Source organism: Lathyrus oleraceus, chromosome 5 (assembly GCF_024323335.1).
Source record: "Lathyrus oleraceus cultivar Zhongwan6 chromosome 5, CAAS_Psat_ZW6_1.0, whole genome shotgun sequence".
NCBI classification, from domain to species: domain Eukaryota; kingdom Viridiplantae; phylum Streptophyta; class Magnoliopsida; order Fabales; family Fabaceae; genus Lathyrus; species Lathyrus oleraceus.
The window spans coordinates 87,708,090-87,852,268 of NC_066583.1; positions in this window are offsets into that span (position 1 = coordinate 87,708,090).

The window sequence follows — 144,179 nt, forward strand, 5'->3', positions numbered from 1 at the left end:
AAAAGAATTTGTCTTCGTCAAAGGGTTGACGGAAAAGGTAAATTGTTTTCGTCAAAGGGTTGACGGAAAAGATGTTGTCTTATTCAAAGGGTTTATGGAAAAGGTAATTTATCTTCGTCAAAGGGTTGACGGGAAAGGTAATTTGTCTTCGTCAAAGGGTTGACGGGAAAAAAGTTTGTCATCGTCAAAGGGTTGAAGGAAAGGTAATTTGTCTTTGTCAAAGAGTTGACGGAAAGGTAATTTGTCTTTGTCAAAGGGTTGACGGAAAGGGTAATTTATCTTCGTCAAAGGGTTGACGGAAAAGAATTTGTCTTTGTCAAAGGGTTGACGGAAAAGGTAATTTGTCTTCGTCAAAGGGTTGACGGGAAAGGTAATTTGTCTTCGTCAAAGGGTTGACGGGAAAGAATTTGTCTTTGTCAAAGGGTTGACGGAAAAGGTAATTTGTCTTCGTCAAAGGCTTGATGGGAAAATATTTGTCTTCGTCAAAGGGTTGACGGAAAAGGTAATTTGTCTTTGTCAAAGGCTTGACGGGAAGATAATTTGTCTTCGTCAAAGGGTTGACGGAAAAGGTAATTTGTCTTGGTCAGAGGGTTGACGGAAAAATAATTTGTCTTCGTCAAAGGGTTGACGGAAATGTAATTTTTCTTCGTCAAAGGGTTGACGGAAAGGTAATTTATCTTCGTCAAAGGGTTGACAGAAAGGTAATTTGTCTTCGTCAAAGGGTTGACGGAAAAGGTAATTTGTCTTCGTCAAAGAGTTGACGAAAAAGAGTTTGTCTTCGTCAAAGGGTTGACGGAAAAGGTAATTTGTCTTCGTCAAAGGGTTGACGGAAAAGAATTTGTCTTCGTCAAAGGGTTGACGGAAAAGGTAATTTGTCTTCGTCAAAGGGTTGACGGAAAATAAATTTGTCTTCGTCAAAGAGTTGACGGAAAGGTAATTTGTCTTCGTCAAAGGGTTGAGGAAAAGGTAATTTGTCTTTGTCAAAGGGTTGACGGAAAAGAATTTGTCTTCGTCAAAGGGTTGACGGAAAAGGTAATTTGTCTTCGTCAAAGGGTTGACGGAAAAGGTAATTTGTCTTCGTCAAAGGGTTGACGTAAAAGAATTTGTCTTCGTCAAAGGGTTGACGAAAAAGGTAATTTGTCTTCGTCAAAGGGTTGACGGGAAAGGTAATTTGTCTTCGTCAAAGGGTTGACGGGAAAGAGTTTGTCATCGTCAAAGGGTTGACGGAAAAGTAATTTGTCTTCGTCAAAGGGTTGACGGAAGAGTAATTTGTCTTCGTCAAAGGATTGACGGAAAAGGTAATTTGTCTTCGTCAAAGGGTTGACGGAAAATAATTTGTCTTCGTTAGTGGGTTGACGGAAAAGGTAATTTGTCTTCGTCAAAGGATTGACGGAAAAGAAATTTCACTATGGAGTGACATCCACAAAGAGTTGACGGAAGGAAACTGTTGTAAAATGTCATCATCAGAGGGCTGATGGAAAAAAGTTTGTCATCATCAAAGGATTGACAGAAAGAACTAAGGCAGGTTATATCCCCATCAAAGGGTTGATGGGAAGGATTATGTTATGTATGCATGTGGTGCATGTTAATAAGAATTTCTCATTTTTGTGAGAGAGCTTTTTGATATGAAAGTTCCTTATTTTGAAAGAAGGTCATGTGTGTTTATTGTATGCAATGCATGTGGTAATGCAAGATGAATATTGTTTGTCTTTGGATTGATCTCCCTTTTGGGAGGTGAGACTTTCTGGGTACCAATGTTGATTGGATTTGAGTTTATGAAGATGCCAGCGAAATGGGCTTTTATTTCTAGGGATGGCTAATATGGAGTAGGCTTTCGGTTTTGGAGATGCCAATAGTGAATGGGCTTTATAGTTAATGATAGAGATTTGTTTTGGGAGGTGCCAATAACGATTGGGCTTTTGGATAGAGATTTGTTTTGGGAGGTGCCAATAACGTTTGGGCTTTTGGATTTTGGTTTGGACGGGATCAGGTTGGATCTGATGATGATTAGGTTTTTGGCTTTACCAAGTAGGCTTTGACTTTGGAAGGTATCAAGCGAGGGTTGGCTTCATTATTCTTGTTGGGGAAGGGCTTCATGTTATGTATGATGCATATATGTATGAGTGAAGCGACAAGGTTAGTGCATAGTGATTAATGCAATTGTTTTGGATAATTCAACAAACGTCCTTGAGGTGGGTCAGGAATGGTTGGAACTGGGAAATATTTTTGCTTGGCTTCAAGGCTCATTGTTGACAAGTTATGGGATGATGTGTTTAGCATGACTTCCCAACATTTTCTTTGAACTTAGATGACGTAGTGAGCTTGGTCTAGATCTTATTAGGCCTTGTGCTTGATCTGAGCAAGAAAAATAAAAAAATATAAGGAAATGCTTCCTCTCCATGGCTAGTCTTGCCCCAATCTGTTAGGTATCTACATGTACTGCCCCAGTTACAAGTCGTGAAGCAAACCATGGGTAGAGTAATCTTGATCTAATATGCCCCAGCGTCTTGGGTCTGCCTACCCCTATTCATCCATCTCTTAGAGTGTTTTGACTTTCTCATGCTTTTGAGGTGGTCTGCCTTGCTACGCACCTTGAAGGGATTCTTCCCCTGACTGGTTGATCTTTGAGGGAATGCCCCTGGCCAACTGCCTTTGCCTAATCTCAACGTGGTTGTCCCAGACTGACTGAATCTTGAAGTGGCTTACTCAACGGAGTTATTAGATGCCTTTCCCCCTTGGTGAGATCAATCTAAAGGGATGACCTTTGCTCATCGGAGTCCTCTGGAAATTTGCCTCTTTTTGGTGACCAAAACTTCTCGAGTCATGTTCATTGTGAAAACGCTCTTGATGTCAATGCTCGTTCACAAGTAAAACTATTTATGCTGATGTTATGTTTATGTCAGTTTTAGAAATCCAAGTATATCCACTGAAAAGATGACATAGAGTGAATGGATCACTAGTTACAAAAGTCATATTGATACTTAGCAAAACAAATAGGAGTCAGTTTCGACATAAGCTCCAATGCAATATGCTTTCAAAATAGACATTGCTTCAATTAGGTCTTTTGAGGGTTGTAATGTGGGATGGTTCACGGTTTAAGAAACAAAGGATTTATGGCTCAAAAGTTTATTTAGCCCGCCCATTCTCCTTGATACCCTTTAGTCCTATGTTCAACTAGTTTGACACAGACGTTCGTCTCTTAGAATGATGGGAGTGGTAGTAAGAGAACCCATAAGGTTTTGGGAATGACAGTCACTTGCCTCTCTATTTTTGTGTTTGCAGTCACACGACTTTGTTCTTGCTGAGGATTTTTGTTTTTGATTCCTCTTCTGCTTTTTTTTTGTTTTTCGACTTCCCTAATTTTGCCTGGACTGATTTTTTTGCTTACAGTCCATCGGGATACTGTCGCATCCGCGAAAAACAACCGGCGGGCTAAAACAAAACTACACAAAGCCGCCACCGTGCGTTATTTATCCCAAAGAGGGAAAGGAAACGCTCGAAGTAAACCTGGGAAAGACATGGTCTCGCGACCAAAGAGAATGGGATCGGGAGTCGGTTATGCGAAGGGAAGGTATTAGCACCCCTACGCATCCGTCGTACTCGACGGGATCCACGCTCAAAAGATAGGAAAAGGTTGCTAAAACAAACATCACACACACACAACACAGGTGGGAGAAGAGGGGAGAGGGCTCGCTAGGATATCGCATCCTATGCCTACGTATCTCGTCTGGAACGAGAATCAGAGCTACCGTAGTTCGGCTCACGCACGCCGAAACAAAACAAAACACAAAAAGGCAAACATGGAACCCGAATGCCAATCGCTGAACTTACATCAGCTTCCGAACCAACCAAACCCACACTGGAAACCAAATGCCACTTGATGGACTTATACCGGACTCCATGCACACAACAAGAAGAAACAAACAACAAGTTACTAAGGAGTCGGGAACTCGAGCCTAGCAACTGTCAAGCAAACACACACAAAAAGAAAAAGGGGTGCCCGGAGAGATCTCGTACGACCTCCTGCCTACGTACCTCATCTGGTATGAGGATCAGGGAAACGTAGTTCCCCTGAACAGGGGAGAAAGACTAGCCTAACCAGATACAGAGGGAGACACAACTAGGGAGACTATGACTCGAGCCTAGATGTTATCATGCATATCATCCCTAAGTTAAGGTTGCTATCTAACTTGCTCAGGCAGCAAGCTAATCCTAAACAGGCAAAGCAATCAAAGCAAACAATCACAAATAGCACACACTATATACAGACAAAGTGGGCTCACACAAGGGTTAGGCTGCAAAAGCAAGCCAACTGTATCAGGTGATGTTAGCTCTTAACCCTAACATTGAGAGTTAGGGTGAAGCAGATGAAGTAGGAAGTGAGGGGTGTGCCTCACAGCTCTTATCCCTGGCCAGGGAGAGCTTCAGACAAAGGAAGTGTGGGTTCAGAAAGTGGGAACCCTTCTACACTTATGACTGACTTAACAGAGATCTTGGGTTAATATCCTCAAGGCATCAACATGTAATGTGAGCCAAGGGATGACTCAACAGAATAGCAGGAGATGGATTGCACATCTCTTGTGTCTGCCAATTGCCTTAACAAAGGTCTTTTCCTGCTTGGGGACAAAGATAAACAATCACAAACATTGCCTCTTAAGGAGGACTTCAGACATGCGCCTGGCCAAGTAACAGGCCAGGTCTTCCAGACTACATGGAGTTAGTGAATTCTACCTCAATTGGTTTAAGCAACCAAGCAGCATCAAAGCAAGTTCAAAATGAACTATAGCAACTAAGGTACCTGAAATCAATCTAACATAATCAGTACACAGCTCAAACAGTCAAACAGACAAGCTAAAAGTCAACAGTCAACTGTACACAAGCAATGCATCAAGCAAAGCATAAGCCAATGCTCAACACTAATGACTTATAATCCACCTACAAAACAAACTTAATGTTAATCAACATCAATCAAATAAGCTACTCAAGCCAAGTGAATTAATTCCTCCATGCCATATGCTTTTTGTCCTGAAAACACAACTCAATCATGAGAAGCAAACCCCCTAGGACAAAGCCTAGGGTCAACAAGGGAGAAATATTTCAAAACAGAACATGAAAATTGGCAAACATCAAGTTCAATCAATTTAGAAACAAATAAAAGTGGTCTCACATTCATATCATTCATCAATTTCATTTCATGAAGCATCTAAGGCAAAACATGCAACTTCAAAGCTCATTGGACCAAACAGAAATATCCAATTCAAATCAACTCACAAACATTTCAATAAATCCCCAAAAAATGCATGGTTAAACAGCATTCGTAACATGACTATCACACCAAATTTCAAGTCATTTGGACAAGTGGAAGCAAGTCAATTAAATTCCCTAAGTCAAAACATGTTCAAACAAGCTCATACAAGGCACAAAATCATGCATCAACTTCAAGCAAGAACAAAACAAAGTAGGAACATGATAAATGCACCAAACCAAAGTCATGGTAAACTTCAAAATGTCTATAATCACTCCACAAAATTTCAAGTCCATCCAATACATATCATGAATTTCACAAAACATATGAGATCATGACTCACAAAAGGTTCACAATTGGTCAAACAGAGGAGAAATTCTCAAACAAATAGGAAATGCATTCAAAAATTCCAGGAAAATTCACAAGACATCCTAACATCCAGAGGTATCATCATGCAAAAATTCATATTAATTCAAGTTCATATGGCACGGTAAAGAAATTCCACAATTTGGACAAGAAATGGTGTGACACAAATTGTCACACCTAGATTCAACAGCTCATATCTCATCAACCAGGAAAGCAAAAATCACAAACTTAAAGCCAAAATGTTCATTGAGATGTCTATTTTACACATGCAAAATTTCAAGAATTTTGGATTAAGCATCATCATTTCATGATCAAAATATCAAGGAAGGTGCATGAAAGAACACATGTGAACAAACCCTAGGCCATTCAATAAATCACACGTGCACAATTTTTGCAAAAATAATAAAAAAAAAGTAGAGGTCTTAAGGATTATGGCACAAAAAATTCCAGTCAATTTAGATTAATGGTTTAGGAGATATGGATTTTCTAATGTAAAGAAAAAATAAAAAAAATCATGAACAATGGTACATGAACATAGAAAGAATAAAGAAATACAGGCAAGGCAACATGTGGAAATTGCTTCAGTGGAGGATCGAACACGCTCCAATTTCAAATCCCAGCGCGCGCCTAATGAAACGCGTCGTTTCATTTAAACGACGTGGCGCAGCGTGACTGGATGCATGAGCCAAAAACACAAGAAACATGCAGAACACGGCCTGGCTGGATCAAATGAGGATTTCTGGAAAATTTTCTAGGGTTTATACGCATTCTTCACACATTCATCACTCAAGAACAATTGTTCACCAAAATCAACAAAACGCATATCACCAGAATCCTCTCTCAATGTACATTAACAATCTCAAATTAATTTAACCTAATTCTTCCTGGATAAAGAGATTCGATGAAAAACATAATCATGCATCAAAGTTCTAATCCACATAACTTCCTTGTTTCTCAACCAAATTCAGTGGTTCAACTTGCAGATTACTCTACTAAGTAAGATCTACAACATGCATTAATTGATTTCATGAATTGTTAAGGTCGAAAACCAACCTTCAATGATGTGCAGAAGCGAAATAGATGTTTTCTGGCTTGGAAATGCTGAAACAGAAGCTCCACAACTCTTGTATTATGCTTTGGATGAATGCTTTGTTGTTAATCATGCACGATCTTGATGAAAATCCAAATTGCCATTGAAGGAGCTTGATGCAACAGTCCACGATTCTTCAAGATTTCTCCAAGATTTTGCTTCAATCCACTTCAAATATGCATGTAGATGATGAATTGATCGAAGGCAAGGCAAAAAGAATGAAGAAAATTGATGAAGAAAGTTGAGAGAAAAATGAAAAAGTTTTGGATCTAGATCTAGAATTCACAATTCTGTTATGGTTAATCAGAAAACAGTTATGATTATGGCTTTATATGTGATGTTAATGAAGTTGCTAATCATGATTAGCAAAAATGCAAATGTTTAAGTGAAAACCAATTTTATGCTAAATGGCCAATTGGTGAATTCACCCTCTCATGTGCAAACCAATGTAACAGTGCATTTTCTGTTGTAGCAAGTTTAAAAACCTGTTTTAAGGCCAAGGCAATTGGAATTAAGTGAATACCATGCTTATTTTTCAAAATCACCTTTTTCCCTCCAAATTCAAATTAAGTTCACTTGAAAAATGCACTTTTTGTGTGATGAGTTTTCATGAAATGTGATGCATGAATTGGATAGAGGACATCAAAAGAAATTTGCTCCAAAAAGTCTCACTCCATTTGGCCTTTTGAATCAAAAGTTATCCATCTTTGAAATTCAACTTTTCTTGACCAAGATTGATCCATAACTTGCCAACCACAAATGAGAAATTCATGTTCTTGGACTTTTTGGAAAGGTGAGAGCAATATCTACAACTTTCATGATGGACAAAGTTTCATTTGAAGCATTTTTGGACATGTAATTTTAAGGAGAAAACCCTTCCATTTTTGGCAAATTTGACTTACAAGTCACTTTCTATTTTTGGAAAGTCTTCATCTGACTTTATTTTCTTCATTGTTGATGTTTGAAATGCCAAATGAAACTTGTTTGGACATGAATGAAGTGTATCCAACCCTCTCCCACCTCCAAATCCATCAGTTGACCTTTGGTTGACTTTTGTTGACTGATAGATGAACTGGCCATGCATAGATGAAATTGAGCCTCAATCTCCTGATGACATGGCTCAATGATGAAACCCTAGCTTCCACAAGCTCATTAAAACCAATAAAATGATCTCTCATCTCAATGAAGACCCCATCTCCTCAACAAGCCCTGATTGGCACAATGCAGATGATTAAGGTTGACCAGTGGTCAAAACCCTAATCCCAAGGAACATGATCAAGCATAATGAATCTCTTGGTGATGACAAGACCATGATGATGATGATGTACCATTGCTACCAAGATAGAGCTCAACCTCCTTGAGGAACCATGAAACCCTAATTGAAACACCAACCCTCAGATGATCAGTGATCAGTTCAATGAAACCCTCAGCTTGAATCTCAACCTCTTTATCTTCTGACCAAGACTTGGAGGATGATTTGTTCAATGTTGCCACATGATCTGCAATATGCAATGACTAATGACCTAAGAAATGATATGCAATATGCTAGGCTAGTCCCAAGAGAGGAGGGCAAATTTTGAGGTGTTACAGCTCTCTTTCCTCTCACTTGGTTCCCAGCTCTCTGTGCTCTCTGTTGAGGTAGCTGATGTCGCTGTGGTGCAGGTGAATTACCAACATGAATGGTTACAGTGGCAGCATAAGGGTGGTAACGATCCTTACCGTGTTCTCTTTTTGCCTGCACACCACCTGATTCAACCTCCTTCTTGAGCTGACCATTGTCAGGGGGCTTCCTTACCACGGCGCCAGAGGGGTTGTTTACTTCGGATGACGGAACCTTTCCCTGAACTTTCTCCTTGATCATCCAGCCTTCAATCCTTTCCAATCTCTCCACCATGGCTTTATGTCCCAAGGCAAGCCCTTGCACAACACTGAACAACTCCCTCATCATCTCCTTTAGTTCGAGAATGTCGGCGTTGGGTGGATCCATCAGTTCGGATTTGCTGAGTCTGGGAGGGTATCTGGGCGGAAAAGCTGTGCGCACCGGTTAGATACTGATACCTACAAAACAGCAAACAGGTTAACATGCATGAATGCAACGTCTATCCATATGAGGAAGATTTCGTCCTTTGATTCTGGTTTCATCGAGACGGACAATATTTCATCAATAACATTCTGACATCAGGATGTCTCTCAACCAGAATCTTAATCAAGAATGTACCCTGAGTATGGATAGACATGAGTTAGATGCCGATGAATGCAAAATATGGATGATGCTGATGCGTGAATGCAATGCACTGGGCCATCCTCCGAGTCATCTGAACATTTGTTGCACTTAAGCCTGATCTCTGAATCAATCACAACCATCTGAAGGAATATGTAACCACAAATCCAACTCAAGGGTTCCGAAATAAACGGAACTGAAAGATACATCACCATCATCACCAGACAATCTCCGAGCAGACAACCATAATAACCTCTGAATCGGCCCGGGGAATCCTGAAATAAACGGATCCCCACTGATAAATATCACGGACAACACTCCGACGTCTCAGAAATAAATGCCCATAAATCCGACTTATAAATAGGATTCTGATCAGCGGAACCAAAAGTCACCATCAAAGTCACCATCTGAACATGCATCTGTACGGGTCACCCTCCCCTCACAGGTAAATTCTAATCAGGTCATCCTAAGGCGGATAATAGTCTTGACAATCGGGCAAAGATACTTAACGGGTTTGCCCTTTCGGGTGTGCCATTGTAGCTCCCTTAAGATTGTCTAAACCAAAGATCCGGGAATGATCGGTCACCGAAGTCAATAGTCCAAAAGAGGTGACTCAACCAAAGTGGATACTCCACAAAGGAAGAGCACTCTCCAATGAACCTCGTCCGGCTTGTGGTATGTCACGTTACAACAATATGCTGATAAAGCAAATGAGGAACGTGAGACCACACTAATCCTAGGTGTATACTCGGGCCTGGGTTTTAGCCCCACTCAGAACACCCACCCCAAAACAGAGGAACCACCTGCACAGAGGACGGCAACATGATAGTATGATGCATGCAAACATTTATGCAAATATAGACACAATCAGAATAATAAATGCAATAAATAGAGCACAAGCAACCTAAACTATCCTAGAACGCTAGGAGAGACTCGCTTAGGGAAGATGGACCAACAACAGGTCAACTTCTATAGTCCCCAGCAGAGTCGCCAGCTGTCGCATCCGCGAAAAACAACCGGCGGGCTGAAACAAAAACAACACAGAGCCGCCACCGTGCGTTATTTATCCCAAAAGAGGGAAAGGAAACGCTCGAAGTAAACCTGGAAAAGACATGGTCTCGCGACCAAAGAGAATGGGATCGGGAGTCGGTTATGCGAAGGGAAGGTATTAGGACCCCTACGCATCCGTCGTACTCGACGGGATCCACGCTCAGACAGATAGGAAAAGGTTGCTAAAACAAACATCACATACACACACTAAAGACAACACAGGTGGGAGAAGAGGGGAGAGGGCTCGCTAGGATATCGCATCCTATGCCTACGTATCTCGTCTGGAACGAGAATCAGAGCTACCGTAGTTCGGCTTACGCACGCCGAAACAAAACACACGCACAGACGCTGAGACGTCAAAACAAACACAAACAGGCAAACATGGAACCCGAACGCCAATCGCTGGACTTACATCAACTTCCGAACCAAACAAACCCACACTGGAAACCAGATGCCACTTGATGGACTTATACCGAACTCCAAGCACACAACAAGAGGATACGGAATGCCAATTGCTGGGCTTACATCCGTCTCCTAACACACACAAGAAGAAACAAACAACAAGTTACTAAGGAGTCTGGCACTCGAGCCTAGCAACTGTCAACCAACACACACAAAAAAGGAAAAGGGTGAACACACAGACTGACAGGGAGTCGGGAACTCGAGCCTGATAGCTGTCAAGCACAACACACTCAAAAAAAGAAAAGGGTGAACACACAGACTAACAGGGAGTCGGGAACTCGAGCCTGATAGCTGTCAAGCACAACACACTCAAAAAAAGAAAAGGGTGCCCGGAGAGATCTCGTGTGACCTCTTGCCTACGTACCTCATCTGGTATGAGGATCAGGGCAACGTAGTTCCCCTGGACAGGGGAGAAAGACTAGCCTAACCAGATACAGAGGGAGACACAACTAGGGAGACTATGACTCGAGCCTAGATGTTATCATGCATATCATCCCTAAGTTAAGGTTGCTATCTAACTTGCACAGGTAGCAAGCTAATCCTAAACAGGCAAAGCAAAGCATGCAAGCATAATCAAGACAAAGCAAACATTCACAATTAGCACACACTATATACAGACAAAGTGGGCTCAAACAAGGGTTAGGCTGCAAAAGCAAACCAACTGTATCAGGTGATGTTAGCTCTTAACCCTAACATTGAGAGTTAGGGTGAAGCAGATGAAATAGGAAGTGAGGGGTGTGCCTCACAGCTCTTATCCCTGGCCAGGGAGAGCTTCAGACAAAGGAAGTGTGGGTTCAGAAAGTGGGAACCCTTCTACACTTATGACTGACTCAACTGTACAACTGTACATGGATCTTGGGTTAATGTCCACAATGCATCAACACCAGTTGTGTGAGCAAAGGGACGACTCAACAGAAGAGCAGGAGATGGATTGCACATCTCTTGTATCTGCCAATTGCCTTATCAAAGGTCTTTTCCTGCTTGGGGACAAATATAAACAAGCACAAGCATTGCCTCTTAAGGAGGACTTCAGACAGGTGTCTGGCCAAGTAACAGGCCAGGTCTTCCAGACTACATGGAGAAAAGAAATTCTACCTCAATTGGTTAAGCAACCAAGCAACAGCACAAGCAAGTTCAAAATGAACTATAGCAACTAAGGTACCTGAAATCAATCCAACATAATCAGTATACCAGACAAACAAAAGTCAAACAGAAAATTACAAGTCCACAACACAAACAGATAACAAGCATCTATGCACAAAGGTGCAAGCCACAAGGCATAAGCATAAATCTCAATGCCTACAAAACAAACTCAAAGTTAGTCATAAACAATCAATAAACCAACTCCAATTGAGTGCACATCATCAAGTATAAGCAATTGTGCTCTTTGACCTGAAACAAAGCTCAAACATTAGGCACTAACCACTAGGACATGGCCTAGGGTCAAAATAAGAGCAATAAACCAAAACAGAACATGAAACTTATCAAAAATCAAGATCAATCAAATAAGAATCAAATCCAAGTGGTTTCACATTCATATCATCAACCATTATCATTTCATGAGGCAAAGAGTACAAAGCATGCAATTTAGAACCTCATAGGACCAAACAGAAAGATCCAATTCAAATCAACTCACAAACAATTCAATGAATTCCCAAAAAATTCATGGCTAAACAGCACTCATAACATGATCTATACACCAAATTTCATGCCATTTGGACAAAGGGAAGCAAGTCAATTAAATTCATCAAGCCAAAGCATACTCAAACAAGCTCATACAAGGCATTAAATCATGCCTCAACTTCAAGCAATCATAAAACAGAAACCAAACATGATAAATGAGTGAAACCAAAACCATGGCAAACTTCAAGATGTCTATAATACACATGCCAAATTTCAAGTCCATCCAATAAACCACCAGAATTTCACAAAACATATGAGATCATGACTCACAAAAGGTTCACAATTGGTCAAACAGGGGAGAAATTCTCAAACAAATAGGAAATGCATTCAAAAATTCCAGGAAAATTCATATTCAAACTTAACATCCAGGATATTCAACATGCAAAAATTCAGCTCATTTCAAGTTCATATGGCATGGCAAATAAAATCAGGAAGTTAGACAAGAAATGGCGTGACACAAATTGTCACACCTAGATTCAAATGATCATATCTCACAATCCAGCAATGATAAAATAGCAAACTCAAAGCCAAAATGTTCATTTAGATGTCTATTTTGCACATGTAAAATTTCAAGAATTTTGGATTAGGCATCATCATTTCACAATCAAAACATCAAGCAAAGTGCATGAAAGAACACATCTAAACAAACCCTAGCAAAAACAGAAATCCACACATGCACAATTTTTGCAAAAATCACCATAAAATAGTAGAGATTACAAGGATCATGGCACAAAAAATCTCAATCAATTTGGATTAGTATTCAAGAAGTTATGATTTATTGAATGAGTGAAAAAAAATAAAAAAAATGAAATGAAGGCATGTGAAATATGGTAACATATGGAAATAAGTTGCAAATGCCAAAAGTGGAGTTGTCCCAGCCAGGACTCGAAGCGAGGACTCATTTGAAAAAGTAGCGCGCGCTACAGTGACCAACACAATCAGCCAGGCAAAAACGCGAAATGAAGATCAAAAGCAGAATTCTGGAAAATTTCATCACATTCATCATGTGTTCTTCATACATTCATGCGTCAAGAACAAATGTCCACCAAAATCAACAAAACCTATATCACTGGAAAGGTCTCTCAACGTACATCAACAATATCACATCAATTAAGCCTAATTCCTCCTAATTTAAGAGAATCGACGCAAAACATAATCATGCATCAAAGTTCTAATCCACATAACTTCCTCGTTTCTCAACCAAATTCAGTGGTTCAAAGTGCAGATTACTCTACTCTCAAAGATCTACAAGAAGCATCAATTAATTTCAAGAATTAGGCCGGTCGAAATCTCACCTTAATTGAAGCACAGGGATGGATTTGTTGTTTTCTGGCCTTGTGAATGCAAAACAGATGATCTTCAAGGCTTGAGTTGATGAATGGAACAAGGTTTGGAGGTTGCTTGTACACGATCTTGCTGAAATCTCAAATTGCCATGGATGACCTTCACTTCAACAGTTCCAAATTGAGCTCGAATTCTGCTAGTTCTTGCTTCCAACAGCTTCAATAATGCACATGGATCATGGATTGATGAAGATCTTGGCAAGGTTTGTGAAGAAAATTGCAGAAAAAGTGAGAGAGAAAGATGAAGAGTTTTTGGATTTCTAGATCTAGAATGCAATTCTGTTATGGTTAATCAGAAAACAGTTATGATTTAACTTATATATGTGATGTTAATGATGCTAGTAATCATGATTAGTGTAATTACAAAGGATTAGTGAAAATGCAAGTTTCATGCTAAATGGCCAATTGACCAATCCACCCTCACATGTACAAACCAATGTAACAGTAAAATTTCTGGTTTGGAGCAAGTTTGAAATGATGTTTGTGAGCTAATGCAAGTGGAATCATGTGAAAACCATGCTTATTTTGCAAAAACACCTTTTTCCCTCCAAAATTCAAATTAAGTCCACTTGAAAAATGCACTTTTTGTGTGAGCAAAATTCATGAAATGTAATGCTTGTTTTGGATAGAGGACATCAAAAGAAATTTGCTCCAAAAAGTCTCACTCCATTTGGCCTTGTGGTGTGAAAGTAATGCACCTTTGAAATTCAACTTTTTTGGACAATGATTTGATCATAACTTGCCAACCACACATGAGAAATTCATGTTCTTGGACGTTTTGGAAAGGTGAGAGCAAGATCTTCAACTTTCATGTTGGACAAAATTTCATTTGAAGCATTTTTGGACATGTAATTTTGAGGAGAAAACCTTTCCATTTTTGGCAGTTTTGAATTACAAGTCACTTTCTATTTTTGGAAAGTTTTCATCTGACTTTATTTTCTTCAATGTTGATCTTTGAAATGTCAAATGAAACTTGTTTGAACATGAATGAAGTGTCTCTAACCCTCTCCCACCTCCAAATCCATCAGTTGACCTTTGGTTGACTTTTGCTGACTGATAGATGAATTGGCTATGCACTGATGATCTTGAGCCTCAAACTCCTGATGCAATGGCTCAATGATGAAACCCTAGCTTCCATAAGCTCAATAAAACCATATGATTATCTCTCATCTCAATGAAGACCTCATCTCCTTGACAAGCCTTGATTGGCACAATTCAGATGATTAGGGTTGACCAGAGGTCAAAACCCTAATCTCAAGGAATCTGATCAAGCATAATGAATCCCTTGGTGATGACAAGACCATGATGATGATGATGTACCATTTCAACCAATATAAAGCTCAACCTCCTTGAAGAATCAAGAAACCCTAATTTGAAGCACCAACCCTCAGATGATTAGTGATCAGTTCAATGAAACCCTTAGCTTGAATCTCAACCTCTTTATCTTCTGATCAAGACCTAGGAGGATGACTTGTCCAATGTTGCCACATGATATGCAAATATGTAATGCCTAATGACCTACAAAATGAAATGCAATATGCTAAACTAGTCCCAAGAGAGAAGGGCAAATTTTGAGGTGTTACAGCTGCCCCTATTCAATCCACTGTGAACCTGTCGATATGAATAGCCTCGGCTTTCAGATGATCAGGATGAAAAGTGATTGAATACCAAGAACAGACGAACAATTTGCACTCTGATGGGAAAATAATTAACAATGCCTGTCAGAATCGGTAAAGAAACAATCTTGAAGAAAAATCCGTCTGGTACGGAGAATGTCGGCCTGAACACCGAAACAGAAACGTCGACCCGGATACCGAAATAAATGGTAACACAGGGATAACCATGGCCTGAACACCACATCCACTGGGGATTATTATTATCTTTTCTTTTTTGCTTTTCTTGAACCCCGAAATTTTCTCTCGTGCAAATGATCCCGGATCACTGCATTTGAACCCCGACATCTTGTTTGCAAAAATAATGAACCCCATTCTCCATTTGAACCCCAGTCGCCTGACGATAACTTGTGATCGCCATTGTGAACCCCGTTCTCCAGAAAACACCTCGTGTCTCCTTTTCTCCATTTGAACCCCGCTCTCCAGAAAATGCCTCAACATTTCCCTTTCTCCATTTGAACCCCGTTCTCCACTCTCTCGTGATAATTCCGCTGGCAACGTCGGAAATAACACCAAAACACCACTCTGATGGCGACATATCAGAGGGTACACCTTCACAACAGGAAGGTAACATGTGCATCCCTTCCTCAGAAGACACCCATAACGACCTTCGTTGGCCTCAGCCAAAGTCTAAGGTGACACATGAACAGAAGACAATCCTGCGGACCTCATCCCGGATATAATCTTCAACTCCAATATCCATTTGGACCCCGCTCTCCAGAAAATGCCTCAACACTTCCTTTTCTCCAATTGAACCCCGATTATCGCGCTGATCGTGTAACGTCCTTTGATTTTATTTCCATCTCCGTCCGACGGAAAAATTTCCTCCAGTATCGCACTACTAGGGAACATTGCTGATCTGACGTCATGATGCTAAACTCCTCAGAGTAACACCTTCAACCAGACACTGACTAATGACTGAGAAGAAACTCGACGTTTACTGGACATCGAACAGTGATGTTTACTAACACCAAAGAAAACTCGACCAGACATATACTGATGATTGGGAGGGAACTCGACGTTTACTGGACATCGAACAATGATGTTTACTTGACACCAAAGAAAACTCGACCAGACACTTACTGATGACTGGGAGGGAACTCGACGTTTACTAGACATCGAACAATGATGTTTACTGACACCAAAGAAAACTCGACCAGACATTAACCAATGACTAGGAGGAACTCGACGTTTACCGGACATCGAACAATGATGTTTACTTGACACCAAAGAAGACTCGACCAGACATATACTGATGACTGGGAGGAACTCGACGTTTACTGGACATCGAACAATGATGTTTACTTGACACCAAAGAAAACTCGACCAGACACTTACTGAATGACTGGGAGGAACTCGACGTTTACTGGACATCGAACAATGATGTTTACTTGACACCAAAGAAAACTCGACCAGACATTAACCAACGACTAGGAGGAACTCGACGTTTACTGGACATCGAACAATGATGTTTACTGACACCAAAGAAAACTCGACCAGACGAGGATCGACACGACACTTACTGGTATCACAAGGATGACATCCACATATGTCAAAACCAGGCAGACGCTTGCCGGGGACTAACTGGGAAATACTGTTGCTTCAAAATCACGATGCTGAACTCCTCGGAGTGACACCTTCACCATCCAGCGAAACCAAATCTCAAGCGGTAACCACGGCTCGAGTCGCGCTGATGGCGATCTTCATTTCCATCTCTGTCCGACGGAAAAGTTTCCTCCAGTATCGTACTACCGGGGAACACTGCTGACCTGACGTCATGATGCTAAACTCCTCAGAGTATCCTCTTCACTGACCGGCAAAAACCCATTCTTGGATGGTAACCACGGCTTGGGGTTAACTTATGCTTGCAATGCTGATGTTAATCTTCCAACCAGCGAAGCCACCTCTCAAACGGTAACCACGGCTTGAGTAACACCTTCACCCACTGGCGAAAACAAATCTCAAACGGTAACCTCGGCTTGAGACTAGCTGATGCTCGCAATGATGCATGATTGATTTTTTCAGCGTAATGCTCCATAATTATGGAAATGCTACGCAATTTATTATGCAATATGCTATGATCTCCTAAATGATGCATGCATAAAAAAGCATCCCCCTCAAGGGACTCTTCTGCGGAGCTCGAGGCACTCTGCTGAGGAACTCGACAATACTCCGATTTCCACCCTTCTGGGGAGTAGTGCTGCTGCTGGGAATAGGCAACCCTTGCTGGAAAAAACCTCCTTTGCACCCGATCCGCTTGGGGGACCTCGCTGGGGATAAGAACCACCAACGCACTCTATGGGGAAACAAAGGTCTTTAACTTGCTAGGGAATCCACCGCTCACAGATACCTCCGCTGGGAAATAGCAACCTTCAGGCCTGGCGACTGGGGAAGCATCAATCTAAAACCTGTTGGGGATAACCATCCGGACCCTGCTAGGGAAGCCACAGACCTTGAATCTGCTGGGGAATTAGTCATTCCGACTCTGCTTGGGGAGGAGGACAGTCTGGTACTGAACACCCGTCGACTCGTCGAACCATGGTATTCATATCCAACTCCCATTATCAACTTTCCAATTTTGAGAACTCCCAGACTCGTCCGGACTTTTCTGATCCATCACCTTGTATTCCCAACTACTCCGCGCTCGACGGAGAGCGAACTCCTGGGATTTATACTGACTTTTCAATTTTCAGACTTTGAAGAGTCTTCTTGATTAATTTTCAAGGATCGTCGTACGTCTCGTCGTCTTTTCCACTGTTTCTTCTATTCACTCGTCCCTGATTGGACTCCATGGGGATTGTTTCGTCAAAAGCTTCCACATCACAACCTGCAAGTGAGTGAAAAATATCTAACAGCACCTGCAAAAGAGATCGTTAGATAAAACCGTGCCCCAGGCGTGTCAAGATTTCAACACTTGGGTCACTCCACCTTCCAAATAAAATTTCAAGTTTCCAATCTTGTAAGCATGCATTGGAAGGGATCTCCATGTCTTAAAATGCAAGATTCTTTATCACAAACAATTGGATGTTTTTGCAATTAAAGCGGTAATGAAAAACAAAAACAAAATTATTTGACTGAATATGCATTTTATTGATTGGAAAAGTGTGGCTCAAATTGAGCAATACAAAGGAAGCAATTCCTGAAAAGAGGTAATTGCGCACAAAAGGAAAAATCTATCCTAATGGCAATGTGAAACCCGTGATCTCATCGAGTTCCAACTCAGTTACACCCTATATGTCCTCAGACTCTCCGTGCTTTCTGCCTTCTGAACAAGACGCTTCTGATTGATCCCTACCGGGTATTATCCATGATGCTTTAACCAAAGCGCAAACGATCATGCCAGACGCAGTTATTCGTTTCAATCCCTCTTTTGCCTGGACCGCCCTTTCGGGTTTTCAGCCCACCGGGATACCCTTTTTTGCCCAAGTCGCCTTTTCAGGTTTTCGACTTGCCGGGTGTACAATTTTTCATTTTTATCCCTAATTTTTGCCCGAACCTTTCTTTCTGATTTTTGGTTCGTCGGGATGCCCATTTTTGCCTGGACTATTTTGTTCTTTTCGTCCAGCGGATCTTTTTACACGAAGTATTTTTTAACTGCGTCCGCATTCACAGGGGATGGAAAATCCTCGCCATCCATGGTCGTTAACAACAAGGCTCCGCCAGAGAAAACCTTCTTGACCACGAATGGACCTTCATAGTTGGGTGTCCATTTGCCCCTTCGATCGTTTTGAGGAGGAAGGATCCTTTTCAGCACCATATCACCTACGTGATACACACGAGGTCGTACCTTTCTGTCAAAAGCACGTTTCATCCACTGCTGGTACAACTGCCCATGACAGATGGCTGCCAGCCTCTTTTCCTCAATCAGGCTTAACTCTTCGTACCGGGTCCTTACCCATTCCGCCTCTTGTACTTCACGTCCATCAGGACTCTCAAAGAGGGAATCTGGACCTCAACAGGTAACACGGCTTCCATTCCATACACCAATGAGAAAGGCTTTTGCCCCAGTAGGCGCACCGAGGTTCGATACCCAGGATACAAGCTTCATTCTCAACCACACCATCGGTGCATTCTAATGCTAGTCAGGCAGCACAAGGAATGTGGGATCTTTTCAGCGCAACCAGAGCAGCACCAACTCATCCATATTAACCTTCCCCCATCAGACATCAGAACCCGTTCGGATTCAGGGTCAGGCCCCTCCTCCGGGATCGGTTACTCTCAATCTTTCGATTTGAGCACCTCGAGATGTCCTCATCAGGGAACTCAAACATCATCGGTTGATAATCCCCCACGGGTTGCTGGCTTCTCAGATATGTACTTGATCGGATCCATCTCGGAAATCCACAAAGTGGTATGAACCGGCATACACTGTCTCAGTAGGCGAGCAGCCTATGCCAAAGTACATCAAGTTTTCTCGAGCAGTGAATGTATTGTTTCACAGTCGGTAAACTTTTTGCTAAGGTAAATTGCATGCTCTTTTCGACCAGACTCGTCATGCTGCCCCAGTACACACCTCATAGACCCCTCGAGGACCGTCAAGTACAGGTTAACAGTCTCTCTCCATAGGGAGGCAAACAGAATCGGAGGCTCCTGCAACTTATTCTTTTATCTTTCAATGCCCCTTGGCAATCATTATTTCACCTGACCGTTTGATCTTTTCTTTACAGCTTGAATATAGGTTTGCACGTGGCTGTTAGAGGAGATGTGAACCATGACATGTAGTTCAATCTACCTAATAGACCACGAACCTCTTTTTCTTTTTTCTGTACTCGGTTCAGGCATTTCTCGTATTACTTTTTCTTTTTTTTTTAGCAGGATCAACCTCGATTCCCCTTTTCCGCTCACAACAAGCCCCGGCAACTTACCGGACCGCACTCTGATAGTGCACTTATCTGAATTCAACCTCAGTTTGAATTATCTCAACCGGTCAAACGACTTGCCCCGGTCTACCAGATGCCCCTCTTCTGTTTGGGACTTTGCTATCATGTCATCAACATAGCATTCAATTTCATGATGAATCATATCATGAAACAAAGTCACCATGGCTCTCTGATAAGTAGCACCAGCGTTCTGCTTCCATAGAGGACAGTCTTCTCTCCACGGTAGCTTGTGCACAATGACATCGGTATCCAACCCTGGCATATCCTGACACGACCAGGCGAAGGTATCCACATGCTCTTTCAACAGGGCTACCATTCTGCTCTCGACTCGCCTCTGAAGCAGCCCCAATTTTCATTTCCTTTCTGACCTCGGCAGTATACAGGTTAACAAGCTCAACTCGCCCTTCGTGCAGCTGAATCACCTTCTCCTCTTATCTCAACAGCCTGGCTAATTCCAGCAGATCACAATCTTCTTCGCCTTCTTCTTCGGCATGATAGATCGGATTGTCGAATTCATATAGAGGTGTAACCGAATTTTTATCAACGAGATCCGGAGAATTACTTTTCGAAGTCGGAACGAGACAAATCAAAAAGGGGAAAAATGAAAACAAACATTGCCATTTTTATTTGTTTTTAAACTGCAAAAATAAATGAAAAACAGGGAACACCGCTTTTAATTGAAAAACATCCATTTATTTATGATGCAAAATGTTGCAAAATGAAACATGAGGTGGCCCTTACAATGGACCACTATGTTTCGGGCAAAACGTATGGCTTTCATGCAAATAAAACTGAAAACAGAAAATATTACTCTTCCGGATGAGTGACAGTGATGATCCTTTCAGGCCGTCCAGTTCCCTGGTACGCACGATTTTATCCACGACTCCAGCTCGCGGTCACTGTCAATCTCTTCACCCACTGTATAGGCGTGATCTGGATCCAGCACTCCGGCACTGACAAATGCGAACGGTGGACGACGTCCTCTGTGCTCAGACGAGTCTTGATCTGGCTGATAGCCAACCTCGAACATATCCGCCTTCACCACAATGCTTATGATCTTTCCCCAGCCTGGGATCCCTCCATTTCTCACCACTTCCACGGCCTGTTTGTAAGAAGAAATGGATGGTTTTTTCTCTTTCTCAACACCAATGGCATTTTCCACCCTGATGGTTTCAGCTTCCAGACTGGATGCTTCAAATTTTTCACCACCCATTTCCACCTCCATCATTCTCTGAGCCGTTTCCCTCATCATTACACACCCGTTTGTGGGGACAGCCGCACAACAATTATCACAACCAGGGAAATCTCCATTCCTCATCAGAGGTCTCGGAACCACAGACATAGGAGCTTTTAACTGATCCCCATTCATTAGCCCAATCGTCCTCCTATCCTCAGCAATTGCACTCATCCCCATCTGACCATGCGAGGGCATGTGATTAGCATTAACATTTAGAGATTGTGCAAAATTAATGGCCTTGGAATCCACGAGGTCCTGGACAATATGCTTAAAAGCTTTACAACTCTCCACATTGTGTCCAGGGGCACCAGAGTGAAATTCACATTTGGCATTCTCATCATAACCGGCAGGCCTCTGATCAGGTTTCAACGGAGTCAACATCCTTGGCCGCACCACTCCAAGATCCTTCAACCTCTTCAACAGAAGAGCATACGTCATGGATGGCCTATCAAATTGACGATCAACCCCCTTTCCTCTCACTTGGTTCCCAGCTCTCTGTGCTCTCTGTTGAGGTAGCTGATGTCGCTGTGGTGCAGGTGAATTACCAACAGGAATGGTTACAGTGGCAGCATAAGGGTGGTAACGATCCTTACCGTGTTCTCTTTTTGCCTGCACACCACCTGATTCAACCTCCTTCTTGAGCTGACCATTGTCAGGGGGCTTCCTTACCACGGCGCCAGAGGGGTTGTTTACTTCGGATGACGGAACCTTTCCCTGAACTTTCTCCTTGATCATCCAGCCTTCAATCCTTTCCAATCTCTCCGCCATGGCTTTATGTCCCAAGGCAAGCCCTTGCACAACACTGAACAACTCCCTCATCATCTCCTTTAGTTCGAGAATGTCGGCGTTGGGTGGATCCATCAGTTCGGATTTGCTGAGTCTGGGAGGGTATCTGGGCGGAAAAGCTGTGCGCACCGGTTAGATACTGATACCTACAAAACAGCAAACAGGTTAACATGCATGAATGCAACGTCTATCCATATGAGGAAGATTTCGTCCTTTGATTCTGGTTTCATCGAGACGGACAATATTTCATCAATAACATTCTGACATCAGGATGTCTCTCAACCAGAATCTTAATCAAGAATGTACCCTGAGTATGGATAGACATGAGTTAGATGCCGATGAATGCAAAATATGGATGATGCTGATGCGTGAATGCAATGCACTGGGCCAACCTCCGAGTCATCTGAACATTTGTTGCACTTAAGCCTGATCTCTGAATCAATCACAACCATCTGAAGGAATATGTAACCACAAATCCAACTCAAGGGTTCCGAAATAAACGGAACTGAAAGATACATCACCATCATCACCAGACAATCTCCGAGCAGACAACCATAATAACCTCTGAATCGGCCCGGGGAATCCTGAAATAAACGGATCCCCACTGATAAATATCACGGACAACACTCCGACGTCTCAGAAATAAATGCCCATAAATCCGACTTATAAATAGGATTCTGATCAGCGGAACCAAAAGTCACCATCAAAGTCACCATCTGAACATGCATCTGTACGGGTCACCCTCCCCTCACAGGTAAATTCTAATCAGGTCATCCTAAGGCGGATAATAGTCTTGACAATCGGGCAAAGATACTCAACGGGTTTGCCCTTTCGGGTGTGCCATTGTAGCTCCCTTAAGATTGTCTAAACCAAAGATCCGGGAATGATCGGTCACCGAAGTCAATAGTCCAAAAGAGGTGACTCAACCAAAGTGGATACTCCACAAAGGAAGAGCACTCTCCAATGAACCTCGTCCGGCTTGTGGTATGTCACGTTACAACAATATGCTGATAAAGCAAATGAGGAACGTGAGACCACACTAATCCTAGGTGTATACTCGGGCCTGGGTTTTAGCCCCACTCAGAACACCCACCCCAAAACAGAGGAACCACCTGCACAGAGGACGGCAACATGATAGTATGATGCATGCAAACATTTATGCAAATATAGACACAATCAGAATAATAAATGCAATAAATAGAGCACAAGCAACCTAAACTATCCTAGAACGCTAGGAGAGACTCGCTTAGGGAAGATGGACCAGCAACAGGTCAACTTCTATAGTCCCCAGCAGAGTCGCCAGCTATCGCATCCGCGAAAAACAACCGGCGGGATGAAACAAAAACAACACAGAGCCGCCACCGTGCGTTATTTATCCCAAAAGAGGGAAAGGAAACGCTCGAAGTAAACCTGGAAAAGACATGGTCTCGCGACCAAAGAGAATGGGATCGGGAGTCAGTTATGCGAAGGGAAGGTATTAGCACCCCTACGCATCCGTCGTACTCGACGGGATCCACGCTCAGACAGATAGGAAAAGGTTGCTAAAACAAACATCACATATACACAATGAAGACAACACAGGTGGGAGAAGAGGGGAGAGGGCTCGCTAGGATATCGCATCCTATGCCTACGTATCTCGTCTGGAACGAGAATCAGAGCTACCGTAGTTCGGCTTACGCACGCCGAAACAAAACACACGCACAGACGCTGAGACGTCAAAACAAACACAAACAGGCAAACATGGAACCCGAACGCCAATCGCTGGACTTACATCAGCTTCCGAACCAAACAAACCCACACTGGAAACCAGATGCCACTTGATGGACTTATACCGGACTCCAAGCACACAACAAGAGGATACGGAATGCCAATTGCTGGGCTTACATCCGTCTCCTAACACACACAAGAAGAAACAAACAACAAGTTACTAAGGAGTCTGGCACTCGAGCCTAGCAACTGTCAAGCAAACACACACAAAAAAGGAAAAGGGTGAACACACAGACTGACAGGGAGTCGGGAACTCGAGCCTGATAGCTGTCAAGCACAACACACTCAAAAAAAGAAAAGGGTGAACACACAGACTAACAGGGAGTCGGGAACTCGAGCCTGATAGCTGTCAAGCACAACACACTCAAAAAAAGAAAAGGGTGCCCGGAGAGATCTCATGTGACCTCTTGCCTACGTACCTCATCTGGTATGAGGATCAGGGCAACGTAGTTCCCCTGGACAGGGGAGAAAGACTAGCCTAACCAGATACAGAGGGAGACACAACTAGGGAGACTATGACTCGAGCCTAGATGTTATCATGCATATCATCCCTAAGTTAAGGTTGCTATCTAACTTGCACAGGTAGCAAGCTAATCCTAAATAGGCAAAGCAAAGCATGCAAGCATAATCAAGACAAAGCAAACATTCACAATTAGCACACACTATATATAGACAAAGTGGGCTCAAATAAGGGTTAGGCTGCAAAAGCAAACCAACTGTATCAGGTGATGTTAGCTCTTAACCCTAACATTGAGAGTTAGGGTGAAGCAGATGAAATAGGAAGTGAGGGGTGTGCCTCACAGCTCTTATCCCTGGCCAGGGAGAGCTTCAGACAAAGGAAGTGTGGGTTCAGAAAGTGGGAACCCTTCTACACTTATGACTGACTCAACTGTACAACTGTACATGGATCTTGGGTTAATGTCCACAATGCATCAACACCAGTTGTGTGAGCAAAGGGACGACTCAACAGAAGAGCAGGAGATGGATTGCACATCTCTTGTATCTGCCAATTGCCTTATCAAAGGTCTTTTCCTGCTTGGGGACAAATATAAACAAGCACAAGCATTGCCTCTTAAGGAGGACTTCAGACAGGTGTCTGGCCAAGTAACAGGCCAGGTCTTCCAGACTACATGGAGAAAAGAAATTCTACCTCAATTGGTTAAGCAACCAAGCAACAGCACAAGCAAGTTCAAAATGAACTATAGCAACTAAGGTACCTGAAATCAATCCAACATAATCAGTATACCAGACAAACAAAAGTCAAACAGAAATTACAAGTCCACAACACAAACAGATAACAAGCATCTATGCACAAAGGTGCAAGCCACAAGGCATAAGCATAAATCTCAATGCCTACAAAACAAACTCAAAGTTAGTCATAAACAATCAATAAACCAACTCCAATTGAGTGCACATCATCAAGTATAAGCAATTGTGCTCTTTGACCTGAAACAAAGCTCAAACATTAGGCACTAACCACTAGGACATGGCCTAGGGTCAAAATAAGAGCAATAAACCAAAACAGAACATGAAACTTATCAAAAATTAAGATCAATCAAATAAGAATCAAATCCAAGTGGTTTCACATTCATATCATCAACCATTATCATTTCATGAGGCAAAGAGTACAAAGCATGCAATTTAGAACCTCATAGGACCAAACAGAAAGATCCAATTCAAATCAACTCACAAACAATTCAATGAATTCCCAAAAAATTCATGGCTAAACAGCACTCATAACATGATCTATACACCAAATTTCAGGCCATTTGGACAAAGGGAAGCAAGTCAATTAAATTCATCAAGCCAAAGCATACTCAAACAAGCTCATACAAGGCATTAAATCATGCCTCAACTTCAAGCAATCATAAAACAGAAACCAAACATGATAAATGAGTGAAACCAAAACCATGGCAAACTTCAAGATGTCTATAATACACATGCCAAATTTCAAGTCCATCCAATAAACCACCAGAATTTCACAAAACATATGAGATCATGACTCACAAAAGGTTCACAATTGGTCAAACAAGGGAGAAATTCTCAAACAAATAGGAAATGCATTCAAAAATTCCAGGAAGATGTCTATAATACACATGCCAAATTTCAAGTCCATCCAATAAACCACCAGAATTTCACAAAACATATGAGATCATGACTCACAAAAGGTTCACAATTGGTCAAACAGGGGAGAAATTCTCAAACAAATAGGAAATGCATTCAAAAATTCCAGGAAAATTCATATTCAAACTTAACATCCAGGAGATTCAACATGCAAAAATTCAGCTCATTTCAAGTTCATATGGCATGGCAAATAAAATCATGAAGTTAGACAAGAAATGGCGTGACACAAATTGTCACACCTAGATTCAAATGATCATATCTCACAATCCAGGAATGATAAAATAGCAAACTCAAAGCCAAAATGTTCATTTAGGTGTCTATTTTGCACATGTAAAATTTCAAGAATTTTGGATTAGGCATCATCATTTCACAATCAAAACATCAAGCAAAGTGCATGAAAGAACACATCTAAACAAACCCTATCCAAAACAGAAATCCACACATGCACAATTTTTGCAAAAATCACCATAAAATAGTAGAGATTACAAGGATCATGGCACAAAAAATCTCAATCAATTTGGATTAATATTCAAGAAGTTATGATTTATTGAATGAGTGAAAAAAAATAAAAAAAATGAAATGAAGGCATGTGAAATATGGTAACATATGGAAATAAGTTGCAAATGCCAAAAGTGGAGTTGTCCCAGCCAGGACTCGAAGGGAGGACTCATTTGAAAAATTAGCGCGCGCTACAGTGACCAACACAATCAGCCAGGCAAAAACGCGAAATGAAGATCAAAAGCAGAATTCTGGAAAATTTCATCACATTCATCATGTGTTCTTCATACATTCATGCGTCAAGAACAAATGTCCACCAAAATCAACAAAACCTATATCACTGGAAAGGTCTCTCAACGTACATCAACAATATCACATCAATTAAGCCTAATTCCTCCTAATTTAAGAGAATCGACGCAAAACATAATCATGCATCAAAGTTCTAATCCACATAACTTCCTCGTTTCTCAACCAAATTCAGTGGTTCAAAGTGCAGATTACTCTACTCTCAAAGATCTACAAGAAGCATCAATTAATTTCAAGAATTAGGCCGGTCGAAATCTCACCTTAATTGAAGCACAGGGATGGATTTGTTGTTTTCTGGCCTTGTGAATGCAAAACAGATGATCTTCAAGGCTTGAGTTGATGAATGGAACAAGGTTTGGAGGTTGCTTGTACACGATCTTGCTGAAATCTCAAATTGCCATGGATGACCTTCACTTCAACAGTTCCAAATTGAGCTCGAATTCTGCTAGTTCTTGCTTCCAACAGCTTCAATAATGCACATGGATCATGGATTGATGAAGATCTTGGCAAGGTTTGTGAAGAAAATTGCAGAAAAAGTGAGAGAGAAAGATGAAGAGTTTTTGGATTTCTAGATCTAGAATGCAATTCTGTTATGGTTAATCAGAAAACAGTTATGATTTAACTTATATATGTGATGTTAATGATGCTAGTAATCATGATTAGTGTAATTACAAAGGATTAGTGAAAATGCAAGTTTCATGCTAAATGGCCAATTGACCAATCCACCCTCACATGTACAAAACCAATGTAACAGTAAAATTTCTGGTTTGGAGCAAGTTTGAAATGATGTTTGTGAGCTAATGCAAGTGGAATCATGTGAAAACCATGCTTATTTTGCAAAAACACCTTTTTCCCTCCAAAATTCAAATTAAGTCCACTTGAAAAATGCACTTTTTGTGTGAGCAAAATTCATGAAATGTAATGCTTGTTTTGGATAGAGGACATCAAAAGAAATTTGCTCCAAAAAGTCTCACTCCATTTGGCCTTGTGGTGTGAAAGTAATGCACCTTTGAAATTCAACTTTTTTGGACAATGATTTGATCATAACTTGCCAACCACACATGAGAAATTCATGTTCTTGGATGTTTTGGAAAGGTGAGAGCAAGATCTTCAACTTTCATGTTGGACAAAATTTCATTTGAAGCATTTTTGGACATGTAATTTTGAGGAGAAAACCTTTCCATTTTTGGCAGTTTTGAATTATAAGTCACTTTCTATTTTTGGAAAGTTTTCATCTGACTTTATTTTCTTCAATGTTGATCTTTGAAATGTCAAATGAAACTTGTTTGAACATGAATGAAGTGTCTCTAACCCTCTCCCACCTCCAAATCCATCAGTTGACCTTTGGTTGACTTTTGCTGACTGATAGATGAATTGGCTATGCACTGATGATCTTGAGCATCAAACTCCTGATGCAATGGCTCAATGATGAAACCCTAGCTTCCATAAGCTCAATAAAACCATATGATGATCTCTCATCTCAATGAAGACCTCATCTCCTTGACAAGCCCTGATTGGCACAATTCAGATGATTAGGGTTGACCAGAGGTCAAAACCCTAATCTCAAGGAATCTGATCAAGCATAATGAATCCCTTGGTGATGACAAGACCATGATGATGATGATGTACCATTTCAACCAATATAAAGCTCAACCTCCTTGAAGAATCAAGAAACCCTAATTTGAAGCACCAACCCTCAGATGATTAGTGATCAGTTCAATGAAACCCTTAGCTTGAATCTCAACCTCTTTATCTTCTGATCAAGACCTAGGAGGATGACTTGTCCAATGTTGCCACATGATATGCAAATATGTAATGCCTAATGACCTACAAAATGAAATGCAATATGCTAAACTAGTCCCAAGAGAGGAGGGCAAATTTTGAGGTGTTACAATATCCAGGATCGTCGTACGTCTCTCGCCGTCGTCTTTTTCACCATTCTTCCATCCATTCGTCCCTGATTGGACTCCGTGGGGATTGTTTTGTCAAAAGATTCCATATCACAACTTGCAAGTGAGGGAAAAATATCTAACAGCACCTGCAAAAGAGATCGTTAGATAAAACCGTGCCCCAGGCGTGTCAAGATTTCAACACTTGGGTCACTCAACCTTCCGAATAAGATTTCAAGCTTTCAATCTTATAAACATGCATTGGAAGGGATCACCATGTCTTAAAATGCAAAGATTCTTTATCACAAACAACTGGATGTTTTTGCAATCAAAGCGGTAATGAAAAACAAAAACAAAATTATTTGACTGAATATGCACTTTATTGATTGAAAAAGTGTGGCTCAAAGGAGCAATACAAAGGAAGCAATTCCTGAAAAGAGGTAATTACGCACAAAAGGAAAAATCTATCCTAATGGCAATGTGAAACCCGTGATCTCATCGAGTTTCAACTCGGTTACACCCCATATGTCCTCAGACTCTCCGTGCTTTTGCCTTCTGAACAAGACGATTCCGATTGATCCCTACCGGGGATTATCCATGTTGCCTTAACCAAAGCAAACGATCATGCCAGACGCAGTTGTTCGTTTCAATCCCTCTTTTGCCTGGACCGCCCTTTCGGGTTTTCAGTCCACCGGGATACCCTTTTTTGCCCAAGCCGCCTTTTCAGGTTTTTGACTTGCCGGGTGTACAGTTTTTTCATTTTATCCCTAATTTTTGCCCGAACCTTTCTTTCTGTTTTTTTTGGTTCGCCGGGATGCCCATTTTTTCCTGGACTATTTTCTTCTTTTCGTCCAGCGGGTCTCTTTATACGAAGTATTTTTTAACTGCGTCTGCATTCATAGGGGATGGAAAATCCTCACCATCCATGGTTGTCAACAACAAGGCTCCGCCAGAGAAAACCTTCTTGACCACGAATGGACCTTCATAATTGGGTGTCCATTTGCCCCTACGATCGTTTTGAGGAGGAAGGATCCTTTTCAGCACCATATCACCTACGTGATACACACGAGGTCGTACCTTTCTGTCAAAAGCACGTTTCATCCGTTGCTGGTATAACTGCCCATGACAAATGGCCGCCAGCCTCTTTTCTTCAATCAGGCTTAACTCCTCATACCGGGTCCTTACCCATTCAGCCTCTTGCAATTTCACGTCCATCAGGACTCTCAAAGAGGGAATTTGGACCTCAACCAGTGACACGGCTTCCATTCCATATACCAACGAAAAAATGTTGCCCCAGTAGAAGTGCGTACCGATGTTCGATACCCAGGATACTAGCTTCATGCTCAATCACACCATCGGTGCATTAAAATGTCATCCGGGCAACAAAAAGAATACGGGATCTTTTTGGTGTAACCAACACGGTACTACCTCCTCCACATTAACCTTCCCCCATCAGACATCAGAATCCGTTCGGATTCGGGGTCAGGCCCCTCCTCCGGGATCGGTTACTCTCAATCTTTCGATTTGAGCACCTCGAGATGTCCTCATCAGGGAACTCAAACATCATCGGTTGATAATCCTCCGCGGGTTGTCAGGCGAGGTAATCAGACAATACACTCCCCTTGATCACTTTCTGAGAGCATCATAAATCAGTCAATATTCTTTTGCACTCTCGCAACCCGTCCGGTCACTGCTGGCTTCTCAAAAATGTACTTGATCAGATCCATCTTGAAATCCACAAAGTGGTATGAACCAGCATATACTGTCTCAGTCGGCGAGCAGCCTATGCTAAAGTACATCAAGTTTTCTCGTACAGTGAATGTATTGTTTCACAGTCGGTAAACTTTTTGCTAAGGTAAATTGCATGCTCTTTTCGACAAGACTCGTCATGCTGCCCCAGTACGCACCTCATAGATCCCTCGAGGGCTGTCAAGTATCAGATTAACAGTTGTTCCTTCCACAGGAGGCATCAGAATCAGAGGCTCCTGCAACTTATTCCTTTATTTTTCAATGCCCCTTGGCAATCATTATTTCACCTGACCGTTTGATTTGATTTTTCAACGTCTTGAATATGGGTTCACACGTGGCTGTTAGGTGAGATATGAACCATGACATGTAGTTCAATCTACCTAATAGACCACGAACCTCTTTTCTGTTCTTGGTTCAGGCACTTCTTGTTTTTTTTTTTTTTTTTTTTTTAAAAGCAGGATCAACCTCGATTCCTTTCTTATAATGAACCCCAACATCTTACCGGACCGCACTCTGATAGTGCACTTATATGAATTCAACCTCAGTTTGAATTGTCTCAACTGGTCCATTCAGCTTGGCCAGATCTACCAGATGCCCCTCTTCTGTTTGGGGACTTTGCTATCATGTCATCAACATAGCATTCAATTTTATGATGAATCATATCATGAAACAAAGTCACCATGGCTCTCTGATAAGTAGCACCGGCGTTCTGCTTCTCTAGAGGACAGTCTTCTCTCCATGGTAGCTTGTGCACAACGACATCGGTATCCGACCCTGGCATATCCTGACACGATCAGGCGAAGGTATCCACATGCTCTTTTAACAGGGCTACCATTCTGCTTTCGATTCGCCTCTGAAGCGACCCCAATTTTCATTTCCCTTCGGACCTCGGCAGTATATAGGTTACCAAGCTCAAACTCGCCCTTCGTGCAGCTGAATCACCTTCTCCTCTTGTTTCAACATCCTGGCTAGTTCCAGCAGATCACAATCTTCTTCGCCTTCTTCTTCGGCATGATAGATCGGATTGTCGAAGTCATATGAGGTGTAACCAAATTGTTATCAACGAGATCCGGAGAATTACTTTTCGAAGTCGGAACGAGACAAAACGCAAGGAAAGAAAGATGAAAACAAACATTGCCATTTTTATTTATTTTTAAACTGCAAAAATAAATGAAAAACAGGGAACACCGCTTTTAATTGAAAAAAATCCATTTATTTATGATGCAAAATGTTGCAAAATGAAACATGAGGTGGCCCTTACAATGAACCATTACGTGTCGGGCAACACGTATGGCTTTCATGCAAATAAAAACTGACAACAGAAATATTACTCTTCCAGTAGAATGACAGTGATGATCTGTTAGGCCTTCCAGTTCCCTGGTACGCACGATTTTATCCACGACTCCAGCTCACGGTCACTGTCAATCTCTTCACCCACTGTATATGCGTGACCTGGATCCAGCAATTGCACCCACCATTGCCTGACCATGCGCCGACATGGGATTAGCATTAACATTCGGAGATGGCGCAAAATTGATGGCCTTAGAATCTACCAGATCCTGGACAACATGCTTAAAAGCTCTACAGCCCTCAATGTTATGCCCTGGTGTACCAGAATGGAATTCACACTGGGCGTTCTCATCATAGTTAGGAGGCCTCTGATCTGATCTTAACGGAACCATCGTCCTTGGCTGAACCAACCCAAGATCCATCAACTTCTTGAACAGAACAACATATGTCACGGGCGGCTTATCGAATTGACGATCAATCCCTTTCCCCCTCACTTGGTACCCGGCTCTCGGTGCTCTCTGTTGAGGTGGCTGATGTTGCTGTCGTATTGACTGATTACCAACAGGGATGGTTACCGCAGCAGTGTGCTGGTAGTAACGATCCCTACCGTGTCCTCTCTGGGCATACACAGCACTTGATTCACCCTCATTCTTCCTTTGGCCATTTCCGAAGGGCTTCTTCGATCCTGATGACGAAGCATTACCACCCTGGATTTTCCCCATTCTCAGCCAACTTTCAATTCTCTCCCCAGCCACCACAATGTCAGCAAAGTTGGTAACTGGGCATCCCACCATCCTTTCAGCAAAGGTCCCCTGCAGGGTACCCATGAACAGATCAGACATTTCCCGATCCACCAGCGGAGGTTGAACTCTGGCAGCCAACTCCCTCCACCTTTGAGCATATTCTTTAAACCCTTCACTTGACTTCTGAGACATACCCTGCAGCTGGGTACGGCTAGGAGCCATGTCAGCATTGAACTGGTACTGTTTAAAGAATGCATCTCCGAGATCCTGCCAGCTCTTGATATCCGAAGACTTCAACTTGGTATACCATTCAAGAGACCCCTCAGACAGACTGTCTTGGAAGAAGTACATCCAGAGCTTCTGATCTGTTGTATAGGCAGAAATTTTTCGGACAAAGGCCTGGAGATGTGTCTCTGGGCAGGAGCTCCCATTATATTTATCAAATGTAGGCGCTTTGAACTTCTGCGGGATCACAATCCCCTCAACCAGCCCCATATTTGACATGTTTACAACCCCAGGAGTGGCATAGCTCTCGAGAGCCCTGATCTTTTCTGCCAGCAACTGAATCTCCTTATTCTGTGGTTGGGCACCGTATTGTCCAAATGGTTCATTATGCATGGAGAATTGATCTGCTTCTCTGTCTTCCTCCCTATCATCCTCAGCCCCAAAGAATGGAGGGAACAGACTATCCTTCACATTGTTACCCATCTGACCGGGTTGACCACCTGTGGCAACACCAAAACCACCAGCATTATTCACCACGCCTACAGTCGTTCTTTTTCCGCCTTCCCTAGAGCCACCGAGCCCCTGATTGGAGACACCATCCATGTTAACACCGCTGTTGGCAGCTGAAGCCCGCTCGAGCTTCTCAACTTTGTCAGCCAACGCTTTCTGACCAACTGCAAAACCTTGCATGATGTTGATCAGCTCGTTCATCTTATCCTTCAGCTCGAGAATATCTGTGTTAGGGAGATCCATCAGTCTGGGTGTATTGCGTCTGGTGAAGTATCTGTGAGGACGTGTTGAATGCAAAGGTACAACTCTACAAGCACGAGCAATGATTCCTGTAACAATCAAGCACGTTAGAACTGATACCTGCAAAACAGCAAACAGGTTAATATGCATGAATGCAACGTCTATCCATACGAGGAAGCTTCTGTCTTTTGATCCTGGTTTCATCGAGACAGATAATATTTCGACAATAACATTCTGACATCAGGATGTCTCTCAACCAGAATCTCAATCGAGAATGTACCCTGAGTATGGATAGACATGAGTTAGATGCCAATGAATGCAAAATATGGATGATGCTGATGCGTGAATGCAATGCACTGTGCCATCCTCCAAGTCATCTGATCATCTGTTGCACTAAAACCTGATCTCTGAACTGATCCCAACCATCTGAGGTACTGAGCAATCATAAATCCGACTTGGGGATTCCGGAATAAACGGAACTGAAAGATATATCATCATCATCATCAGACAATCTCTGAGCAGATAACCACAAGAACCTCTGAATCGGCCCGGGGAATCCTGAAATAAACGGATCCCCACTGATAAATATCACGGACAACACTCCGGCGTCGCAGAAATAAATGTCCATAAGTTCGTCTTATAAATATGACTCTGATCAACGGAGCCAATAGTCACCATCAAAGTCACCAACAGAACATGCATCTGTATGAATCACCCTCCCCTCACAGGTAAATTCTAATCAGGTCATCCTAAGGCGGATAATAGTCTCGACAATCGGGCAAAGATACTCAATGGGTTTGCCCTTTCGGGTGTGCCATTGTAGCTCTCCTGTGATCGTCTAAACCAAAGATCCGGGAAAGATCAGTCACCGAAGTCAATAGCTCAAAAGAGGTAACCCAACCAAAGTGGAAAACCCCACTGAGGAAGCACCTGTACAGAGGACAGCAACATGATAGTATGATGCATGCAAGTATTTATGCAAATATATACACAACAGAATAATAAATGCAATAAATAGAGCACAAGCAACCTAAACTATCCTAGAACGCTAGGAGAGACTCGCTCAGGGAAGATGGACCAGCAGAAAGGTCAACTTCTTAGTCCCCAGCAGAGTCGCCAGCTGTCGCATCCGCGAAAAACAACCGGCGGGCTAAAACAAAACTACACAGAGCCGCCACCGTGCGTTATTTATCCCAAAGAGGGAAAGGAAACGCTCGAAGTAAACCTGGGAAAGACATGATCTCGCGACCAAAGAGAATGGGATCGGGAGTCGGTTATGCGAAGGGAAGGTATTAGCACCCCTACGCATTCTTCGTACTCGACGGGATCCACGCTCAAAAGATAGGAAAAGGTTGCTAAAACAAACATCACACACACACAACACGGGTGGGAGAAGAGGGGAGAGGGCTCGCTAGGATATCACATCCTATGCCTACGTATCTCGTCTGGAACGAGAATCAGAGCTACCGTAGTTCGGCTCACGCACGCCGAAACAAAACAAAACACAAAAAGGCAAACATGGAACCCGAACGCCAATCGCTGGACTTACATCAGCTTCCGAACCAACCAAACCCACATTGGAAACCAAATGCCACTTGATGGACTTATACCGGACTCCATGCACACAACAAGAAGAAACAAACAACAAGTTACTAAGGAGTCGGGAACTCGAGCCTAGCAACTGTCAAGCAAACACACACAAAAAGAAAAAGGGGTGCCCGGAGAGATCTCGTACGACCTCCTGCCTACGTACCTCATCTGGTATGAGGATCAGGGCAACGTAGTTCCCCTGAACAGGGGAGAAAGACTAGCCTAACCAGATACAGAGGGAGACACAACTAGGGAGACTATGACTCGAGCCTAGATGTTATCATGCATATCATCCCTAAGTTAAGGTTGCTATCTAACTTGCTCAGGCAGCAAGCTAATCCTAAACAGGCAAAGCAATCAAAGCGAACAATCACAAATAGCACACACTATATACAGACAAAGTGGGCTCACACAAGGGTTAGGCTGCAAAAGCAAGCCAACTGTATCAGGTGATGTTAGCTCTTAACCCTAACATTGAGAGTTAGGGTGAAGCAGATGAAGTAGGAAGTGAGGGGTGTGCCTCACAGCTCTTATCCCTGGCCAGGGAGAGCTTCAGACAAAGGAAGTGTGGGTTCAGAAAGTGGGAACCCTTCTACACTTATGACTGACTTAACAGAGATCTTGGGTTAATATCCTCAAGGCATCAACATGTAATGTGAGCCAAGGGATGACTCAACAGAATAGCAGGAGATGGATTGCACATCTCTTGTGTCTGCCAATTGCCTTAACAAAGGTCTTTTCCTGCTTGGGGACAAAGATAAACAATCACAAACATTGCCTCTTAAGGAGGACTTCAGACAGACGCCTGGCCAAGTAACAGGCCAGGTCTTCCAGACTACATGGAGTTAGTGAATTCTACCTCAATTGGTTTAAGCAACCAAGCAGTAGCAAAGCAAGTTCAAAATGAACTATAGCAACTAAGGTACTTGAAATCAATCTAACATAATCAGTACACAACTCAAACAGTCAAACAGACAAGCTAAAAGTCAACAGTCAACTGTACACAAGCAATGCATCAAGCAAAGCATAAGCCAATGCTCAACACTAATGACTTAGAAGCCACCTACAAAACAAACTTAATGTTAATCAACATCAATCAAATAAGCTACTCAAGCCAAGTGAATTAATTCCTCCATGCCATATGCTTTTTGTCCTGAAAACACAACTCAATCATGAGAAGCAAACCCCCTAGGACAAAGCCTAGGGTAAACAAGGGAGAAATATTTCAAAACAGAACATGAAAATTGGCAAAAATCAAGTTCAATCAATTTAGAAATAAATCCAAGTGGTCTGACATTCATATCATTCATCAATTTCATTTCATGAAGCATCTAAGGCAAAACATGCAATTTCAAAGCTCATTGGACCAAACAGAAAGATCCAATTCAAATCAACTCACAAACATTTCAATAAATCCCCAAAAAATTCATGGTTAAACAGCATTCATCACATGATTATCACACCAAATTTCAAGTCATTTGGACAAGTGGAAGCAAGTCAATTAAGTTCCCTAAGTCAAAACATGTTCAAACAAGCTCATACAAGGCACAAAATCATGCATCAACTTCAAGCAAGCACAAAACAGAGTAGGAACATGATAAATGCACCAAACCAAAGCCATGGTAAACTTCAAAATGTCTAGAATCACTCCACAAAGTTTCAAGTCCATCCAATACATATCAAGAATTTCACAAAACATATGAGATCATGACTCACAAAAGCTTCACAATTAGTCAAACAGGGGAGAAATTCTCAAACAAATAGGAAATGCATTCAAAAATTCCAGGAAAATTCACAAGACATCCTAACATCCAGAAGTATCATCATGAAAAAATTCATATTAATTCAAGTTCATATGGCACGGTAAAGAAATTCCACAATTTGGACAAGAAATAGTGTGACACAAATTGTCACACCTAGATACAACAGCTCATATCTCATCAACCAGGAAAGAAAAAATCACACACTCAAAGCCAAAATGTTCATTGAGATGTCTATTTTACACATGCAAAATTTCAAGAATTTTGGATTAAGAATCATCATTTCATGATCAAAACATCAAGCAAGGTGCATGAAAGAACACATGTGAACAAACCCTAGGCCATTCAACAAATCACACGTGCACAATTTTTGCAAAAATAATCAAAAAAAAGTAGAGGTCTTAAGGATTATAGCACAACAAATTCCAGTCAATTTGGATTAATGGTTTAGGAGATATGGATTTTCTAATGTAAAGAAAAAATAAAAAAAATCATGAACAATGGTACATGAACATAGAAAGAATAAAGAAATAAAGGCAAGGCAACATGTGGAAATTGCTTCAGTGGAGGATCGAACACGCTCCAATTTCAAATCCCAGCGCGCGCCTAATGAAACGCGTCGTTTCATTTAAACGACGTGGCGCAGCGTGACTGGATGCATGAGCCAAAAACACAAGAAACATGCAGAACACGGCCTGGCTGGATCAAATGAGGATTTCTGGAAAATTTTCTAGGGTTTATACGCATTCTTCACACATTCATCACTCAAGAACAATTGTTCACCAAAATCAACAAAACGCATATCACCAGAATCCTCTCTCAATGTACATTAACAATCTCAAATTAATTTAACCTAATTCTTCCTGGATAAAGAGATTCGATGAAAAACATAATCATGCATCAAAGTTCTAATCCACATAACTTCCTTGTTTCTCAACCAAATTCAGTGGTTCAACTCGCAGATTACTCTACTAAGCAAGATCTACAACATGCATCAATTGATTTCATGAATTGTTAAGGTCGAAAACCAACCTTCAATGATGTGCAGAAGCGAAATAGATGTTTTCTGGCTTGGAAATGCTGAAACAGAAGCTCCACAACTCTTGTATTATGCTTTGGATGAATGCTTTGCTGTTAATCATGCACGATCTTGATGAAAATCCAAATTGCCATTGAAGGAGCTTGATGCAACAGTCCACGATTCTTCAAGATTTCTCCAAGATTTTGCTTCAATCCACTTCAAATATGCATGTAGATGATGAATTGATCGAAGGCAAGGCAAAGAGAATGAAGAAAATTGATGAAGAAAGTTGAGAGAAAAATGAAAAAGTTTTGGATCTAGATCTAGAATTCACAATTCTGTTATGGTTAATCAGAAAACAGTTATGATTATGGCTTTATATGTGATGTTAATGAAGTTGCTAATCATGATTAGCAAAAATGCAAATGTTTAAGTGAAAACCAAGTTTTATGCTAAATGGCCAATTGGTGAATTCACCCTCTCATGTGCAAACCAATGTAACAGTGCATTTTCTGTTGTAGCAAGTTTAAAAACCTGTTTTAAGGCCAAGGCAATTGGAATTAAGTGAATACCATGCTTATTTTTCAAAATCACCTTTTTCCCTCCAAATTCAAATTAAGTTCACTTGAAAAATGCACTTTTTGTGTGATGAGTTTTCATGAAATGTGATGCATGAATTGGATAGAGGACATCAAAAGAAATTTGCTCCAAAAAGTCTCACTCCATTTGGCCTTTTGAATCAAAAGTTATCCATCTTTGAAATTCAACTTTTCTTGACCAAGATTGATCCATAACTTGCCAACCACAAATGAGAAATTCATGTTCTTGGACTTTTTGGAAATGTGAGAGCAAGGTCTACAACTTTCATGTTGGACAAAATTTCATTTGAAGCATTTTTGGACATGTAATTTTAAGGAGAAAACCCTTCCATTTTTGGCAAATTTGAATTACAAGTCACTTTCTATTTTTGGAAAGTCTTCATCTGACTTTATTTTCTTCATTGTTGATGTTTGAAATGCCAAATGAAACTTGTTTGGACATGAATGAAGTGTATCCAACCCTCTCCCACCTCCAAATCCATCAGTTGACCTTTGGTTGACTTTTGTTGACTGATAGATGAACTGGCCATGCATAGATGAAATTGAGCCTCAATCTCCTGATGACATGGCTCAATGATGAAACCCTAGCTTACACAAGCTCATTAAAACCAATAAAATGATCTCTCATCTCAATGAAGACCCCATCTCCTCAACAAGCCCTGATTGGCACAATGCAGATGATTAGGGTTGACCAGTGGTCAAAACCCTAATCCCAAGGAACATGATCAAGCATAATGAATCTCTTGGTGATGACAAGACCATGATGATGATGATGTACCATTGCTACCAAGATAGAGCTCAACCTCCTTGAGGAACCATGAAACCCTAATTGAAACACTAACCCTCAGATGATCAGTGATCAGTTCAATGAAACCCTCAGCTTGAATCTCAACCTCTTTATCTTCTGACCAAGACTTGGAGGATGATTTGTTCAATGTTGCCACATGATTTGTAATATGCAATGACTAATGACCTAGGAAATGATATGCAATATGCTAGGCTAGTCCCAAGAGAGGAGGGCAAATTTTGAGGTGTTACAGATACCCTAATTTGTGCCTAAGTCACTTGTTTTCAAGTTTCGACTTAGCGGGCTTTTTTCTCTCTCTTTCTTTTCTAGAGTTTTTTTTTGTGGAACAAATCGTGTGATGTTTGTTGATTTGGTTAGAAAGGATTTGTGACTGTCTCACTTGTTTTGTTGGCGAGGGACAACCACTGGATTTGTGATTTTGACCTCTCGTGGGAGAAACGTTGTGGTTGTCCTTTAGACAAGACATTCCCTAGGATGTGGTTGATCCTCAAATGGGACACTCCCTACTTTTCTTTTTAAGAATTGAACGCGTGGTCAAATTAGCTGAAGACTACCCTGCCCCGGGTTTAAGATGTGAGGGTTTCTCTGCTTGGAAGAAAACTCCTACTTCTAGGCTCAAAGGGGTTGACTAGGGATTCTCATCCTTATACCTCCAGTGTGGCGCGGAGCAAAAAATACCCGAGCGTAAGGAACGCTCGAAATATAAACAAAACAGAGTTGCCACTGAACTTTATTTATTCCCAAAGAGGGAAAGGGGAAATATCGATAAAACCCACGAAAAAAACAAAAAGAAATGGTCGTCGCAACCAAATCGGGTTCGGGAGTCGGTTATGCAAGGGGAATGTATTAGCACCCCTCACATCCATCGTACTCGATGGTACCCATTTAGTTAGTTTTATGTTAGAGTGTTAGTGTGATATCGTTTGCGATATTCTACTTATCGAGTGAGGAAAGAGAAAGAAAGAAAGGAAAGACTTAGGGTTTTTAATATTAATGTGCCTGACAAGATTTCACAATCCTGCTCCTACGTATCTCCGGGTGCTATGAAGAACTCAAGGCATACGTAGTTCTACCCAAAGAGAACTACTTGGTGGATTGTTTTTAAAGAGAGTGATGCTTGGATCATATTTGAGCGATTTAACTTTTACTTGCTGCTCGCTCTTGGAGGCTGAAGTCTTTGTTTGTTTCGCATCAAAATGGATGTTGCATACTCTTTTCTGAAAATGTTTTCGGAGTCGCACAAGGGAGGAAAATAAGTTTGATAAGTTTGAGTTGATTTTAAGCGGAGACAGGCATCCAAGCAGGGAGCTCTACTGCAGTACTCGAATGCCCGAAAAGGAAGAGGCCTAAGCCCGATCACTCTCTTTTCATCCAAAAGTTTGTTTATGAAAATGTGGCAAATTAGGTCAAAGTTCATTAACGGAAGACGATTAATCAGACATAGAGCTCTACAGCAGTGTCCAAATAATCGGGAAAGAGAAGGTCGATACCCAATCAATCTTTTTCTTCTATAAGAGAAATGACCTAATTCTAGTAATTATTGTATTTTAATATGGAAGACAAATGTTTGAACATTGAGCTCTACAGTAGTATCCTAACATCTGAAACAGAGAAAGTCTAAACTTAATCAGTTTCTTCCATTTTTATTGTGAAAAGCTTTTGAAAATAGGGGGACGACTTGACATTGGATCAAGTGTCAGAAGTTGACTTATGAAAATAATTTGGATGTGCGGGGGTATATTTGACTTTGTAATCAATTTGGATTTGATTTAGGACAAAAGACTCGACGTTGGATCGAGTGTTTGTTTTTGTTCTTTTCTAAAAAAGGGTTGATTTTAATCTTGGAATTAACAATCAACTAATACAATAAAAATAAACAAAAGCAATAAAATTTATTACACTTTTTCGGGAATGGGGATACAGTTTGTCGAATGGGGATACGATACAATAATTAAATGATATAAGCTTTGAAAGACAAATATAAAATAAAAGAATATCGTTGTAAGAAGGCCCAAGAGAAAGCCAAGGGACTCGAAGTCAAAATCAGAATGAAAACTAAAAAGAAATTTAGCGCTAAATTAAACAATCGTAAAGTGATTCATGTAGGAATCACCCTACCCGAGATCAGTCAATAAGACTCTATACGTGTAAGCAATTTCTTAAGTTAAATTAAATTTTTAACTTTGAAACTGCTACGTATTTGTGAAAAAATCGATCGGACAAATAAATCAAAAAAATTATATTTAATAACTAAAAATAAATAATACCAATAAATAATAATAATAATAATAATAATAATAATAAAACAATAATAATAATAATAATAATAATAATAATCTATACTAGTAATCAATAATGATAAATCATCAAAAATAAGGATAAAGATAATAATGATGATAATAAATATATATAATAATAACACATAATAATAGAAATTAATAATATTAATAAAACAATTATTCCTAATAATAATGATATAATGATAATCATAAAATAATAATAAGTAAAAAAAACACAATAATAATAAATCAATTAATAAAAAATATTAGTAATAATAAAAAAAAGGGAATGAGATTTAACACATAAGAGGGAGATGAAGATTTTTCCAGGTTTTTGTTATAAAACCACTCCCTTTCTAACACGTGGCAGAGAATAAACAAAATAATAAAAAAAAGCAATGTATTTTATCTTCTCATGTGTATCACACTTCTTCTTTCCTGTAACAACAAACACCAATTTTTATCTTTTAAAATTCTAAAAATCTACCCCTCTCTCTCAAGTCACTTGTTCATCATTTTTTTGTTTTAAAAAAAAACAATTCCAACACAAGTTAATAAAATACCACAACCACAACTGTAACACCTCAAATTTGCACCTATCATTATACATACATTTTCATTATTAGGTCATAGCATAACATGGTCCACTGCATAGCATTGCATTGTCCTATTTGCCTCAAGTGCAAGTCATCAGAAGAATTAGGTCAAACTGGTCAGGAGATCAGTCAGTCAAGCAAGCAAGTGCATTTCTCAAGGAGCCAAGGCCCTAGGGTTGGTCCAACATGTTCACATGACTTGGGGATCCATTTGAAGTGTTTTGGTCAAGGATTGGATGTTCAGAAGTCATCAGTCAATGCACAATCAGTCAGAAACCCTAAAAGTCAACTGTTGGTCAACTGTCCATTTAATCAGTGATTTGATGATGGAAATTGGTTTGAGAGGTCTCATTCATGTCCATATAGTCTTCATATATCATGTCAAACACCATCATGGAAGAATTTGAAGCCAGATCAGAAATTTCCAAAAAGGGAAACTTGACCTGTAACTGAAACTTGCCAAAAATGGAAAGTCTTGATCCTCAAACTTACATCATGATACAAGCTTCAAATGAATTTTTGCCCAACATGAAAGTTGAAGATCTTGTTCTCCCATTTCCAAAAAGTCCAAGAACACTCAATTCCCATGTATGGTTGGCAAGTTATGATCAATTCATTTTCAAAAATTCTTGAACTTCAAAAGGCCATATCTCCCAAACCATTTGGCCAAATTGGGTGGGGTTTTTTGCTACAAGTCACATTTGATGCCATCTTCCCAAAAATGTCATCACCATTCACCAAAACTTCACCAATCAAAATGGCATTTTTGGACTTGCATGAATTGATTTCAAGTGTGGTACAAAAGTGAATTTTTGAATTAACCATTTCTAATCAATTCTACCAATCAAATATGTTCAGATACATTGTTTATGACTTGTTGCAAGCTCATTTTCGTGCAGTACATACACCCATGCCAACTTGCTTGAAAATTGGAAAAAAAGTACACTTTTCACCCACTCTACTCCACATTTTCATGAACCATCATTAGCACCAGTAAACAACATATATATTCATCTCTTTTTCTGCTGAAAAAACCCTAGTAGCAGCCATCAAACACTCAGAATTACTCACTCTCTCTCAATTTCATTTTGCATCATCTTTCAAAATTCTTCCAAAACCCTCAAAGACCACGACCTGGCTAGCATTGTTCCATCACCCAAGCAACCTTGTGAGCTTGTTTTCACCACATTTCCACAGCTGGAAGTTCATTTTCGTGCACTGTTATTCCAAAGCAATTTCCATGGCAGATTGAGATTCAAGCACGAGCAAGCTTCATTGAGCAAAAGTATCTTCACCATTCATCTTGTAGAAGCATAATCTTCACCTGTTTCGAGCATTGGCAAGCAAATAGCATCTGAATCTTCATCTGCTCTTCAACAGTGGTTAGTTTTCGAATCCTTTATTTCACCAAACTTTGCCATGCTTAGTGTAGGTCTTAGTATGCTGAGTCTAATGAACTTTGTATCATGTAAAATGGGTAAGTATTTAGCAAGAAATCTGGAAATGAAGATTGATGTTCATTTGAATTTTTGCTCGATTCTCTCTCAATAGCTTGTTTCCATGAAAATGAGGTGTGGATTTGTCATGTATGTGGTTTAATGGTTCTATTGATATGCTCTTTGATCATTTCTGGGAATTTTTGTTCTTGAGCAAGTTTTGATGTTGAAATTTCTTTGGTTCGATTCATGATATATGTGATGTTTTGATGAAAATTGATGCTGGATCCTTGTTTGCCATGCCATGCTGAACATTTGTGTGTATTTAATTTTGGTTTCTGGGAATTTTTGTGAAAAACACGATTTGAGAAGATGAGTGTTCATGCTGCTGTCCAGAAACCCTAAGTTCACAAAGCCATGCCCAGTTTCTGCTTCTATTTCACGTGTGTGTATGAACAATTCACTGTTCCATTGGAACTGGCCAATGAGAACATTCCCTGGCCGTGAGCAAAACGCTGCGTTTTGCTAAATGAAGGCCATATTTACATCTTTGCCATTCTCGGTTGAAATATTCAAATTAATTCATTTAATTTTCAATAATTATTTCACTTTGATCATCAATCTTGCAAAATTCATAACTTGTTCATTTCAATTCCAAATTTCATGGGAATTTTTGCATCATCTTCATCATGATCCCTAGTTTTTATCATTATTTTTCCAGATTTTTTTGATCAGTGAATTTTAAATGGCCTTAGGGTTTGTATAATGTGACCAAATTTTGTACACCTTGCCAAATCTCTTGTGAAATTGTGATGCATTATCCATTTGAGCTGAAATTTTTTGTGCTTAATCTACACTCATCCATGTTTATTTTGATGTAAAGATCATGATTTTAGCTTATGTGGTTTGAGAGCTGTGATTTTTTGAAGTAGGGTGTGACAACTTGTGTCACACCAATGATGTGCAATTTCATGATTTTTGATGACATGCTTCCTGGCCTCCAATTAATGTGAAATTTTGCATGAACCTTCTCTCATATGTCTAGTTTATGTGTGAATTTTCTTGGACTTAATTATGCCATTTCCTATTTGTTTGAGATTTTTCTTCCCTGCCTAGTCAAATGTTGACTTTGTGTGATACATGTTGCCATTCCATTTGGGAAATTCTCATACTTTATTGGATGATCATGAAATTTTACATGAGATAACTAGACATCCTAATCTTTGACATGGTTTTAGTCCCATTCATTTATCATATGCCATCTCTGATTTATGAATTTTTCAAGTTGATGCATGATTGGTTGACTTCTTTGAGCATGTTCAAAATTGCTTTGACTTTCTGATTTTCATTGACTATCTTCTACTTGTCCAAATGAGCTGAAATTTGACATGCTTACCATGCTGTTGGTTATGATTGATCATGATTTATTTGATGATTTTTGGAGATGTTTAAGATTGCTTTTGAGTTAAGTCTTGCTGTTGACTTCTATGAGCTCTCATTTGCCATGCTTTGACTTCTTTTGTTCATGAAATGATGATGATGATTGATATGAATGTGAAACCAATTGGGTTTGTTTCTTGAATGTTTGAATTTGATTTTGATTGGACATTGCTTGCTGTTTTGGCTTTCTCATTCATTTTTGACCCTAGGCTTGTCCTAGTGGTCCTGTGGCTTATGTTTGAGTTCATGTTTTCAGGTTAAGCTACAAATGCTTCAAAGAGATCACTACAATTTGATTGAGTTCATTTGATTATCATGAGCTAAACTCTTGTTTTGTAGGTTGCTTGGCTCGTATGCCTTGAGCTTTGTGCTTTGCACATTTGTCTGTTTGTTTTGACTGTTGATTCCTACTTCCTGTTGCTTTAACTTTTGAATTGTGTACTAATCTGTTTGACTATTTCAGGCACCATTAGTTGCTTAGTTCTTTGAACTTGCTTTGCTTTGCTTATTAAGCAATTTGCATTGAGGTATACTTCTAATCTTCATGTAGTCTGGAAGACCTGGCCTGTTACTTGGCCAGGCACCTGTCTGAAGTCCTCCTTAAGAGGCAATGTTTGTGACTGTTTACTTTTGTCCTTGCATAGAGTCAAAGACCTCCTAAGTGAAGAGGCAATTGGCAGAACCCAAGGGATATGCAATCTATCCCCTGCTATTCTGTGTGGCATCTGCTTTGCTCACACCACTGTGTTGATGCATTGCAGATACAAACCCAAGATCTTGTACAATCGTACAGTTGAGTCAGTATCAAATGTGTAGAAGGGTTCCCACTTTCTGAACCCACACATTCTTGTCTTAAGCTCTCCCAGGCCAGGGATAAGAGCTGTGAAGTCTTATCTTCACTCACCTATCATCTGCTTCACCTTAGCCCCTCAATGACAAGGTTAAGAGCACATTCACCCAGTTCCAGAGGTTTGTTTGTTGAGGTTGATATGACCCCTCGACTAAAACCTAACCCTTGTTTGAGCCTCTTGTTGCATATAGTGTGTGCTACTTGTGCTTGTATGTTTGTTTAACTTGCTTCCTGTGCAAGTTAGGGTTAGTTTAGACTTGCTTCCTGTGCAAGTTAGGTTTTGCTTGGCTTGCTTCCTGTGCAAGTTAAGTGTGTGTGTGGCTTGCTTCCTGTGCAAGTCATGATTAGGATAGGCTGGCTCCCTGTGCCAGTTAGCTAGAAACCTTAACTTAGGGATGGTTTTGCATGACAACATCTAGGCTCGAGTCGTAGTCTCCCTAGTTGTGTCTCCCTCTGTTATCTGGTTAGGCTAGTCCTTTTTCCTTCGTAGGGGAACTACGTCGCCCTGATCCTCATACCAGATGAGGTACGTAGGCAGGAGATGAGCAGATCTCTCCGGGCGCCTGTGTCTTTGTTTGTCTTGTTGTGTGCTTGGAAGCTGATGTAAGTCCATCGAGTGGCATTCGGGTTCCAGTGTGGGTTGTTTGGTTCGGATGCTGATGTAAGTCCAGTGATTGGCAGTCAGGCTCCATGTTTGCCTTTTTGAGTGTGTTTTGGTTCGGATGCTGATGTAAGTCCAGTGATTGGCATTCAGGCTCCACGTTTGCCTTTGCCTAGTTTGTTTGTGTGCGTGTTAGCCGAGCTACGAATGCTCTGATTCTTCCCTCGTCCGAGGAGATACGTATGCATAGGATGCGATATCCTAGCGAGCATGTGTCGTTCCCCAGTCCGAACTACTTCGACTCTGATGTCTATGCCTGATAGACTAAGTAGGCCCAGGATGCGATGTCCTGCCGAGTCCGTTTTGTTTGTTTCTTGTGTCTCCTTCAGCCAGTGTGTGTGTTTTGAGCAGTGTTTTAGCAACCATTTTCCTTCCTATTGTGCGTGGATCCCGTCGAGTACGACGGATGCGTAGGGGTGCTAATACCTTCCCTTCGCATAACCGTCTCCCGATCCCATTCTCTCTGGTCGCGAGACCATGTCTTTTCCCAGGTTTACTCTGAGCGTTTCCTTTCCCTCTTTTGGGATAAATAACGCACGGTGGCGGCTCTGTTGTTCTTGTTTTCCCGCCGGTTTTTCGCGTGATGCGACAGCTGGCGACTCTGCTGGGGACATAGAGAAGTTGACCTGTGCTGGTCCGTCTTCCCTAAGCGAGTCTCTCCTAGCGCTCTCTAGGATAGGGTTTGGTTGCTTTTGCTGTTATTTATTGCATTCATTTGTATATATGTGCATTTATCGTTTGCATTTATTGTTTGCATTAATGTTTGCATTCATTCATTATTCATCTGGCTGGTTGTCTGTTTCTCTCTGTTGGGGTGGGAGTTACATGAGGTAAAAGGCCCAATGCCCAGGCCATGAGTGAAATCTAGGATACTTAGGAATAGAGTGATTCATGGGAAGCGGGTGGTATTGCGCCACTTAGCGGAACATTGATATCACGAGCAGTTCAGACCCTGGTGGGATATTATCGTTACATACTTCGGGTGTGTATATGATGATGTTCTGCGAAAGGTTATTTATGCTGCGTTTCTCTCGACCTTACCCTGGCCTAGATGACACCCGTGAGTGGGGAGGGAATGATCATTATTACAGGTACAGTTGGTGACTTGTTGGTGACTTGTTGGTGACTTGTGATCCTGTTGGTGACTATTGGTTCAGAATTTTGGGGTCTCAGATGACTTTGGGTTTCAGATGAATTTGTGGTTCCGAGTTCAAGCCGAAGCTTTGATCCTGTGTTCTGAGAGACACAGCCAACCAGTCGTGTCTGCATCATTTGCATCATAGCATATTTATTTTTCAAAAGAAACGCAATAAAAAAAAAGATACAAAAAAAAAAAGAAAAGAAAAGAAAAAAAACTAATCCCTGCATGCATATCATTTCTCAGGTACATTCCAGAGCTTGTTCACTGATAGAGATGGCAACAGTCCCAGAGTTGAAGCGGAAGACTTGTTCCTACAGCTTTCACCGTGAACCTTTGACGTCTCTGATTGAGTTGAGCAACCTTATGACCAGTGGTAACCAGAAGGGGTTTGTTGACCAGTATGGAGATATTCTGACACTGTTGAAGATGGTAGTCGATCCGGTGCCGTTGCAGACTCTTCTACAGTTCTACGACCCAGAGCTTCATTGTTTCACCTTTCAAGATTATCAGTTGGCGCCTACTCTTGAGGAGTACTCCATTCTGCTGAGTGTCCCGGTCCGGTATCAGGTTCCTTTCTTGGATGTGCCCAAGGAGGTTGATTTCAGAGTTGTTGCCAGAGCTCTCCATTTGGGTATCAAGGAAGTCAGTGATAGTTGGAAGTCCAGTGGGGATGTTGTAGGATTGCCTTTGAAGTTTCTGTTGAGGGTAGCTAGAGAAGAAGCAGAGAAGGGAAGTTGGGAAGCCTTTCATGCTCAGTTGGCCGTCATGATCTATGGGATCGTCCTGTTTCCGAGTATGCCCAATTTTGTTGACTATGCTGCAGTCAGTATTTTCATTGGAGGAAATCCAGTTCCTACTCTATTAGCTGACACTTACTATGCTATTCACAGTAGGCATGGTAAGGGTGGGGCTATCAGGTGTTGTCTCCCGCTTTTGCTCAGATGGTTCTTGTCTCTCCTGCCAGTCAGTGGACCTTTTGTGGATGCTCAGAGCACGCATAAGTGGACTCAGAGGGTTATGTCTCTTACTTCCTATGATATCAGATGGCAATCTTACCGGATGGATGTGCGTAACGTCATTATGAGCTGTGGAGGATTCCGTAATGTGCCACTCATAGGGACTAGGGGTTGCATCAATTACAACCCGGTTCTTTCTCTTCGCCAGTTGGGGTTTGTGATGAAGGGAAGACCACTTGAGGCTGAGGTAGCAGAAAGTGTGTATTTTGAGAAGCAGAGTGACCCGGCCAGATTGGAGCAGATAGGGAGAGCTTGGAAGTCTATTGGTGTGAAGGATGGATCTGTCTTAGGGAAGAAGTTTGCCGTTGCTATGCCCGATTACACTGATTGGGTCAAGGAGAGAGTAGAAACTTTGTTGTTACCCTACGATAGGATGGAGCCGTTGCAGGAGCAACCACCTTTGATCCTTGCTGAGAGTGTGCCTGCGGAGCACTACAAGCAAGCCCTGATGGAGAATCGCCGTTTGAGAGAGAAGGAGCAAGATACCCAGATGGAGCTGTACAAAGCCAAAGCTGATAGGTTGAACTTGGCTCATCAACTCAGAGGAGTGCGAGAAGAAGATGCTAGCAGACTGAGAAGCAAGAAGAGATCCTACGAGGAGGTGGAGAGCATGTTAGATGCAGAACACCGGGAGTGCTTGAGGCTGCAGAGAGTTGAGGCCAGCTATCAGAAGAAGATCAGAGACTTGGAGAAGCAACTCAGAGATAAAGACATCCAGTTGAAGAAGGAAGTAGACTTGAGACAGGCATCAGAGAACCACCTTGGAGGAGAAGTGGTAGAGCTTAGACGACAACTGAAGGAGAAGATCACCTTTTGCCAGAATGTTCAGAATGTGACCTGTTGATAGACCAGTGTCAGTACTTGAAGACTCTCATTCCGGGAGGCCGTTTGTCTTAGCTTGTATCTTTGATATGTATGTTGAGAATCACCTCCAGGCTTGTTGGATGGGATTCATTGTTGTACTCCGATTGTTTGGATTTTCTTTGTCGACTTTGTTGTATGATCCTGTTACTCATATAGATGAGGTTGTTGGTTTCACCTTGTACTCATCACTCTTGTGTATGTTGTTTCTGTGCTTCTATGTTGTTCTTGCTGCAGGTTGCCATCTTTTGAGGATGACTCAGGCTCTTTGAATGCCTGAGGAATGAACATATCATGTGCATCATACGCATCATTAGCACCATACTCATATCATTTTGCATAACAGGTGTTCTTGGTCGTGACTTCTCACTCTTGGTTCCTGTTCAGGCAGGATAGCTGATCAACGTCCGCACCGCTACTCAACAAGACTGAATCAACAGAGAGGTATGGATCAAGTTCAAGCTGAGTTGGCTGAGATGAAGGCTAACATGGCCCAGTTTATGAATATGATGCAAGGGGTTGCACAAGGTCAAGAAGAACTTCGAGCCATGGTTCAGAGACAAGAGGCTGCAATTCCACCGGTCAACCATGCTCCGCCAGAGGGAGGCCCGGTCAATGATAATAATGTTGCTGCTGCTGTACCCATCAACAACTATGCTGTAGGTGATGAGTTGGGGGGTATTCGAATCAACGGTCAACCTATTGTTCCAGATGCCGCTAATGCCAGAGCAGTCCGTGCCCCGGCCCGTAATCCTGTTCCGATTGTTGACAGACAAGAGGATATGTTCACTCTGCTCAGTGAAGACGAAGACGTTCTGGGAAGGGTTGATGAGAGGGATCGTAAAGTTGATGCCCTTGCTGAGAAAATAGAGCTATGGAATGTCAGAATTCTCTCGGTTTTGATGTTACCAATATGGGGTTGGTGGAAGGTTTGAGAATCCCTTACAAGTTCAAAGCACCGTCCTTCGATAAATACAACGGTACTTCTTGCCCTCGCACCCATGTGCAGGCTTATTATCGAAAAATCTCTGCGTATACCGATGATGAAAAGATGTGGATGTATTTTTTCCAAGATAGTCTATCTGGGGCTTCTTTGGACTGGTACATGGAATTGAAGAGAGATTCGATCCGATGCTGGAGGGATCTGGGTGAGGCCTTTTTGAGGCAATATAAACATAACATGGACATGGCGCCTAGCCGGACTCAGCTGCAGAGTCTATGTCAGAAATCCGAAGAGAGCTTCAAGGAGTACGCCCAGAGGTGGCGTGAACTGGCTGCTAGAGTTCAACCCCCTATGCTGGAGAGGGAGTTGACAGATATGTTTATCGGTACTCTTCAGGGTGTGTTTATGGACCGGATGGGGAGCTGCCCATTCGGTAGTTTTTCTGATGTTGTCATTTGTGGAGAGAGGACTGAGAGCTTGATTAAAACTGGGAAGATCCAAGATGCTGGTTCCTCTTCTTCTAAGAAGCCGTTTGCTGGGGCACCTCGTCGAAGAGAGGGTGAAACTAATGCTGTTCAACACCGCAGAGATCAGAACAGAAGTGAATACCGTCAAGCTGCTGCAGTAACCATTCCGGCACCTCAACCTCGTCAACAACAACAACAAAGAGTTCAACAACCGCAACAACAACAACAGCAACGTCCGTATCAGCCCAGACAAAGGATGCCTGATCGACGTTTTGATTCGCTACCCATGTCGTACGCCGAACTGCTGCCCGAACTACTCAGGTTGGGGATGGTTGAGTTGCGTACAATGGCTCCGCCTACAGTATTGCCTCCTGGGTACGACGCCAACGTCCGTTGTGACTTTCACTCTGGGGCACCAGGGCATCATACTGAGAAGTGTCGGGCTCTCCAGCACAAGGTCCAAGATTTGATCGATGCCAAGGCGATCAACTTCGCTCCAGTGCCTAACGTCGTAAACAACCCTATGCCTCAGCATGGTGGGCATAGAGTGAACAATATTGAGGGGAAAGAAGCTGAAGATCTGGTTGTTAATGTTGATGATGTTCAGACTTCTCTGCTAGTTGTGAAGGGCCGTCTGCTGAATGGGGGTGTCTACTCGGGCTGTGATGAGGATTGTTTGGGCTGTGCAGAATCTGAGAATGGTTGCGACCAGTTAAGGGCCGGTATCCAGGGTATGATGGATGAGGGTTGTTTGCAATTCAGTAGGGCTGTAAAAGATCGTGGGACAGTGTCAACTATCACCATTTACTTTAAACCGTCTGAAGGACGTGGACAAAGGGTCGTTAGTGCACCTGCAACAAATGGTACCCCAGTTACCATTTCCGTGCCTGTAACCATCAGTGCTCCAACTACTATCGCCGCGTCTGGAAGAAGGGCTGTTGAGAATAGTAGAGCCGTGCCGTGGAAGTATGATAATGCTCACCGCAGTTACAGAAGGGCTGAAAGTCAGACGAGACCAGTGAATCAAACTCCAGTGACAATTGGTTTACCGAATAGAGTTCCTGCAACTGTTGGTCCGGCTGTGGATAATGTAGGGGGTCCAGGAGGTTTTACCAGAAGCGGTCGTCTGTTCGCACCGCAGCCTTTGAGGGACAATAATGCTGAGGCTCTCGCCAAAGCAAAGGGTAAGCAAGCTGTGGTTGAGGAAGAGATGTCCAGAAGGAAGCGCCCGAGGGGTCATTTGAGAAGGACGTGGAGGAGTTTATGAAGATAATCAAGAAGAGTGACTACAAGATTGTAGATCAGTTGAATCAAACTCCGTCCAAGATTTCTATACTTTCACTGTTGTTGTGCTCTGAGGCACACCGTAATGCCTTGCTGAAGATGTTGAATCTGGCTTACGTGCCTCAGGAGATTTCTGTCAATCAACTGGAGGGTGTGATGGCCAATGTGAGCACCAGGCATGGTGTAGGATTCACCAACCTGGACTTACCGCCTGAAGGGCGGAACCATAACAAAGCCTTGCACATCACCATGGAGTGCAAGGGGGCAGTGTTGTCTCACGTATTGGTAGACACCGGGTCGTCGCTGAATGTGCTGCCTAAGCAGATTCTGAAGAAGATTGATGTGGAAGGGTTTGTGCTTACTCCCAGTGACCTGATCGTTCGTGCTTTCGACGGCTCCAAACGTTCTGTGTGTGGGGAAGTTACCTTGCCTGTGAAGATAGGTCCTGAGGTATTCGATATCATCTTCTATGTTATGGACATCCAGCCCGCCTATAGTTGTTTATTGGGGCGTCCATGGATTCATGCAGCAGGGGCAGTCTCGTCGACTCTCCATCAAAAGCTCAAGTATGTCTGGAACGGTCAGATTGTGACTGTGTGCGGTGAAGAAGAGATTCTGGTGAGTCATCTATCCTCGTTCAAATATGTTGAGGTGGATGGCGAGATCCACGAAACCTTATGCCAGGCGTTTGAGACTGTGGCTCTTGAGAAAGTGGCGTACGCTGAGCAGAGGAAGCCAGGTGCTTCAATTACTTCTTACAAGCAGGCTAAGGAGGTTGTTGATTCTGGCAAAGCTGAAGGCTGGGGCAAGATGGTGGACTTGCCTGTCAAAGAAGACAAATTTGGCGTTGGTTATGAGCCTCTCCAAGCAGAGCAGAATGGTCAAGCGGGTCCGAGTACCTTTACCAGCGCTGGGCTGATGAATCATGGCGACGTCTCTGCAACCGGTAGTGAAGACTGTGACAGTGATTGTGATCTGGACAACTGGGTTCGCCCGTGTGCACCAGGGGGGTCTATCAACAACTGGACGGCTGAAGAAGTGGTTCAAGTTACTCTTCTGACAGAGTAATTTTCTGTTGTTTTGTCATTTTGCATGAAAATCCTACGATCTGCCCAAGGCGTAGTGATTCATTGTAGGGCCTCATCATGTTTTAATGATTATCATTAATGAAGGACATTTTTTGCAATCAAACTTTGTGATCCCTGTCTTTCTATTTTTTGTTTTCATCTTTTTTCAAAAAACAATAAAAATGGCAATGTTTTGTTTTTTGTGACTTTATTGAACTCTTTTTCTAAAACAAAGCATTAAACATGCAGAAGCGATCTTATGGCATTCACTATGAACAGTTCTGTTATGGCTCAGTATGATTTCGACAATCCCATCTACCAAGCTGAAGAGGAGAGTGAGGAAGACTGTGAACTTCCTGCAGAATTGGTCAGATTGCTGAAGCAGGAGGAAAGGGTCATCCAACCTCATCAGGAGGAGTTGGAGGTTGTTAATTTGGGTACTGAGGACGCCAAAAGAGAAATCAAGATTGGGGCTGCTTTAGAGGACTCTGTCAAGAGGAGGCTGATTGAGATGCTGAGAGAATATGTGGAGATATTCGCCTGGTCATATCAAGATATGCCTGGGTTAGATACAGACATTGTGGTGCATCGATTACCTCTTAGAGAAGGATGTCCTTCGGTCAAGCAGAAGCTTCGTAGAACGAGTCCTGACATGGCAACTAAGATCAAGGAAGAGGTTCAGAAGCAGTGGGATGCAGGTTTTTTGGCTGTTACAAGTTATCCCCCATGGGTGGCCAACATCGTTCCTGTGCCGAAGAAGGATGGTAAAGTCAGAATGTGTGTCGATTACCGGGATTTGAATAGAGCGAGTCCGAAAGATGATTTCCCATTACCTCACATTGATGTATTGGTTGATAATACGGCTCAATCCTCGGTATTCTCTTTCATGGATGGTTTCTCTGGATATAATCAGATCAAGATGGCGCCAGAGGACATGGAAAAGACGACATTCATTACACCTTGGGGCACGTTCTGCTATAAGGTGATGCCATTTGGGCTAAAGAATGCTGGTGCTACCTATCAGAGGGCAATGACGACTCTTTTCATGACATGATGCACAAAGAAATTGAAGTGTACGTAGATGATATGATTGCGAAGTCGCAGACAGAAGAGGAGCACCTGGTTAATTTGCAGAAGCTGTTTGACCGGTTGAGAAAGTTCAAGCTGAGGTTGAATCCGAACAAGTGTACGTTTGGGGTGAGATCAGGGAAGCTTTTAGGCTTCATTGTCAGTGAGAAAGGGATTGAGGTTGATCCAGCGAAAGTCAAAGCTATTCAAGAGATGCCTGAACCGAAACGGAGAAGCAAGTCCGTGGGTTTTTAGGGAGATTGAACTACATTGCAAGGTTCATATCTCACCTAACTGCCACGTGTGAACCAATTTTCAAACTGCTCAGAAAGAATCAGGCGATCAAGTGGAATGATGATTGTCAGAAAGCTTTTGACAAGATTAAAGAGTATTTACAGAAACCTCCAATCCTTATACCTCCAGTTCCAGGGAGACCTCTGATAATGTACCTGTCAGTGACTGAGAACTCGATGGGGTGTGTATTGGGACAGCATGACGAGTCTGGTCGAAAAGAGCATGCCATATACTACCTTAGCAAAAAGTTTACCGACTGTGAAACAAGATATTCACTGCTCGAGAAAACTTGCTGTGCTTTGGCCTGGGCTGCTCGCCGACTGAGGCAGTATATGTTGAACCATACTACCTTATTGATTTCTAAGATGGATCCAGTGAAGTACATCTTTGAGAAACCAGCTCTCACCGGACGCGTTGCTCGTTGGCAGATGATTCTAACAGAATATGATATTCAGTACACGTCACAAAAGGCCATCAAAGGTAGTATTCTGTCAGACTACCTCGCCGAGCAACCGATTGAAGATTATCAGCCTATGATGTTTGAATTCCCTGATGAAGACATCATGTATCTTAAGATGAAAGATTGCGAAGAGCCTCTTGTCGAGGAAGGACCGGATCCGGATGACAAATGGACACTGATGTTTGATGGGGCTGTGAATATGAATGGTAACGGTGTTGGGGCAGTATTGATCAATCCTAAAGGTGCTCATATACCTTTTTCTGCCAGATTGACGTTTGACGTCACCAACAACGAAGCTGAGTATGAGGCTTGTATCATGGGGATAGAAGAAGCCATTGATCTGAGGATCAAAACTCTTGATATATGGAGATTCCGCTCTAGTGGTCAATCAAGTCAATGGAGATTGGAATACGAATCAGCCGCATTTGATTCCGTATAGAGATTACACCAGAAGAATACTGACGTTCTTCAAGAAGGTGAAGTTGTATCATGTCCCCCGGGATGAGAATCAGATGGCTGATGCTTTGGCAACTTTGTCGTCTATGATCAAAGTTCATTGGTGGAATCATGTGCCACATGTTGCGGTGAATCGACTCGAGAGGCCTGCGTATGTGTTTGCAGCCGAGTCTGTTGTGATTGATGAGAAGCCGTGGTATTATGACATCAAGAACTTCCTCAAGACTCAGGAGTATCCTGAAGGTGCGTCGAAGAATGACAAGAAAACCCTGAGAAGGCTAGCTGGAAGCTTCTATTTGAATCAGGATGATGTGCTGTATAAGAGAAACTTTGACATGGTCTTGCTCAGATGCGTGGACAGACCCGAGGCGGACATGTTAATGCAGGAAGTTCATGAAGGTTCCTTCGGTACTCATGCCGGCGGACATGCAATGGCTAAGAAATTGTTGAGAGCGGGTTATTACTGGATGACTATGGAATCCGATTGTTTCAAGTATGCTCGGAAGTGCCATAAGTGTCAAATCTATGCTGATAAGGTGCATGTACCACCAAGCCCTCTGAATGTCATGAATTCGCCTTGGCCGTTTGCCATGTGGGGCATTGATATGATTGGGAAGATTGAGCCTACTGCTTCGAATGGACATCGCTTCATCTTGGTTGCGATTGACTATTTCACCAAATGGGTGGAAGCAGCTTCCTATGCTAACGTTACCAAACAAGTGGTTACCCGGTTCATCAAGAAAGAAATCATATGTCGTTATGGAGTTCCTGAGAGAATCATCACTGACAATGGTTCGAATCTCAATAACAAGATGATGAAAGAGCTTTGTAAAGATTTCAAGATTGAACATCACAATTCTTCTCCTTACAGACCGAAGATGAATGGTGCTGTAGAAGCGGCAAACAAGAATATCAAGAAGATTGTGCAGAAGATGGTCGTTACGTACAAGGATTGGCATGAGATGCTGCCTTTCGCTTTGCATGGGTACCGTACCTCAGTACGTACGTCGACCGGGGCAACCCCTTACTCCCTTGTGTATGGTATGGAAGCTGTCCTACCTGTTGAAGTGGAGATTCCTTCTCTGAGAGTTTTATTGGATGTCAAGCTGGACGAAGCCGAGTGGATTCGAACAAGGTTTAACGAGTTGAGCCTTATCGAAGAGAGACGGCTAGCAGCTGTATGTCATGGACAGTTGTATCAGAGAAGGATGAAGCGAGCCTTTGATCAGAAAGTGCGTCCTCGAAGCTATCAGATCGGTGATCTAGTTTTGAAGAGGATCCTCCCTCCCGGTGCAGATAACAGGGGCAAGTGGACTCCTAATTATGAAGGTCCATATGTTGTGAAGAAGGTCTTCTCCGGTGGAGCCTTGATGCTTACAACTATGGATGGTGAAGACTTTCCGTCTCCTGTTAACTCAGATGTAGTCAAAAAATACTTCGCATAAATTGACCCGCTGGACAAAAAGAAAAAGAGTCCAGGCAAAAAATGGGCATCCCGGCGAACCAAAAAAAAAAGAAAGGTTCGGGCAAAAATTAGGGATAAAATGAAAAGAATTTGTACACCCGGTAAGTCGAAAACCCGCAAGGGCGGCTTAGGCAAAAATGGGTATCCCGGTGGATTGAAAACCCGAAAGGGCGATCCAGCCAAAAGAGGGATTAAAGCGAAGACTACAGTCTGAGTTGTCTGTACTTCATCAAGCTTTGTCGTCTGCCATCTCGAAAGATGTGATCCGTCCAGTCATTCTTCTCAGAAAGCAAGGAGTTGGGAGGAAAACTGATGATCTGTGAGTTATAACAGAATTGGGAAATAGTGGATGTCGTGTTCACGTTGCCATTAGGACAGATTTTTCCTTTTGTGCGCAATTACCTCTTTCTAGGAATTGCCTCCCAATGTATTTGCCTCTTCAGGCACATTTTCAATCAATAAAAGTCGTTATTCAGATAAATGGCTCTTTTGTTTTTATTTTTACTGTTTTGTTTGCAAAATGTCCGAATTTTTGATAAGCATTGCATATAAGAACATGAAGGCTACACAATAGCTTGCAGGATGATGAAACATTTGAAAATCATTTTGAATGTTGAGGACACTTGAGCGTATCTTGTCCATGTATCCCCTGGAGGCATTTTGTTGTGCTGTTTTTCAGGTTGGCATCTGTGAGGACGTTTCCTCAGCAGATATTTTCCCCAAGCAAGTTTGGAAGCTATCAGAGCTATGTTCCCCTGCGAAGACGTCTGTGGATAGCGCCTTCTATTCCCCAACAGATCTAAGGATTGCCTATCCCCAACAGGCCTGTAATTGCCGATTTCCTCCCCAAGTGAGGCAGGTTCATTGAAATTTATCTCCAACATTTATCCTATCTGTGGACTGAAGGATATCCCCAGCGGGGTTTACCTTTCCCCAGCAGCAGTGTTATTCTCCAACATGAGTGAGAAGTCGTTGCTCTCCCTGCAGAGTCTCCCCGCAAAGTTGGAGTACCCGATCAGTTTTGGCTCCCCAGCCGGAGTTTTTCATCATTTTTGCATTTTTGCATTTTAGTGATCATTGCATCCTCAAACTGCGTAGCATTCCCATTCAATATGGAGCATTACGCCATAGAAAAATTCAAACATATGCATTCATGTGTTAACCTCATCAGACAATATCCCCGGCAGAGGCGGATCATTTTGTTTAACATCAGCACAGCAAGTCTGCTACAGTTGCTCTTGACAGCATTCAGGATTGATATCCCCAGAGAGGTTTATTGCCGCACCCGTTGGTGACAAAAAGTTTGTTTCTCCCCAGTGAGACCCCCAGCAAGTGGTCAACCTTGCCCTGACATATCTAAAAAGTCGTTCTTGTGATACCGGTAAGTGTCATGCTAGCACCCGCGTGTGTTTCCTTTTTTGGTGTCGGTAAACACCATTGTTTCGGTGTCTGTAAACATCGGGTATTCTCTCCAGTCATCAGTAAATGTCTGGTCATCATTTTTGGTGTCGGTAAACACCATTGTTTCGGTGTCTGTAAACATCGGGTATTCTCTCCAGTCATCAGTAAATGTCTGGTCATCATTTTTGGTGTCGGTAAACACCATTGTTTCGGTGTCTGTAAACATCGGGTATTCTCCCCAGTCATCGGTAAATGTCTGGTCATCATTTTTGGTGTCGGTAAACACCATTGTTTCGGTGTCTGTAAACATCGAGTCTTTTCTGCAGTCATCGGTAAATGTTTGATATTCCCCAGCTAGAGATCCCCAGTAGAGTCATCGGTAAATGTCCTATCTGGTTTCCAGTTGCAAATATTTATTTTTCCCTTAGTGAAGTGTTCCCCGGTCATCGGTAAATGTCTGGTCGTTTTTGGATGTCGGTAAACATCATCTTTCGATGTCGGTAAACATCGAGTCTCATCCCAGTCACCGGTAAATGTCTGGCCATGCTTTGTTTCCTTGTTGATAAAATCAAGATCCCAAGAAGTCGTCGGTAAACGTCTTGTCTGATTACACCACAAAGATTTTGTTCCTCCCCAAGTGGAGACGCCATCGGTAAATGGCCCTGTTTTCTTCGATATCGGTAAATATCAAATTCCCAGTTGCAGTAGCCATCGGTAAATGGTCGGGTTGAAGTTGATATCGGTAAATGTCAAGTTTCTTTGAAACCACCATCGGTAAATGGTTTTGCTTCCTTTTACATCAGAAGTTGTTTCCCAGCAGCCATCGGTAAATGGTCTTGCCGAAGTTGATATCGGTAAATATCAAGTTTCCAGTTTCTAACCATCGGTAAATGTTTTCGCTTTTCTGAAGTTGTCAATCGCAGGCGTCATCAGTAAATGACGTGGTTCTTCTTGTATCATATCCAGTCGGTGCAAATTTTTACGGTTCTTGGTATTCAATCCCTGTTTACCCTGAAAGTCTGACAGCCGTTGCTATCATCCATTCGGGTTCCCAGCTGATTGAATAGGGGCAGCTGTAACACCTCAAATTTGCACCTATCATTATACATACATTGTCATTATTAGGTCATAGCATAACATGGTCCACTGCATAGCATTGCATTGTCCTATTTGCCTCAAGTGCAAGTCATCAGAAGAATTAGGTCAAACTGGTCAGGAGATCAGTCAGTCAAGCAAGCAAGTGCATTTCTCAAGGAGCCAAGGCCCTAGGGTTGGTCCAACATGTTCACATGACTTGGGGATCCATTTGAAGTGTTTTGGTCAAGGATTGGATGTTCAGAAGTCATCAGTCAATGCACAATCAGTCAGAAACCCTAAAAGTCAACTGTTGGTCAACTGTCCATTTAATCAGTGATTTGATGATGGAAATTGGTTTGAGAGGTCTCATTCATGTCCATATAGTCTTCATATATCATGTCAAACACCATCATGGAAGAATTTGAAGCCAGATCAGAAATTTCCAAAAAAGGGAAACTTGACCTGTAACTGAAACTTGCCAAAAATGGAAAGTCTTGATCCTCAAACTTACATCATGATAAAAGCTTCAAATGAATTTTTGCCCAACATGAAAGTTGAAGATCTTGTTCTCCCATTTCCAAAAAGTCCAAGAACACTCAATTCCCATGTATGGTTGGCAAGTTATGATCAATTCATTTTCAAAAATTCTTGAACTTCAAAAGGCCATATCTCCCAAACCATTTGGCCAAATTGGGTGGGGTTTTTTGCTACAAGTCACATTTGATGCCATCTTCCCAAAAAATGTCATCACCATTCACCAAAACTTCACCAATCAAAATGGCATTTTTGGACTTGCATGAATTGATTTCAAGTGTGGTACAAAAGTGAATTTTTGAATTAACCATTTCTAATCAATTCTACCAATCAAATATGTTCAGATACATTGTTTATGACTTGTTGCAAGCTCATTTTCGTGCAGTACATACATCCATGCCAACTTGCTTGAAAATTGGAAAAAAAGTACACTTTTCACCCACTCTACTCCACATTTTCATGAACCATCATTAGCACCAGTAAACAACATATATATTCATCTCTTTTTCTGCTGAAAAAACCCTAGTAGCAGCCATCAAACACTCAGAATTACTCACTCTCTCTCAATTTCATTTTGCATCATCTTTCAAAATTCTTCCAAAACCCTCAAAGACCACGACCTGGCTAGCATTGTTCCATCACCCAAGCAACCTTGTGAGCTTGTTTTCACCACATTTCCACAGCTGGAAGTTCATTTTCGTGCACTGTTATTCCAAAGCAATTTCCATGGCAGATTGAGATTCAAGCACGAGCAAGCTTCATTGAGCAAAAGTATCTTCACCATTCATCTTGTAGAAGCATAATCTTCACCTGTTTCGAGCATTGGCAAGCAAATAGCATCTGAATCTTCATCTGCTCTTCAACAGTGGTTAGTTTTCGAATCCTTTATTTCACCAAACTTTGCCATGCTTAGTGTAGGTCTTAGTATGCTGAGTCTAATGAACTTTGTATCATGTAAAATGGGTAAGTATTTAGCAAGAAATCTAGAAATGAAGATTGATGTTCATTTGAATTTTTGCTCGATTCTCTCTCAATAGCTTGTTTCCATGAAAATGAGGTGTGGATTTGTCATGTATGTGGTTTAATGGTTCTATTGATATGCTCTTTGATCATTTCTGGGAATTTTTATTCTTGAGCAAGTTTTGATGTTGAAATTTCTTTGGTTCGATTCATGATATATGTGATGTTTTGATGAAAATTGATGCTGGATCCTTGTTTGCCATGCCATGCTGAACATTTGTGTGTATTTAATTTTGGTTTTTGGGAATTTTTGTAAAAAACACGATTTGAGAAGATGAGTGTTCATGCTGCTGTCCAGAAACCCTAAGTTCACAAAGCCATGCCCAGTTTCTGCTTTTATTTCACGTGTGTGTATGAACAATTCATTGTTCCATTGGAACTGGCCAATGAGAACATTTCCCTGGCCGTGAGCAAAACGCTGCGTTTTGCTAAATGAAGGCCATATTTACATCTTTGCCATTCTCGGTTGAAATATTCAAATTAATTCATTTAATTTTCAATAATTATTTCACTTTGATCATCAATCTTGCAAAATTCATAACTTGTTCATTTCAATTCCAAATTTCATGGGAATTTTTGCATCATCTTCATCATGATCCCTAGTTTTTTATCATTATTTTTCCAGATTTTTTTGATCAGTGAATTTTAAATGGCCTTAGGGTTTGTATAATGTGACCAAATTTTGTACACCTTGCCAAATCTCTTGTGAAATTGTGATGCATTATCCATTTGAGCTGAAATTTTTGTGCTTAATCTACACTCATCCATGTTTATTTTGATGTAAAGATCATGATTTTAGCTTATGTGGTTTGAGAGCTGTGAGTTTTTGAAGTAGGGTGTGACAACTTGTGTCACACCAATGATGTGCAATTTCATGATTTTTGATGACATGCTTCCTGGACTCCAATTAATGTGAAATTTTGCATGAACCTTCTCTCATATGTCTAGTTTATGTGTGAATTTTCTTGGACTTAATTATGCCATTTCCTATTTGTTTGAGATTTTTCTTCCCTGCCTAGTCAAATGTTGACTTTGTGTGATACATGTTGCCATTCCATTTGGGAAATTCTCATACTTTATTGGATGATCATGAAATTTTACATGAGATAACTAGACATCCTAATCTTTGACATGGTTTTAGTCCCATTCATTTATCATATGCCATCTCTGATTTATGAATTTTTCAAGTTGATGCATGATTGGTTGACTTCTTTGAGCATGTTCAAAATTGCTTTGACTTTCTGATTTTCATTGACTATCTTCTACTTGTCCAAATGAGCTGAAATTTGACATGCTTACCATGCTGTGGGTTATGATTGATCATGATTATTTGATGATTTTTGGAGATGTTTAAGATTGCTTTTGAGTTAAGTCTTGCTGTTGACTTCTATGAGCTCTCATTTGCCATGCTTTGACTTCTTTTGTTCATGAAATGATGATGATGATTGATATGAATGTGAAACCAATTGGGTTTGTTTCTTGAATGTTTGAATTTGATTTTGATTGGACATTGCTTGCTGTTTTGGCTTTCTCATTCATTTTTGACCCTAGGCTTGTCCTAGTGGTCCTGTGGCTTATGTTTGAGTTCATGTTTTCAGGTTAAGCTACAAATGCTTCAAAGAGATCACTACAATTTGATTGAGTTCATTTGATTATCATGAGCTAACCTCTTTGTTTTGTAGGTTGCTTGGCTCGTATGCCTTGAGCTTTGTGCTTTGCACATTTGTCTGTTTGTTTTGACTGTTGATTCCTACTTCCTGTTGCTTTAACTTTTGAATTGTGTACTAATCTGTTTGACTATTTCAGGCACCATTAGTTGCTTAGTTCTTTGAACTTGCTTTGCTTTGCTTATTAAGCAATTTGCATTGAGGTATACTTCTAATCTTCATGTAGTCTGGAAGACCTGGCCTGTTACTTGGCCAGGCACCTGTCTGAAGTCCTCCTTAAGAGGCAATGTTTGTGACTGTTTACTTTTGTCCTTGCATAGAGTCAAAGACCTCCTAAGTGAAGAGGCAATTGGCAGAACCCAAGGGATATGCAATCTATCCCCTGCTATTCTGTGTGGCATCTGCTTTGCTCACACCACTGTGTTGATGCATTGCAGATACAAACCCAAGATCTTGTACAATCGTACAGTTGAGTCAGTATCAAATGTGTAGAAGGGTTCCCACTTTCTGAACCCACACATTCTTGTCTTAAGCTCTCCCAGGCCAGGGATAAGAGCTGTGAAGTCTTATCTTCACTCACCTATCATCTGCTTCACCTTAGCCCCTCAATGACAAGGTTAAGAGCACATTCACCCAGTTCCAGAGGTTTGTTTGTTGAGGTTGATATGACCCCTCGACTAAAACCTAACCCTTGTTTGAGCCTCTCGTGTGCATATAGTGTGTGCTACTTGTGCTTGTATGTTTGTTTAACTTGCTTCCTGTGCAAGTTAGGGTTAGTTTAGACTTGCTTCCTGTGCAAGTTAGGTTTTGCTTGGCTTGCTTCCTGTGCAAGTTAAGTGTGTGTGTGGCTTGCTTCCTGTGCAAGTCATGATTAGGATAGGCTGGCTCCCTGTGCCAGTTAGCTAGAAACCTTAACTTAGGGATGGTTTTGCATGACAACATCTAGGCTCGAGTCGTAGTCTCCCTAGTTGTGTCTCCCTCTGTTATCTGGTTAGGCTAGTCCTTTTTCCCTCCGTAGGGGAACTACGTCGCCCTGATCCTCATACCAGATGAGGTACGTAGGCAGGAGATGAGCAGATCTCTCCGGGCGCCTGTGTCTTTGTTTTGTCTTGTTGTGTGCTTGGAAGCTGATGTAAGTCCATCGAGTGGCATTCGGGTTCCAATGTGGGTTTGTTTGGTTCGGATGCTGATGTAAGTCCAGTGATTGGCAGTCAGGCTCCATGTTTGCCTTTTTGAGTGTGTTTTGGTTCGGATGCTGATGTAAGTCCAGTGATTGGCATTCAGGCTCCACGTTTGCCTTTGCCTAGTTTTGTTTGTGTGCGTGTTAGCCGAGCTACGAATGCTCTGATTCTTCCCTCGTCCGAGGAGATACGTATGCATAGGATGCGATATCCTAGCGAGCATGTGTCGTTTCCCCAGTCCGAACTACTTCGACTCTGATGTCTATGCCTGATAGACTAAGTAGGCCCAGGATGCGATGTCCTGCCGAGTCCGTTTTGTTTGTTTCTTGTGTCTCCTTCAGCCAGTGTGTGTGTTTTGAGCAGTGTTTTAGCAACCATTTTCCTTCCTATTGTGCGTGGATCCCGTCGAGTACGACGGATGCGTAGGGGTGCTAATACCTTCCCTTCGCATAACCGACTCCCGATCCCATTCTCTCTGGTCGCGAGACCATGTCTTTTCCCAGGTTTACTCTGAGCGTTTCCTTTCCCTCTTTTGGGATAAATAACGCACGGTGGCGGCTCTGTTGTTCTTGTTTTCCCGCCGGTTTTTCGCGTGATGCGACAACAACAAACAAAACAAATCAAATGAAAACTTACGGTGACCGGAAGGAGGGGATGAGATGGAGAGGATTGGTCGGCGTGATTGTCGTCGGAAATGCATCGTCGAGCAGCGGTGGTGGTGTGAACATCACATTAATCGATACATCGTGGTATTTCGGTGCGGCGGCGAGTTTGTGTTGTTGTTTGGAGGAGGGAAACAAGGTTTTGTAGTTTTGTTCTTGTAAGATAGACAAGAGAAAATGAAACAGATGAAGATGTTTAGAAATGCACCAATAAGAGAGATCTATTGTCGTTACTCTTTTTCTTAAAAAAAATGATTTCTATTTGATAAAAAATGGGAGAGAAGAAGAAAATAGATATGGAGGTGAGATGGTGTTGGAGGAAGTGAGAAAATATCTTGTGTGTGGCTTTATGAAAAATACTGTAGAAAATTTCTTACAAGTCCTCTCTCGCTCGCTGTACTTCGATGCACCTTTGTACTAAATAAGAGGGAGGACGGTTTGATAAAAAGCAAAAACAAATATCTATTGTTTTTTTTCTTTAGCCAAATGTGAGAGAGAGACATGTATTGGTATTGTCACTCAAACTAAGGTTATTTTTTAAATAAAATAAAACTAATGCCAATAATCCCTTTTTAATGCTATCTAGTGACAAAATTACTTAAAACAATTTAAACCAAATGAATTTTGTAGAAATTAAAATAAATTATATAAAATTGAAATAAAAATATAACTAATTTTAAATATTTAATTTTGAAATTTTGACTAAAAAATAAATATAATCGGATTAAAAATAAATAAAAATTGGGCAAAAAAGTAATCGAAAAAAAACTTACTACACCAAAATCAACAACGCGAAATATGCTTCCAGGAAACAATCAGATTTTTGATCAAATTTTGAAATAAAAATTGACCGGTTAAAAGGCTCAGGCGGATAAAATGCGGCCGAAAAATTTGTTGAAAAATTAAAATGAGCACACCAGTTTAAACTACGCGAATAGTAGATTAAAAAAACTGACGTCTACTAGCTCAATTTTGAAATTTTTCGCCAACAAATTCGAAGTACTGTTGGGAAACAATTTGACTGATCTATCTGTAGATCCGGAAAACTATTTTGTGTGACATTTTAAGTGTTATGCAAAACAAAATACATGTCGTGACAAGTATACAAATGCAGACGTCTTGTAAATGAACTAAATTGTTGACTGAATAAACTAGAATGGACAATGAGATGCAAATGAATCGTTCTTGGACCATTTGCTTCTCATTCTCAAACACAAACAAAACCTATACAATAGAATAAATGATGCACTTAGATCGAGAAATCAAGTCTTTCGACTTCTCAATCAACAGATGACTAAACGAATATCATCAAGACTAGATAAAATACCAGAATTCATGACTTTTCATCTAAACTCTGATAAATGCTTTTAACTTATGAAATGCACGACAAAATGGATCAATTTTACTATAAGGATGTGTCGCAACCTGAAAAATGGAATGCGAAAAAAAACAACCGGCGAAAGAAAATGACAGAAGAGTCGCCACCGTGCGTTATTCATCCCAAAGGAGGGAAAGGAAACGCTCGAAGTAAACCTGAAAAAGGAAAGGACAAGACGGGGTCTCGCAACCAAATCTTGGGTTCGGGAGTCGGTTATGCGAATGGAAGGTATTAACACCCCTACGTATCCGTAGTACTCTACGGGATCCACTTTTGTAGTTCTCGTCTAAAGGGTGTGAGTTTATCTTGTGCTGTTTGCCAAAAAAAAGGGTTAAATGAAAATGACTCGCGCGGATGTCGCATCCACTGCATACGTATCTCATCTGAATATGAGAATCAGAGTCTTCGTAGCTCGGCTGACCTATGGGTTGGGGGGATGTGTGCTCGCTAAGACATCGCGTCTTATGCCTACGTATCTCATCTGGCCTGAGAATCAGAGCAAAACGTAGTTCGGCTAACTACGGGGTTATGGAGTGGGTTTTGGATGAACGACGTTACTACGCAATCTACCGGATGCTCGACCTTTGGAGACTTACTCACCTGTAGTAGAAGGAGTAAACGTGTGTTATGGAGAAGAAAAATCAATGAAGGGTTTGTTTGCATTGTAGGAACGCGCTTGCAAAAGGGTAATGAGGATAAGACCTCATAGCTCTTAACCATGGACAAAGGAACCTGCATAAAGTAAACACAAAAACATTGCCTCCTATCGAGGTCTTCCAGCTAGGAAAGCAGTAAAATGCGGGAAAAATGTAAAAGTACCACGCGGATAAAGATCCGAAGTAACAGCAATTAGAGGAATGGGAAACCCTGAGATCCTTCCAAGCTAACATCATCAAAGAAAGTGGGTCAGTACAGGTAATCGGAATGAACCTCCAGGGGTTATCCCAAAAATAAAGTGGGAAACCACGCAAGTTATCCCTGCAAAAGTCATGTGAGCCCTCACAAAAACTCAACAAAAGGGTTAGTGAAACACCATAAGCATTTTTTCATGGATAACAGTATGGTTTCAGAAACCTCAAACCCTGTGGCATACACTTCAGAAATCATGTGATTAAACATTCAAGGCATAGGTTTCACCCATTCATAATACATCACACATTTAAAACATTCAAATTGAAGGCGTAAAATAATGGGAATAGGGCAAACCTGATTGGAGAGCTTGATTGAAATTGAGTTGCACCCGTGAGGCCCTTCGGGGTTTGGAGGCTGCTCTGAGTTCTCTGTCAGGTTTCTCTTCAGGTTTTGTCCAGGGTTTTGTTCCAAGGAAACCTCAGAGTATTTTGCTTCTCTCCCTTTTCTCAAGTGAAGCCTTGGTATTTATAGACTGAATTTCATGGTTTTGTGGGCTCAAATGAGAGAGACCCAAGTCCAAAATTTTTTATTATATTTTATTTATTTATTTATTTATTTTGTAAATTTTTTTTTTCGGATCTAATTCTGATTGACATGATGAAATGCAATATGAAATGAATGCATGAATGAGGAGGGAAAATTTTGGGGTGTTACAGCTGCCCATATTCAATCATCAGCTAAACCGAGTAGGATGAAAGCGAACAGCTTATCAGACAAACGGGGTGAGTTGTGATTGAATACCAAAGATAGACCGAAAATTTGCGCTCCGAGAACACCACAAAAACGCGGAAATACACCGTGCTGTTTATTTTTCTTCCGATCCTCTGGCTTAATCTGGAGTTTCGATCCTCTGGCTGGATATTAATTTTGATCCTCGGGCTGGATACGATTTTGATCCTCGGGCTGGATACGATTTTGATCTTCTGGCTAGATCTTCTTCGATCTTCTGGCTAGATCTCCTTCGTTTCGATTCTCTGGCTGAATCTATTTCCTTTGATTCTCTGGCTGAATCTACTTCGATCTTCTGGCTAGATCTGAATTGTTTCGATTCTCTGGCTGAATCTATTTCGATCTTCTGGCTAGATCTGTATTGTTTTGATGATAAATTCCCGTCATTAGGATCCCGCATCTGAGGCATGCGCTGGTTGACCCTCTTTTGAAATCTACACCCAACCTTCATATTAGATATGCAGCTTCGAGCATATTCCACTTTTGGGCTTCGTACATATTCTTCGGGCTAGAACATGTTGTAACGACTCCTCAATTAGACTTGGGCTTGCTGAGGAAATAAAGCTTGTAGGCGACTTCACTGGGGAATCTTCAAATTGAGCCTTAGGCTGGCTCACTGGAACACGATTCTCAGGTTGAATCTTCGAAATGACCCTCAGGCTGGATCACTGGAACACGATTCTCAGGCTGAATCTTTGAAATGACCCTCAGGCTGGATCACTGGAACACGATTCTCAGGCTGAATCTTTGAAATGACCCTCAGGCTGGATCACTGGAAAACGATTCTCAGGCTGAATCTTCAAAATGACCCTCAGGCTGGATCACTGGAAAACGATTCTCAGGCTGAATCTTCAAAACGACCCTCAGGCTGGATCACTCACGCTTGATCCTCTGGCTGGATCTCATGACCTTGGTTGTAAAGTAATTCTTCAGTCTGCTTGGAAGAACCTGTTTATCAGCTTATGTGTATGCTTGATATGATATGCATGCAAATGCAAATGTTATGCATGGTGTAAAAAGAAATCTGTTTGGGGAAGCAAACTCCGGTAGGGAACAGATCGTTGTGTCAATCCTTGAATGCTCTGTGGGGAATGATCCATCTGCCGGGACCAATGAGCCACCAAAAATAAATTGGCTGCTTGAAAAGTTGACCTTGCGGGGGGAGTATCAACTATGGAAACTTTGTTCGGCGAGGCTCTGTGAGGAGAGTCTGTGGGGAAAACACTTCTTGGGGAAATGTCGAAGGAAACGGCCTTTGCTGGGGATATGAACTTGCTAATCGCCCTCAAGCTGGGGATTAACAAATCTGTTAAAAATAATCTGCTGGGGAATGAGATGAACACTGGGAACGCCACCCTCTCATCTGTTGGTTATGCAACCACTCCGCTGTTGCTAGGAAGATACAGTCTGACACTGTCAACTCCACTGGGGATATATAGTCTGGATACTGTCAACTCTACTGGGGATAGACAGTCTGGATACTGTTAACTCTGTTGGGGAACATGCTCTGCTGAGGAGAGACTTTGTCAACCGCTTGGGGATAGACAGTCTGGATACTGTCAACTCTGTTGGGGAACATGCTCTGCTGAGGAGAGACTTTGTCAACCGCTTGGGGATGAGGATTCATGACTTGGCATCCGGTTCCTATGACCTGCAACCAAAAATACACGTATGCCTCGGGGGAATTACTCGGTTTGAATTCACCGTTCGGGATTAAGCACATTCAAAGCAATTTTAAATGTTTTCCTGTGCAAATCATCTGCAAAAGCCACCATTGTGTTCATATGCAATATGTTTTATCAAAAATTCGGACATTTTTGCAAACAAACTGATAAATGAAAAATAAAGAGGCTCTTTAACTGAATTATTCGACTCTTAATGGGGAGAAAATTTGTGCCAGGAATAGGCGAGGGTATCAGGAAGCTGATCCCTGAAAAGAGGTGATCACTATAAAAAGAGAATTATCCTAATGACAACGTGGATACGGGGTCCCACCGAGTTTCGACTCTGCTATGGCTCGTATGTCCTCAAGACGCTCTGCTCATCTTGCTTTCTGAAGTGGATGATTAGTCGATCTTTAACCTTCAAAGATTGTCGGATTGAATGAAACGGTGATATAACACTGATGAACTCAGATCACAGTCATTCGCTTATTCCCTAACTTTTGCCTGGATCGCCCCCTTTTCGGGTTTTCAATCCACCGGGATACCCATTTTTGCCTGAGCCGCCCTTTTGGGTTTTCGACTCACCGGGTGTACTCTTTTTTTATATCCCTAATTTTTGCCCGAACCTCTTTATTCTTTTTTTTTGGTTCGTCGGGATGCCCTTTTTTTGCCTGGACTATTTTTTTTATCGTCCAGCGGGTCTATTTTATGCGAAGTATTTTTTAACTGCGTCTGAGTTGACAGGGGACGGGAATCCTTCGCCATCCATGGTTGTTAGCATCAAAGCTCCGCCATAGAAAATCCTTTTAACCACGTACGGACCCTCATAGTTCGGTGTCCATTTGCCCCTGTGATCTGTGTTGGGAGGAAGAAATATTTTGAGTACCAATTCACCGACTTGATACCCCCGAGGGCGCACTTTCTGACCAAATGCTTTCTTCATTCGTCTCTGACCGAGATACGTCAATTCTGGGTACGTAGTTCCAGCATAGCACCTTAATCATCGAAGACAAGGTAAACAAAGCATCAGCAAATTGGTTTTCTTCAAAAGAAAGTTAACAATCTTCTCGTGTAGTCTCTGTAAGGAACCAGATGAGGCTGAGGTGTATACCATTTCCCGTTGGTTTGATTGATGACCAAAGCTGAATCCCCGTATACATCCAGGGTTTTAATCTGTATATTGACGGCTTCCTCAAGTCTTAGGATACAAGCTTCGTATTCGGCTTTATTGTTGGTGCAGGGAAAAGTTATTCTGGCACCAAATGGCATATGAACCCCCTTCCGGTGTGCTCAACACTATACCAACTCCACGACCATTGACGTGGACCGCCCCATCAAACATCATAACCCATTTGGATTCAGGGTCAGGCCCCTCCTCCGGGAGTGGTTCCTCTCAATCTTTCGATTTGAGAAACATGATGTCCTCATCAGGAAAGTCAAACCTCATAGGTTGGTAATCATCAATCGGTTGCTCTGCAAGATAGTCTGACAAGACACTTCCCTTGATGGCTTTTTGTGAAGTGTATTGGATGTCATACTCTGTCAGTATCATTTGTCACCTAGTAACCTTTCCGGTAAGTGATGGCTTTTCAAAAATATACTTGACTGGATCCATTTTTGATATCAATAGAGTCGTGTGAGTCAACATATACTGTCTTAGTCGGCGAGCAGCCCATGCCAAAGCGCGGCAAGTTTTCTCGAGCAATGAGTATCTCTGTTCACAGTCGGTAAACTTTTGCTAAGGTAGTATATTGCATGTTCTTTTCGACCTGACTCGTCATGCTGACCGAGCATACAATCCATTGACCTTTTTAACATATCCAAGTACATGATCAACGGTCTTTCCTCTCGGCCTGTAGACTGGCCCCAATCTTGATCTCTTTCTTGTCGTCTTCGGTACCAACGTTGATGGTCTCAACCACCTCCTGATAAGGTGTAATAGCTCGGTCCTCCTGTTTCAACAATCTGGCTAACCCTTCAGGCAATTCACAATCTTCCTCAGCCCCTTCTTCGGCTTGATAGATAGGATTGTCGAAGTCATACTTGGCCATAGCAGTGTCGTTAGCAGTGAGATCCGAGTGGTCGGCTCTGCATGATGGAGGATCATGCTTTACCTTAGAATGAGAGATTTTTTTTGAAAGAAAGGAAAAACGAAAAAAAGAAACATTGCCATTTTTATTTTTGTAAAAAGTAAAAAAAACTGAAAGAAAGAGAACACAAAATTGTTTGCAAAAGCTGTCCTTTATTGATGATAAAAATAATTGCGAAATGTAACTAAATGGATGGCCCTACAAATGAGTCGTTACACCTTGGGCAAAGTGTAAGACTTTATTATGCATGTAATAAAGGAAAACAATAAAAATCACTCTTTCAGTAGAGTAACCCGGACGGTTTTTTCAGACGACCAATTGTCGAGCTTTTCTCCCGGGACACACGGGCGAATTCAGCTATCTAAGTCACAGTCACTGTCAGCCTTGTCTTCATCTGCAGCATTGACGATGTGGGGGGAAACCAAACCCCCGCTGGAGAGAGTACCGGTTTCATTCTTCTGAGATCCCGGAGCATACCCCAATCCAAACTTGTCTTCTTTGATGACTGGCTCCACAAATTTGCCCTAGCCTTGGGCATTACCAGCTTTAACCACTTCGACAGCTTGCTTGTATGAAGAGATAGAAGTCCCGACCTTCTCAAACTCAGGTGAAAAGACAGCTTTGGGCGCGACCTCATTGATGTTTGTAGTTTCGAAGCCCTGACACAGCATCTCATGCATCTCGCCATCCATCTCTACATACTTAAATGTAGACAGGTGGCTAACAAAAATATCCTCTTCACCACATACAGTGACGATCTGACCTTCTAGTTCATATTTGAGCTTCTGGTGGAGGGTAGAAGTAACAGCACCGGCAGCATGAATCCAAGGCCGACCTAGCAGACAGCTGTAGGCAGGCTGGATATCCATCACATAAAAGGTGCTCTTGAACACCTGCGGTCCAATCTTAACTGGCAACTCAACTTCGCCAAAGACAGCTCTCTTAGAGCCATCAAAAGCCCTCACAACTAAGTTACTTGGCCTCAGGATGATGCCATCGCAATCCAACTTCATTAAGGCTTTCTTTGGAAGAACATTCAGAGAAGAGCCTGTATCAACCAAAACATGGGAAATCACCACCCCTTTGCACTCCATTGTGATATGCAAGGCTTTGTTGTGATTCCTGCCCTCAGGTGTCAGGTCATTATCGGTGAAACCTAGCCCCCGGCTAGCGTTTACATTGGAAACTACCGACTCCAGCTGGTTAACAATTATCTCCGGTGGAACATAGGCCATATTCAGTACTTTCAACAAGGCTGCTCTGTGCGCCTTAGAGCACAGCAATAGTGAGAGAATGGAGATCTTTGAGGGTGTCTGATTTAGCTGGTCGACTACCTTGTAGTCACTTTTCTTGATAATCCTCATAAACTCATCCACTTCCTTCTCGAATGCGGTCTTAGGAGGATCTTCCTCAGTAGTAACCTCTTCAGTGGATACCTGTTTCCCTTTAGCCTTGGCAGCTGCCTCGACTTCAGTATTCGCACGTAATGTTGATGGTGCAAATAGGCGTCCACTGCGAGTGAAGCCACCAACCCCTCCAACATTGTCTACAGCGGAGCTACCAATGTCAATGTCTTCTTCGTTAACTTTCTGCCCCTGGCAGTAGATATCAGCCCCATAGTGCCACGGGATAGCACTGTCTTTCTCATACGGAACAGGTCCTGGTACCGTGATGGTGATTGGACCAACCAAAGTCGGCTGAGGGCTGTCAGAGTAAATTGCGACTGGTGCTGAACTTTTGATGTTCACCGCTGCTGGTTCTGTACTTTCTGGGAAATATATTGTTGTCGGAGCGAGTCTCTCGGGAACATATATTTCTTCAGGAGTGAAATAAAACGTCATCGTCGATACATCATTCTTCACCGGACGGGCCTGATCGAACTGAAGACAACCTTCATCTATCAGCTGCTGAATACCCCTTCTCAAACTGTCACATCCGTTTTCGGCAGCTTGACAATTTCTGCATTCTTCCCCACAGCCCGGGAAAATCCGTCCTTTCAGAAGTCGGTCTTTAACCACCGATAGCGAAGTCTTCACCTTAGTCACATCAGAAACCAAATTCAAAGTTTCCCCACTATCAACAGCATTAATCCTCTGCCCGCCGTGAGCCGGCATCGGGTTCTAGATAACATTAGGCACCGGAGCAAAATTGATAGCATGGGCATCTCTCAAATCTTGTACCTTTAACTGGAGAGCCTTGCAATTATCTGTAGTATGGCCAGGTGCGTTGGAGTGAAAAGCACATCTGGCGTTGACATCATAACCTCTAGGCAAATTATTGGGATCGATTGGTGGGGCCAGAGTTCTCAATGTAACCAGATTCATGTCAATCAGCTTGGGAAGTAATACTGAATAAGGCATTGGGATTGGCTCGATGACCCGGTCCGTCTGCCTTGGACGTTGTTGATAGTGTCTCTGCTGACCCGGATTACCTCCTTGTTGATTGTTGTACCTGGGTTGTTGTTGCGGATGATATTGCGGTTGAGGAACAGGTGTTGGAATAGTGACTGCGGCCACTTGATCTTGATAATAATTAGGGCGTCCTTTACTCCTGCCTCTGCCGGCATACACAACGCTTGCCTCGCCTTCTTTTCTTCGCTGACCGTTACCAGCAAACGGTCTCTTGGGACCTGATGGGTTGGAAACACTATTGTCTTGAATTCGGCCCATCTTCAACAGACTCTCGATTCTTTCTCCAGCAATTACTATCTCTACAAGGCTGATTGACGGGCAAGCAGCCAATCTCTCAATATAATTGCCTTGAAGAGTGTTCATGAACATGTCCGCCATCTCCCTTTCAGACATAGGGGGTTGGACGGACGCAGCAATCTGTCTCCAACGCTGAACATATTCTCTAAAGGTCTCCTTGGCAGTCTGGGACATACCTTGCAACAAGGTCCGATTTGGAGCCATGTCCAAGTTGTATTGATATTTCTTGACAAAAGCCTCTGCCAAGTCTTTCCAGCTCTTGATGGTAGTACGAGACAAATGAGAATACCATTCACGAGAAGCTCCAGTTAGACTGTCTTCAAAATAGTATATCCACAGCTTTTCATCTTCCGTGTGAGCTCCCAACCTTCCCAAATAAGATTGGAGATGAGTGCGTGGGCAAGAAGCCCCGTTGTATTTCTCAAAAGTAGGGGGTTTGAACTTGTGAGGAATCCTTACTCCCTGAACCAGACCAAGATTTGTGACATCAAAGCCTAAGGAATTTTGAGACTCCAAAGATTTGAGCTTCTCAACAAGCTCATCCATACGGCGAGTGGTCTCGAGGGCCTCGTCGTGCAAAGAAAATTGATCATACTGATAATCTTCAGTAACGGGGTGCCCGTTAATCCGAATTCCTTGATTCACATTGTACCTTCCGCCAATACCATTTCCAACATTCCCTGTGTTGCCAACATTACCCGGGTTTCCATCAGCATTTGCGTTACCCGCGTTACCAGTGTTCACAGGGTTATCAGCGTTCCCAGGGTTACCAGGGTTTCCCTCAGCATTTGGTATCTCCACCTCCGGATCGGGTCTCGGTTGCTCAACCAATTCCCTCAACTTTTCTTGACCTGCTGCCATACCAGTCATCAATGTCATGAACTGATCCATCCTTTCACGCATATCAGCCAGCTCTTTCTGTACTTGGTCCATCGCTAGTCGTGGACGGTTTTCCTTTGTCGGGTATCTGTGAACTCGCTTGGGACCAATAACTGCCTGATACAGGGAACAAACATTAGACACTGCGGTGACACCTGCAAAACAGACAAGGGTTAATATGCATGGTATGCGATGCACTGCTTGTTCAGTTTTAAGGCACCCCCGTTTTGAAAGGGAATACCTGCAAATGAATAAGCATGAGATGTTGGATGCAAATATGCAGATGATGTTATGCAATGCAAAGGCATGTCAATCAGAATTGATGGATCCGCTTGAACATCTGTCAGGTTGCACTTCCTGGAAAGAAATTCACTGAGGAATATAATACAAGACCAAAATTCTGCTCCAGAAAACCGGGTTGGTTGGAGGTTAAGGTTTCCTGAATTTAGCCCACCCCTCACTGGTAGGTTCTAAGAACAGAAGTTCGTCAGCTTCAACCCTTCAGTCGCGAATAATACGTTTACCACTGAAGGTTTGGCATTATTACGGGATAAAAGACCTCCACTGACTCCCCTCAACAGGACATCCTAAAGCAAGTTCCCAGTCTCGGGGTCCTCGGATTGAGCAGCGAGAATGCGCCCACCAGAGCTAACATAATCACGTCTCGGAGGAGAGGCCTCGACTGAGTTCTCGGGAAATGGTCACCAGAGTCGACGATTTCTAAAGGAACACCATGTCGTGACGGAACATCCGTAGGACATAATATATCCAAAAGAAACCTCGTCTGGGTGTGGTTCTTCACGAACGACTTAACGTAGCAACATGCCACGCAAGCCTCATGATCATCCACTCTAAAACCTGTGTGTACACTCAAGCCTGGGTAATGGGCTTATCTCTCATAGAACATCCCATCCCAACAAACAAACAAACAGATCCAATAGATACAACAGATGCATGCAAGCAGGTAAGCAAATAAAGGTACAAAAGCATGAACACCCAATAAACAAGAAATCACACAAGCTAGAAGGGACTCGCTTAGGGAAGATGGACCAGCAAGAGGTCAACTTCTTAGTCCCCAGCAGAGTCGCCAGCTGTCGCAACCTGAAAAACGGAATGCGAAAAAAAACAACCGGCGAAAGAAAATGACAGAAGAGTCGCCACCGTGCGTTATTCATCCCAAAGGAGGGAAAGGAAACACTCGAAGTAAACCTGAAAAAGGAAAGGACAAGACGAGGTCTCGCAACCAAATCTTGGGTTCGGGAGTCGGTTATGCGAAGGGAAGGTATTAGCACCCCTACGCATCCGTAGTACTCTACGGGATCCACTTTTGTAGTTCTCGTCTAAAGGGTGTGAGTTTATCTTGTGCTGTTTGCAAAAAAAAAGGGTTAAATGAAAATGACTCGCGCGGATGTCGCATCCACTGCATACGTATCTCATCTGAATATGAGAATCAGAGTCTTCGTAGCTCGGCTGACCTATGGGTTGGGGGGATGTGTGCTCGCTAAGACATTGCGTCTTATGCCTACGTATCTCATATGGCCTGAGAATCAGAGCAAAACGTAGTTCGGCTAACTACGGGGTTATGGAGTGGGTTTTGGATGAACGACGTTACTACGCAATCTACCGGATGCTCGACCTTTGGAGACTTACTCACCTGTAGTAGAAGGAGTAAACGTGTGTTATGGAGAAGAAAAATCAATGAAGGGTTTGTTTGCATTGTAGGAACGCGCTTGCAAAAGGGTAATGAGGATAAGACCTCATAGCTCTTAACCCTGGACAAAGGAACCTGCATAAAGTAAACACAAAAACATTGCCTCCTATCGAGGTCTTCCAGCTAGGAAAGCAGTAAAATGCGGGAAAAATGTAAAAGTACCACGCGGATAAAGATCCGAAGTAACAGCAATTAGAGGAATGGGAAACCCTGAGATCCTTCCAAGCTAACATCATCAAAGAAAGTGGGTCAGTACAGGTAATCGGAATGAACCTCCAGGGGTTATCCCACAAATAAAGTGGGAAACCACGCAAGTTATCCCTGCAAAAGTCATGTGTGCCCTCACAAAAACTCAACAAAAGGGTTAGTGAAACACCATAAGCATTTTTTCATGGATAACAGTATGGTTTCAGAAACCTCAAACCCTGTGGCATACACTTCAGAAATCATGTGATTAAACATTCAAGGCATAGGTTTCACCCATTCATAATACATCACACATTTAAAACATTCAAATTGAAGGCGTAAAATAATGGGAATAGGGCAAACCTGATTGGAGAGCTTGATTGAAATTGAGTTGCACCCGTGAGGCCCTTCGGGGTTTGGAGGCTGCTCTGAGTTCTCTGTCAGGTTTCTCTTCAGGTTTTGTCCAGGGTTTTGTTCCAAGGAAACCTCAGAGTATTTTGCTTCTCTCCCTTTTTCTCAAGTGAAGCCTTGGTATTTATAGACTGAATTTCATGGTTTTGTGGGCTCAAATGAGAGAGACCCAAGTCCAAAATTTTTTATTATATTTTATTTATTTATTTATTTATTTTGTAAAAAATTATTTTTTATTTTTTTAATTTTTTTTCATTTTTTTTTTCCGGATCTAATTCTGATTGACATGATGAAATGCAATATGAAATGAATGCATGAATGAGGAGGGCAAATTTTGGGGTGTTATAGGATGCAAGTGAAAACTCAGGGTAAAATTTAGGGTATGACACAATGTTTGGGGATTTGAAGCAATGCCTTACATCATCAACAAGGTGTTTATTCAAAAGCATACATGCAATGAGCTATTGTACCTTATATTCGTCATTCTCCTTCTAAGTTTCATTTTTAAACAAAAGTAAGATAAGAGTGAACGTGATTGGATTGACTTAAAACATGCATATTCATTTCATTGTTGCAAAAACAAGTATTTAAGAGTGAATATTACAATGACAAGCAAGAAAGTTACACATGAAAACAAATGAATGATAACATAATTGCTGGCGTGATTAGCCTTGTTTCAACCGTAGACCGGTGTCATCATGCTTGTAGGAACTTATGTATGATAGTCCCCAAGGAGGCTCTTATTCAGCTTCTTGTTCCTCATCCGTTGGCACTGGTTGTGGCATTGCAGAAGTGCCTTCATGTGGCAGCATGAGGTTGCTCAGTATATTCAGTCCGTTTGGTGTGAACGCGATAGCCTTTGAATCAATCAATTCCTGAACCTTGTATTTGAAAGCCTTACAACTCTAGATCGAGTGTCCGGGTGCTCCTGAGTGGAACTCACACTTAGCATTCATGTCATAGTTCAAGGGAAGGTGTGTTGGAGGAGGTCCTAGTACCCTTAACTGCACCAATGATCTGTTGAGAAGAAGCGGTAGAATTCGACCAAATGACATGGGAACTAGGTCGAACTGTTTCTCTGGCCTCTTTGATTTTTCCTGGCCTCGTTGAGCATAAGAGTTTTGCCTCCGACTTGAGTACCAATTCTGACTCCGCATTTGGTTCCTCTGAGCTAGCTGAGGAACGAACACTGGCTGTTGATTAAGAAACCTTGGCAGTTCGGGTTGGGGACGGTATCCCTGAGGCAACTCATGATGTAAGGTGGAGCCAGATAGAGGCATAGGGGAGACCATTTCCATCTTGGAGAGTGGTGTAGGATTTCCTTCCTTTTTCAACAGTGTTTGCAAGATTTCCATAACCAAGCTCATCTGAGTCTTTAGTTGGCTGATCTCTTCCTTGAATACAGCTTGGCCTTGTTGGAGCTCTTCCACAGTGGCTTGAGACATGCTTCTAGTTCTAAGCGTACATCGGGAAATCAGCTAGTGGGGTAGAAACAGAAGGTGGTATAAGGTTTTGCTTATGAGATGCAAATGATGCATGAATGAGATGCTTACTTATGAATGAATGGGTGAGAATATTTCCACAGGTTTTTAGGCATGGGTTCATGGTTTTGGACCATCGTGACGAAGCATGGAGTTAATAATGACTGCTTAGTAAACCAAGGTTCTCGCTTTGTAAGATCTAAGGCTTTTAGAAAATTGGGTGTAGGACATTGCCCCTAGAGTCATGGACTTCCTTGACTGTTAGCCGCTTATATCAATTTACTTGCCAGGCGACTGCTCCATCAAAGTCATCTACTCTAAGTGAGATCTTCGTATCGACCCTCACGAGGAAGGCACCTCGGTGGCCTATACTACACGGCCATCGGTCTAGGCTAGCCATCATTTTAAAGGTTCTAAAAGTGGTCTTAGGGTCATTGACTCTAGTAAAAGAAAAGATGCTTACGCCGAAAGCACAACGGTCATCAATCCCCTTAAGAGAATCTACCACTAAGTGAGGTTCTCGTACGACCCTAACGAGGAAGGCACCTCGTGGACCAATACTACTCAACCTCTCGTATCTCAAGCAAACTCAAAGACTCGGGTGGAGAGTCTTTCACGCAAGGTTTTTTCTTTGCAATCATTATTGCTTCCAAAAATTCTCCGTCACAAAACCAAAGTTTCGGACCAATAGGCAAACAAAGAAAATATGTACAGGTTAGCAAAGAAAGCAATATATACAGAAAAAATAGATAACAGATAAATCTCCACATACGTAAGAGAGGAACAACCCTAAACTAGGCTAGACTTGCTTAGGGAATTTTGGTGTCCCTAGCAGAGCCGCCAGTTATCGCTATCGGGATTTCACGATAACAAAACTGGGACTAAAGAGAATGCCAAAGAGAGGCAAAGTCAGAAGAGTCGCCACCGAATTTTATTTAGTTTACCTATATCGGAGAGGAGATGCGCACGGGAAGCGCTTAAAAGAGAATAAGGAATCGGTCTCGCAACCGAGATTTGGGTTCGGAAGTCGGTTACGTAAGGGGAAGGTATTAACACCCCTTACGTCCATGGTACTCCATGGGAACCATTTGGGTTGTTTTAAATACATGAGATTTATCTATTATTGTTTTATTTTCAAAAGAATGTGTGAAAAAGAAGGGGGTGTTTTTGTTATTATAGTGCTCGCCAAGGATTGTGGCCCTTGTGCCTACGTATCACTCATCCGAGGATGAGGAATCAGAGCTCCGTAGTTCGGAGTAGAAAATGTTTATGTGTTGGTTGATTTTACCTTTGAAAAAAAGGGCTTTCGGGATGACGCCCTAAGGCACAAAAAAGAGTTTGATGAGTTGTATTATTTTTACCTTGAATAAGGGTTTTATGAAAGAATGTTTGTGATTATATTGTACTAAAGTCTATGGGTGAAGGTGATTATTCTAGACAACAAGCCAAGCGTCTTGCGTCCAAAATAATCAGAGTAAGGGTAAGAATGCTCCATTCTCACTCATTCTCCACCACTTAAGGCTCGTGGCGCACAATAATAATCGTAATTATTAAGTGTTTTGAATTTGATTATAAAAATGCCACTTGACGTTGAATCAAGGGTTTATTTTATTTTGATTATGAAATTTGGCTTATGCAACATGAATGCAAAGTAACCAACAAGAAATTAAAGAGTCTCATTGTAAGGTAGCCCAAGAGAAAGCCTTTTGTGTGCAAAAGTGACCTAAGCTAAACAAAGGATAATGGTCTTACAAACATGTCCCCCTAAGGTGGTGCCATGATGTCATTCTTACAACATGCATGTAAGTTACGGATGAAAATCCAAGTGCTTTACAAAGTATCACAAAGAGTAATGAAAAGGCCTCCAAGCAAAGGTCCTAAGATGAAATCCTCTAAGTCCAAGTTGATTGAGAGTGGAGTGAATATTTTTGGTCTTTATCATTTTATCATGTTTTTGTTGTTTTTAATGTATGATGACAATAAAATAAATAACAAGTAAATAAACATGCATGATGAGTTTGTACAATGATGATGATAAGGAGTACTTGAATGTAAATTACAAGGTAATGACATAAAAGTAAATCACAAGATAAAGAATGACAATATCACAATGATAATGGTTAGTGAATGTAAATGACACGTTAAGGGATAGCTTATCATTGATGCAAAGTATTGAAGATGATTGAAAAATCAACTAACAATAGATTTGTAACAAAGAAAGTTATGCAACCCTAAGTGTGTGGTTAGTAAACAATAAAATAAATTGCAAGGAAGTAAGGTGCAATAATATAAATGTTAGAAGTTAGTAGTTAATGGTTGGTGGTTAGTAGAATAACAATAAGCAAATAGAATAACAAGTTAATGTAAAGAGAATGGTTTCATCTATGTATCAAATGATCCAAACATGGTTGAAATAGAGGCAACCTATCAATGCGTTAAAGTATCATGAAGGGTCTATTGATCAATCATTAATAGGTTTGAAACATTGAAGGTTTTATTAACTCTAAACAACCATAGTCATGATTTAATAGATCTCATCAACCAATAAATATAAATGATAACAAGAAACAAATTTTGTTTGAAAATGGTGGATAAAAAGTAGTAAGAGCAAAAAAAAATCCCCAAAAAGGGTGTAAACCCAACAAAAACCATTTGTCTCAAAGTTAACTCAAATCTCTCTCAAAACATAACCCAAGAGTAAAAATCCATTTTTCAAACACAAAACAAAAACAAAAATATCAAGGAGTTTGAGTCCAAAATATTACCAAGATTGTGGTGTTAAAACTAGGTTGTTGTTGTGTTTGGGTTTGAGAATGAAGCAAAAGGCTTGGAAGAGGGTGGTTATGGCTATTATGGTAGAAAAATGGAAGGGAAGAAAGTTGTATGTTTATGTGGTGGTGGTGAATGATTATGTAAGTGAAGGTTAGAAGTTTGCTACTGTTGTTTGTTCTGTGGAGATGGTGGATATTTTACATGGTGGTTGGGTGGTTCAAAGGAGAAAAGAGGGTTTGGGTGAGTTAGGGTTTAGGTTGAAAAGAGGGAGCTTGAATGTGATTTGGACAGAGGTTTTATGGCTATCAAGCTTGAAAAATGAGTGAGGATAGTGCTCTATTTATAGGGGAAGCAAAGGGGTTGAAGTGGGTGAACCAAAGGGTCCTTTGTGTAAAAAACAGGGTCATTTCTGCTTTCTGCGCAGGTGTATTCGGTTACCCTAATTATGGTAATCGGTTACATAGTGCCAAAATGGCCAAAAATTCAGTTTTTGGTCTAGGTAACCAGTTACCCTAATTTGAGTAATCGGTTACCCAATTTTTATTTTTATTTTTATTTTTATTTTAAACTAATGAATGTATGCATGTGCAGTAGGGTCATGGATCATATGAAAATTGTATCGGAGTAGGGTGAATTTTGGGGTATGACATACCTTACGATGTTTTACAATTCACTTAAGTGCACAGTACCTTACAGTGTTCCTTATTTACTCTATCTCTCATCAATCCGTCCTTTTGTGTGTGACCCTATAGGTTTTCGCGACATTAGCAATTATATTAAATCACGTATTTAACATGATAAACAGTGAGCGGTATCTAGCAACACATCACTGCTACCCAAGACACGAAATGTCATGTGATATGACAAATCCTTTTGTGATAATACTTATGTGTATAATTACCCTTTTGCCCCTATGTCTATATTGAACACAAGGCATAGACCGTGTCATCCTTGTCTAGTTCAATATTGGGCCCGTAGACATTTATCCTGTTACACATGATGAGAAAATTCCATCTAGGTCACTCAAGTCCCTCAACGTGTTTCGTGGAGTACCCATCAATTGTCTTTATGGTCATCTAGTTACGGACAACGTTTGATCAATAATGCACTCGACTTTATATCTAGGGTCCATAGTGGTTTCAGGTTGAAGGGTGGTATACACCACTATCACCATGAGAATAACTTATGACACTTTGCATAACATTATATATGGTATTCTCATAGCGGGTCAATCCAGTATAAATATTACTCCTAATATTCATACCTATGTTTAAGACTTGATAACTCCTTATCCATGATCCATGAGATGTGATCATCAGTCTATATACATAATAGTCTTAATGCTTTAATGTTATCCCACTTCACAATAAATCTCGACTACGGATACTTTAAGAATAGTGTCTTTATGTTTAATGGGACCTCATGATTAAGTCACACTTGATACATTAAACGGACTATCTATTCTAGGGACTTTATTAAGCAAACATAATAAAGAAAAAGCCTTTTATTATTAATAAATAATTCGATACAAGTACCAAAAGTATTGACCTCTAGGGCTTACACCAACAATCTCCCACTAGCACTAGAGCCAATCAGGCATACCCCTAATGCCCATAGATCTACTATGGCCATCATGCTTCTGTTGTGCAAGAGGATTTGTCAGTGGGCCAACAATATTGTCAAGTGTAGGTACTATGCATATTTTCAAATCTCCTCTATCTATTATCTCTCGAATGAGGTGATAACGCCTAAGTATGTGTTTAGATCGTTGGTGAGATCTAGGCTCCTTAGCTTGTGTGATAGCACCATTGTTATCACAATAGAGACCAATGGGATCCACAATGCTAGGAACTATGCCAAGTTCACTAATGCACTTTTTGATCCAAACAGCTTCCTTACTGCACTTGAGGCAGCAATATACTCGGCCTCGATTGTAGAATCAACAACTGTATCTTGCTTTGAACTTTTCCAACTCACAACGCCACCGTTTAAGCAAAACACATAACCAGATTGCAATCTAAAGTCATCCTTATCTGTCTGGAAGCTAGCATAAGTGTATCCAATTACAACAAGCTCTTCCTGGCCTTCATATATCAAGAATGAGTCCTTAGTCCTTCTCAAATACTTAAGGATATTCTTGACAGGTATCCAATGAGCATCATCGGGATCAGATTGGTACCTACTCGTTGCACTTAAAGCATACGAGACATCTGGTCGAGTACACATACATGATAGATCCTATTGCAGATGCATATGGAATCTTATTCATGTGATCATTTTCTTCCTTAGTTGAAGAGGATTGTGTTTTTGATAGACACATGCCATGTTGCATAGGTATGGATCCTTTCTTGGAATCATGCATGTTAAAGCATCTCAACACTTTGTCTATGTATGTACTCTGACTTAGGCCAAGCAATTTTTGTGACCTATCTCTATAGATCCTGATTCCTAATATATAGGTTGCTTCACCCAGGTCCTTCATAGAAAAGCATTTCCCCAACCAAGTCTTTACTTGTTGTGGGGTAGGGACATCGTTTCCAATGAGTAATATACCATCTACATATAATACCAGGAAGATGATCATGCTCCCACTAACCTTCTTGTAGACATAAGTCTCATCTTCATTCTTGATGAATCCATATTGTTTTACTGTTTCATCAAAACGAAGATTCCAGCTTCTAGAAGCTTGCTTCAATCCATAGATTGATCTTTGTAACTTACATATCTTTTGGGCTTCTTCTGGTAGGTCAAATCCTTCAGGTTGTGTCATGTACACATCCTCAAGAAGATTCCCATTAAGGAAAGCAGTTTTGACATCCATCTGCCATATTTCATAATCATGATATGCAGTGATAGCAAGTAAAATATGAACAGATTTAAGCATTACAACTGGTGAAAAGTTTTCATCATAGTCAACCCATGAATTTGTTTATATCCTTTTGCAACCAGTCTTGCCTTATGGGTATGTATGTTACCATCCATGTAAGTCTTCTTTTTGAAGACCCACTTGCATCCTATAGGGTTAACTCCTACAGGAGGCTCTACCAAGGTCCAAACCTGGTTTGTGTACATGTAATCCATTTTAGATTTTATGGCTTCTAGCCACTTCTCAGACTCGGGACCAGTTATGGCCTCTTGGTAGGTCACAGGCTCATCTTGATCCATGAGTAATACATCACCTTGATCAGTTATGAGATATACATATCTCTCAGGGAGGTGACTTATCCTGCTTGACCTATGTTGGTCTTGTTCTACTTGAGCATGTTGCTCTTCCAAAACTACTTGTGTTTCCTGCTCTAATTCCTCCATAGGTGTATCAATGCTTTGTGATTCTTGAATTTCTTCAAGCTCTACTTTCCTCCCACTAATTCCTTTGGAAATAAAATCCTTTTCTAGGAAAACTCCAGTTCGAGCGACAAACACTTTGCCCTCAAAAGGATTGTAGAAGTAATACCCTCTTGTTTCTTTAGGATATCCCACAAATAAGCATTTGTCAGATTTGGGCTCAAGCTTAGTTGAAATTTATCGTTTCACATAAACTTCGCAACCCAAAATCTTCATGTAAGACATATATGGTTTCTTACCACTCCATATCTCATATGGTGTCTTCTCAACCTTTTTGGATGGAACACGATTAAGTGTGTAAGTTGCTGTCAACAGTGCATGTCCCTAAAAGGAGTTTGGAAGATCGATGTGGCTCATCATGGATCGGACCATGTCTAACAAGGTTCGATTTCTTCTCTCAGATATATTGTTCCATTGGGGTGTTCCAGGAGGAGTAAGTTGGGATAGGATCCCACACTCTCTCAGATGAGCAATTGACTTATCAATAATTTTGGTGTACTGAGAATGAGGTACAACATCATCTAGAATGCCTCTAACTCTATGATATTTCCTATAAATTTTCTTCTGAGTTGGTGTGAGAGTTTTCCTATCAGCTACCATTCCAACACCATTGACTATAATTCCAATGCCATCTTCAAGGATATCCCACAACTCATCATCAAAACCAATGATATATGTGTTCTACTTATGAAGGGAATAAACAAGTTAAGGAAGCTAAGCTAACGTTATGTTTTAGAAATATGAGTTATTCAAGATGAAGAAGGATAACGACATTAAAACCATGTTTTTTTAGGTTTCAAATTCTTGTATATAGATTTCAGGTCCTGAATAAGAGTTGCACTACCTCTGATCATATCAAGAAGATTCTTAGGAGTGTTCTTGTCAAATACAAACCCAAGGTAACATCTATCTAGAAGGCTAAATACTTAAACATATTAAGTCTTGAAAGTCTTATCAGCAATCTCCAGAGTCATGAGATGGAGCTCAATGGAGATGAACCTGCCAAGAAACTAAAGTCCCCTGCTTTTAAATCTTCTGTAAAATTTGTAAAAGCTCTTAAAATATGGAACTCTGAATAAGCTTCTCAATCATAAGGTTCTAAAGAAGACTCAGATGATGAGGCAATGACCTTTATCATTAAAAGATTTAAATACTAGGCTAAGAAGAATAAACGATTCTCTGGTAGAAGCAGCGACTTCATAGGATCAAGTTCAAGAGATAAGAAGGATGATCAGAAGGGCTGCTTCAACTGCAAGAAGTCTGGTTACTTCCAAAATAACAACTTCAGAAATGGTTTCAATAAGAGTTTCATGGCAACATGAGATGAACTTGACAATTAACAAGACTCTGAGAAATATGAAGAACAAGCCAATCTAGCATTGGTGGCTCTTACATCTTCTAAAGCAGAATCTAACTCAGATTCTAGTTCAAAATCTGAGAAGGATGAGCTATTTTATAAACTATCTCGTTCTAATTTAATTACTTTTATTCAAGATCTTATGAGTAGATTTCAAGAAAAGGCCAGTCACATAAAATATTAATAGAGCAATATTATCTTTTAAAAGAAGAATTAAGATCCGTTCAAAGTAAAAATGAAGCTCTTGAGAGATATCATATTGCTCATGTTAAACATGTTTCATATAAAACTCTTGATGATCATGAAATGGCTCTTCAAGAACTTATCGTATCTTGTCTTAAAAGAACCAAACTTACATCCATGATCTATGGTGTAAATAGAAGCAGAGGAGAAGGCATGGGTTACTATCAAAAACCTTTTAATCCAAAGACTGAAATCTTGATTAAACCATAATATCCTTCCTCCTTTAAATCTACTAAAAGAGGGTTAAACCTTTATTTTGTACCTGATTATAACAATGAAAAAGTTATGAACCAATCAAAATATAAAACTATTGAGTCAAGGGTTCTAAAGAAACCAGAACCTGAGAGACTTTAAAGTCAAAGGTTCTGAAGTCACCAGAACCTAAGACTCTGAAGTAAAATGTTCTGAAGAAACCAGAACCTAAGGCATCAGGTCATAAGGTTCTGAAAGGTTCAGAGCCTAATTTCATGACTTATTCAAGACAAAAAACTTCTAAATCAAAAGTCTTGAATGATTCTAAGCCTTTACATATGAGAGAAGGGGTACAAAATAAGAGAAAACCTATCATAATTAATCATAAAGGACCCATAAGACTATGCATATCTAATTTGAAATCATTTTTGCTACAAATATGCTTAAGGGGAGAAACAAAGAAGAAGTCATGGTACCTGGTCAGTGGCTGCTCACGACATATGACAGGATAGAAACATATGTTCCAAACCCTCACTTTGAAAGAGGGGGGAACTGTGGGATTTGGAGGAAACCAAAAAGGGAAGATCATTGGTACTGGTACTGCTGTGAACTCATCTATCTTTATTAATAATGTCTGGTTAATAGATAGACAAAAACATAACCTACTTAGCATAAGTCAATTTTGTGATACTGGTTATGAAGTAGTGTTTAGTAAGAACATCTGCTCAGTCATGAATGAATCTGATAAATCTTTAGTGCTCAAAGGTAAGAGGCAAGACAATGTTTACAAAATTAATTTTTCTGAACTGGCTAATCATGCTAATTGGAGATTAATTTCCAAACTTAGAATGTTAAAACTTGTTAAAGGGTTTCCAAATCTTAACTATCATTCAAAATGCTCTTTGTGAAGCATGCCAAATAGGGAAAATTACCAAATCCTCTTTTAAAACTAAAAAACTTTGTCTATACCTTCAGACCCTTAGAACTGCTTGACATTGATTTGTTTTGTCCTATTAGTACTGCATCAATCAATGGGAAGAAATATGGACTTGTCACAGTTGATGAATTTAGTAAATGGACTTGGGTTAAAGTTCTTAGAACCAATGTTGAATCATATAATGTGTTTAGTGTCTTCTGCATACAAGTACAAAATGAAAAGAATAAAAAAAAAAAAAAAGTAAGGAGTGATCATGGAGGAGAATTTGAAAATGAAGCTTTTGAAAAAATTTGTGAAAAATATGGAATCCTCCATGAGTTCTCTTCTCCTAGAACTCCACAGCAAAATGGGGTTATAGAGAAAAAGAACATATCCTTACAAGAAATATCCAGAACCATGATTCATGAAAGTAACTTACCTAAGTACTTGTGGTCAGAAGCTGTAAACACAACATGTTATGTTCAAAACAGGATCCACATCAGACCCATTCTGAACAAAACTGCATATAAGCTTTTTAAAGGAAGAAAACCAAGTGTCGCACCTCGAAAAATGGGGATACGACTTCAAAGCAAAGCGCGATCGCACGCTCACAATGATGGACTGAACAGAGTCGCCACCGAACTTTATTTATTCCCAAATAGGGAAAGAGGAAATATCGATAAAACCTCTAAAAGAAAGGATAACATATGGTCATCGCAACCAATATCAGGGTTCGGGAGTCGATTACGCAAGGGGAAAGTATTAGCACCCCTCACGTCCGTTGTACTCAACGGGAACCATTAGGTTAGTTGTGTGCGTTAGTGTTAGTCGAAATATTAGGCTTTTCGAATTACTAGGTGAGAAAGAAAGAAAGGATGAGAAGAGAATATTTTTGGATTTTTGACAAAGGACTAAACCTAAGTTTTTTATTAGTGGGCCTGACAAGATTTATAAATCCTGCTCCTACGTATCTCAAAAGAGAAATCAAGGCTTACGTGGATCTGGGTAGAAATATGTTTGTTTGTTGCTCGATTTTAGCGAAAGCTATATTGTATTAATCGATGAAAACATTGTTTTACCCAAAACAGATGAGGAGTGGACGCATACCACACATCGAACGGATTTATAAATCTACATTCGGAAAAGCGTCACTTATCTCGACTCAACAATCGTGGCCGAAACATTGTTTTGTATCACTTAAGACAATATATCTTTCATTTATGAAAAAGGTTCTTTGATTAGTCGCACGGCGACGAAAAAGAGTTTGACTGGTTGGATGTATTTTGAGTGACGACGAGATCTTGGATGAGCGAGATATACATCTCGAATCCTAGCCTCAAGAGTGCACGGTATACACCATGTTCCATTTCCATCTTTATTGGCAAAAGTGTTTAATAGAGATTAAGTATTTTTATGTTTGATTGAGGAAGGGTTTGAAGAAACCACATTGACAATTTTAGACGATGGCGAGAGCTAAGATAGGCGAGGCATACGTCTCGAATCTTAATCTCAGGAGTGCACGGTATACACCATGTTCCATTTCCATCTTTATTGAAAGAGGTTAAGATAGGCATTAAGTATTTTGGAGTTTGAAAGACGAGTACTTATGACTTGCAAGCTCTTACAGCTTGGGTCTAGTACTCGGGACTACGTCTGGACATTCCACCCAGGCAGTCTGTTTCTTTCCAATATTGTTAAGAAAATGATTCGGATATGTACGAATGTTTTGGAGGAAAGACGAATATTTATGGCTTACAAGCTCTTACAGCTTGAGCCCAATATTCGGGATTATATCTGGATATTCCATCCAGGATAATCTTTTTCTTCAAGTTTTATTAGGAAAACGATTTGAATATTAGAGTGTAGAAGGGAAGACGAATATTTATGGCTTGCAAGCTCTTACAGCTTGAACCTAATATTCGGGATTACGACTGGATATTCCATCCAGGTAATCTTTTTCTTCCAACTTTATTAAGAAAATGGTTTAGATATTTATAAATATTTTGGAGAGAAGACGAATATTTACGGCTTGCAAACTCTTACAGCTTGAGCCTAATATTCGGGATTATAACTGGATATTCCATCCAGGATAATCTTTTTCTTCACGCTTTAGAAAAGGGTTTGAATATTATGTTTGATTTGTGAAATGATATTGAAATGATTCACATTTATTTTTGGAATGTATTTTGAAATTGAGGAAAGTTGAAATTGATTTTGAAATCGACTGAAATTTGAGTATGATTATTTACACGTGTAAAAGTATGGATATGGGTACTAACCTAAACTAAATTAGTTAACACACAAAAATCGACTAATCGAATAAATAAAAATAAAATAAAATAGCAAGATACTATATAGAAAAAGAAATTAAATAAAATGGTAAGCATAACAAATATAAACACAAAGATTGTTGTCCCCAAGTATTGAACCCCTTACACTAAAGAGAGTGAAATTGCTCTCTTTCCACTAGGCCACTTGTGGTCATTTACTATCTTAATGCTAATTTGAATAAGTAAACCAGAACAGATTAAAATTAAAATTAAAATAAAACTAACATGAAATAGTTTGTTGGACTACCAATTAAAAGTGAAAAGATCCAAGAAAATAAACCCAGCCGCCTGGCTGTTGGGTTCTAGAGGCTAATGGATTGGGAATAACAAAAAGCAATTCATTACTATACACCATTTAATAAAAAAAGGCAGAGGAATACTAAACGCATTAGATTCTTAAATGGTTTTTTAATAGCTTAAATGTTTGTTTTGCTTAAAATAAATAAAAGAAAAAAACAATGGGAGCAATAGTAACAGACATCGTCACTCCGTCATCATCCTCACTCTCACAACACCTTCACGTTTCTCTCAACCGCTCTCTCAATCTCGCTTTCTCAAAATCGCTCTCTCAAAATCGCTCTCTCTTGCTCTCTCACAATCGCTCGCTGTTGCTCTCTCACAATCACTCACTCCTTCTTTCGCTCTCTCAATCGCTCTCTCACAATCGCTCACAACACTACCCAAGAAGAGCGCAAATCCATGGTTTCAAAGAGAGAATCGAGTGAAAATCTCACCTTCGGCGGTGACGACGGCTCCGGTGATGCTTAAATCTTCCTCCTTCGCCTCTTCAAATCCAGGTTTTTTTTTGATTTTGGGATTTAGGGTTTTTTCTCTGATTTTTCGTCCTTCTTGTCCGCCTCACCTCTCACCTTTTATATCTTGCAATTAGGGTTTAGGGTTGTTGTATGGTAGATTAAAACAAGCATCTCTGCGAAGTCCTTTTGGCGGACTTAGTTTGGATCGGTCTTTTTGATGCTTGGACTTGGAAAAGGTAATCTGAACCTGTGCTTTTTCTTCGAATTTTGTCTCCATTCCATTTTGGGATTTTTGAACTTTTACTGCTTTGACTAGTTGCTTTATGTTTTACTGCAGTGAATTCGGTGAAAACATGAGGAGCTTTTGTTTTTCACCTGGCTTTGGTTTTGAAACTCGGTTTTGGATGGCTATTAGGGTCTTTCTGAAGAAGGTTGTAGAAGGAGTTCACCCTTGACATGACATTTTGTTCATCGGAGGTTGGTTGGATTTGAGAGTCGTTGAATTAATATTGTGTGGATTCCTCCAACTTTGCTCTGTCACTAGCGAAGCTAGAGTTTTCAGGTCCCGTTCTCTTCTTGTGTCCAACACTCTATGGTCTTTAATCATAGCATCTTCCTCATTTGAACATCTATCTCCAGAAAAATATTCCTTTGATGAATATCCCATAGCAGGTCTTAATTTATCATTTCCTTCTGAATAAGCCCATTTTGAACTATTGCTACCAGCAACATCTGCAGAGGACCGCCCAGGCCGTATTTGCTTGCCACAAGGTATGCTTCCTTGGTTGTGGATTGGTTTTGAACTTGTCTTATGGAATTAGATTAATGCTTATGGACTTGTCTTATGGAATTGGATTGATGCTTAAATTAGTGTAGGATTTGGATTGTCATTTATGTTTGTGTATGACCATTTGATGTTGGATCTGTTTTGGACAGGAAGTTTTCCACAATCAACGTCCATGTTGCAGGTCACGTTTGGCATTGATGATGGTCCAACCAATCCGGAAATCTATTGTATCTTATATTGAATCTTCCCTAGATAAATTGACAACACTGTTTTTGGATGCTTCTTCGCATCGCATTGGTTCTTTATTTTTAAGGTTAAAGCTAGATTTGAAATTCATATCCAAACCACTTATTCAGCAAGCATGTCATATGTTGCAACAATTAAATCAACTTGATTTTCGATAGGTGTGGTCCGGCTATGATGCTGAAGTTTGCAGAAACAACGGCTGCATCAACAAAACAGTTGCTTTCCATTTGATCAGATATTACTTGTGCAGAGGTTATGTTGCACATGAGTACATTCGCGACATAGCCCATGATTAACAGTATCAGAGATTGCATTTGACAAATGCTGCTTGTCGGAACAGCGAGGCCGTCGGAATCTCCATAGTGATCAATAATCTTCTTCACTTGTGATATACAGTCAGAAAGGGTCTTCACTTCCTCCGCAACCAAGTGGCTACAGTGCTAGATAGAGCTTTCATTTGAGTCATTAAAAGGTGTACTGAAACCATGTGTTTGGTCAGAAGATTTAAGTGATGTAATACTTGTACTCAAACCCATCAATGCTATGAGTATTTTCAGTTTTCTGTAATGGCAATTGAAATACAGTTCTACATCCATTGGTGTTATCTTTTGACATGCTTCAATTAGAACATCTAGAGCCATGAGCTCGATGGAAGTTATCTTTTCATCTTTTTTATCTTCAATATATTAACTTCGTAGAGAACTCTATCAATGTTTATCTCTTTTACATCCTTGCAATGTGGGCGGGGGACTGAACCTGGAAAATGTTTCATTTTTCCCTTTTTTCCAAAAGTGACAAAGCAATACAAAATTCTTCACAAGCTTTTGCCTTGTGATGTCTGCAAGACAACGTATGAATCTCCCATGTAGAATTTCCCATATTCAGATTTGGGCAATGAAACCGGTTGAAAATTCTCAATCCTCCATATTTCAATTCCTAATCTTTGACCCACTCCATGGAATGTAGGATCCAAAACCTTTGTAGTGTTAGACATAGCTAGATGCTCTAATTTCAAGAACATCACCCCAATTTCCTTTTGAAGCATAAATGTTTGACAATAACACATGGGAACCGTCGTGGTCAGGCTGAAGCTGGATGATGATTTGGCATATTAATTGGAATTAGTTTTTGTTAGTTTTGGAGTGAGTTCGATTTGGTCCCAATGTCCATTCCGTAAATTTGTAAGCTTAGAAAAATCTCATGATTTGTAATGAATATAACACTGGATGTGAATGAAAATTTGTGTCCTTGTAGCAAGTCCAAAATCTTTCTTTGTATCTTAGAGGCTTCATGTATTCATGTGATGAGATGTTTTTTTTAATTATAAGTTATTCATATGCCATGTACGTGGATGATTATGATTGAATGAATGAACGAAGTAATCGAACTATGAATGAGTATGTGGAAATTCTTGAATATGAATGGAATATTTTTCAATGTGAATGAAGAAAATATGAATGTAAATTTGGAATGTGAAAAACGTAAAAAAATATGAAATAGTTAACATGAACATGAATGAAGGGTATGAAGGTGAATGAAGAAAGAATGCAAACGAGTGATTGATGGGGAAAAAATTTCAGGGGAAAAAATTTCAGGGCCAAAATCGGGGTATGACACCTAGTATTTCTTATTATCATCAGATTGGATGTACATGTTACATCTTAAACAGTAAAGTCTATTTGAATAAATTTGATGTCAAAGCTCAAATGGATATCTTTTTAGGATACTCTGAACGCTTAAAGGCGTACAAGTTGTATAACTCTGAAACCAGAATGGTTGAAGAGTCTATACATATTAAATTTGATGACAAAGAGCCTGACAATAATATGTTAGAGCTAGTTAAACTTTTTTCCAGAATTTCATATATCAAAAGTCTCTCTAGAATCTAGTGAAGAAGGTATAATTCCTTTATAAGCTAAACTTTCAGAAGCTAGAGGTTCAAAAGTTAGATATTCAAAAGCTGGTGGTACAAAACCTAACCTAACTTCTGAAACACATCCATAGGAATCAAGTTCTGAAGAAGCTCTTTGTGGTTCTCAAGAAGCTGCACAATCCAAAAATACTTTAAAGTACAAGTCTTCTCATCCAAAAGAGTTAGTAATTGGAAATAAAGATAGTCATCTGTAGACAAGATCTGCATTCATAGAGGAATATTCACTGTTAGGACTTATCTCCATGATATAATCAACTTCTGTTAGTGAAACCTTATCTGATAATAGATAGATTATTGCCATGCAAGAAGAACTGGACCAGTTTCAAAGGAATGATATGTGGGGTCTTGTACCCAGACCTTATCATAAGAACATTATCGGAACAAAATGGGTGTTCAGAAACAAGATTAATGAGCAAGGAAAAGTTGTAAGGAACAAAGTCAGACTGGTAGCTTAAGGTTATAGTCAACAAGAAGGTATAGATTTTTGTGAAATCTTTGCACTTGTTGCAAGGTTAGAGGCAATCAAGTTACTTCTCTCCTATGCTATTAAGCATGACATCATTCTATATCAAATGGATGTTAAGAGTTCATTTTTAAATGGTGTCATTTCTGAAGAAGTCTATGTAAAACAACCACCTAGATTTGAGGATTCAATCCATCCAGAACATGTTTTCAAACTTAAGAAGTCACTCTATGGACTCAAACAGGCTCCCAACGACTGGTATGAGAGATTAAGTAACTTCCTCTTACAAAAATGATTTCCAAAAAGGGAAACTTGATACCACACTCTTCACAAAAACATTGAAAAATGACATCTTAATTGTTCAGGTGTATGTAGATGATATTATTTTTGGTTCTACTAATGCTACCCTTTGCAAGGAGTTTTCTAAGACAATGCAGGCTGAATTTGAGATGAGCATGATGGGTGAATTGAAGTTCTTCCTTGGAATTCAGATCAACCAAAGCAAAGATGGAGTTTACGCTCACCAATCTAAATATATAAAAGGGATTTTGAAGAAGTTCAAGCTTGAAGACTACAAAGTTATGAACACTCATATGCATCCAATGTGCAATCTGAACAAAGAAAAAGAAAGCTCCAAAGTCTATCAGAAGTTGTATAGAGGTATGATTGGTTCCTTACTCTACTTAATAACTTCTAGGCCATATATTTTGTTCAGTGTGTGTATGTGTGTCATATTTCCAATCAGATCCTATGGAGACTAAATTAACTGTTGTTAAGAGAATCTTTAGGTATATAAAGGGAACAACTGATCTAAGGTTACTTTATAAAAAATAACTATATTACAATCTAGTTGGATTTTATAATGATGACTATGCTGAGGATAAAATTGAAAGGAAATCCACTAGTGGAAACTGTAATTCATAGGTGAAAACCTAATATCCCGGTATAGTCAAAGACAAGCAACTATTACCTTGTCCACAACAGAAGCATAATACATCTCTGCTGCCAAATATTGCATATAACTACTCAAAATAAAATATTAGTTAGAAGACTATCAAATTAGTGGAAGAAGTAATCCAATCTTCTGTGATAATACTACTGCCATCTATTTAACAAAAAATCCAGTTCAACATTCTAGAACCAAGCACATAGAAATCAAACAACATTTTATTAGAGATTATGTTCAGAAAGATGTAATAAATATATAATTCATTGATATATATATATCATTAACAGACTTATATATTTACTAAGCCTCTCACTATAGAAATATTTGATTTCATTAAAAAGAATATGAACATGCATTTTGTGAAAGATTAATGCTTGCTTCTGAATGAAGGATCAAAGTTTGCTTATGATCAGAAACTACTATGATCAGAAGCTCTGAACCAACTTCTAATGTGTGGTAGCCTCTGAAGCATCTCAACCTCTAATGCTCACGATTCGATTAGTTGTTTCTAATGGCATATAAGTGGTTTTTCTATTAAAACTATCTATCTTATGTCCACTTATGTGTTACAAATTTGAAAAACCCTCTAACTTGGTCTCATATCTGTTAAGATTTCTGCTACTATTATGCTTTAACTTTGAGCTATATTAACTTTGGGAAATTTTTGTCTGGTAAGACAAAATCATGCTTTGACAATCTCTTTAGACATCAGTTGATGTCAGTTTATATATATTTTATTAAATGGATAAGAATTACATGATTCTGTAAATTAAAAAGAGCAACACATCTGAAAGTTGCTCCAACAAAAAGGGTTACTCTATGTGGTCATCAATCCACCCTCCTGGCATGATGAAGTTATTCCAATCCTCATCCCACTCACCATCAGATATCTCAATTATTTTCTTCTTGAGGTTCCTTTTGGAGGTCTTCATCTTTGTCTCTGATGCTCTTTCAACTCTAGTTGCTCTAACACTTTTTAAATAGTTGATTCTTTCATCTTTATGGATCTTCAAAGCCTTATTAATTTCTTCCGAGGAACCACCCTTGTTGTTCTTAGATGATTTCTCATTCTAATCAAGGGAGAATTTTAATGAAAGAATGAGGAATTGATTTTTTGGCTTTTTATAAGCTGGCTTTTATATGGAAGATGGGATAAGGAGAAATCAATCTGGATTAATGAGCACCAATGGAATCAAGAGAGAGATACCCTCTTGGTATTTAGACTCTCCTTCCAAGGTTTGAATTCTAAGTCTCATTTCTCAAGAACAAGTTCGAATATTTTGTGTTTTGTAGCTTCTTTTCCAACCACTCTAGTCATTTATCACGTTTTTCTCTTAACTGATGACAAAAGAGGAGACCAGTCATGATTTTTATTATTTCTATTCAGACTTGGTAAAATTCCATACTTCTATTTTTTCCAGTGTCTTTTATTTTCCATATCTTTTATTTATTCTTTTTGTTAATGACAAAAGGGGGATAAAGTCTATGGGTATTTAAGCACACTTAAGCACATGAATTTGATGATTGTTCCTACTGCTTAATTACTGAAGATGATTGATATTGTGCTTTTAAAGTAATTTAATTAACATGGATAAGACTTAGGGGTAGTTTACAAACCTCACCCTCTGGACTATCAGACACATGAGAAGCTTACAAATCTTAGACCCTGAAGTCAACATGTAAATTAAATTAGCAACCATTGTGCTTAAATACTTATGTTTGTCATCATAAAAATGGGAGATTATTGGGGGAAAAATTGGTTGATACCATATCCATTAGGTTTTGATGATAACAAAGTATTTAAAGAACAATTGGATATTCTAACACCTGTTCAAGTTTATAGGATTATAAGACTGAGAACAGACGAAAAGAAGCTTGAGGATTCTGAATATGATTTTCAGACTCTGGCTTTGAAGACTACTTATGATTGCTCTAGCTCTGATGGAAGATCTAGACTCTGAAGAAGTCAACTCTGAAGAAAGTCATACTTTGGTGATTCAGACTCTGAAGCTTCAGAAGCCAAGAAGTAGACTTTGAAGGGATCAGCCTCTGAGGAGTGGAGTTTGAAGAAAGTCAACCTCTGAAGCATATTCTCTTCAATCGAGGCAACTCTGACAGACTCAGAGACCTTTTGATCACATGAAGACTTAAGGAAAAATCTCTTCTTTGCTGTCTAAGCATCAACAAATAATCCCTCTTGCAGAAAGTTATTTTCTTGATGTATCTAATCAAGTACAAAAGGTTATCCAACCTTTTGGTAAAATTCTTCAACGTCTCCTTTCTTCCTCTCCATACGTGAGCAACATGAGGTGTTGTAGAAGCATATAAGCCAGCAGCATGTACGACGTAAGCATGAATTGGAAAAACATGTGCAACAGAAACACGTATTGCATTAACAAATTCATTGATATAAGACCAAGATCCATGACCATGAGAGGACAATCCCTCGACAATGACAAACATAGAATATATGATATATTTAATCATCAATAGTTGAAATATCAAACAAGAAATTAATGTGATTTCGAAACTAAAAAAGATGATTTATCATACTATTGGAGGTAATGTGAGGATGCCAATCGATAAGTGTTACCAAATATTCTTAAAATGCTAAAAAATGTAATATGAAGAATGTCTAGAATTGATTAATGAAGTTTATTTGAATGAATAACTTTAGGAATAGAGAGATTTTGAAATGTATCCGTTTCACGGGAGAGAAAGAATGAGTTTTTCTTTTCAAAGTTATTCAATAGGGAACAAAAGTGGGACGCGACTTATATTAATGGTGTAACTGGATAACATGATTCAGATGATGCATTCGAATGGCGTGTCCGAATAGTATTCTCCAAAAAAAAAATCCTTCAAACTGAATTGGGTGCATTCAAATTATATTTTTTTGGATGGGGCGATATGAATAATTTCAAAATTTTAGAGTATGGGAGAAACAATAAGAGTGTATTGAACACTCTCCTTCTTTAAATGACTTAATATTTTTTATCCCATATCTTAGTTTCAGGATTCATTTTGGTCTCTTAATTTAAAAAAATTCTATATTGGTCTATTAACCCTTCAAAAGATACCATGTTAGTTCTGTTCGTCAAATTACCGCTAAAAAACTCACAAATCAGTCACTAATTAGACGAAAAAGAATAATATAGTATGTTTTGAAAAGTTAAGACATCAATATTAATATTTTTTTTTAAGTTAAGAGATCAAAATAAAATTTGAAATTAAAATATAGGATTAAAAAGAATATTAAATATAGGAGCATTTAACTTGACACCTCCCACTTGAGCTTGACACCCCCCCCCCCCCCCCCCCCCCCCCCCCCCCCCCCCCCCCCCCATTTTGAGCAAATTTACCTTGATACCCTTGGAAAAATTCCGAAAATTTTGAAACTTACCGGAAATTTTGAGTCTTTATCGGTAATTTTGTAAAATTACAGATTTTTACCGCTCCAGTGAGACATGTACCGTAAATTTCAAATTTTCGATAAAAACATACTAGAAATTTCAAAATCTTCGATGAAATATACCAAAAATTATGAATCATACGTAAAATATCCAAAAATCCCAAAAATTTTAAATTTCTGGAATACCGGAAATTTCAAAATTGCAAAATTTTCAGTATGAGCCCAGAATATCCAAAAACATGAAATTTTCAATATTTTTGACACAACGACATGCATAAATGGTTCGATAAAAAATGTAGCACATATAATAGATACATTTTTTCCATAAAAGTTTTTCTACGTACAAGATTACATAACAAATTAGGATGACTAACTAACTTCATCTTCTTAGTGTCTAATATGTCCTGCATATGCTGATTCTCATGCTTTTGTAGCTTCAGTATGATTTTATCTCCAATGGTCTATGACGGGAGGAAAAGGACTATCAGATTTCGACTTTACTTGAACCCAATGATTGTCATTGACAAAACCAACATCAATGATTTTATGTCTGCTTATATACATAGGCGGAGCTAAGGTAAGAGGGAAAAAGGTAATGTTAAGTCTCTTTGATAAGGAGACAAATACCACATTGTACCTACAAGCAATAGGGTAGCCCATATCAAGAATTGGAATCTAGTTTTCTCGATCCTACACACTCAAGTGTTCTACTTTTAAGGCATTCCTAACTTCAGAGATTGTGTCATAAAACAAATTGGAAAATAATTTAGGGTGTTGATGAGCTTGAGTATCTAATTGCATCTGAACTAACGACCATGAATCTTCACCCCATCCAAGTAAAGATGCAATAGCCCGAAAACCATAATTTCCATCATCACCGACATCAACAATGTCATCAATGTATGGGTGCAAGAAACTACGAAACTAAGACAAGTAAAGATGTCTCGAAGATGTAGTGGACGATTGACTTTGACTTGGAAGACTTGACGGTTGAACTCCTGTTGGTTTCGTGGATGATCTCTTTGTAGGATAACTCCCTTGCGAGCCCTCACTATACTCTCATTGTGAAGGATCGTGATGCACATCACTCTCTTCAACCTTTCTGCTCTTCTTAACTCCCCTTTTTGGCTTGTACTTCGCCGATGGTGGACACATCAAAGTTGTGGATGGATGTGTTAGTTCCCAGACCTTTTTCTTCAACACCATCTGACCTACAATATCCAAATAATTGAAATATTTCTTCAACTCTTCACACTCTGCTTCTAAATCCAACTTTGCACTACTATCTTCATATTGACATCATGCTCTTCAATGTGTAATTTCTTCCAAAAAACATGAATTGGATTAAAAGGAACATAATTTCCTTGTATTTGGAAACTGACAAGTTGACACGCACAAGGTAACCCATGCGTTGTTCTAATGAAGCAACCACAAACATCTTTGCTTGTACCAACAAATTTTTACCCTTTCTAGTTCCTTTTATATGTGTTGTATACACTGCCTTGAAACAAAATCGTGCAAGTTGGTATAGAATGGAGTGTTACACTGATACTCAATGTTATACCGGTGTTCACAACATCTCAACTTCGACATAAATCTCCCCGACTTGTAGTCAACATGTTTTTTAGTCTCCAATGAGAAGACTTCACCTTGTTCGTTATTATGTTCCCTAAATGAGTGACTATGTTAGTCAAAGCAACAATAATCCTTTCTTTATAAGGTGTAAACCATGTTTCACTCACATACTTAATAAACAAAGGAATATCAACACAAACAGTTTCAAAGTGCTTCAAGTGTGCGGCAAATTCAGTTTCTTTATTAGCATACATGATGTTGTTCCATAGATCCATGACATGCTCATGTCTTTCTGATTTAACATACTCTTTACATTTCATGCTAACATTTTTTGAGATATAGAACGAACATAACAAATGAGTTGAATTTGGAAACACAACTTCAATTGCATTCAACAACGCAAGTTCTCATTCTGTCACCACAATATTTGGTAGCAATTTCTCGGAAGAGGACAACTCTTTGAGCTTATTCAATGCCCATTTGAAGTTCTCCTCCCTTTCATGCTCCAAATAGGAAAAGCCTATCGAAAACGTCAATTTTGTTGATGTAACACCAACAATCTTGAGTAGTGGTAGCTAGTACTTGTATGATCACGATGCAAATAATAAAAAATATGATAAATCAAAGTATGTCAAAATGATATCAAGGTATGATCACGATGCCCATTACCTATTTGTCTTGTATGCACAATCAAAAATCAACACCAAGTGAAACATATTCAATAACTTCACTAAATCAGGATATATCCAGAAGATATCAGTAATAACATTATAGTCTTCCCTATTTCTTGTCCAGCACATATATTTTTCTTTATGAATAAAAGTTAACAACATCTGCATTTCCGTCAATGAACATATCCTGCTCGTATTGTATGTAGCTCTAGCTTTATACACTTGGGTAACACTAGTGAGGTTTCTTGGATCTTTGTCTTTCAAAACAGAAACTATGTACCGTGGAGGCATGTTGTATTTCGTCATGTCATTCATAAACTGTTTCTCATGAACTTTTAGACGATCCAATATGTCATGTACATTTAAATCCTCAAATAGTTTATGATTGTGAAACTCACACTTAACCATCACCTTTCAACCACTACCGTTCGACACAAATCTCAGCCTAAAAGGACATTTAACTTTCATACTATAAGTGCCCTCTGAGGATTTACTGCTTTAAGATGTATTCTTCCTTTTATAATTTCCTCCTCTCTCACAACCCATAATCAATTTATCTTTCCTATCTCACTGGTCATTTGTAGTATCAGAACAAAAAGTCACAACTATAATACCATGTTATTTGTCAATGTTTTGTGCCCAGACTAATACTTCAGACCGAGACTTAAACATCTGCCATTTACATCACATAAAAAGTACATTATCAATATCATATAAGGGCGAGAAAATATTTAATTTAAACCTGTTACATAGAAAACATATTTTATATATGATGAAGAACTGTGTACAATCGCTGCACAAATCTATAGATGACCCTGTCGGCTTCAGACCACACAAATAAAGCATTTTCCCTAATTTCTGTTATGTTACCGTAAATTTCAAATATATTCAAAATTTTCGGTATACCAGAAATTTTTATTTTTTTCAGGAAATTTTGAAAAATTTATGGTATTGTATATTGGATATTTTGGATATTCCGATAATTTTTTCCATATTTTCTCAAATCTCAGATGTAAATGCGTGAATTTTAGAAATACGAAAAAACGGCGTACCGAAAATTTTAAAATAACTATCGGAAATTCCGGTTGTGTAGGTTAGAAAAAGTGAAAAATTTGGGAATAAATAAATAAATTTTATTTAATAAATATTAGCAAAGGTATTTTAAAATTTTTGAAAGGTGCCAAATATAATATAGGGTGGCAAGTTAAAAGCTCTAAAGATAAGCATATATAATAATGCAAGTATAAAAAGGGATTGGCCCAGGCCATGCCCAATCCTTTTTATCTCGAAAGGAGTGTTGTGAATTTTCGTTTTCTCTATTGATTCTGTGTGAATTTGCTGAAGAAGACAATTAGGCGCTATTGCTGTTTTTGGTTTCCTTTGAGCTGCAAAAATCAAATTCACCATAGTTTTAAGTGCTTGGCATGAGAGAATTATTTGGTTTTCATTGGAGAAGATACGTGTATAAACCCATATGAAACACACACTGCACTAACGGCTTTTCTTAGCCACGTGACCGCTTCTTCGCTTAGCGTGCGCCTTAGACTGTGCACACATTTACATAGATTCCACCTTGATCGATCCTATCGAAGATACCTAAGTTATTTACGGTTTCCTCACTTTCACTTCAAATCTCAATTCTAATCGTAAATTCTGATTACACTAAGCCTTGATAAACGATAATCGCGTTATTAGCTTCGAAACAAAGAAAGATAGAGTAGATTTTAGACTGTAACGAAGAAGATGCAGAGACGAAGTCCTCCCAAGCATAGACACGGTGGGACTTTGCCGCTGTTTTGCTTTGTGCTAGCTATATTTATCAGTTGTAATTTTTCTATGTATATGTAATTTATAGTAATTCTGTACTGGGCATGTTAGGACTGTCTGTTTAAATGGAAATTCATAGTTTTTCAAGTGGAAACCAAAGATGCACCATTCCTCAGTTCTATTGGAAGAGTTTGACTTTAAACAAGTTAAATCACGGGGCAACTTATTGCTCATTTACATTATATTTTTGTATAAACTTTATTACATTTTAATATGAAATATTCTAAAATGGAAATCATTTTTCTCATGCTATGTGTTTGTGTTTAATAAGTGGAAAGGGAAGGTTGAATCATATTTTAGAAAACAATGCCATTTGATAATGGTATAAGTAGGAGGGAATGTATTCTCAGTTGTGTACATTTTTCTGCAATGAAATTTGAACCCTTTATTTATGTACACTTTATTTGATTCCAGAGAACCCTCATCGATAAATAGTTTGCTAGCTTAAGTTATATAGTACTTTTAAAGATGAAAGATTCTTGAAAATTAATGGTAAATTTTAAGGCTACTGACAAGCATTTGTTTTATAGGGGATCGTTGGCCATCTTTTTGAGTTGACTCTTGATGTTTGTTAATTCTTTATTATTAAACATAAGGGTTAAGTGTTATTGATGAATTTACTTGTGCAGCGAGTCAACTTCACCATTGATATAACTCTTGGTTTCGTTAATCACAACTAATATACACAAGTTAGTTACGAGATAGTTGAACATTAGTTATTGCATATAACTAACTTTAAGTTGTTATTAGTAGTATTAGCTTGATAATTATAAATCAGATTTTGTGTAATTCACCTTTCAATAATGCAATGCAAGCTACTCTTTTCATTTCAATGAACTTGAAATTGATTGATCAGTTGACTTCAATCAATCAAGGTCAAGGTGGTGATTTCAGAATCGACAAGAATGAAGTGATAAGATTTCGAGATGGTGTTGTGTTCTGGATGTGCCAAAGCTTAAATAGAGTATTCTTGATGAATGTCATGGAAGTGACATGAGTATTCATCCCGGTGCTACTAAGATGTATCAAGATTTAAAGAGGATATTTTGATGGCCATGAATGAAGAAGGAAGTGGCTAGTTTTGTGTATGCGTGTTTAACTTGTCATAAGTGAAAGGTAGAGTATCAGAAGCTGTTGGAGTCATTGTTTATTCTAGAGTGGAAATGGGACAATATTTTGATGAATTTTGTGTATGGTTTTCCGAAGACAATGAAAGGTTGTGATACGATTTGGGTCATCGTTGTTAGGTTGACTAAATCGTCTCATTTCCTTCTAATGAGACTTAATTGTCCATTGGAGAAACTAGCGGAGACGTATATTGAGAGGATTATCATTCTGCATGGTATTCCTTCCAGTATCATATCTGATAGAGATCTGAGGTTTACTTTAATGTTCTAGGAGAGTTTGTAGAAAGAGTTGGGTACTAAGTTGTCGTTGAGTTCCGCTTATCATCTATAGACAGATGGTCAGACGAATAAGACTATCCAATCTTTAGAAGACTTGTTGAGAGCTTGTGTGCTCGAGAAAGGAGGTGCTTGGGATGGATTTTTACCATTGATAGAGTTTACCTACAACAATGGTTTCCATTCGAGTATCAGTATGGCATAGTTTGAGCGTTGTATGGTAGGAGGCGTGGGACACCTTTATGTTGGTATGAATCGAGAGAGAGAGAGAGGGAGAGTGTGTGTTGTAATTGGACATGAGATTATCCAATAAACAACATAGAAGATTAAAATGATTCAAGAGAAAATGAGAGGTTCGCAAAGTTTCCAGAAGAGTTACAATGACAAGAGGATGAAAGCACTTGAATTCCAAGAGGGCAATCATGTGTTTCTTAGACTTACTCTGATAACTAGTGTTGGTTGAGCTTTGAAGTCTTGAAAGCTCACTCCATATTTCATTGGTTCATACCAAATTTTGCAGAGGATAAGAGAGATGGCCTATAAGATTGATTTACCACCGTCGCTTGCTAACCTTCATGATGTGTTTCATGTGTCTCAGTTGAAGAGATACATCTCAAATCTGTCTCATGTGGTCCAAGTGGATGATGTGCAAGTGAGAGATAACCTGACTATTAAGGCATCACCCATGAAGACAGAGGATCGGGAAGTGAAGTAGTCGCATGGTAAAGAGATCACCTTAGTGAAGGTAGCTTGGGGAGCACCTGTTGGGGAAACGTGACTTGAGAGCTAGAAAGCCAGATGAGAGAGTCATATCCGACTCTGATTGCTTAAGGTGATTTTCGAGGGCGAAAATTCTTTAAGTAGGGGAGAGTTGTAACACCCAATTTTTTTCCGTTTAATTATTTAGTTAAGTTAATTTGTGATTGAGGTGATTTAGCATGGTTATATGATTTTACATATTGATTTAAATTAAATAATTGATTTACGTGTGTATGGGGTGTAGTGAAATGGTTGGGGAGAATATAGTAGTATGGTGATAGTGTAGAAGTGGTAGAATATTTAAAATAATAGTGTTTTAATTATTAAATGAAATAATGTTTGTAGTAGCATTTTTAGTGAAATTAATTATTTTGTTATTAGAGATAAAATAATAAGAATAAAGTACTTAATTATAGAAAATAAAAGAGGTATGGCATTTTTGGGTTTTTGTGAGTAAGTGATGATAGAAAGGTAAATCCAAAACTTAGGAGTTTGTTATTATAAAAAAGAAAATTAGAGAGTTAGAGAGTTTTTGATAGTATGTGAATTGGAAGAGTGAAAGTGCTAGGGAAAAGAGAAGAGTACAAGGAGAGCTAACATAGAAACAAAGGAGAATCAAAAATAAAACCAACCTTTGTTGCTAGGAGAACAAGGTAATTGGGAGAATAACCTTCAATGAGGGCTTATGCATGAGGGGTAGGGTAGAGGAGTCCTTAACCTTATTAGGATTCTTAGGTTTTTCTTCTTATGAATGGTTTATGATGAATTTCTGAAAATCATTGATGGATCTTGTGTTTATACGTGTTGCTATGATGAATCCATGATGAATTGAGTGAATTGTATGTTAGTCATAGACAAATGATATACTGTTGAGTTAAATATTAAAAGATGATAAAAATCCATATGTTTTCATGTGTAATGATGTATGGTATGTTTTGAGACTGTTAGAGGTCAAAACTTCGGGTTTGGGATCAAACGGACGGCCGGAGAAAAAAAAGCGATCACACAAAATTGCGAGAAAATGAGGTTTTTTAGGCTATGCTACGGGCAGTCGTAGAAGTCCTCTGGTTTTTGGAAAAGAGGTGGTCCAAAAAGGTTATTTTTGGCTGGGAGGTGCTACGGGTCGTAATGCGTGTTATGGGCGGCCGTAGCAGCTCCCTGAATTCTATACTAAGTGAGACGTTTTTTAGCATAACTTGAGTTCCGTAACTCGAAACGAGATGCAATTTAAAGCTTTGGAAAGCTAACACAAATTTCTATTAGTTAATAATAGTTTCATAAGCTTATTATCATAAATTTTTTATGCTTTGAATATTTTAAAGAAATGCTGATCTTGAAACGTGTTTTATCCCTCAACGATTTTTGCCGTAACGTTTGATCTGTAAGTCCAAATAACAAGTTGTTTGAAGCGTTAGAAAGCTAAGGCTCATAGATACATCATAATAGTGCTTGGTGAAATACTTGAACAACAATCATGTATCTAATGTGGAAATGTTTATGCTTACTTGTGTGATCGGTTAGAGAATCGTTATCGTTATACGATGATGTGTTATTGTTTTGGTGGAGTAACATGAATAAATGCTTATGAATTTACAGTTGTTAAATTTTTGTTATTTGATGTTGTTCAGTGATGTCGTGACATGGATTTATTATTGAGTATGATGAATAATATTATCGTTTGAAATAAGAGTCTGACTATGGCATTATGTTTGAGGTGATATTTATGAATATTGTGTTGTTGCATGTATGAGTAATAATCCGACTGAGGAGAATAATTGTATGCTTATGTTGCACTATTCTTTGATAATGTGCATTTTGTGATTTTGGTGTGATGTAATCCAAATAGGGGATTAGTAGAGTTGTCAATGCATTATGTTAGGGTCATAGATGGGTCTTAACACATTGGTTTAATGATATGCTCATGCATCATAAGAGTTGTATCAAGAGTCATGTTTGATAGTTCAGAGAGGGAACCAGTGGCTTGTCCCAAGATCAAAGAGAGGGCTTGGAGCTCAGATAGAGGACTCAGGGTTTTCATATATTGGAACCCGGTTCATATGAAGAACCAAATGGGGTTCACAGAGATAGGAACCTGGTTCGTATGAAAAACCAAATGTTGAGTTGGTACCACATTGCATAATGAGTTATATGCATACTTGTTGAGTTGTGATTGATTGATGGGTTTAGGTTTGAGTTTATGATGAAATATATTATGAATGAGATATGTAGAACATGTTGTGTAGATATCCTACCTTGCAGTATAACGCATGTTATTATTGATTGTGATTTCTCACCCCTTTGTTGTTATTGTTGTGGTATGTGCTCCTCTTTGGGGCATAGATAAGCATATAACTAAGTAGTTTCTTAGTGTGGAGGATGGAATGAGGTTGTTTCCTTCTTTTTCTTTCTGCATTTAGTTCACGTGCTCGGATATGTAACACTGAGAACATTTTGCGAGTCTTGTTTATTCTTTTGTTAGAGAGGTGATTTATACTCTCATGTTTTATAATTCTATGTTTTGAGGAGATTTCATTTATGAGTTGATTATGCCATAAAGTGAATTTGAAGTTGAAATAATTTAGTTAATGCATGCTTTATGATGAAAAACTTCGCTGCGATGATACCCTAAGTGAAGGTGAGCATGCGATGACACCCTAAGTGAAGGTGTTGATTTTTATTTTATTTGATAAAGTGTTACATGACATGTATGTTTTGAAAAGAGAATGTGTGATATCTTATTTTATTGTGTGAATACTCTGATTTTATTGTATAGTTATATGCAGGGAAAATAGGGTGTTACATCCAAAAGCACTCATTTAAGACTTAATGGATGAACTTCTTTGTCAGATCCAACACCCATATAAGTACTAGTTAACCAACTCATATACCTCCTCAATAACCTATCAGATATTACTTTTGCAGTCCAACAACTCAGACAACATATGAGCAACTCCTCCAATGTTCATCATACATATTCCATTTGAGTCTTGTGCCACATGCCCAAATACCCGAAAGTCCACCAGTGGCTTCTACATCTATCTATGCAGTTCCTTGGTTTCATCGAAGTCAAAGAAACAACCTACCATTTCTCGTAGCTCCACCGAATCAAATTATCGAGCAATGGCCTCAATTGTTTGTGAAATCCAATGGCTCACCAACATTCTCTAATAATTGTGCATGCCTTTCACTCATTCATCCCTTCTATATATTGACAATGCCTTTGCCCTACATATTATTAGAAATTATTTGTTTCGTGAACACACCAAGCATATAGACTTATACTACCATCTTGTTTGAGAAAATCTCCAAATTGGCCTATTCCACCCACTGTTAGTTTCTTCATCTCAATAGATGGTCGACATTTTTACCAAAACCCTCGACCTAAAATCTTTCCATATCAATCTCTCTAAACTTGTAATACATATTATCTACCCTCAAGCTTATGGGGGTATTAAAAACTTAATTTCTTTTCATATTAATTTGATTAGTTTGTTTTATTGGGCTTTAGTGTTAGTTAGTTATAACCCAAGTGTATATATACATCACTTGGTATTTTCATTTGTACAAATTTATACTTCATGATTCACTAATTCAATAAGCCCAATGGATCTTTCATCTTGTGTTCCTTTCCTAACACATCAATAAATTTAGGGAATTTTTATCCCATCCTATGGGGTAGAAAAACACCCTATGAAAAACCCAAAATACCCCTCAGATTCCGGAGATGCATCTCCGTATGCACCCTGTATTAAGTCAAAATGTTAACTGATCTAGAGATGTATCTCCGTAATATTTGAAAACACACCTCATACACCGCTATCTGAAAATCCTATCTTACATGTTTATTGTTCCGGAGATGCATCTCCGTTTAGGATATACGGAGATGCATCTCCGTAACAAGTGTCAGTTAAGTTAGTTTTATGGTTATTCAGATGCAAATGACAATTTATAAATATTGAGGACCATATTATGTGATGAACATTAAACCATACGATCGATATGCAAAAAAAATTATAAATCCAGATAGTCAAAATAAGTCATCAGTCGATACACAATGAAGTCAAAATACACAATATAGTCAAAATAATTCAAAATAAAATACAATCGATAATAAATCCAAAGTACAAATACTATCAACTACTGCGTATCTCGTAATAGAGCTCTTCGGGCTCCTTTACCCCACCCCCACACCCATCGATCCTCTAACGCTGTCTCTGGTACATTTGTGCCTCCGTCATCATGGCATCTAGGACTTGCCTCACCTCGTACCCATCAAGAAAGATACCTCTATCAATGTTTGACTACACAATCTCCACAACACGAAGACATCTAGGTAAAACATCATGGTCATGATCTAACTGTGTCTCCTTCTTCTCTAGTATCTCCTAATGAGTTGGCCTCATTTGATCTCCTAGAGAAGCATGCACCATATATATATGTGACACTTTGAAGAACCACCTAATATACCCGTCGACATAGCTTTAGTCTCTCTCAGCTATGGTACTTCGTGCCTCCTCTGATACTAGATGACTAAGATAATCATCAAACATGGCATTCATATCTCTATGTGTCATAACAGGAGGAGCAAAGACAACATGGTTTCTAGGAATGCCGAAATGCCACATGACGCACTCAAGCATATGAGGAAATGTGATACGTGAACTGCATACCAACCATCCCAAGTATAACATTATGTCGTCAAATAGCCACGTCTAATGGTGATCGACATTGTTGTTAAAGTACATATCCTCGACAATCAAGCGATCAAGATACATTATAAATGGATCTATCATCTGATTCCATTTGAGATGGGAAAATGCAGAAGCACGCGACATATCCTCAGTATAAGTCGGTACACACAACGAGTCGGAGAGCACAGGAAGTGCTGGAGGATCCAATCCTGAAAAGTGTTGAAACACATGAATCATCAGTGAGGGTGTTGCAAAAATGTAATGAAAATGACATATAAACACTAAAAGACCAATAAATATTACCGTCGGTAGTTCGATGTTGTTTGTCACCTGTTTCGTCTTCCACCTACAACCCTTTGATAACTTAAAGTACAAGTAGACTAAACAAGCAGCCCCCTAGTTATACTCATGGATCCGCTTGAAATCCTTGAAGCACCGTAGGTAGACGACATACATATAATTAGTACTCTTGTTCATAAAAATGGTAGTGCCAACCAAATATAATAGGTAGGCTCGCATAACATACGCTCTAAGCATCCCCACCTGCTCGTTGTCACATCTAGCCTGCTCTGCTCTAAATAGCTCATGTGTATATACCTTTTTCAAGAATTTAAACCTAACATGAGCCCCTTTGATTTTTTCATCTCCCCCATGGCAGCCTATAGGTAAACTCCCAAATAGACTACCATCAACTCGAATGCCTCATATTTATTAATCCTCTTATGATATAGAAGTTTCCACCTAATCGAAAGATGCAACAAACATGACACATCATCGAGTGTGATAGACATCTCACCAAGTGGTAGATGAATTAACGATGTCTCAGTATAACATCTCTCCACGAATGCATTAAACATCCCGTGGTTGACCGTAACATAATCGGTCTTTCACAAATCCTTCATCCCAGATAGGGACAAAGTAGCCTGAAATCACTCGTCAGTAGGATGAGACAAGTCAGTAATCTTCCACCCATGGTTAATGAATTTTAGCAGATCACGGTCTTGCAAAAAAATAAATCTATGTCAAAAACTTGTAATATAATAATAAACGTAATTTAAAAAGAATGAGTCCAACTAATTTTACCTCTTCGTCCCAGATATGTATGGCAGTATGGTCCGGGTAAATAGGCATCAGTGATAACTCTACAGGGCCTCCTCTAAATGCATAAGGTGGAATTGGATCATCAACCTCAACAACCTGAGATGATCCTGGCTCATCAGCCTGAGGTGGCACTGACTCATCAACCTGAGGTGACACTGGCTCATCAGCATGAGGTCCCTCTGGTGCCCCAAAAATAATGCATTGATCATTATTTTTAATCATCAAACACATTTTTCAGTATGTATAAACTACCAATTATGCAAAAACTATTTATTTCTTAACCTAACATCAATGTCTACTCATTTATACAAAAACTCAAAAAAGTTTACAAAAATAAAAAACTTACAAATTGAGAGTTTAGTTCAGTGTTGAATGATCTCTTTGATGTACTTGATGTTGATGGAAGAAATTTTGAACTTGGTTGATTGATTTTGAGAGAATGTGAGTTGAGAGAGTTTGAAAAAATGTATCTTCGTAATATTTACGAATATGCACGTATTAGAAGTAAGGAAGGAGAAGAAGAAGTCATATTTCTATTAACTCAAGATGCGTTCGAAAATGTATCTCCGAAAATCGAGAATATTTTTATATTTTCACGCAGTATTCTAATAATAGATATGTTGCATTAAGAAATCTCTTATTAGGTGTAATAGTGGTAAATAGCACAAAGTTTCCTTTCACAAAGAACTTCACAAAGTGGAACTCTTTTTTTCTCTTCTTAAAATGAGAATTCATTGATGGGGTACAGAAGATAAATTTTAAACCAACACAAACCTAGGATAAACAATCCATAGGAACCATGCAAAATTCTAGAAAATTAAAGTTGCAACTCTCTATCTCTATCGTACCATTCGCAAATTCCACTCTTTTAAAGGATACTAAACTAATTTATTATAAAAAAACACTTATAATATAAATATATTTAATAATACCTCCCATGCCATTCACAATAAAGTTGGCAAGATACACAAAAGAGGATTTTTTTTACCAAAATAACCCTTTTTTCAAGAAAATTCCCAAAATAATCATGTTTTCAAAAAAATTCCCAAAGTACCCCACTTTTAGGAGGAGACGCCAACCCAATTGCCGTCTCCTCTTAAAAATAGAGTGGAGGTGCCAATTGAATTGGCTAGGGCACATGGTGCAACCAATTCAATTGGCGCCCATGTGTATTTTTACAAAGGAGGCGCCAATTAGATTGGCACCTTAGTGTAAAATGCAATTTTTTTGTTATAAATAGAGGTGTTGTGTGAATCATTTTTTCACATCTCATTTCATCATTTGGAAATCATGTTTGGTGAAGTCAACGAAGAAGACGCAACCGTATGTGAAATTCTGGTATCAGATATAAGATGTCGAAGATAATGTTACGACACTGATATCTGGTTATAAACAATGGATAAACAAAAACAGAATGGTAAAGCAAATAACACGAGCAATTGTTAACCCAGTTCGGTGCAACTCACCTACGTCTGGGGGCTACCAAGCCAGGAAGGAAATCCACTATAATAGAATTAGTTCAAAGACTATCCGTACACTTCACCAAGTTACAGTCTTTCTCACCTAATCTCTACCCGTGCAATTTCTACCTAAGCACTCTTAGATATGAGAACCCACTCACTTCCCTTACAATCACACACCCGTGATTTAAAACAACAATCCCTTGTGAAAAGAAAATACTTTTCAATTACAATATTCTTGATTTTACTTCACAGTTTCAATCAAGAAGACACGCTCTTGATCTTGCTTCAAAGCTTTGATCAAGAAGACAAATCAGTCCAATTCAATCAACTATGGATGACTTGAATGACCTACAGACACAAACCCTAGCTCTCTCTCTCTAAATTTCGCTCAGTCTTGGTTGTGTGTACAATCAGGTTTTCTAAGTCCCTTTTTATAGAAGTATTGGACACCTTGAAAACCCTAGATATATTTTCCAATCAAATCTTTTCATATCAGCTGTAAAGATCTCCTTGGAAAATAAACAAATCTGGTTGATATCCCTGATAGAATGCGCCAGCTAACCATATCTTCAATCAACCAATGATTGCCACCTGTAGCACCTCAAATTTGCACCCTACCATTGTTTACATTCATTTCATATTAGGTCATAGCATTAACAATGTCCACTGCATAACATTGCATTGTCCATTTGCCCAAGTGCAAGCTCAATTGATGGATTGGGTCAGACTGATCAGGAGAATCAGTCAATCAGGCAAGCAAGTGCCATTTTCATTGAGACAAAGCCCTAGGGTTGATTTCTCAGGCTCATATGGTCCAAGGATCATTTTGAAGTGGTTTGGCCAAAGATTGGATGCTCAGGAGTCACCAGTCATTGTTCAGTCAACCAGAAACCCTAGAAAGTCAACTGTGGTCAACTGTGCCCGATTTTATGGATTGGAAGGTGAGATGGTTAGAAAAACCTCATTCATTGTCCATACAAGTCCTATTTGACATTTCAAAGGTCAAGGTTGAAGGAATGGAGGCCAGACAGAAAATTTCCAAAAATAGCAGATGACCTGTAATCTCAGCTGCCCAAAATGGAAACTTTTTCTCCTCAAAATAACTTCATCATACAAGCTTCAAATGGAATTTTGTCCAACATGAAAGTTGAAGATCTTGTTCTCACCTTTCCAAAAAGTCCAAGAACTTGAAAATCCCATGTGTGGTTTGCAAGATATGGTCAGATGAATTTCAAAAAAACCCGTAATCAGGAGGGCATAACTACCACATGGTTGGTCCAAATTGCAAGTTCTTTATATGCACAAACTCCATTTGACATGTACTTTCATGGTGTATCATTGGATTTGTCCAAAGGTGGCCAATGCAAAAAGTCACTTTTCAACTGGACTGTTAAATTGGATCAGGGGCAAAATTGTCCAAATGTCAAAATATTTGGAATTTTGAGATGGGACTTTTTGCTACACCTCATAAATGGCATTTGGAATGTGTTTGAATCATCATTTCATGCATAGGCTTCATGGTTTGAGATTTGGTTTGAAAAATGGAAGTGTGAAAATGGATAAAGTGCTATCACATGGTGAGATTGCAAAATACATGGCCAATGGAAGTGGGACTTGTTTCTACACATCACATGTGATATTTGGACTTGCTTGAATCAAATTTGAGCTGATATATGGGCTGATTTAGAGAAAGGGTATTTTGGCCACTTTGAGTGAAAATGCACAATTTGCTAATCTTTCCACTTGGTTAATTAACTTGATTAATCATGGATTAAGAGCAGCATATAAAAGCTTAATTATCTTCTAAACACAACAGAATTTTTCATTCCATCAAAAATCAGATCAAACTCATCAAAATCTCCAAGAATTTGCAAGAACACTCCAAAACCAAAATTGATCAAACTTCACAATCCTTTGATCAATTTGAAAAATTCTTTTTACATCGATCTTGCATTGGCCTAAGCTCCAGCTGTTTGTACTCAAGAACCACCAAAGTCGCGCCTAAAGTGACTGCATCTTCAAGGTTCATCCATGGTGAATGGTGATTTCAAGCAACCGGAGCAAAACTGAATGGATCTAAGCTTCGAATCTCCTTGCCAATAGCTTGTACTGCACCTGTTTGAGGCTCTCTCGCGCGGATTCGTCCAGGTTCACCACTGCCATAGCAGGTTTCTTCAAAATTCGAATCACATGCTTTGCTTAATTGTTGTATGCGTGTTGTAGAGCATGAAACGTAGAGCATCATGATAGTTTTAGATTTGTGAATGATCAACTGTAGTGTAAGAAATCGCGACTCGAAGTTTGGATCTAAAACCCTAACGCTTTCGATTCTTAAGATTTAGGAACTGTTAGGTTGATTTGAATGCATATTTGTGATCTACTCGTTCGTACGGTTCCAACGGATGTCTATTCGTTCATTTTGGTGACGGTTTGAAGAATGAGTGTTCTTGAGCGTTCTTGATATTTCTGGAAAAAAGTTGAGTTGGAACGATGATGGCAAGGCGTTTGATCCAAATTTCAGTTTGAATTTTCAAACTAGGAGTTTCCCTCCCCCGCGCCTTTTATTTACCAAACTGCCATTGTGTTAATTTAGTTAATTTTAATTAATTCTAAAAAATCCTAAAAAATACTTTAGCATGTTAAATAATTCATAAAAAATCACAGAAAATTCAGAAAAATGTGAGAGTTGTTGTGTTGACTTCCTTGACTTGTGTAGAATTTTTTTGACCTATTGGTCAAAGTTGTGCTTGGTGTAAATAGTATTTGACCTAGGGTTCTTCCATACATGTCCATTTTTGCTACCTTTGACTAATTCCATTGTGAAATGCACATGATGTAAAATAAATTCTTGTCAATTTTTGTGATGATTCTTGACTGGATGAGGTTTATTTCCATGTAAATTTCATGCATTTTTGATACCTGGTTATGTAGTTGTGAATTTTGTAACTTAGGTGTGACAACTTGTGTCACACCTCTTGATGTCAATTTGCTGGATTTAATTGAGTGGTCTATGCATGTTGAAATGAAATGAAATTTTGCATGGTGGTTGATTAACATGTTAGGAAGCTATGATAATTTTTGTGGAATTTTACATTGCATTTTCAATTTGATTGTGATTTTTCATTTCTGTTAGCCAAATATGCAAGCTCATATGATACATGTTGGTAGATTGATTGAGAAATGCTCATATGGTACTGTATGATCATGAAATTTGATATGCTTGTAGTAGACACATGTTAGGACCTCCCTGTTTTGGTCTCATCCATTTCTTTTTTGTTTTCATTGAGTTATGAATTTTTGAAGTGGAAGCATGTGTTGATGTTGTGGTTTGGAGCCTATAATTGTGTCTGTTTTTGTTGATTTTCATTGATATGGTTCCATTTGCCCAATTGAGCTCAAATTTGACATGGTAGACCTTGAATATCCCCTGTTTAGGTGTAAATTATTTGAGAATTTTTGGGATTGTGTTGATGTGGATTTGAATGCAATAGTTCTGTTTGTAGGCTTGGTGCTTCCTTTGAACTAGTTTGCCTTATTTTGTGCATAGAATGAGCATGATGAATGATATGAACATGAAATTTGATAGAGTGTTTCCTAACACATTAAGCTTGCATTTAGCTTTGGTCCCACCCATTTCCCATTTACCATCACTGTTTACCATTGGATTGAAGTAGATGCCCATCTTTGGACCTCATTTGGTTGTGTTTTTGCGTGCTTAGACATGTTGAATTAATTCCCATTGTTCCATTAGTCCAAATTGCTTGAAAATTGACATGTAGCTTGTTGAAGGTCCTCTGTTTAGGATATAATTTTTGTGGAATTTTCCATGTTGTTTTGGCATTTACTTGAGTTTGATCTTGCTGGTTGCTCTTATATGATCCACGTTTGTTCACTTTGCCTTACATGTTGCATAGAATAAAATGTGTACATAGTTTGGATATGGGACCAATTGGGATCCCTTTGTAATTGAAATAGCTTGACTTTGATCATGAATTGGTTGCTGTTTTAGTATTTTTCCCTCCCTTGGACCCTAGGCTAGTCCTAGTGGTCTTTTCACTTACATTTGAACTTGTCTTTGGCTTTTCAGGTTAAGAAGTTAAGGCTTAAGGATATTGTTTCACATTTGGGATGTTTTGCTTGATACTTGTAAACTAATGTGGCTGTTTTGTAGGATGCATAGCTCATTCGAGCTTTGAGCCTTGTGCTATGCACATCATTGTTTGATTGTACCTTACTGCTTGATCATTATACTGTTGTCTGATTATGAATGGGATGCTGATTCTGTTTGACTGTTTCCAGGTACCCCTAGTTGCTCAGTTCTCTTAAGAACTTGCATTGCTTTGCTTATAAGCAATTGGCATTGAGGTATAGAACCTTCTTCTTCATGTAGTCTGGAGACCCGGCTGTTATTTGGCCGGGCAAACTGTCTGAAGTCCTCCTTAAGAGGCAATGCTTGTGTATGTTTATATTTGTCCCAAGCAGGAAAAGTCCTCATTTGAGGCAATTGGTGGAAGGTAGGGATAAGCAATCTATCCCCCACTATTCTGTGAGTCTTCTCCTTGCTCCCATTACATGGTTGTAGCATTGAGATCCAAACCCAAGATCTATCGAGTCCAATTGGGGAAAGAGTTCCATCTTTCTGAACTCCCCCACATTCTTATATTTACATGCTCTCTCGGACTTGAGATAGAAGCAATGAGGCACACCCCTCATCACCTTTCATCTGGCTTCACCTTAGCCCCTCAATGGCAAGGTTAAGAGCTAACCTGACCCCGATACAGAGGCTTGTTTGTTGAGGTTGATATGACCCCTCGACTAAAGCCCAGCCTTGATGTTTGAGCCCCTTGTTGGTGTGTTTACTTCATGCTATATATGTTTGTGTGATGTGATTGTACCCCCTAGGTTTGCTAGACTCCGCGTAGTCTCGTTTGCATGTCAATTAAGGTAGCACGGTTCCTTCGTATAGGACTTCCTTTCTTGCTTGAGCTTTCCTAAAACACAAACAAACATTATCCCCTCTTAAGGATACGTCCACTCCTTCTACTACAGGTGAGTAAGTCTCCAAAGGTCGAGCATCAGGTAGATTGTGTAGTGACGTTGTCCACTTAAAAAACACAAACCAACAGGAATAGTTTAGCCGAACTACGGCAACTCTGATTCTCATGTCCAGATGAGATACGTAGGCACGAGATGCGATGTCTTGTCGAGTTTGACTAACAACTAACACTAATTCTTTTCTCTCGCCCTCGTTGCGATTGAGATCTTCCCTTTCTCTTGCCCTAGTTGCAATCGAGACCCTTCTTCTTCCTGTGTTGGTTCGGATGCTGATGTAAGCCCAGTGATTGGCATTCAGGCTCCACGTTTGCCTCCTTGTGTGGGTTTTGGTTCGGATGCTGATGTAAGCCCAGTGATTGGCATTCAGGCTCCACGTTTGCCTTCTTGTGTGTGTTTTGGTTCGGATGCTGATGTAAGCCCAGTGATTGGCATTCAGGCTCCACGCTTGCCTTCTTGTGTGTGTTTTGGTTCGGATGCTGATGTAAGTCCAGTGATTGGCATTCAGGCTCCACGTTTGCCTTTGCCTGTGTTTGTTTGTGTGCGTGTTAGCCGAGCTACGAATGCTCTGATTCTCCTTCGTCCAAAGGAGATACGTATGCATAGGATGCGATATCCTAGCGAGCATGTGTCGTTTCCCCAGTTCGAGCTACTTAGACTCTGATGTCTATGCTTGATAGACTAAGTAGGCCCAGGATGCGATATCCTGCCGAGTCAGTTTCAGTCTGTTTCTTGTGTCTCTTTCAGCCAGTGTGTGTTTATTTGAGCAGTATTTTTAGCAACCATTTTCCCTTCCTATTGTGCGTGGATCCCGTCGAGTACGACGGATGCGTAGGGGTGCTAATACCTTCCCTTCGCATAACCGACTCCCGATCCCATTCTCTTTGGTCGCGAGACCATGCTTTTTCCAGGTTTACTCTGAGCGTTTCCTTTCCCTCTTTTGGGATAAATAACGCACGGTGGCGGCTCTGTTGTTTCGTTTTCCCGCCGGTTTTTCGCGTAATGCGACACCACCAATTGTGCAATCACAAAACACCACACATTCATACTGAATGTTCTGTGTACAGGATGTCATGACATCGGGTCTGACATCTGGAAAAATCCTGCATAATCCAGTTTCCTTTTATGGCAGGTACAGCCATATCAGTTACCATGACAATGAGTATGTCAACTGAAACAATCCTGCAGCATATGTCTTCCATTTAAGCTCCAACAAGTACATCCAATATCAGAAGCCTTGTCAATGTATGTGGCATTCTGAAACAATCCTGCTTGCATATGATCTTCATCTCCAGCAGGTACATAGGATATCTCATGTTAAGACATCACACATGACATCTTGTGAACACTCTTTGTTTTACCAAAATTGCTGTCAACTCTTAGAATCAACAAAGTCCCCCTTTGGCAAATTTTGGCTAAAACATATATCTGTCCTTTTTGTTCACAAGGTAAACTATCAGCAGTTAAACCACATCACAGTAGTTTACTCAGCAGCAGAAGCAAAACAATTACTAGCTATGGCTACTAGTAATACACACATGCACAAAGGTACTTCTCCTCCCCCTAAATTTGTGCAACAATCAACAGAATTACTAGTTATGGATGCAACTAGTAAGACACACAAATGCACAATGCACCAGGGTACTTCTTCTCCTCCTCAATTTGTGCATTCAAAGCAGCTACTGAACTCCAGTACCTGTACCAGCCAGAATGTCATACTGACATCTGCTTCAACATCAGCACATGTGCACTTCTTCCAATAATAGTTGTCCTCCAGTCCAGCCACATCCAACTTCCATATCAAACACTTCTCCCCCTTTTTAGTCAAAATTGACCAAAGGTGACCAATCAGACAAAATAAATGTCTATTAGTCTAGCATAGAAAGTTAAAACAGATGTTATAACTGAATATTCAGGAAGTACACAACCATCATTATACACAGCTGAAAGCTGAGATAATGAACAAATTCAAGGAACTCATTAAGAGCCCTAAATATTACATAACAGGCATCATGAGGACTGCCACAAAATACAAAAGAAACAGAAAGAACATCAGCTTTCCAAACAGCAGCCCAGCTTCCACCACACCTTCCAGCACCCCTCCAAGTCTTCAATACAGCCAGGGACAATTAATCAGAAGAAGAAGTATCTCCTTCACCTTCATCTTCATCTTCACCTGTACCTTCAGAACTTTCTGGGCTTCCAGAACCTCCACTGGATTGGGATTTTGATCTTGTAGTTGAGTCCTTCCCAATCTTTTCTACTTCTTCCTTCTCCAGGCTACAGATAAGAACTTCTAACGCCTCTTTTCTAGCCTTTGCCACCTTTATCCCATTGTCCAGTTCCTTGCAGGTCTCTTTCAGTTGGTCAATCAAGCTTCCTTTAGCTGTAGACTCCCTTCTGGCAGATGTCATGACATCATTGACATGACTACCCTCAAAAAGCTTATAGTGAATTGATAGAGGGGTCTTTCTCCTGCTTGGAATATCACTTGTACTCAGGATTCCTGGTTGTTGACTCAGGATGATCCCACAGATGATAGATGCGAATGCAATGGGCAACTTAACAGCATTGATGGAAGCATGTCTAATGGTTTGTTCAAATACGAACTTGCCAAAATCATAGTTAACCCTTGTTCCAATAGCATGAATGATCCTCCCAAGAGCAATGGAGATGGTAGATATGTGATTAGTAGGAACCCAATTTGCAGAACCAATCTTATGCAAGATGGCATACTTGACAGTTAGTTTACTAGCTGCAAGGTGTTTCCTACTGGGCCATTCATTAACTTGGCCAGCTGTAATCTGTGAGAAAATTCTTTACTTTGAATTAATTTTGAATGATAGCAAATTGTGTGATCATCATCCAAATGTTGGCTGTGCATTACATTACATGATACATTTATGTTTTTATTGTATTTTATCCCATTCTATTGTTGCATAACTGTACATAAAGACCTACATTGATACATCTCTTAAAATAACTCATAAAATCCATTTAGTGTCAGCATGCATCAACACATAAGCCTATGCATCGATCCATACAGCATGTGGTAAATCACAAAAAAAAAATTTGTTCAGTATGCATCGATGCATACGAGTCATGTATCGACACATGAAAGGCAAAATGCTCTATGGATCGATCCATACGATCCTTGCATCGATGCATGATCAGTTGAAACACCCTATGTATCAATGCATACGTATTAGGCATCGATACATGTTAGTGGAAATGTCATATGCATCAATACATACGAATTATGCATCGATCCATGCTTAATTCAATTCACCAAAAACTCACTTATCTTACAGTATGCATCGATGCATACTCTCATGTATCAATGCATAAGTCTGTTCTGTGCTCTAACAGTTTCTGTTTTTCAGCATATATAAGAGATGTTGTGACAGTGGTGTAAAAACACGAATTCTAAGAGCAAAAACAATTGAACACAAGATCAAAGCAGTGTGTAGCAGCAATTGTTTCTTGAGCAGATAGAAACCTGAAAGAGACTTCATCTTCTTCATCTTCTCAATCACTTTTCTTCAAGAACATCAACACATAATCATTCTTGTTCTTTGGATTAAAGGATCAACGAGATAACGTTCAGTGGTACGATCAAGGATCTAGCTGAGGGTTTTCAGTGGAACGATCGAGGATCTAGCTGAGTTGAAGATTGAAGGGGGTTTCGAGGAAAAACCTACTGGTTTGTCCTTCAAGAACTGGAGTGTTCTTGCGGGTTTGTTAGTCACGTTTGCAGAACAGATTCAGCCGCAGCGTTGCGTTTGGAGATCGGGGGATTTCGCAAGCAGGTCGTGGAACCGGTGAATTGTTTGGAATTTCGTGCAGGAAATTCTTGATCGTGCTCAGATCAAGTGGAGGTTTCATACAAGAAGAAGTTCTTGAAATTTAGAATTCTGTCTTCGTATCATAACCTTGTATCAACGAATTTGGCAATAATTGATAATCAAAGTTCTCAATTTCATTTGAAATTGAGAGGGAGACGTACCCACACGCGAGGACGACGTGGGGAACTTCCTTACCAAATCTCTGTGTATTGTATTCTTCCCTTACTCCTTTTTACGTTTCCAACAGTTTTGCAAATTCAGTTAGTGTGTGGTGATTGTACCTTTTGCAAGACAGCAGTGGCAAGAAAACTTCTTTAACTAAACTCCACTGTTGTTCATTATTGATTACACATACACCAACTGTTTGACAAAATTGTTAGCTAGGTTTTATTCATTGGAAATAGACTTTAATGATAAGTGCATTCAATTAGCTAAAATTCTGGTGTTAATAGTTTCTGTCATTCTTATTCAAATCCAGCATTAAACTCGCGTGTCCGGCTTTCTAGTAGCGGTTCAGAATAGACGGAAGTCGATTCGGGACTGAAATTTTCCGCCAACTTTAAAAACTCTGATAAATCTTTAAATCCGTTTAATTTTAAAGAGGTGATCTATTCACCCCCCCTCTCGATCACTAGCCACACCGTCTAACATAATCATCCTACAGATCTCATTATCTGTGGCCTCTAGATCTACCCCTTCATCAGTTCCTCTCCCCAGGAACTTGTTGATGATAGTAGGTGATAGTTTCACACACTTACCCCTTACAAAAACTTTGCAGCTCTTCCTGCTGTTTCTTTCATATATCTCCTCAGGGATGTTCACAATGAATTCTTTGACTAACCCCTCATAGCACTGAGGCAGAGTAGTCACAGTTTTCATAAGACTGGCTGTCTTAATTAACTTCATGACTTCCTTTACTTCACTTGCCTCTTTTCCCAATTCTCTTTCAACTGCTACCCTTCTTTGAGTCACAAACTTCCATTTGGCAGCACCACCTTCCACGTGAAACGAGATATTGTCAAGGTGAACAGCAGCCACTTTGTTTAGAGACTTCTTTACAGGCTTTCTTTTAACAGGGGAAATGTCTGAGACATCATATTCGACATCCTCATCAGATTCAGAACTCTCACTCTCCTTCATCTTTCTGACCTCTACTTTACTCCAAGTCTTGGAAGGACCTATACCATCACCCCTTTTCTCCTTCCTACCAGTCCTTATCTCAGCCATACTCTTCCTTTTTCTCAGTCTATTTTCTACACTTGTTTTCACCAGATTGACCAACCTGTCATCTTCTTCCTCAGACCCTTCTTCCTCAATGTCTTGAGCAGTGTCAGGGGACATACTAGGTAAGTTTCTTCCAAGAGAACATAGTCCCTCAGCAGCTACTTCCTTTTCTGTTTTAGATGAGTCACCATCTTTCTTAGCTCGGGTTTCCACCTCAGGTGAGGGGTTCCTTCTGGACAAAGGGGTGAAAATGTCCTTACCTCCATGCTCTTCATTCAGTATCCTAGTGACTAGGTTTCTTATGATGCGATCAGTAGAGTGCATGTCCTCTTTATCAGGCGATTCTTCAGGAGTGTTGCCTTGCTTAGCTCTAGCCATGGATGGGGAGCAAGGAAGGTCACCTGGTATCATACGCAGAGGGGTTGCGTTTATCAACTCTTCTTCTAAAAATTCCATGGAGGAAGTTCTAGATGTAGACGGATGTTGAGACATGTTGTTAACCTTTTGAGAAAACTTTCTTTGCCCTAGCAGAGGTTCTTTGAGAAGTTTAATGAGGATGGAAAGAATTGTGTTTAGGCAGAGTGTGCATATGACATAGATGTTATTTCCAATACTAGGAGACGATTCATTATTAATGTGGCTTTTTCTTTTTATTGGACAGACAGTATTTTTCTTGCCTTTTCCACTCCACATTAATTGCCATATTTTCTCAAGAAGCCAAGCCCCTAATTTTCCCTTTTCCTCATACAAGTCCTTTGCAGTCCGGTTGTCATAATACAATGTCATAGCATCGAGTGTGACATTGTAGATAATTCTCAGCAAGTTCATCCACCCTGGTTGAGCATTGTTGTTTTCAACAGACATAGTTCCTTGTGTCTTAGTTCCAGCAACGCTCTTACTAACTTCAGACTTCATACCACCAGTCATATGTTCAGGTATTTGTGCCATCATGACCTTTTCTTCCTTGAGGTTAGGTATTAGCACCCTTATCTGACACTTTTCCTTTCCCTTGATGATTCTTCTTACAACTGTCCTCATGTTAGAGTGGTTATCCATTTGAGAGCTCCATATGTAGCAGTTGTTGTTGGTCCTGATTCCTTTCATAATTACTTCACTGTCTTTGTTCACAATCAGAGATTCAGTTTTAGTGAAGATGATATTCAGACCTTGATCCCCTAGCTGACTGATGCTTATTAGATTTGAAGTCAAGCCCTTGACCAGTAGAATATTGTCAAGTTTAGGGGCTCCATGACACTCAAGCTTGCCTATCCCCTTTATTTCACCTTTAGCTCCATCACCAAAGGTTACATAGCTTAAATCATGAGGGTGAAGGTCAGTTATCAAGTCTGAGTTCCCAGTCATGTGTCTAGAGCATCCACTATCAAAATACCACTCTTCTTTGTGAGCTATTAGACTTGTGACATTAGTCTTAGGAACCCATTGCTTCTTGTTGATAGGCCTGTGATGTTTGGGTCTGGGTTGATAGTGGATCTGTTGATGACCATGGCTAGGATAACCATATAGCTTATAACAAGAAGACTTAGAGTGTCCAGCTTTCCCACAGTAATGACATCTCCATCTTTGGTGTTTGCCATACTGCTGTTTTCTCTTCTGCTGTTGCTGATGAAGGTGGGTAGGGTAACCATACAGCTTATAGAAAAAGGCCCTTGAGTGTCCAAATTTCCCACAGTAATGACATCTCCATCTTAGGTGTTTGTATTTTTGTTGTTCTTTCTTCTGATGGTGTGACATATGATGTGACATCTTGGAACTGCTATTATTGTTGCTGCATTTAGGTTTATCTTGAGGTTTGCAGCCAGTGTAGCTACTTCCAGCCTTGGTTTTATGGAACCCTAACCCAGATTTGACTCCTGTGATTTGTCCAGTTTGAAGAATCTTGTCTAAGGAGTCAGATCCAGTGTTCAGCATCCTTACATACTTGATTGTCTCTTCTAGTTTTGAGTTTAAGAGCACAACTTCAGTCTTTAGCTTGAGGATAGTTTCCTCATGTTTGCTTTTTCTTTCTCCAGTTGGGCTATCTTCTGGTTCTCAACTTGTTGATCTTCATCTAGCTTGACCTTTAGAGCCACAGCTTCTGTTTTCAATTTGGAGATGGTTTCCAAGAATTCTACCTTCTCATTCTCAAGTTGAGTTATGTCTTTTTCCTGGTTTAAAGACTGCTTGTTCAGTTCAACACTTTTCTGACACAGCTCTCTGTAGGTAGAGGCCAATTCCTCAAAGGTTATTTCACCATCACTTGACTCTTCATCAGATTCCCATCTTCCTGTCAAAGCAGTCACAAGATTTGCAGCCTCTTCAGTATCACTCTCATCAGGCCATGTGGCAGCAAGACTCATCTTCTGTTTCTTAAGGTAGGTCCCACATTCAGACCTGATGTGTCCATACCCATCACATTCACAGCACTGAACCTCTTTTCCTTCTTTGGGCTTCTCATCTGCTCTTGCTTTTCTTCCAGCATTGTTGGATTTACTGATGTCATACGAGATGTTCTTGACATTTGCCTTGGATCTGACATCCATTTTCTTTAACAATCTGTTAAACTGTCTCCCCAGCATAGCAACTTCATTGGCCCACTCTTTATCCACATCTTGACTGTTTTCCTCTTCTGTGTTGGAAACAAAGGCAATGCTCTTGATTTTCTTTTCAGTTCCCTCAATCAATCCCATCTCAAAGGTTTGGAGGGAGCCAATTAACTCATCTACCCTCATGTTGGAGATGTCTTGAGACTCTTCTATGGCAGTCACCTTCATTGCAAATCTCTTAGGGAGTGACCTAAGTATTTTTCTCACCAACTTTTCATTTGTCATCTTCTCTCCCAGGGCTCCTGAAGCATTAGCTATCTCAAGGATACTCATGTGGAATTCATGAATGTTTTCATCTTCTTTCATCCTTAAGTTTTCAAACTTGGAGGTGAGCAGCTGAAGTCTAGACATCTTTACCCTAAAGGTGCCTTCATGAGTGGTCTTGAGAATGTCCCAAGCATCTTTGGCCACTTCACAGTTATTTACCAGCCTAAAAATATTCTTGTCAACACCATTGAATATTGCATTCAAGGCTTTAGAGTTTCCAAGAGCAAGATCATCCTCCTCCTTGGACCATTGTTCTTCAGGCTTCTTCTCAGTAGTGGCTTCTCCTTCTTTAGTGACTACAGGGTGCACCCATCCTGTCAAGACAGCTTTCCAAGCCTTGTTATCAAGGGATTTTAAAAATGCTACCATTCTAGGTTTCCAATAGTCATAGTTAGAACCATCCAGGATTGGTGGCCTATGAACAGGTCCTCCATATCTTTCCATTGTACCAGAAAGTATTGCCCCTAGATCTCATCCAGAACCAGAGAAGGATGCCTGCTCTGATACCAATTGAAATTCTGGTATCAGATATAAGATGTCGAAGATAATGTTACGACACTGATATCTGGTTATAAACAATGGATAAACAAAAACAGAATGGTAAAGCAAATAACACGAGCAATTGTTAACCCAGTTCGGTGCAACTCACCTATGTCTGGGGGCTACCAAGCCAGGAAGGAAATCCACTATAATAGAATTAGTTCAAAGACTATCCGTACACTTCACCAAGTTACAGTCTTTCTCACCTAATCTCTACCCGTGCAATTTCTACCTAAGCACTCTTAGATATGAGAACCCACTCACTTCCCTTACAATCACACACCCGTGATTTAAAACAACAATCCCTTGTGAAAAGAAAATACTTTTCAATTACAATATTCTTGATTTTACTTCACAGTTTCAATCAAGAAGACACGCTCTTGATCTTGCTTCAAAGCTTTGATCAAGAAGACAAATCAGTCCAATTCAATCAACTATGGATGACTTGAATGACCTACAGACACAAACCCTAGCTCTCTCTCTCTCTAAATTTCGCTCAGTCTTGGTTGTGTGTACAATCAGGTTTTCTAAGTCCCTTTTTATAGAAGTATTGGACACCTTGAAAACCCTAGATATATTTTCCAATCAAATCTTTTCATATCAGCTGTAAAGATCTCCTTGGAAAATAAACAAATCTGGTTGATATCCCTGATAGAATGCGCCAGCTAACCATATCTTCAATCAACCAATGATTGCCACCAATTGTGCAATCACAAAACACCACACATTCATACTGAATGTTCTGTGTACAGGATGTCATGACATCGGGTCTGACATCTGGAAAAATCCTGCATAATCCAGTTTCCTTTTATGGCAGGTACAGCCATATCAGTTACCATGACAATGAGTATGTCAACTGAAACAATCCTGCAGCATATGTCTTCCATTTAAGCTCCAACAAGTACATCCAATATCAGAAGCCTTGTCAATGTATGTGGCATTCTGAAACAATCCTGCTTGCATATGATCTTCATCTCCAGCAGGTACATAGGATATCTCATGTTAAGACATCACACATGACATCTTGTGAACACTCTTTGTTTTACCAAAATTGCTGCCAACTCTTAGAATCAACAAAGTCCCCCTTTGGCAAATTTTGGCTAAAACATATATCTGTCCTTTTTGTTCACAAGGTAAACTATCAGCAGTTAAACCACATCACAGTAGTTTACTCAGCAGCAGAAGCAAAACAATTACTAGCTATGGCTACTAGTAATACACACATGCACAAAGGTACTTCTCCTCCCCCTAAATTTGTGCAACAATCAACAGAATTACTAGTTATGGATGCAACTAGTAAGACACACAAATGCACAATGCACCAGGGTACTTCTTCTCCTCCTCAATTTGTGCATTCAAAGCAGCTACTGAACTCCAGTACCTGTACCAGCCAGAATGTCATACTGACATCTGCTTCAACATCAGCACATGTGCACTTCTTCCAATAATAGTTGTCCTCCAGTCCAGCCACATCCAACTTCCATATCAAACACTTCTCCCCCTTTTTAGTCAAAATTGACCAAAGGTGACCAATCAGACAAAATAAATGTCTATTAGTCTAGCATAGAAAGTTAAAACAGATGTTATAACTGAATATTCAGGAAGTACACAACCATCATTATACACAGCTGAAAGCTGAGATAATGAACAAATTCAAGGAACTCATTAAGAGCCCTAAATATTACATAACAGACATCATGAGGACTGCCACAAAATACAAAAGAAACAGAAAGAACATCAGCTTTCCAAACAGCAGCCCAGCTTCCACCACACCTTCCAGCACCCCTCCAAGTCTTCAATACAGCCAGGGACAATTAATCAGAAGAAGAAGTATCTCCTTCACCTTCATCTTCATCTTCACCTGTACCTTCAGAACTTTCTGGGCTTCCAGAACCTCCACTGGATTGGGATTTTGATCTTGTAGTTGAGTCCTTCCCAGTCTTTTCTACTTCTTCCTTCTCCAGGCTACAGATAAGAACTTCTAACGCCTCTTTTCTAGCCTTTGCCACCTTTATCCCATTGTCCAGTTCCTTGCAGGTCTCTTTTAGTTGGTCAATCAAGCTTCCTTTAGCTGTAGACTCCCTTCTGGCAGATGTCATGACATCATTGACATGACTACCCTCAAAAAGCTTATAGTGAATTGATAGAGGGGTCTTTCTCCTGCTTGGAATATCACTTGTACTCAGGATTCCTGGTTGTTGACTCAGGATGATCCCACAGATGATAGATGGGAATGCAATGGGCAACTTAACAGCATTGGTGGAAGCATGTCTAATGGTTTGTTCAAATACGAACTTGCCAAAATCATAGTTAACCCTTGTTCCAATAGCATGAATGATCCTCCCAAGAGCAATGGAGATGGTAGATATGTGATTAGTAGGAACCCAATTTGCAGAACCAATCTTATGCAAGATGGCATACTTGACAGTTAGTTTACTAGCTGCAAGGTGTTTCCTACTGGGCCATTCATTAACTTGGCCAGCTGTAATCTGTGAGAAAATTCTTTACTTTGAATTAATTTTGAATGATAGCAAATTGTGTGATCATCATCCAAATGTTGGCTGTGCATTACATTACATGATACATTTATGTTTTTATTGTATTTTATCCCATTCTATTGTTGCATAACTGTACATAAAGACCTACATTGATACATCTCTTAAAATAACTCATAAAATCCATTTAGTGTCAGCATGCATCAACACATAAGCCTATGCATCGATCCATACAGCATGTGGTAAATCACAAAAAAAAAATTTGTTCAGTATGCATCGATGCATACGAGTCATGTATCGACACATGAAAGGCAAAATGCTCTATGGATCGATCCATACGATCCTTGCATCGATGCATGATCAGTTGAAACACCCTATGTATCAATGCATACGTATTAGGCATCGATACATGTTAGTGGAAATGTCATATGCATCAATACATACGAATTATGCATCGATCCATGCTTAATTCAATTCACCAAAAACTCACTTATCTTACAGTATGCATCGATGCATACTCTCATGTATCAATGCATAAGTCTGTTATGTGCTCTAACAGTTTCTGTTTTTCAGCATATATAAGAGATGTTGTGACAGCAGTGTAAAAACACGAATTCTAAGAGCAAAAACAATTGAACACAAGATCAAAGTAGTGTGTAGCAGCAATTGTTTCTTGAGCAGATAGAAACCTGAAAGAGACTTCATCTTCTTCATCTTCTCAATCACTTTTCTTCAAGAACATCAACACATAATCATTCTTGTTCTTTGGATTAAAGGATCAACGAGATAACGTTCAGTGGTACGATCAAGGATCTAGCTGAGGGTTTTCAGTGGAACGATCGAGGATCTAGCTGAGTTGAAGATTGAAGGGGGTTTCGAGGAAAAACCTACTGGTTTGTCCTTCAAGAACTGGAGTGTTCTTGCGGGTTTGTTAGTCACGTTTGCAGAACAGATTCAGCCGCAGCGTTGCGTTTGGAGATCGGGGGATTTCGCAAGCAGGTCGTGGAACCAGTGAATTGTTTGCAATTTCGTGCAGGAAATTCTTGATCGTGCTCAGATCAAGTGGAGGTTTCATACAAGAAGAAGTTCTTGAAATTTAGAATTCAGTCTTCGTATCATAACCTTGTATCAACGAATTTGGCAATAATTGATAATCAAAGTTCTCAATTTCATTTGAAATTGAGAGGGAGACGTACCCACACGCGAGGACGGCGTGGGGAACTTCCTTACCAAATCTCTGTGTATTGTATTCTTCCCTTACTCCTTTTTACGTTTCCAACAGTTTTGCAAATTCAGTTAGTGTGTGGTGATTGTACCTTTTGCAAGACAGCAGTGGCAAGAAAACTTCTTTAACTAAACTCCACTGTTGTTCATTATTGATTACACATACACCAACTGTTTGACAAAATTGTTAGCTAGGTTTTATTCATTGGAAATAGACTTTAATGATAAGTGCATTCAATTAGCTAAAATTCTGGTGTTAATAGTTTCTGTCATTCTTATTCAAATCCAGCATTAAACTCGCGTGTCCAGCTTTCTAGTAGCGGTTCAGAATAGACGGAAGTCGATTCGGGACTGAAATTTTCCGCCAACTTTAAAAACTCTGATAAATCTTTAAATCCGTTTAATTTTAAAGAGGTGATCTATTCAGCCCCCCTCTCGATCACTAGCCACACCGTCTAACATAATCATCCTACAGATCTCATTATCTGTGGCCTCTAGATCTACCCCTTCATCAGTTCCTCTCCCCAGGAACTTGTTGATGATAGTAGGTGATAGTTTCACACACTTACCCCTTACAAAAACTTTGCAGCCCTTCCTGCTGTTTCTTTCATATATCTCCTCAGGGATGTTCACAATGAATTCTTTGACTAACCCCTCATAGCACTGAGGCAGAGTAGTCACAGTTTTCATAAGACTGGCTGTCTTAATTAACTTCATGACTTCCTTTACTTCACTTGCCTCTTTTCCCAATTCTCTTTCAACTGCTACCCTTCTTTGAGTCACAAACTTCCATTTGGCAGCACCACCTTCCACGTGAAACGAGATATTGTCAAGGTGAACAGCAGCCACTTTGTTTGGAGACTTCTTTACAGGCTTTCTTTTAACAGGGGAAATGTCTGAGACATCATATTCGACATCCTCATCAGATTCAGAACTCTCACTCTCCTTCATCTTTCTGACCTCTACTTTACTCCAAGTCTTGGAAGGACCTATACCATCACCCCTTTTCTCCTTCCTACCAGTCCTTATCTCAGCCATACTCTTCCTTTTTCTCAGTCTATTTGCTACACTTGTTTTCACCAGATTGACCAACCTGTCATCTTCTTCCTCAGACCCTTCTTCCTCAATGTCTTGAGCAGTGTCAGGGGACATACTAGGTAAGTTTCTTCCAAGAGAACATAGTCCCTCAGCAGCTACTTCCTTTTCTGTTTTAGATGAGTCACCATCTTTCTTAGCTCGGGTTTCCACCTCAGGTGAGGGGTTCCTTCTGGACAAAGGGGTGAAAATGTCCTTACCTCCATGCTCTTCATTCAGTATCCTAGTGACTAGGTTTCTTATGATGCGATCAGTAGAGTGCATGTCCTCTTTATCAGGCGATTCTTCAGGAGTGTTGCCTTGCTTAGCTCTAGCCATGGACGGGGAGCAAGGAAGGTCACCTGGTATCATACGCAGAGGGGTTGCGTTTATCAACTCTTCTTCTAAAAATTCCATGGAGGAAGTTCTAGATGTAGACGGATGTTGAGACATGTTGTTAACCTTTTGAGAAAACTTTCTTTGCCCTAGCAGAGGTTCTTTGAGAAGTTTAATGAGGATGGAAAGAATTGTGTTTAGGCAGAGTGTGCATATGACATAGATGTTATTTCCAATACTAGGAGACGATTCATTATTAATGTGGCTTTTTCTTTTTATTGGACAGACAGTATTTTTCTTGCCTTTTCCACTCCACATTAATTGCCATATTTTCTCAAGAAGCCAAGCCCCTAATTTTCCCTTTTCCTCATACAAGTCCTTTGCAGTCCGGTTGTCATAATACAATGTCATAGCATCGAGTGTGACATTGTAGATAATTCTCAGCAAGTTCATCCACCCTGGTTGAGCATTGTTGTTTTCAACAGACATAGTTCCTTGTGTCTTAGTTCCAGCAACGCTCTTACTAACTTCAGACTTCATACCACCAGTCATGTGTTCAGGTATTTGTGCCATCATGACCTTTTCTTCCTTGAGGTTAGGTATTAGCACCCTTATCTGACACTTTTCCTTTCCCTTGATGATTCTTCTTACAACTGTCCTCATGTTAGAGTGGTTATCCATTTGAGAGCTCCATATGTAGCAGTTGTTGTTGGTCCTGATTCCTTTCATAATTACTTCACTGTCTTTGTTCACAATCAGACATTCAGTTTTAGTGAAGATGATATTCAGACCTTGATCCCCTAGCTGACTGATGCTTATTAGATTTGAAGTCAAGCCCTTGACCAGTAGAATATTGTCAAGTTTAGGGGCTCCATGACACTCAAGCTTGCCTATCCCCTTTATTTCACCTTTAGCTCCATCACCAAAGGTTACATAGCTTAAATCATGAGGGTGAAGGTCAGTTATCAAGTCTGAGTTCCCAGTCATGTGTCTAGAGCATCCACTATCAAAATACCACTCTTCTTTGTGAGCTATTAGACTTGTGACATTAGTCTTAGGAACCCATTGCTTCTTGTTGATAGGCCTGTGATGTTTGGGTCTGGGTTGATAGTGGATCTGTTGATGACCATGGCTAGGATAACCATATAGCTTATAACAAGAAGACTTAGAGTGTCCAGCTTTCCCACAGTAATGACATCTCCATCTTTGGTGTTTGCCATACTGCTGTTTTCTCTTCTGTTGTTGCTGATGAAGGTGGGTAGGGTAACCATACAGCTTATAGAAAAGGCCCTTGAGTGTCCAAATTTCCCACAGTAATGACATCTCCATCTTAGGTGTTTGTATTTTTGTTGTTCTTTCTTCTGATGGTGTGACATATGATGTGACATCTTGGAACTGCTATTATTGTTGCTGCATTTAGGTTTATCTTGAGGTTTGCAGCCAGTGTAGCTACTTCCAGCCTTGGTTTTATGGAACCCTAACCCAGATTTGACTCCTGTGATTTGTCCAGTTTGAAGAATCTTGTCTAAGGAGTCAGATCCAGTGTTCAGCATCCTTACATACTTGATTGTCTCTTCTAGTTTTGAGTTTAAGAGCACAACTTCAGTCTTTAGCTTGAGGATAGTTTCCTCATGTTTGCTTTTTCTTTCTCCAGTTGGGCTATCTTCTGGTTCTCAACTTGTTGATCTTCATCTAGCTTGACCTTTAGAGCCACAGCTTCTGTTTTCAATTTGGAGATGGTTTCCAAGAATTCTACCTTCTCATTCTCAAGTTGAGTTATGTCTTTTTCCTGGTTTAAAGACTGCTTGTTCAGTTCAACACTTTTCTGACACAGCTCTCTGTAGGTAGAGGCCAATTCCTCAAAGGTTATTTCACCATCACTTGACTCTTCATCAGATTCCCATCTTCCTGTCAAAGCAGTCACAAGATTTGCAGCCTCTTCAGTATCACTCTCATCAGGCCATGTGGCAGCAAGACTCATCTTCTGTTTCTTAAGGTAGGTCCCACATTCAGACCTGATGTGTCCATACCCATCACATTCACAGCACTGAACCTCTTTTCCTTCTTTGGGCTTCTCATCTGCTCTTGCTTTTCTTCCAGCATTGTTGGATTTACTGATGTCATACGAGATGTTCTTGACATTTGCCTTGGATCTGACATCCATTTTCTTTAACAATCTGTTAAACTGTCTCCCCAGCATAGCAACTTCATTGGCCCACTCTTTATCCACATCTTGACTGTTTTCCTCTTCTGTGTTGGAAACAAAGGCAATGCTCTTGATTTTCTTTTCAGTTCCCTCAATCAATCCCATCTCAAAGGTTTGGAGGGAGCCAATTAACTCATCTACCCTCATGTTGGAGATGTCTTGAGACTCTTCTATGGCAGTCACCTTCATTGCAAATCTCTTAGGGAGTGACCTAAGTATTTTTCTCACCAACTTTTCATTTGTCATCTTCTCTCCCAGGGCTCCTGAAGCATTAGCTATCTCAAGGATACTCATGTGGAATTCATGAATGTTTTCATCTTCTTTCATCCTTAAGTTTTCAAACTTGGAGGTGAGCAGCTGAAGTCTAGACATCTTTACCCTAAAGGTGCCTTCATGAGTGGTCTTGAGAATGTCCCAAGCATCTTTGGCCACTTCACAGTTATTTACCAGCCTAAAAATATTCTTGTCAACACCATTGAATATTGCATTCAAGGCTTTAGAGCTTCCAAGAGCAAGATCATCCTCCTCCTTGGACCATTGTTCTTCAGGCTTCTTCTCAGTAGTGGCTTCTCCTTCTTTAGTGACTACAGGGTGCACCCATCCTGTCAAGACAGCTTTCCAAGCCTTGTTATCAAGGGATTTTAAAAATGCTACCATTCTAGGTTTCCAATAGTCATAGTTAGAACCATCCAGGATTGGTGGCCTATGAACAGGTCCTCCATATCTTTCCATTGTACCAGAAAGTATTGCCCCTAGATCTCATCCAGAACCAGAGAAGGATGCCTGCTCTGATACCAATTGAAATTTTGGTATCAGATATAAGATGTCGAAGATAATGTTACGACACTGATATCTGGTTATAAACAATGGATAAACAAAAACAGAATGGTAAAGCAAATAACACGAGCAATTGTTAACCCAGTTCGGTGCAACTCACCTATGTCTGGGGGCTACCAAGCCAGGAAGGAAATCCACTATAATAGAATTAGTTCAAAGACTATCCGTACACTTCACCAAGTTACAGTCTTTCTCACCTAATCTCTACCCGTGCAATTTCTACCTAAGCACTCTTAGATATGAGAACCCACTCACTTCCCTTACAATCACACACCCGTGATTTAAAACAACAATCCCTTGTGAAAAGAAAATACTTTTCAATTACAATATTCTTGATTTTACTTCACAGTTTCAATCAAGAAGACACGCTCTTGATCTTGCTTCAAAGCTTTGATCAAGAAGACAAATCAGTCCAATTCAATCAACTATGGATGACTTGAATGACCTACAGACACAAACCCTAGCTCTCTCTCTCTAAATTTCGCTCAGTCTTGGTTGTGTGTATAATCAGGTTTTCTAAGTCCCTTTTTATAGAAGTATTGGACACCTTGAAAACCCTAGATATATTTTCCAATCAAATCTTTTCATATCAGCTGTAAAGATCTCCTTGGAAAATAAACAAATCTGGTTGATATCCCTGATAGAATGCGCCAGCTAACCATATCTTCAATCAACCAATGATTGCCACCAATTGTGCAATCACAAAACACCACACATTCATACTGAATGTTCTGTGTATAGGATGTCATGACATCGGGTCTGACATCTGGAAAAATCCTGCATAATCCAGTTTCCTTTTATGGCAGGTACAGCCATATCAGTTACCATGACAATGAGTATGTCAACTGAAACAATCCTGCAGCATATGTCTTCCATTTAAGCTCCAGCAGGTACATCCAATATCAGAAGCCTTGTCAATGTATGTGGAATTCTGAATCAATCCTGCTTGCATATGATCTTCATCTCCAGCAGGTACATAGGATATCTCATGTTAAGACATCACACATGACATCTTGTGAACACTCTTTGTTTTACCAAAATTGCTGTCAACTCTTAGAATCAACAGTATGGAGTGCATGCACACTGATAATAAGAATCACAATTGTGGAGATGCGCAACAGTGATGGTGTGAAGTTGCAGTTCGGTATGCTTCAAAACATCCCAGATCCCCCAGCAAGCCTAGGAGAATGGCATCTGCGCAAAGTTAACGACCAATGAAACTTCAATCCATCGCAAAGCTTCGTAAGATATGAGTGTCGCAAATGGAAGCACCGCCATGACCATGTCTTAACTGACGCAGTGATGCCAAATGAAGAAAAACCAAGTCGTACTTATATGGCTTGGTACAAATCGGTTGGTTTTCAGTTCATCGCCAAGGATATGTACATGTACGACCCACACCAACAAACTTATACACCAGACACCTCAACATATAACCCCCAACAATATTGTCAGACCGGATACACACAACCCCCTGTCTGTCAAACTTTTTATTGCACAAACACACAACCCAAACATGTCATACACCTAACCCCAATACCAAGAGCATACCCCATACCACCACCAACAAATTGATCATCAACCAGAGACCCAACATCGCTTTGCACTTAACACATCACCCTACCAAAGCCACCTTAGCCAGAACACTCAACGATCATTCAACACCAACTGTTCTTCCTCCTACCATAGCCAAGAAGCCCAAACCTCACAATACTGAAACCTTTAACAACCCTATCTCTACCAAACACCCCAACAATCTTTCCAACCTTTCCTCGACGCATCATTCACACCCATGTCTCCCTTCAACCGTCCTGGTCGCCCATCAATGCGTCAAACACAACCCAACTACCCTGGCATGGGTCATGAACTCAGCTATGGCGGTACACTTTTGATGCATACTGAAGATTATGTCGATTTGTCTGACTATCTCAATAGACCATCTCTTGTAGTTGGTAGTGATGCTCCTGGCCCCTCAGATGCTCAAACACCATTGGTGAATCATCAACGCGGGTTAGGGCCACAAGTTCGGGTAGCTAGGGGATGTGGACCGGAGGTCGGTTAGGTGATCCCGGTCTTCACCATTAGGTTTTTTTGTGTAAACGGGAATTTATATTAATATCAATTGGTCTTATTTCAAAATTATGTATCACGTAGACCGTTTAACAAAAAAAATTGTACTTTACATTGAGGTGTCAATCCAATTGGCGTCTCCTTTCAACTGATACACATGGGCGCCAATTGAATTGGCTGCACCATGTGCCCTAACCAATTCAATTGGCATCTCCACTCTATTTTTAAGAGGAGACGCCAATTGGATTGACGTCTCCTCCTAAAAGTAGGGTACTTTGGGAATTTTTTTGAAAATAAGGTTATTTTAGAAATTTTCTTTAAAAATTGGGTTATTTTCGTAAAAAATTCAAAAAAAGAGTGAATATACATCATTATCTAATTATCTAATCTTTTGTGAACCATTTTTGAAAATTTATAAGTTAAGAAGAAGTCAACAAGAGAAGTATTGAGGTGCTCGAAATCCAAATTAATTTAGAAAAGTGAATTATTTTATAAGAAAAATAAATTAAAAAGTAGCGCAAAGAGTATTCCACATCATACAATAAAATTAATGTTAACTTAGAATTAAAGTAGAGGTCAGATTGAGCCAAACAATGTCAAAGTCATTAGATTCTCGCCGGTGAATACTTAACACGTCGATCTTTCCGCTACTTTCGCCGACAAAGGGTTATGAGATGTTGCACTTCAGATAAGTTTCTCACTTCTTTTATGTCAATTGATTATAAGCGATGTGTTGACTCTTTAAAATTTCCTTATAATTATGTTGCAGCAAAGAAACACTCATACTTCTTCTGAATTCTTGCAGCGTGAGCCATTGCAGAAGAAGAAGGAGTTTTCTTTAAAATTTGTTGCCATAGTGCTGCAATGCTAACATGATGCTGATGCCGATGATAAAGGACATAATTACAACTCGGCGAGCGAGAATGGTCACGATACTGATGCCGCTATTGAAAGATAAGTAATTCTTACGTTTTTCATTGACTATTCACAACTGGCTGCTATATGTTAATTAAAGTATCTAGGATGCTTTTGTGCTGATATGATTATTATGAGTTATGCTTAGACGATGAGTTGCTTATCAAGTATCACAAACCGCATAAAATAAGTTTCTCATTTTATTCCATTTGGTTCTAACTTTTGTTACTACACTGGAATTGAACTATACCATCTTTTTCACAATCAACTTAACTATTCGTTGTGGTTATCATTGTCTGAAATCTTCATCTCATCATAGTGCTCCGTGCTACATTTCCATTAGAATGAAGTTATAGAGTTTAAGATAAGAAAGGACAGAAGAAGAATAAAGATTTCTGATAATGAATATGGTATGATAGTTATGACAAAAGGTTAATGCCTAATCCTTAGTATAGTACTAAATTTCTAATTCTTATCAAATAGGGAAACATATGCTAATAATAACTAAGAAGAGTCTGGGAAAGAGTATACATTCCCATCAATGCTTATGTCTTGTTATCACTCTCTTATCAAATAGGGAAACATATGCTAATAATAACCGTCTTGAACCAAGTCGCACGGTTGTTGAACCCGAAAGTTAATAGAAAAATATGGGGACCGTTCGGCGCACGGCTATTACAAGTTTATGGATATGGATAAAGCAGTTCATACAGTGAAGAAATCAATACTGGCAAGGCTTCTGTAAGTGTTGAGCCATGAAAAGAAAAGAGGTTTCAGGTTATATTGGAGTATATATGCAACACGAACAGTTGGAATCTGCGCTATGTTTGGACGAGAACTTGGTATATTGATATTATACAATGTTCGGATAAAGAACTTGGTGAACTAGTACTCCTCTATGACGATAGAAATGTGAAAACATTATGGAGACGGCAGTTGCAGCTATTGGAAAATCCGTGAATTTCATCGTGATTGTATATCACCCCTGAGGTGGTTCAAAAATGGTTAAGCTTCTGGCCATTGAACTTTCAAATTAATTAACTGTTGCATTGATGAGGTAGGGTGAACACCTATATGGAGGCAATAAGGAGAATCTTTCCAATGTTATTTCGGTAGAAAACCAGTAAAGGAAATAAGAATCTTTGGTCGGGTTACGTTAATTAAAATCTCCGATGAATCAAAAGTCTAAGTAAATAAAACTTCTAGAAAATCGATGAAGTAAATAAGAACCTTTGATCGGGTTACGTAAATTAAAACCTCTGATCGATTCAAAAATCCAAGTAAATAAAATCTCTGCCAAATCGATCAAGTAAATAAGAACCCCTGATCGGGTTATATTAATTGAAATCTCTAACTGATTTAATAGTTCAAGTAAATAAAACCTCAGACAAATCGGTCAAGTAAATAAGAACCTCTAATCAGGTTATGTTAATTGAAACCTCTAACCAATTCAAAAGTCCAAGTAAATAAAACATCTGGCAAATCCGTCAAGTAAATAAGAACCACTGACCGGACTATGTTAATTGAAACCTCAAACCGATTCAAAAGTCCAAGTAAATAAAACCTCTAGTATCTCGGCTAAGTTAAAATACATATAGCCTGTCAAGTTAACATACCTCGGACCTTAAACGGAAGCCCAAAAGATAAAACACATCTAGCATCCCGTTCAGATTAACATACTTCTGACCTTAAGCGGTTTAGTTAACTTATCCCCGATCAAACATCGGGATCCGATATGATCCACACAGGATTGGTCGGTCTCTGTTTAAAATAACAAGACCCCACATTCATTAGGGCCCGACTCACATGGGCTTTGAATTTATACGGTACAAGTCTCAACTAAAGGAAAGCCAAAATTCATTAGGGACCGACCATTTTATTTGATTTCTAGTCGAACAAACCAATTGTTATCAAGGAGATAAAGCCCATTAGGGTTGCATAACAATTCTAAGACTAACATGGTCACAACTAAAACAGTCTCATGAGGGCTCGAATATTATTGTCAAAGGATCAAGAAAGCGTCCAAACATTACAAAATGTATCTGATGACACTCCGTAATTGCATGAATTCGGTCGAAGAAACGGATTAAAAGAAGTTAAAGAGGAGAAAAAATGAAGAACAAAGGACAAAGAAATAATAAAAAATAGCTAAGTGTGGAGAAATAGGGACTTAGTGAAAATCGGGTGAAAAGGGGAGCAAAAGTGTGCAACTACTGAAATAATCACGCACAATATTGTGCAGCATCGCACACGATTGGGAAGTAAAATTTGCGTCGCACGCACGATGCAGGTCATCACGCGCAAGATGACCCATTTTTTAGGGATTTTCTGACACGTTCTGGTCCATTGTGAAGGCTTTTTAAGGGGAATGTTGGTACTTTTTTTAGGGTTACGAATTTCTGCATAAAAAGTGACGATTTGCAACACTATAAGGCATATTTAAAGAGCATTTGAAGTCATTAGAGGTCAATTCTTCAAGAGAATTCTTATGCAAACCTCTTATTCTTATTTTGGTATTGTAATTTGAATCATGAGTAGCCAATTCTCTTTATGTTAGGTTGTGTTTGATGAACCTATTTTGATATTGTTATGACATATATTTGATTTGATATTGCATGAGTAACTTAATCTATAATTCTATTCAACTGCACCTTGTTCTTAATGCTTTTTATGTGGGATACTCTTTTAATTTGATTTTGGACACATAGAGAATAATGACCACTAGTCTATGTGTTGGACATAGGACAGTTGTTGTATTTACGATGGTTGAATAGGGATAGGAGAACCTGAGTAGTGGCCTAGGAATTAACGCATTGTGCATCGCCTAATCTTGCTTACGTCGGGTATTGATTAGTGAGTTATACCGAAAGGGATTGCGTATAACAATTTTATTAATTCTTCGTGGGATTATAGTGCCAATATCATTTATGTAATGCATTGAACGTCGTAAAAGACAATCTCTTTAGACACTGAAGAAGAGATCATCATGGAATTCATACCACCATCCAATACGGGGGGTTATTGCAAAAAGACAGACAAATGATATGTTTCTAGAGGGTTTGTACCGACTAACCCAGTTAACTTTGATGTAAAAAATTATATCTCAAATTTTGTTTCTTATGGAGTTTGATTTACATATATGAACTGTGCATTTTTGTCCTTATCTAGGACATATACATGTCATCTACATTATTTAAGTTGACTATGTTACGGGTAATATCATACAATTTCACAAGCTAAAGTTTTATTTACCTAATGACTTTTTTTAAAAAATATTATTGAGAAATTTAATTGGGTTGATATGTGTGATAATCTGCAACTCATATGAACAGGGCGTCTAGAATCATTTATTCATACAACAATTCAATTGTTTTAAAGGTAAATTAACTGATAAAAGTGATGTGTATGCTTATGGAATTGTACTCCTGGAGCTCCAAATAGGAAGGAACCATGTGGAAAAACTGGCACCGACTCGGTACCAATCACTTGTCACATGGGTAATTGACTGATCTTAATCCTATGAATGAAATTTAAAGGGGATTTTTTATGGAATCCTAAGTCCTTCTACCTCACGATTTCCACAAATGTCTCCGGTTTTTGAAGATGTATCTCCGAACATACCCAAATATAAGTTATCGTTTAAATGTTTCTGGAGATGTATCTCCGGACACAACCAAATGTAAGTGAGCGTTAAAATACTTTGGAGATGCATCTCCGGAACATTTTAGAGCATAAGTCATGTTAGAGTCTTCTTTTTCCTCTTTTCACAGTTTTCACAAACCTCTCTTAAAATACTTCTCTACATCCCAATCAAATTTTATCAAAAAAATGCTCAAAGGAACTCAAAGAAACATCAAACTTCATCTGTAACATCATCCAACTTCATCAAACATCAATTTCAAGTAAGTTTTTTGACTTTTTGATAAATGTTTGAGTTTTGGTGTAAATGAGTATAAACTAATTATTAGGTGTAGAAATGAATAGAAATCACATCTAACATAGTTTAGGCATATTGTATTAGTTGTTTGTTAGCTGAAAATGGTGATCATAACAAATTTTGTTGACCTTGCATATGGTACATTACGCCATTGATGCTATTATGAGTTGAAAAAAATTCTGGAGATTCATCTCCGAAATTGTTCAACGTTTAATATTCTGGAAGTGATTTCGGAGATGTATCTCCGAAATTTTCTACAGTATTTTTTTCCTCTGATTCTCTTGCTTGTGTGTCGTTTGTATGCACTAATGGTAATGCCTTACTTTAACTTACAGGGATAATGGCTGGTAGACATGACAGATAGAGGCAAGACATGGTTGCTCATCACACATTCGTTTGGCGGGAGCGGAGCCAGTAAGTTCTGGAGGCTCTAGGTCCCTCTGATCAGGCAGAGTCGTCTACTTATAGGGCTCGTGCTTCTGCTCATGCCACTCCACCTTCATCTTCTCGTAGGAGACGGGAGTCACCATCTGACGCATCACTTCCCCCATCCTCCCACTGACGTCAGGTTTCATCCTTGCCACCTCCTACGAATGATGTTGTTGATCCATTGCCACATCTGAAGGTTGAGGCTGTTGCGGATGTCGAGCCAGAGGCTTTTGGAGGAGGTCCATTTGATTTGTCCTTATTGTCTCTATATCCACTCCCAGACATATCTGGGACTGAGTGGTAGCATTTCTGACATTTGTTGGATTCTTTATTTTTTTACATAAATTTCTGACATTGATTATTTTTTGACAAATTTCAGAAGTGTGATCCCCAGAAGTTTGTTAAACACGGGAGGAAGATTGTTGCCTTGTCTCAGCAGGAGGCGAATTGGTTTCAGTTTGTTGTGTCCTTATATGGCCTGGCGGGCTTGTGCATGATCGGTTATACTAGGGTCAACCATGGGATGCTTAGTGCATTCGTTGAGAGATAGCACTTTGAGACCTCGTTGTTTCATCTCCCGTGTGGTGAGATGTCTATCACATTGGACAATGTCTCGTGTTTGTTACATCTTCTGATTAGGGGGAGATTCCTCGATCATGAGAGGATTATCAAAGACGAGGCAGTGGAGATAATGGTAGAGCATATGGGGGATGATCCAGAGAAGGCGATTGAGGAGATGGATAGGACCATGGGTGCTCATGCTAGATTTGAGTTCCTGAGAAAGATCTATCTGGCTGAGATCCAGAGAGCAGAGTAGGTTAATGGTGATCATGAGTAGGCGGCAGTCCACAGATCGTGTGCATTAAGAGCATACCTTCTTTTTTTTTGTTGACACTGCTATTTTTTTGGACAGAGTGCCACTTATATTGACGTCGTCTACCTACAATACTTCGTGAATCTCGAGCAGATCCATGAGTATAATTGGGGGGCGGCTTGCTTGGTCTACTTGCATTCGAAGTTGAGAGAGGGTTGTATATGGAATACGAAGCAAGTCACTGGCAGCGTAACACTACTGACAGTAATAATTATTGGTCTTTGATTGTTTTTTTATTTTCATTTCACATTTGCAAGGCCATTATCGATGATTTGTGTGTTCCAAACTTTTTTATTTCAGACTTGGATCCTGGAACACTTCCCACGCATCTCTGGATGGGAGAGTGTGCCTGAGTATACTGAGGATATGCCGTGTGCTACTGCTTTTATCTTGCTCAAAGGGAACTAGGCGTCCGAGTCTTTTAGAGTTTATCTTAACTGTTTGGTTGTTGAGGACAGACACTTCAAGAACTATGTTGATCAGGGTCAAACGCGGCCATTTGATGAGATAGTGTTATACTCTGGATGGTCGGCCTGCGGATCGCGTCTCATTGTTCCTCATATGCCAAAGCGCGTCATGTGGAAGTTTGGCTATGTTCAAACCATTCCCAGACACCATGTTCTCTCTGCTCTTCCTACCTTGACACGTAGACAAATAGAGGAGATATTTCATGATTACGATAGTCATCTAGTACCGAAAGAGGCACGAGCTACCATGGCTGAGAGCGACTAGAGCTATGTAGACGGGTACATCATATGGTTATTCAGGGGGTGACATTCGTACATGGTGCATACTGCTCCAGGAGATCCGCCGAGACCAACTCATTAGGAGATACTAGAGGAGCAGCAGGTTTAGCTAGATCATACTGATGATGTCTTGCTTAGTTGTCGTCGCATAGTGGAGATTGTGTGGGCAGACATTGACGAGGGTATCTTCCCTGAGGACTCCAATGTCAAGTGAGTCCTAAATGTCATCATGACAGATGGCACAGAGGGCATTCTTTTACCAGAGAGATCGTCGGAGGACAGGGGGATTGATGGTCGAGGAGGTAGACGAAGCAAAGGAGGTAGATGGGAGATCGTCAGACACATAATGTAGTAGTCTGTTATTATTTTGTTGTATTACTATGGTTTGTACTTTATTTTGACGGTATTACTACTTTATTGATCTCGATTGTACGACATTTTTTGCCCATCTAGAATTATAATTGTCTATTTATTTATTTTCGATCGTATGTTATACTTCATCTGAACACATATAAACAATTTATAGCATGAAATACATGTTCTGATATATTTCAAAGATGTATCTTCAAAATAATCATGGAGATGCATCTCTAATACCATTTAAATGTAAATGGCACTTGAGTCGGATGGATTGAATGTTTAAAATTGTCCTGAAGTTGCATTTCCAAATTATTTCAATTATAATTCAGAAATAGGTGCGTCCAAAGATACGTCTCCGAAAATTTAGAACAATTTAATAATTTAGCGTGGGGGCTAAGTATTTAGGATGCACTGGGGGCTAAGTATTTAGGGTGCATTAAGATCTTAATTCCCAAATTTAATAGGGTTGCATTTCAAAGTATAGAGGATGACATAACTATTTATAATGCAGGCCATTCCTCAGCTCACAGACAGATCTCAAGCATTGTGGATCCAGTGATAAAGGATACAATGGATCTCAAGCACGTATACCAGTTCTGTGATCCAGGAATTCAATCTCAAAAAGTTGCATTCAGTACTGAAATAAATAATTGAAGTGGTTTTTATTTACAATTTTGTCACTGAAAATGATCAATATATCAAGTTTATCGTTTAGAACCCACTTTTGCATCTCTTTTAATTGAACACAGTCCATGTGTCTCTTAAACTATTTTCGGTTGTCTTGTTTTTAGGTTTGCTTCGGTAGCTGTGTTGCGTGTGCAACCAGAGCCAAGTTACCGTCCACTAATCACAGATGTTCTTCATTCACTTATTCCTCTGGTTCCAGTTAAGCTTGGAGGAACACAGAGTATCACAATATGACTACAAAAGCAATCTATGAGTTCTAGAAATTGGTAGAAGCTGTCAATTTAAGACACAGGAATTTTGTGATCATGATGCTACTACACCATATAGTTTTACAAGAACCAGACACTAAACAGACTAGATTCTCAATCTCACTAATCCTATATACAACACGATGTTTCGGACCCTGATCTGGAAACTTCAGAAGATGTTTGTATTGTTATTAACCGATGATAAATATAAATTAAATTCCTTTTTCATATATATATATAAACAATATTTTGTTGTTAGGTATCAAAATAGTGTATAAAAAAACATAACCACTCAAAATGAGTAAACTGTTTATTTGAACAGCTTATTTTCCTATTTTTAGTAGAATGATCAAATCTTCCATCAACACAATGTAAATACATCAAAATTCT